This window comes from Pholcus phalangioides, unplaced genomic scaffold (assembly GCF_987345545.1).
Source record: "Pholcus phalangioides strain wild (caught in Gottingen) unplaced genomic scaffold, Ppha-v1.0 ptg000008l_1, whole genome shotgun sequence".
In the NCBI taxonomy this organism is placed as follows: Eukaryota; Metazoa; Arthropoda; class Arachnida; order Araneae; family Pholcidae; genus Pholcus; species Pholcus phalangioides.
Window position 1 is genome coordinate 3,984,152 of NW_028301601.1, and position 134,477 is coordinate 4,118,628.

A 134,477-nucleotide genomic window follows, 5' to 3' on the forward strand; every position below is an offset into this window, starting at 1 on the left:
TAATATTAGAATGAGATTGTTGTTTTTGTTTCTGAATCGAATTTGTCCAATTAACACTTCGTCCAACCATGCCATGTATTACATGTTCAATTTTGTGTAGAGTGAAACGATTTTCACATGGTTTTAAGAATAAATTACATAAATTTCAGAAAAAAAAAAGATTTTAATATCCAAAATTTTAATGGTTATTTGTTTGCGCATTTATTTATTGCCTTGAAATTGTACATTTGAACTTCCTGTAAACTTGACTATATGTGGATATGTAATCGGGAAAAAATAAAATTTATTGTTCTTCGGCAATATCGTTTTTTTGTTTTCATGTATTTGTTTTATCTTCTGCGGTGCCGTAAATTGCCCCAAGGCGATATGCCCGGGTTGATGCCTGCCATACAATAATGTCTTCTATGGTCATTATTTAATTTTACCTTGGTCACAATTCATTAGATTCCTGTAAGTAGTATTCCCTGAACCCTCCATTTTCCCATCTGACTGCCAGAAAATGTAACATAAATTGGACGCCCAGCAGCAAACGTCGCCACCCTGTGTGACTCTTGTTATCTCAAGCTTTACTCCACTGAAAGTATGCTTTGCAGTAATAATGCACATTTTGATTGTGGCTTCTTGGTAGCTAATGGCTTGGAGCTCACAATGAACTACCACGTTATTGACATTGTCTGGAGACATCTTGGAACTTATTGCCAAATGTTTGCAGGAGATTGCCATGCTGTCATTCTTGACAATTATCTTCAGCCTTCTACATTTTCTATCAGGTCTTAGTCAGGCAGTAGTAGTACTCTCGCCTACAATTTATTATAACATTATTATTACAATATCCGGCCCAGTAGGGAATGTGCAACGCCGCTGTAATGGTTGAGTGGTCAGAGTGACGGACTCGCATTGTGAGGACTCGGGTTCAAATTTTGCCGCCGCCACAGTGGTGGTCGGCTGAAGTTAGTTTCTTGTGGTTCCTTATTTCGAGCTGCGAATGCGAACCGATCTCCCCGTTAAAAAGTCTCGCCACAGAGAGCAACAGGCCTACAAGAGTTTTTAACCTTTTTACACCTGCAGACTGGTTAAATCGTTAACCGCTTCGCTTACAATCAATTGCAAGAAATTCGGATCTCTGTTAGACGAATCGGTGATAAATATGATAACCTTGTTCTCTAACGTGAGGCATGGTAGAAAAAGAAAGGGAAAAAAGTAGAAAATAAGGGGGATAAAAACTAAATAAAAAAAGAAAACATGTATTACTATACTCTCTTATCTGTGTGTGTAATACTCACAGATAAGAGAATAGGTATGAAGTATATTTCTCTTTTTACCCTCACCAACCTGTTCTCTTTCCCCTCTTATGTTCATGTATGCAGTATAGTAGATTCTATTTAACCTAAAAGTAGAAGCTTTTCACCTTATTACGGAGGTAAGAACTTTTTTTCATAAGGTTGCAACAAAGGTTCTTGGTGAAGAGAGAGAAAAGAAAACAGATGAACTTGTTTGAATTTATTTCACTGACGTTTGGACGCAATATTACGTCCTTGATCGTAAAGTAGTTGAACAATTTCGCAAAAGAAAAAAAAATAACTTAATTACCGGCAAAAAAACAGATGAATGAGCTGGACGGATAATTTGTAATAAAAAATAATTTTTTGATTAAAAATTATTTATAATTTGGGAATAAACAGAGCTTTCGTTCAAAGTGCTAGACACATTTATGATTTCATACATTTTTTTTTCTTAAAACAGAACATTTTACTGAATGTTATCCAGTGTCGTCTTAACGCATGGGCCCACCCGGGCACGGCCCGGGGGCCTCAAGAGAAGAGGGCCTCACAAAAATGAAATCCAGTTGAAATTTTCTGGGATTTACCAGCTAGGGCCTCCGAAAAACCACTTGGTCCGGGGGCCCACGATACTCTTAAGACGGCCCTGATGCTATCCAAGCGACGAGCTACCACAATGAGAAAGGACATCTATTTATAATCAGGTTTTTTGGTACTTATTTATAGTGCTGATGTAATATTACGCTGTACAGATATTGTTTCAGGAAATACAAATGGGTGTAGGTCGATTGCCTTCACCTCAATTTTAGATAGATAGCTCGTTCGCCCATAAATTATTAACACATATTATCCTTCGGACAACAGGCGAAACACTTCCTTAATCCCTCTTCTTCCCTATTATAGTACGCGACAGTTGGTGAAGATACAAAGTCGAAAAAGTTTCATCCCAGGTATTATTTTTGTCATTTCTCGAAGGGTCTAATATATGTAAGTAATAACCATCATGGGCAAAAATCTCGAAGGGTCTACTTATACGGTCCGTCTCTATTCTAGTAGAATAGAGACGGCCCTGACTCATAGGCGTAAACTTATTGAAAATGTTGGGGGGGCTCAGGCTCTAATGGAACCTCGTTTATACGACGCGTCGTATAAATGCGAAAGCAGTACTGAAAAACGAACTTTTTCCGAAAATTACCCCCCCCCCCCCACCTTTTTTTTACAGACGTTTCCGAAAAAAAAATTTGTGGAAAATCTGTCGTTTTGATTAAAAATCTTATGCTTGAGAAGAAATATACTTATAATACTATCATAACATTACTGTTGCTAAAGTCTCACGCAATTTTACGGTATTCATTTCAAGATTTAACAAAAAAAAGTGTTATTTAAACGTTATGTAAAATGTCCTTTACTTGACAGAGAACACCGTTACAAAATTATCGAATGTGGGGGCGACAAAAATCCCAGTTACAGCCCTGGCTATCAGCATACCGTAGCCCGTTCAATAATTATTTCAGTACCTGTCAAAAGCCATTGAACACAGGGCCACAACTAGGGAGGAGCAGGCGGGTCTCGTGCCCCGGGCGCTAGACCGGATGGGGTGCAAATTTCATTCTAAAACCTCTCCTTCAACATTACAAGGGGGGCGTCAAAATGCGCGCTTGCCCCGGGTAACCAAGGATCTAGTTGCAGCCCTGATTGAACCAGTCAATCATTTTAAATTTTATTACTTTTTCAGTAAAAAATATGCATGAGAAACTACAGTCGATCCCGCTTGGTTTTTCCGCTTACAACGTTTCTTCATGATGGGTTTTTGAAAACCGTAAAACACTGTATTTCAGTGACACGTTTTCACCAATTGAAAAATTATGTGATTCGATTGATAGAAAAGGTGTTTTCCAAAGACTTGGGAGTTCGAATCGAAATGAAAACGTCGATTAATTGAAGTGTATACAGGCAGGGCCCTGGGTAAAGCAGGAATTAGGAGGCTCTTGCGACAAGAGTCAAAGATGTTAATTGGTCAGTGAATGTATGTTGTTTGAATTTCGGGGGCTCAAAGTTATAAAGGCTTCATTTGCCCATGAAGAAATTAGGCTTACAAAAAACAAAATAAAAAAATGAGCACAACGCAGTCGCCCCCAGCTCAAAACCCCCCCTCTTCAGCGCAAACTTCAGGGAGGAAAAAGTTTAATATACCACCGATCATTTTAACGAAATGGGGGGACCACTGGCTCCGCGATTTTGCCGCAGTCAGAGCTCTCTGCACGTTCGCCCCCGAGGCAAAACCCACATCAAATTCAATCGTTTTTCAAGCCTATTCAGAATTAGACCATCGCGCAGTAACTAAATACTTTGACACAAAAAAATTCAAATACCACACGTACAAATTACAAGGCGAACCAACGCTCAAGTTTGTAATAAGGGGTTTACCCGCTAATGTAAAAACCACCGAAATCGAGGAGGCCCTCCGCACCCAGGGCATCGAAACAATTAAAATATCGCCCATGAAAAATCACACCACTGGAAGATTATACCCTCTTTTCCTCGTGGAGGTAAACATCGCCAATAAAAATTTTGCTAACATAACTAACATCGAAGGCGCCCCCATCGAGGTAGAACGCCTCAAAGGAGGAACTTCACCCCTGCAATGTAGGCGGTGTATGGCCCCGGGGCACTCAGCCCCATATTGTAAAAATTTACCTGTGTGTGCCTTCTGCGCTGGGGGCCATGAAACGGTCAGGTGCGTACGCAAAGGGGACAACAATTTCTTAAAATGTTTCTTCTGTGGTGGCAAACACACGAGCACCTTCCCAGGGTGCAAAAATCGCCCCCAAGCATTAAACGCCCGGGGTAGAACAATACTACCCAAAATATCTCCTACACTAATCGCCCCCAATCCACTCGAATTCCCTGCGCTACCAGGCGCCACCCCCATCGACGACATTGATGAAGACTTCATTTTGGGCACGGCCCCCATAGAGGTTCGCCCAAGCAACTCTCCGCTCAGATCGCCCCCAATACAACAGGAAGATCCCCAACAAACCAGCTGCCCCCAAAAAATCAATAATGACATCGAAAAACAAAAACAACTGCACGATATAATCAGACCCGGCGCCCTCCCCCTTTGCAAAGGCGATTAAAATCAAATCCCAGAAGGAGTACGAAATCGAACTTGAAACATGTAATAATCGAAAAAAATTCCAACTCTGCCTCTATGAACTTCTCTACCAGAGGCCCAGACTTAACATAAGCGGTATTAGTGACATCGACGTCTCTCAGGAAAAAATCAACTCGCCCCCGCCGCCCCCAAAAATGCCCCATCCCCCCAAGCCACACGGCCAGCCCTCCTGCCCACACCCAATATTCTCCCTACACAATCTAGCAACACAGTCGCCGATAACAACCCAGATCCCGCGCCCATACACCAGTTGCCCCCCGCCCCCAAAATTAACATTCACGAAAAAATCGCAACCCATCTCGCCACACTCTCACAGGACACTATATCAGCTCTAATCGAACTACTATCTGCACTCAAACAATAGCTAATACAAAAGTCGCCCCCCCAGGCCATTTCTAGTGATGGCCTGGAACTGCAATGGTATAAAAAACAGCCTTCGTGAACTCCACGCAGACGCCACTAGACTTCAAATCGACGCCCTTCTTCTCAACGAAACCTGGCTTCTACCGGGTAATAGAATCAAATTTCCAGGATACACCATCTTTCGCAAAGATCGAACACACGCACAAGGCGGTGGCGTAGCAATTTTCCTGAGAGACGGTATTCCCTGCCACCCCATCTCTCTCCCCCCCTCCACAGATATGGAAGCAATAGCTATCTCCATACACGTTCACCGTCTCACATTTAATATTTGCGCAATCTACAAACCACCAAACAAAAAAATTGACACACAACTACTGGATTCACTCTTCACAGATCGCACCCCTACTCGTGTAGGGGGCGACTGGAACTCGAAGAGCAACTTATGGTATAGCCAGCAAACCAATATCGAGGGAAGAAGGCTCCGGACTTATTGCCTCAGGCACTTTCTCCAAATACACGCTACTACAGACGACACACACTTCCCAAACTGCCCGGGACACCGGAGTGATATCCTGGATTTCGGAATATCAAAAAATTTTATTCACGAAATATCCACACACACAGCGCCCTTACTAAATTCGCCACACAACCCTGTCTTCTTCGAGATAGAACTCCTTCTCCCAAGAACAAAACGTATTATCAAACAAACCGACTGGCTCAAATTTCAGGAAAACTTGTCCTTGGATCCCCCCCTCGAGCCTTCGCCCCCATCACCCAACATCATAGACCAGGCCGTTATCCATATCACCGAGAGAATTAAATCTGCCCTTCTCGACTCCACAGCCGAAATTGTCGGAAACGACCTCCGTTTTGGGATCCCACAAGAAATTCAGAAAAAAATTGCTTTCAAAAACAGGATCAGGAGAAAATGGCAGCGATACAGACGTCGTATAGACAAAATGCTTGTCAACCGTCTCCAGAAGCAACTGAAAAAAGAAATTGATGAATTTGTAAACAACCGCTTCACCGAATTTATAAGTAATGCCACATCTGAAAACGGGAACCTTTGGAAGGCGTGGCGAATTTGCAAACCAAGAAATCCCAGAATTAATAAAATTAAAAAAGATAATACATTAATATTTAACGATGACGAAATAGCTGAAACCTTTGCCGACACCTTTCAGCAGCAATTTTCAGCCAATCGTGTTCAACCACTAGAAACGTCACGGCGAAATCGGCAGAGATGCTCCGCCTACATACATCGTCATCTGCAACAAAACACTGACCATATGTCCCTCACTAACACCGATGAAATTTTACAGTACATTAAGCAACTCGCCCCCAAAAAATCACCAGGAATCGACGGAATCGGAAACAGGGCAATAAAATCTCTCCCCCCGAACATAATTTCTTCAATTACAAACATATTTAACTGTTGCCTCGCCACAAGCTACTTCCCATCCCCCTGGAAGCACGCTATTGTCAAAGCGATTCCCAAACAAGGAGCCGACCCCCTCAGTCCCCAGAGCTTTAGACCGATCAGCCTTCTCCCTTGTCTCTCCAAACTTTTTGAAAAAATCGTGGCAAGCCGCCTGTCCGAATATAATAAGGAACACAACATTATTCGGCCAGAACAACATGGCTTTCGCCCGGAGCACTCATGTGTTACACAACTGCTCCGGGTAACAGAATATATCACAAATTCTTTCAATTACAACGATTCCGTGGCTGCACTTTTCTGCGATATATCGAAAGCATTCGATAAGTGCAATTTCGCCACACTTCTTCACAAACTTATTAACCTTAACTTTCCCCCACACTTCGTAATTTTCTTTTTTCGTTACCTCACCCAACGCACCTTTCAAGTTAAACAAAATGAAGCCCTCTCATCGAAACGAAACATCACTGCCTCGGTCCCCCAGGGAAGCGTCCTCGGCCCACAATTATTTTTAATCTATATCAATGATTTTCCATCCCCCCGGAGCGGAATCTTAGCACTCTTCGCTGACGACGCAGTCGCCCTCTGTGGGGCAAGAAATGCATCATACGCCCTTTGGAACCTTCAAGACGAGGCCCAAAAGATAGAACAATGGTGCCTTGAATCAGACGTAATCATGAACGTCAACAAATGTGTTTTCGCCTGGTTTTCCAGGAAAACAAAGCTGCCCCGCGCCCCCCTCCGTTTTGAAGGACAACGCCTTGAACCTAAAACAACAGTTAAATACCTGGGGGTCACACTCGACAAAAAACTGCTTTTTCGAGAACACATCGCCCACGTCCGAAACAAAACAACAGGAATCATCGGTATGCTAAATAAAATTACCTTCCCAAACGCAAAACTCACCGTTAAAAATAAACTTATTCTTTTTAAATCGACCCACAATGCTGTACGCATCCCCAGTATGGACAGTGGCCCGCAAGGGAAACATCACAATTCTTCAAAAACAACAAAATAAAGCCTTACGTCGCCTACTACAAGCACCACGCTTCATTAGGAACGTGAACATACGTTCAGATCTGGATCTCCCACTTCTCCTTCCATATATTCTCCAACTGAATGAAACTCAATTCAATCGTATGCTTGAATCTGAACACGCCCACATACGGGCCATCGTTGACTACGACCCTGGAGAACGAAGAAAATATCGTCATCCGAGACAGTTTGCTGATCTCGGCTGGGACATAACCTAGTTCGACTGAACCCTCATAGATGGCAGCACTGAAAATCGTAGTTCTCTCGGCTTTCCCATCGTTCTTCCCCCGCTCTTAATTGTTTTGCTCATTTCAAATTGTAATAAGTATACAACCGAGTCACTTGCCAGTGTCTCCCACCTTCTCTTCACCTCTTGTTCTCTCCCCCCTTTCCTTTGTCACCCTCTTTCCCCCCTCCCCTAACATACTAATATTTTTTCCTCTATCTCCCTCTTTTTCTTCTCACCTCTCAGGCTCTCCTGCACCACAGCTGGTTTTGCCAAATCGAATGTCGCATTGTACCATCGAAAAAAAAACTTTTTCTTCACAGCTTCAACTTCGCTATCTCACTTCTCATGTTAACACTAACATCTGAGGTTGTGCCGGCATTTTTTCTGCAAAAGTGTTAAAACCAAGAACCATTAATTTAATCGAAAAATCTTCTCCCGAAAATGACAAAAAAAAAAAAAAAAATGATGATGATGATGACCTTTCCTCCCACATACACTCACTACATAATAATACAAACATTACTCACTTGTCTTTCCCTTCATCAGGGGGACGCGACGGGCCCCCAGCCTGTATGGGGAATATATGACCCGCATAAGGGCCAGGCATCCCCTTAAAATTTTTATTCTGGTTCTGGTCTGGTTGGAAGAAATTAGGCCCTGTATACAGGGATAATGTATGGAAATGTATAGCAACTGAAGCAAAACCTCGTACAAATAAGTAAGGTCAGAAACGTAATAGGGAGATATATACAAAGGGTTCCATTACATTTTCCCAAATACAGTAAAATCTCCACAAATGATCACCTGTACTCAAACACAAATATGCATCAGTGGTCGCCTCTATTCGGCGTAAAATTTCTATGGTGGAGCCCCGTACGCTCTCCTTATATTCATTTATCGAATTTACTGATTTATTTTCTTCGAGTGGGTGCGGAGCCCCCGGGAAGTGTACACGGAGCACCGGTTGAGAACCGCTGCTTCAGTGAAAAGTTTCCCAAACTTTTTGTGTTCCATAGCTCTTCTTTAAAAAAAATTTCTTTCTCATTTCTCCCAACTCAAGCCCACCCATAGGATCCTATACTAAACCCATAGCTTCTATCGACCCTTTGGACAACTGCATCGACCCCTTCCCCCAGGGGTCGATATTTCACACTTTGGAAAGCACAGCTTCAGTGGCCATTCTTGGTTATTATACAACTTTATTTAATGAAAGGTCACGGGAAATTGACCTTTTTATTTTTGATTTATTCATTTTTTTTTTTGCACTATTTATAAATTTGTTATGATTAGTCCTGTTTGTTGCATTTATATAAATTAACCTCTTTTTAGCATTAATGTGTGTATAAATGTATGTAATTGAAGAATTTTCAGAATAAGTGCAAATTTTCAAGTTGTGCGGAAGATTAATTAAATTTTTGTAATTTTTCAAATTAATATTGCTCATAATACAATAAAAGTTCGTTATAACAACAGCTCACAACCACAAGAAAAGTTCTCGCTGTAACGTAGTTCTCATTATAAACGAATTTTCACGTTTCGCTCTGTAAGGACATAAAATCATTGAAAATTGCTGCTTTATCTGCATTGGGACGTCTTTGAGATCATTTCGTTCTAATATTAACGATTGAACGGAACTCTAGTCATGTGAAATTGATTTTTGATCTCAAATCAGTTGATTCTCTAAGAGTATAAGACGTTTTCCATAGAATTTCGTATCATCAAAGCGGTTTAGATGACCAACTGAACAATTAAAAGTCTGAACTTATTACATTCATGCTCACTTCCATGGATTTATGGATCAGGCAACATCGTCTATCGAATCGGAAATTCGACATTTTCAAATAGTTTGGTTGCTCAACTCCAAGGACCTTCTAGCTACATGGACCATACCCGAAGTCCGGGTGCTTTATTTGCTTGTCATTTCTTTTTTTTCAAGTAAAAAGAAGTAAAATCTCAGGAGAAAAATCCGCCCATTTTTGACATTATTCATGTTTTGTTACTTCAAATGAATATGCACCGAGATAAATAGAAAAGATGCATTTAAAAACGCATTTGCGTTTTTTGCTTGGTTATTTGTTCTTTAGCACATATTTTCTCAGTTTTAGTTCATATTTCGCCATTTTTTTTAAGTGGAAAATTCGGGCTCTAATTACAGGCGAATCCCGTTTTAACGAATACCGTTACAGCGAAAATATCGTTTTAACGAATGGTTTTCTAATCCCTCTAATAAGTATACATAGGAACAATGCAAACAATCTGAAATTTCTTTATAACGAAGTGTTTTCTCCGGTTTCTTGGAGTTCGTTATAACAGGATATTCGACTGTATAACAATCATTTAATGTATTGTTACCAAAGTGAATGGGACAAGGGCGTAGCCAGAAATTTCGTTCGGCAGGGGGGACCAAAGTGACAGAACAATAGATTTGGTCATCTTTTTCCCTTTTTTCGGTCATTTTCTCACATTTCCGACGAGGGGACCAGACCGCGAAGTCTTCCTCTTCGCTACGCCCTTGGAATGGGACTACCCCTGAGCATGAGCGTACCCAAGAAAACCAATCTATTGGGGGGGGGGGGGACACGGAATTTCTTCCAGAGAATTTTTGAGTTGGTGCCAATTTTCCAAAAGCATTTAATTAACAAAAATTTATTTGATTGTTGGGGGCGTAGCCTTTGCCCTTGAGCCCCATTCTAGTTTGATCACGGTCCAAGTAAAAATATACTTTCATTCTCTCTCTCTCTCTCATTGAAACGAGCACAACTCCGGTCTATCGCCATAGGCAATTTATTCAGATCTAGTCATGCCGTAAATCTGAGTATATCCTGCCAGGATCCCCCAGATCTCATGAATCCCGAAATCCCCTGGGCGGGGTCATGAAAATGACTATATACAAAAAATATATTCAGAACAGTATATGCATCTTTATTTATTCCAGGGTTGGACAAACCCCAAGTGCCAGGTCACCATGGTGACTGGAAAATCTGTATTCGCGCCTAAAATTTTTTATATGTGATTGCTAAATCAGAATCTAGTGATGGCTCAAAATTTTCCGATTTCATAATTGTCTTCCAACATGGAAAGGAGCAGAGCCACAACTAGAGAAAGCAGGTAGGTCTGGTGCTCCGGACGCTGGACCAGAATGTGAGTCGAATTCACCCTTTAACTGCTTCTTCTACATGCAAGGGGCGCCAAAATTCCGAATTGCCCCAGATGACAAAGTATCTAGTTACGGCCCTGGGAAGGGGTCATCAATTCCCAGAAAGGTTGAAAAAAGATTATTTAAGATACTTCTCTCGTGAAAAAACCATGCTTGGCTCTTACAAAATTTGGCTGGTGCCTAAATTTTTTAATGATTTTTGTCGAGCCCTGTATTTATTTATATTTTATGATACAGTGCATATTTCCCCCAAAATCAAATTACATGTCACTTATTTAAGATTTATTTTACTCTCATATATCAGGTTTTAAATTAGAAAAATAATAATTTTTTTAGTTGCATAAATTTCTTATTAAAAACTCGATTCAAATATTGTCCCTTTTACAAGTATGCAAGAAAAATGGAGTTTAAATTTTTCTTAAATAAATTTTAAATATGATTGAAAAAAATAAAACATGGTAAGTTTTATTAATTTATTGATATGTCTAACAGAAAAAAAAGTACTTTATACTACGCTTTATTGATTATAAGTATTAGAGGGCTGCAAAATCTAGATTGTTTTTGAAGATTTTGAATTAATTATCATTAAAGAAAATGTTTAAAATGCATGAATTTATCAAAAATGTGTAGCTATATTTAATATCGCTTACTTTTTCTGTCAGGAAACTGTGCGGAATCACAAGGAACTTTTCCGTTTTCTTGTAATACAACATGTTTTACTAACAGAAGGTTATACTGTACGTGCACAACCGAATGTGGTCCACACAAACCATAAAATACTGTGGAACTGTCCATCTCAACATTTGTGGGGGGGGGGGGGGGTTTCAGTGGAAAAACAAGGAGTTTACTTCAAGTGGCTCCAAACACAGCTATTCTTATTTTGCAGAATCACAAACCTCGTCTAGATTTTTCTTCACCACCGTAATTTCTTTATATTCCAATTAGGATCATCTATGTCGGCGTCCTTCACGGATGGCCATCCATTAAGCACAAAAGCTTTTAAAGCCTTGACCGGCGGCGTCAAGAAGAATGTAGTTTTCAGGATCAGAAGGGGGGTCCCCATATGGACGGATGCCTCCAGGTGACATATTCCCCACATAAGCGACACGCTATACACTCCCCGTCCTTCTAATTAGGAAATGGTGATTGTATTCAGTAAACCTGCATTGAAGCAGCCGAAACTGAACCCCATTGAAATGCTCTTTGACAGCTGCAGAAGGGGCGGCCCCTTTATCATGAAGAAAAAAAAAAATACATGGAATAAAAAGTCCGCCAAAGATCCCAGGCTAGAAGCCCTTCTCCAGTATGTGGGAGTCCATGGCCGTGCTTATAGCTCGCTGAGTGCCCCCCCCCCCCCGGGAAACACGCCACTAGATGCCACAGACGGGCTGTAACTAGGAGTGAAGATCATTTTATTGTCGGGAAAGGGGGGGGGGAAAGCATCGAAATACCTCCTTGAGATCGACTGTGATGCCGCAAGATATTTAAAATTTCTAACAGTGCTGCGAACGTAAACAGGGTATGTAAAACCCCCTCTTTGCGGTCACCGGCTGGACAAATAGAAATTCGTCCGTAAAAAAGAATTGATCGGGAAAGGAGGAACCCTATTAAAACCTTAAGAATAATTCTTCATTTTGAAATAAACACAATTTTTTGAATAACATAAGTAAGAAATACTACATCCTTTTTAGAAAAATTCCCCAATATAATTTGCAATGGAACATAGAAAAAATTACAGTATTTTCCGATAAATAGAGGTCGCATCCTGTAAAATGGCCGGAAAAAAGTGTTTGTGGAAAAATCGCCACTTTTTTTTTTACATGTCACAGCTTCGTATAAAGGCCGAAACTCACTGTACTGACGTGACGTGATTATTCCGAGTCTAGGTGTGGAAAACGTATCCATGCGAATTTTTTTGGGGGGAGAGGGGAAGATTGAGCCAGCTCTCCGAAATTAATAAGGGGGGGGGGGGAGTCTCGATCCCATTGGCTTAAAACAAGTTACGACAGGTAATACAAGTTACGACTTAATGCACTTAACATACGACTTAATACAAGTTACGCTTACGACAGGTCCAAGCACTTCCCTGTGAAAAATCGGGGTCCTCGCGAAAGATCTGTCCAAAAGCCCGGTCCAACGGAGACAGGATCATTTTAGTCGTGGAGGGAGGGAAGAGTATGTAATTTTTTCACCCTCTCCCCGAATCCTCCTCCGATCGAAATGATATTTTTCGTCTTCCACCCCCCCCCCCCCCACCCAGAATTAGCAGTCCCCACAAGAATTCCGCCTGTGAAAACTGCCTTCTTCCCTAGTTCCGGCCCTGGCTACTTAAGTGTTGGAGTACTGGAAACAGGGCTGGGGGGAGGGGTCAAATGTCTAGGGTGCCGGACCAGAGGGGGGGGGACGCAAATTTCACCTTTTAACCTCTCTTCAACATTTATTGAAATACCGTATTTAAAATTTCTATATAAGAGTGCTGCTAACGTAGATAGTTTGAGAATCCCTGATTTATAAGGAGGAAATTTCATATTCCTAGTATTAGAATGCAATAGTACCCGGCTCAGGGGGCTTTGAAATTTTCCATTCATTTCTTATTTTCTTTTTTTTTGTGTGTTAATTTTATTTTACTATTATTTATTTGATTCCCCTCAAAGGCACCGGAACCTAGGAGTGGAGGATATTTGAGCCCAAAAAATTTTGTAAGGCGGTTGAGCCCCCCCCCCAATAGTTTTTAGAAGAACAATGCAGTGCGTCTCTCTCCACCCAATGTTAATTTCTTCATGTCAGCGCCTCTGTTGTGAAGAACTTATTAATAAGCTTAATCATTGTTCACTTTACCTCCTCCCACTTTTTTTCTTTTTTGTGTTGCATCATGTCCCCATCCCCAAGGGTCACACTCAACAAAAGAAGGAAGAGATGCTCTTGAGTTTACCGACAGTGCAAGCAAGAGAAAGGTTCCCCCGCCCCCAAGTTATCTACACTGGTACCTTCAGGCGCCACTCTGGGAGGACGCAATTTAGGATGAATGGATGCTGGATTGATTCGGAGATAAGACTACTATTGTCACAGAACAAGTGCGTTGAGATTCTGAAGAAAAGTAAAAAAATAAAATTTCGAGCAGATGGATTTCTACTATTTAAAGAAATTTTTTGTCAAAAAGTTTTTTCTGAGCCAAGTGTGGGAAACATATCCACTCGAATTTTTGGGGGGGGGGGGCCGAGCCGGCTCTTCTAAAATGTTGGGAGGGGGGAGCTCGGGTCCATGGGCCGGATACAAGTTTACACCTATGTTCTACCCCCACCCCCAGTCAAATTTTGTTGTGAAGGGGCTAGAAAAATGTTTCGGCATCGGTCCTCAAGATCTGTTATGAATGGGCATTTAGAATGTGCTTTTTTCCCCAATATTTTTCAAAAAAACATTGAGGGGGGGGGGGCCTAAAAGTTATTGGTCCTCCGCATATACGAGACTCAAGCGTGTACGAAGGAGAGGGAGAATGCATTGCACAATGGTTTTTTTCAGTAATTACTGGGAGGCTCAGTCCCCTTACAAAATTTATTGCGGGGGGGGGGGCTCAAATGGCCTCAGCCTCTAGGTTCTGGCACCTATTCTTTATAGAGTGTAATTTATTTCGGTTTCAATATCATTGCTTCCCAATGTTCAACCTCCCCCCCCCCCCTCCCCACCATGCATCTTTGGGCTTATTTTCATGTCGGCGCCATGGCCGTCCTCCGGTCGCAGTGAACAAAAGAAGAGACACTCCATCGAGAGACACTCAGTTTTTGCCACAGGCAAAGAAGAAAGAGCCCCCTCAACACCTCAAAGAATCTTCCTCTCAGCCTTGCCTTCTGGCAGTAACCGATGGAACCCGATGGAGGGTGCAATTGGGGATTGAACGGCAGGGAATAAATGAGATAAACGTATTGTCATGGAACAAGAAAGCCAAAGACCATCCAGATTTTTTAAAAGAACTAAAATTTTGTGCAGATTGTTTCCATTAACTAATTCATAATTAGGACAACTTTTGGTTAAAAAAAAAATTTTCATCATTGCAAAATGAATAAGCCATATTCATACGCATTTTTGGGGGGGCTGAGCCGCGTCTTCAAAAATGTTGGGGGGGCTCAGGCCCATGGGCCCTATAGAAGTTTACGCCTATGGGTGAAATCCTTGTGGTTAAAGGCTTGTATTGCGAATTCTACGACTCGATGCAGCTGCGTGACACAGGAGTGGTTCCTTCTGAATCCATGCTGCTCAGGACGAAGAAAATTAGAAGATTCGAGATAGTTATTGAATCGTATAAGAAGAATACGTTCAAACAGCTTAGATATATTGCTCAGAAGGCTGATAGGTCGGAAGTTTTTGGCTATGAGAGGGTTAGAGCCAGATTTCTGGCTCTAACCCTATCTTCGTTCGGATGGGATCCATCTAAATAAGAGAGGGGTCTGGGAGGTTTACGATAGTCTTAGGTCAGGTTTTTTACTCCCAGACCACGTAGTCGGGAATGCGGGTTAGTTAATGATAATCACAACAGTACTGACGGGGAATTACCCACCTCTGACTTGGATGGCTTCTCGATTGACAACAAACCACCGGGCAAATTAAAATGTGTGTTAATAAATGCCAGGAGCTTGGGTAACAAGAAAGATTTTTTAGAAACTATGATAGTTGTGGAGGACTTGGATCTTATAGCCATTACAGAATCTTGGGCAAACGATGGGGATGAATCTTTCTTACACATCTCCGGATACGATACTTTTTTGAGAAATAGATCTGATAGGAAAGGGGGTGGAGTGTTGATATACGTGAAATCATGTCTGAAGGCTAGAGAGTGTAACGTGCAGAGAAGTGATATTGAAACCATATGGGTTGAACTTGAGAACAAAAGACGCCATAAGCTTATTGTTGGGGTTTGTTACAATCCACCGAATAGGGATCAAAACTATATCGCCAAAATGCATGATGAAATTTCCTACATGTGTAAGCGAAAGAGGGTTCTCATACTAGGGGATTTCAATTACCCGGGTATTGATTGGGAGAACCTTTCATCTGGAAATCAGTATGAAAGAGACTTTCTTAAGTTGGTGCTCGAAAATTTTTTGTATCAGCATGTATCAGAAGCCACTAGGGGTACTGCTATTTTGGATTTAGTTCTTACTAGTTCTGAGGATCTAGTTGAACATGTTTCGGTGGGGGAAGAGTTTTCTTCCAGTGATCATCGTATCGTCAGATTTCTCTGTAACTTTTCCTCGGGTAAGGTTGATAACAAAAGACTGGTTCCTTGTTTTCGGAGAACTAACTTTGATGTTTTGCGAAGAAGGTTAGCGGAAGTTTTCAAAGACCGGTTGGAATCAGTAGGGGTGGTAAGTCAATGGGAAGAATTTAGTACGAAGCTGTCCTCTGTTTTGCACGACGTCATACCCTTTGTTCGAAAAAAGCGTGTTTGTACATCACACCCTCTATGGTTCACGGATAGCGTGCGGAACCTTTATCTTGAAAAGAAAAGAGCATTCAGAGAGTATAAAAGTGGACGAGGTGACCTATCATTGTTTACTGATAAAAGAAGACTGTTGAAGAAAGCGATAAGGGATAGTAAAAAGCAAGTTGAATCTAGGTTGGCAGATAACATTGGCTCTGACCCAAAATCATTCTTTCGATACGTCAATAATGGATGTAAGGGGACAGTTGGCCCCCTCTCGATAGGAGGCTCAAAAGTAGAGAGCAATGTAGGCATGTGTAGTGCTTTCAATGACTTTTTCGCGTCGGTTTTTAATGGAGATAATGATATTCGATATACGGGTGTTGCATGGGGTAATAAAACGCTCAACGATATTCAAGTGGAAGACGTGGAGGTCCTAAATCTTCTAAGAAATGTATGTGCAAGCAAAGCACCAGGACCAGATGATATCTATCCCAGGGTTCTCAGGGAAGGTGCTAATGAATTGTTGGGGCCAGTCGCACAGATATACAGGAGTAGTGTTGCTGAGGGTATCGTCCCGAGAGATTGGAAACTGGCTAACGTTGTTCCGATATTTAAGAAGGGTAGTAGAGAAGTGGTGTCTAATTATCGTCCAGTGAGTTTGACGAGCTCCCTCTCGAAAATTTTGGAAATTATCATCAAAAGGCAGTTTGTGAAGTGGATAGACGAGAATAATGTATTGTCGGATAATCAGCATGGGTTCAGGAAGGGGAAGTCATGTGTAACTAACCTCCTTTGCTTCTATGATTACGTGACTAAGGCTTTGGGTAAGAGCAAAAATGTCGACGTTGTTTACCTTGATTTCCAGAAGGCATTCGATCGGGTCCAACATGGCAAACTCTTGAAGCGTTTACACGAGATTGGAATAGGGGGCAACTTGCTGAATTGGATAGAATCGTGGTTAAGAGATAGGTCGCAACGAGTTATGGTGAACGGGGAATTCTCTGGTTGGACAGACGTCACAAGTGGAGTTCCTCAGGGAAGTGTCCTTGGCCCCATACTTTTTTCACTTTTTATCGATAAACTCGATCAGGGTATCGATGGAATTACTAGCAAATTCGCAGATGATGTGAAGCTAATGGGGGTAATCGGAAATGAAAGCGATAGGGAGTTGCTCCAGACCAACTTAAACAAGATTGCAGCATGGGCAAATGAATGGAGCATGACGTTTAGCGTAGATAAGTGCATGGTCGCTCATTTTGGTTCGAACAACCCACGGTTCTCTTACGAGTTGAATGGTGTCACTATCCCGGATGCAACTAGAGTCACCGATTTGGGAATTCTCATTGACGAGCGACTTAAGTTTTCTGAACATTGTTCAGCGGTTGTCAAAAAATCGAATATAATGCTTGGTCTCATTTTCAAAAAGGTCTCTTCGCGTTCTCCTAAAATCATTCTTCCGCTTTTTCGAGGCTTAGTTCGTCCTGGACTGGAGTATGCTGTAAGGTTTTGGAGACCATACCTACAGAGGGACATAGACTTGGTTGAAGGGGTGCAGAGAAGAGCTACGCGTGTCCTTATTGGCACACGGGGCTTGAGTTATGAAGAAAGACTTCATTTTTTGAATATGTTTACATTGGATGAACGCAGGTGTCGAGGAGATATGATCGAAGTGTTCAAAATTTTCAATGGGATGGATGGGATGGACCATGAACTTTTAGTAAACCGCCAATCAACTGCTTTTACAAGGGGACACCAGTATCGATTGGTGAGGGACAATGCAAGGTTATGGTGTCGCAGGGAATTTTTCTCCAATAGGGTTGTTAATAAATGGAATAGCTTACCCCCGGAGGTAGTAAATTGTAACACAATTGACACGTTCAAAAAGAAATACGATAAACATGTTGGGGTAAATCGAGAAGCTATCCATTCTTACAATAAGACAACCATAAGTATTCTTTATGGGCATTGTATAATATTTTATCATGTGTATATATTGTTTGTAATTTGTGTTAATTGCATTTTTAATTGGGTTGCTGTATTTTTGAAACATATGACAACCATATTTTTATGGGCATCTTTTTATCAGCCACCTCGTTGGGCATTTTGCCTGTTGTGGCGTTGTATTTGTATTTGTATTTGTATTTGTGGATAGGTTTGATTACTGAAAGTTTCCATATTTTCGGGAAGTGACAAATTTTTAACAAGCTATTAAAAATGTTGGTGAGAGTCACAAGAGCAGATAGGGGCAGATTTTTGAGAGCAAGATTGGAGATTTCATCCAGACCAGGGGCTTTCTTGATCGAGAGCTTGTTAATAAGTTCTCTAACCTCCTCCATAGTTGTTAGCTCTGAATCTTGAAACCCACTAAGACTTTGATGACGTGGTCTGTTGAGAAATTCCTCAATTTTATTCAAGTGTTCAGCCAATCGGTTGATTCGTGTTAGGTTTGAATTGACCCTCATAAGTTTCGGCAAGCACTTCCGCTACCTCAGCATCAGTGAAAACCAGTTCACCTCGTTCGTTTTGAATTTTGGTAATTTTCTTGCTTTCCTTTTTGCAGATCTTCCAAACTTTCCAAAGGGAACCTTCACTCGCAGTGGCCTCTTCAACGAAGTTCGAAAAGCGATCGTTGACGAATCCTTTGATTTCTTTCCTGATTTCCTTTTCCAGTCGATTGAGTACAACTTTATCCAAAGGGCGACGAAATCTTTGCCAGGATTTTCTTATTTTATTTTTGAGTCTGATTTTTTCCTTTAGCTCAAGAGAGATTCCAAATTTATTTCCCTGGTATTTGATTTTTCTAGCTGAATTGTGTAATGCGGCTTTAATACTGTCCGAAAAGATGACCGTTGCTGCTTCAATTTCCTCCTTGTTTGCATGCTGGAGTTCGAGAGCTTCGTCAACATCTAGCAGATACCCTGAATTTATTCCAGTCAGTGGCAAGGCAGAAAGGAACATCTTGAGGCCTTGTTAGATCAATCGTGAATATGATTGGATTATGTGTTGAGTTGAGGCCAGTGAACGATTCTAAGTCAACATTATTCCGAAAGTTTTTAGAAAGACCATAGTCAAGTACATCCGGTGTACCCCGCCCTCCAGGGTGGTGTGGAACTGGAGTGTATTTGTATGCATTTGTTTCTACACCATCTTTCCAGAATTCTACCACAGGACTTTGATCTGTTACTGCAGAAGGCAGGACTTTTGCAATTCTAGTCCCCAGCCAGTAAAATTGGATTTTTGGTGTTGAAAAAACTAACTTGAAAGGAAAGAAAATTTGTTCTCCACAACAAAAAAACATAAAAAATATTAACTGACATTTGATTGCACCAAATTTCCCTATGATTGAGCTCAACTTTGATAAATTTCATAAAATGATTTTATACAACATCAATTTTTCTACAAAAACGGATAAAGATATTCCTATAATATTGCATCAATTCAGAAATTAGTGTTTTAAGTCGATGACGCCAATAAAAACATTTTTCTTCTGGCGCGCGAAAATCAGCACACACAGTTTTGATCGTTCTTCCAATTTCTTTAGAAAATTGCGCATAATTTTTACATATGCTCAGTGCCGTCTTAACCCATGGGCCTCAAGAAGAGATGGGCCTCCCAAAACGAGAACCGGTTGAAAGGCAGGGTCTCAGAAAAATCACTGGGCCCGTGGGGCCATGATGTTCTTTAGACGGCCCTGGACACAGGCATACAACAGAAACGGCGACACGACCACAAAAAAATTGCACCGCAGAAAGTCCCACACCGAGGGGTTAGAGCCCCAGTCTCTCGGTGAGTATGAAAAAGGCTTCCGTGTTCGGAATCGGAAATAAATTGTAGCAAAAAAAAAAACCAAATTTGTTCGCCAAATACAGGGAACATAAAAACATAAAACAGGGAAATCTCGCTTTTACTACGTTCAAGAGGCCAAGTCAAAACATGGTATGAAAGCGTCGAATAACTGAGACCTTTATTTTTTAAAACGACTAAACTACCCCCTCCCCCAGCCCAGACATTTTATTCTGTGAGAAATGCGAATCCTGACAGAGAGGGCAAAGTGCTGCTTATCTAAACGGTGAAAATTAAAATTTCAAAATTTACTTGATCGGCGTCCCACAACGTCCTTCACCGCGAGAAATGCAAATCTCGACAGAAATTGCGAAGTGCGGCGTATACGGTAAAACTAAAATTTTCAATTCGATCCTTTCGGGATTTCAACCCTGTTGGGATTTTTACCTGTCAAAAATAATATGGCCCAGACCCATGTCCCGCTACTGGTGCTGGAAAAAAAAATTAATGGAATAAAGGGAACATAAAGATAAGGTTAATTCTGTCCATCAGCAGAAAATTTAAAAGATAGCCTCAGCTTCTTATTGTTCGAAGCCACGCTTGACTTCAAAAACTGCGTGAAGTTATCTCGTTATAACACTACTTTTTTATTTATTGTGAATGGCAGGGTGGCGCTCACATCACTAAGAGAGGGGGGGGGGGAACAAACGAATAAACATACAGAAGAATAAAACAAAATAAACGAGCAAGTAAAATAATAGGGAAAAAATATACGGTGAAACAAATACGATGCAAACAACTATTACAAGAGGTGTATGTAATATTACGTAAAAGAATACAACGAAAAGTTTCAAAACTGCAACGACATGACAGAAGCTTTTTGGCTCAGAAATGCTAAAAACTGAAAACTCTTCGGAAGGAAAAAATAATATTGTGAGAATGTATATTATACATTTACATTCACCATATTGTGAGATATGTAAGAGCAGATGTAGTTTCCGACAAACTTTTCATTACATGTTTTATTGATGATATCCATTCAAAACATATAGTATTTAATTAATAATTTTCGACATAATTTCCATTCCTTACATATTTATAATTAAAGCTTACTATTTCGCTCGCTCGCACGCTCACGGACTCTGTAACTCACTCGCCCACTTATTCGCCCCCTCACCAGATTACCCATTCACTCGCTCACGGACTCAGTAGCTCGCTCGATGAATCCCGCATTCACCCTCTCGAGTCACTCGTCCCTCCATTCACCCGCTCAAGGAATCAGTATAATTCGCTCTCCTGCTCACCCACTCACTATTTCATTCGCTCACGGACTCAGTAGCTCGCTCGGTCACTCCCTCATTCACCCACTCGCCCACTCACTCGCTTGCTCACGGACTCTTTAGATCGCTCTCCCACTCATTCGCCCACCCACTCACCCGTTAACTGACTCACTCGCTCATTTACCCATTCACTCTCACCCTCACTCAACCACTCACGGACTCAGTAGCTCGCTGTCACACTAATTCGCCCACAAACTCACCCGTTCACTCGTCACTCATTCAGTCACTCGCCCACTCACTCACTAAATCACTCTCTCACTCGTTCGCCCCCGCAGTCGCGGACTCAGTAGCTCGCTCACTCGCTCCCTCACTCAATATTTCACTCGCTCACTCGCTCCTTCACACAATATTTCACTCGCTCACGGACTCGGTAGTTTCGTGACGAACTGTTATCAACGAATTGTTATCGATGAATTGCTAGTCGGTGAATTTTCCTAGCAGTGAATTGTTGTCGGTGAATTTTTCATAAACCATTCGACTCGGGGCAGTGTCCCGGTTGCTCCAGACTAGTTACGATCCAGGATCTCATAAATGTCTAATATTAAATCAAGCTTCTTCACAACCATTCAACCCGGGTTTAATTTTCATCATCAGATAGCAGCAGCACCGCCTTTTTGATTTTATTTAATTACTGAGGGGCCTCTTCCGCCTGTAGGCCACCCCTCATTTTCTCTTCACAACATATCTTGTTTATTTTGTCTTACCTTATCAGAGTACTATGAAAAGCGACATGTCGAAGCACCAGCTTACTGACGAATTTTAAAATAATAAACGGGAAAAAAACAAATGTGATTCATTAAGTACCCCCAGGAAACTTCTCCATGAGGGTTCCGCAGACTGGAGCCCTGTTGGACCAAGAAAAATTTTCACTTGTATTCATTTCACCAACATATAAATTCTTGGGTTTCCAATCGAGGACCCACGACCCGATTCGCAAATTTTTGGAGGAGCCCAGACTGGGTTTATCTCGGTGTTCCTCTGTTACAAATTTTACAGTGTAAAACAACAAAAAAACAATGCGATTCATTCAAGGCCTTCAAAATGAAGCCTGTCAACTACAAATGCCCCCCCCCCCCAAATAAAATCCAGGATCCCAACCAATTACCCGGAACCCCAAACTGGATTTACCTCGGGCTACCGTTGTTACAAATTTTACAATGTTAAACAACAAAAATCATTGAGATTGATCCAAGGCACCCCGAAATGAAACCTTTAAACTTTTCCATGGGAGGGGGGGGGGCGACCTGGAGACTTCTCGGACCCCCCTTCTTCCCGAGGACCACGAAAATTTTTATTTGTATTCATTTTGGCAATCAATAAAATCCAGGTCCACCCAATCAAGGAGCCGGGACACAACTCGTAGATTTTTATGGGGGCCCACAGAGGGGATATATTTTGGGCTTCCGCCACTGTAAATTTTTCAATGTTAAAGCAGCAAGAAAATATTGAGATCCATCAAAGGCCCTTGGAAATAAAAGCTTTTACTTTCCCGATGAAGGTGTATAGGCAATGCCACGCCCTGGGTACCCCGACCTTGTGTGCTGCGAGCCCAGGTGATATATGTATATTATACATATACATTCCTCTCGGCATAGTCACCACAAAGGCAGGGCTGACAGGGCCGGAACGATTCTTACAACTTTTTGATTTTTTACACTATGAATTAACCACAGAAGGGCCCCCGTGAAAAAGCTGATTTGGGGCTCGTAAACTCTCCCATCCTAGGGGTCTTGCCGCAGGATATTGGGGTGCAAGCCTCTCGGTACATACTCACAGTTTGGTCCCGATGGGTCAAACGGTTCCCGATATATTCAAGAGTAAAGCCAGGTTTTCCTAGAAGCAGGCTTTCTGCTGCGCGTCCAGCGTGAAAACTGCGATTGGTCAAAAAACCTGAATTTCAGGTTTTTAACCAATCAGCGGTTTCACGCTGCACACTGCACAGAAATTTTACTCCTAGGAAAACCCGGCTGTGAACCTAGGTTAACCCGGTTAATGAAAACTTCACCAAAAAACGTAACCGATTTCCGTTGCATAGAAACAGGCCCTTTTCGAGTTTGTGATTTCATATATTACAATAAATAGATAGATCATGCACGTGTAAATTAATCTCGAAACATTATCGTAATTTAAAAAAAATCGGGGGGGGGGGGGTATGTGTCATATTCGTGCATATTTTTAGAATGAGCGGGGGGGGGGGGCTGACTCAACACCACACTAAATATAAATATATATTTCTAGTGTGGAGTTACTCCGTGTCTGTTCATTATAGCAAGCTGTGAAATAATAAGAGCCATAAGTAGGGTAACCATACGTCCCGTACTTCCGTGCACAGTCCCGGTCTTTTCTGTTTTTCTGGACTTTTTTGCAGAAATGTCCCGGTTTTTCACGTATTTTCAATGAAGCCAACTTCACTTTTCATTATCATCAATTTTGGTCATCAAATCAACGAATAAAAGTAAGTTCCAAACTCAGAAATTATATCAAGACAACAAACAAGAAAAATCATCTCACTTTTTTTTCATGTCTTTCTTTATTTTAATTCTTTAAAATTTGAAACGGGCTTCATTTCCCGATATTCACGACTTTTCTATGATTTTAGCACGAGTTGGCATATATGTTTATTTCTAGCATCAATTTTGGCGATAATTGGCGATATTCCATATTTCTAAGCTTGATTTACCATATTTTTCTCGAGTAAATATGGTCAATCTACTAATGATGACACTTTAGCACATAAAAACTCAATAGATGTCACTGCGAACAGTTAGTTTGTCTGTAACAAATATAAGTAAACAAATCAACATTCTACCAATGCCTACAACGTAGAAAAGCCCAATACACTTGTCTCAGCTTATGATTATTTTAGCATATAAAGACTTAATAGATGTCACTGCAAACAGTTAGTTTGTCTGTAACAAATATAAGTAAACAAATCAACATTCTACCAATGCCTACAACGTACAAAAGCCCAATACACTTGTCTCAGCTTATGATTATTTCAGCATATAAAGACTTAATAGATGTCACTGCTAACAGTTAGTTTGTCTGTAACAAATATAAGTAAACAAATCAACATTCTACCAATGCCTACAACGTAGAAAAGCCCAACACACTTGTCTCAGCTTATGATTATTTCAGCATATAAAGACTTAATAGATGTCACTGCAAACAGTTAGTTTGTCTGTAACAAATATAAGTAAACAAATCAACATTCTACCAATGCCTACAACGTAGAAAAGCCCAATACACTTGTCTCAGCTTATGATTATTTCAGCATATAAAGACTTAATAGATGTCACTGCAAACAGTTAGTTTGTCTGTAACAAATATAAGTAAACAAATCAACATTCTACCAATGCCTACAACGTAGAAAAGCCCAATACACTTGTCTCAGCTTATGATTATTTCAGCATATAAAGACTCAATAGATGTCACTGCAAACAGTTGGTTTGTATGTAACAAATATAAGTAAACAAATCGTTATTCTACCAATGCCTAAAAAGCTATGTCTACACTGGTGCGTCTTTTCTGCGTCAATGCGCTTTCCACTGGCACACCTGTCATCAAGCGTGTCGTAAATCACTCAGGCGTGACTCAAACTTGTTGAAAGGCGGCCATTTTTTAAGAGGCATTCCTTTTCCTTCTGCTCCACCAGGTTTGGATTTTCGTTCAATTTCCCTTTCCTTTTCGTGAAGATTCAGTGTTGTTTTCATAAGGTTTTTCTCGATTTTTGACGTCAACAAAAAAAAAAACATTGACACTTTTGAAGGCTTCAGGTCACGTAGTGCATTACGTGATATTATTGAAGGTAAATTTAAATTAACGGTAATTATAATTGTAAAATTATAAATTAAATGATTGTCTTGAAAATTATTTTTTGGTAGAATTTCATGTTAAAATGCTGGTCGATTTCTTTTTCATGTTTTGGCGAAGAGCTCGCGTTACGGAGGTTTGCTGTGTAATTATAAATAATTCACGAGCTCTTCGCGGGGCCACCCAGACACGGCGTTAGAACTTTAACCAGATGTGTTGGAGGGCTATTTATGATAATAAGATCTAATGGTATGATTTTTCAAAGTATATAAATTGGTACGCCCTCCGAATATCACTTTCATCGAAGGTCCACCGTGCTGTTGAAACTTTTGACTCCACATTTTTCTAAACATTTCGTGGAGGCACACGAATAATACTTAGTCAACTGTTGGAGGATCACCCTTACCGGATGCAAGACCCCTTTACCAGTGCCTGTTTCTTGCATGGGCAAACGAGGGCAAGTGCCCTTCGCCCTTGCAATTTTAGGAGGCCCACAAATTTGGATTTTCTTTCCTTTATTTTTTTTAACCTTCCTTTCCGTAGAATATTTCCAAACGTGGAATTTAATTTGAGAGTAATTATGTAAACTTTTTACATAATTGTAATCTGTAGCAGACATATTCAACCTACTGTTCGCGGGCACTGTGGTGCTTTCAAAGTGCTTGATGCTCGTGTCCGATTTCATGTTTGCGAGTACTTGATTAACGTCCCAATTTGAACACTTTGTACAAATTACATTCAACGATTAAAATCATCCTGATTTCAAGCACTCGTATGCCAAACTTGATAAGGGTACACCCTTTTTGATGATGGGAACAAGCATTGTGCTTGAGACTGGAAAAAAGTTGCTTCAAAGAACGTTATATAAAAGGGTGGGGGGAGGGAAAAGATTAATGTTTGCACAGGGCCCGAATTTATGAGGAACAGACTGTGCCCTTCAGCACAGTAATAATCTTCGCTATTTTCTCAAAAACTGTACAGTTTTATACAGATTTTATTTTCATGAATATTATTAGAGCTGCAACCAGAAGCGTACGCAGGACCAACCTTTCGAGTAGCACGCCGAGTTTAGGGATGAGCGTACAAGAAACTCTCTTCTAGGGAAATTTTCTGTTACTGACTGTCGAAAGTACGGTATTTCAAGTTTAAACATTGTTTGAAACAACATATTAAATAATTTCCTTTTTGATATTCGAATTGTGTGCGAAAATGTTTTAAATCTGATCATCTTGGGCTATCATATTCTGCTACTTTTTATTATGAAAATTTATTTAATTTGGAAATTTCAAGTTTTTCACTTCTATTACCACGGATTTAGTGCTTTGATGTATGAATAAACACTTGAGAAAAATAATGCGCTGACTATAATTTTGAACGAAAAAAATTATTTAAATACGTATTAGATTGCGACTTGGCAAAATAGACGTATACAGTTTTCTTAATTTCTTTGACTCGACTATATTCGGGTAAAGTTGACGAACGACTTGATTTAATTTTTAATTTATTCCGAAGTTGAGTAATTTTGAGAATGATTTCGTCTATATATTCCGTCTTTTATAGAGCAATTTTCCCCCCACATATTTTCACATTAAAATGTGGAAATTGCATCCACTGCGACAGTTGCATCGGCATCTGAATTGAAAGGTTTAGCCGTATAGGTGAAGACAGAAAAAAGGCACGCCACTTGAGGCATGCGATAGAGTTCAGCGGTAAAGAAAAAAAAAACGAGATTGAAAGTTGAAAGCTGCTGAAAGAAGACGCACCAGTGAGGACATACCTAAACGTAGGAAAAGCCCAATACACTTGTCTCAGCTTATGATTATTTCAGCATATAAAGACTTAATAGATGTCACTGCAAACAGTTAGTTTGTCTGTAACAAATATAAGTAAACAAATCAACATTCTACCAATGCCTACAACGTAGAAAAGCCCAATACACTTGTCTCAGCTTATGATTATTTCAGCATATAAAGACTTAATAGATGTCACTGCAAACAGTTAGTTTGTCTGTAACAAATATAAGTAAACAAATCAACATTCTACCAATGCCTACAACGTAGAAAAGCCCAATACACTTGTCTCAGCTTATGATTATTTCAGCATATAAAGACTTAATAGATGTCACTGCTAACAGTTAGTTTGTCTGTAACAAATATAAGTAAACAAATCGTTATTCTACCAATGCCTAAAACGTAGGAAAAGCCCAATACACTTGTCTCAGCTTATGATTATTTCAGCATATAAAGACTCAATAGATGCCACTGCAAACAGTTCGTTTGTCTGTAACAAATATACGTAAACAAATCGTTATTCTACCAATGCTTAAAACGTAGGAAAAGCCCAATACACTTGTCTCAGCCTATGATTATTTCAGCATATAAAGACTCACTAGATGCCACTGCGAACAGTAGGTTGTCTGTCACAAATATAAGTAAATGAATTCAAACTGGTACCAATACTACTTTTTAGGCATCGGTCCAATGCCTAAAAAGTAGTAAAAGACCAATATTATTCTATCGTGATAATATATGGAGGAAAATGAAGAGTCGTTTCATATTGTAATGAATTAAAAAAAAAGAAACCATGACAAATATCTCTACTCTGTAATATAAAATCACATACCCGAAAAGGGCCCGTTTCTATGCAATGGAAATTAGTGGCGACTTTTTTATTACATAGTCGTTGACGTTTTTCGAGACGGAAATCAGTTATGTTTTTGTGTTACGAAAATCTGTTATGTTTTTGTGTTACGAAAATCTGTTACGGAAGTGGGTTACGATTTTGGGTCAAGTTTTCATTTAAGTCCTGTACATATTGGGAACTCCTTGACCTGTAGGGACTAAGTTTTGTGCATCTTCCCAGAGGTATGTGGAGAGGTAGGTATACATCACAGTGTGCATTGCATATTGCGGTGCATCGCGTGCTGTATTGCTTGCTGTAATGTAGCGTTATCTGGTGCATTAGTGCTATATCCGGTGCTATAGTACTTTGCTTATTGCGTTGCACCGCATAATGTGCGTGTTGCGAATTGTGGTGCATCGGGCAGTATGCTGCATTGTGATGCACTATATTACTGATTACACACATCCAGTGCATTGAGTGCTGTATTGCTTATTGTAATGCAGTGGTTATGGTATATTGTGGCTCATTGCGTATTACGGTGCTTAGCTTATTACGATACATCGCGTATTGCGTTGAATTTCGGTGCTGCATTGCTTATTTTGTGATTAGTGTGTGTAGCTTTTGCTTATCGTAATGCATGCTTATTATTATGTATTGTGGTGCATTGCATATTATGGTGCTTTGCCTATTGCGATGCACAACGTATTGTGCTGTATTGCGTATTTTGTGCATTACACTATTGTGCATTACTTACCACGGTGCACTACTTACCACGGTGCACTACTTATATTGCTGCATATGCACGAGCCATAAGCTTAATGCAGTGCTTATGGTGTATTGGGGGTTCATTGCGTATTTTGGTGCACTGGATACTGTGCTGCATTGCTTATTGTCCTGCATTGCCTATGGCGGTACATTATGCATTGGGCTGTTTTGCTTATCGCAATGGTGGTGTATTGCTTAATGTGGTGCACTAAATATAGTAGCACATTGCTTATTGTGGTGCTTTGAATACGGGGTGCACTAGTTATTGTGCTGTATTGCCGATGGTGGTACAATAAGTATTGTGTTGTATTGGTGGTGCATTAGTGCCCTGAATATAGAGTAGTGCATTGCTTTTTATGGTGCCCTGAATAAATAGGGTGCACTGTGCACCCAATTAACTTATGATGGTTGGTGCATTGCTTATTGTACTGAATCGCCGATGGTGGTGCATTGCGTGTTTTATGTGCCGTATTTCTTATTGTATGCATTGCAAATAATGGTGCATTCTGCATTGCAGCGCATCACGTGATGTACTGCTTATTTGTAATGTAGTAATGCAGTGCATTTTCTTTTTCCGTATATTATGGTGCTGCAGTTATTGCGATATATCGCGTATTGCGGTGAATTATGTTTTAAGCTATATTGCGGTGCACTGTAAATAGTGGTGCACTGCTATTTTTGGTCCATTGCGTATTGTAGTCCATCGTGAGCTGTATTGCTTATTCTTATGCATTGCTTATTATGGTACATTGATTATTGCGTGCCATGCATCGCCTATTGCGCATTGTGGTGCATCACGTGCTGTATTGCTTATTATAATGCAGTGCGTATTGCGCATCGTGCTGTATCGCTTATTGTGTTGCATTGCGTATCGTTATGCATTATGCATTATAGTGCTTCACGTGATGTATTTCTCATTGCAATGCAGTGCTTATTGCGCATTACGGTGCATTGCGTATTAGGCTGTATTGCTTATTGTGGTGCAGTGCAAATAAGTGTGCATCGCTGATTATAGTGCATCGCTTTCTTATCGAATTTCAGTGGTTACGGTGTATTATGGAGTTTATTGCGATGTATAGTGCTGTATTGCGTATTGAGCTGTATTGCTTATTGTTGTGTGTTTTGCGAATTGTTATGCATTACGTGTTGTAGTGCATCGCGTGCTTTATTGCTTATTATAATGCAGTACGTATTGTGGTGCATTACGTATTCTGATGTTGCGTTTTGGGGTTTATTGCGTATTGTGGTGCATCGCGTATTGTTATGAATAACGTATTTTAGTACGTAGTGTGCCGTATTGCTTATGATAATGTCGTGTCTACTGCTATTAGGCTGTCTTGCTCATTGTGGTGCAATATGGTGAATTGTTGATTGTGGTGCAATATGGTGAATTGCTGATTGTGGTGTATTGCGTGTTTTTATGCATCAATGTTGTGCACTGCAATATGGTTCACTGCTGATTGTGATTGCTATTGTTATGCATCACGTATTGCATCGCGTGCTGTATTGCTTAATATAATGCAGTGATTATTGCTATTGTGCTGTATTGCTTATTTCAGTGCACTGCAAATAGTGGTACAATTCTGATTTTAGTGCATCGCATGCTGTATTGCTTGCTTATTATAATGCAGTCCGTATTGCGTATTGTGGTGAATTTCTTATTGCGATGCTTTTCGTTAATTGCAGTGCATTGCTGATTTTATTGGTTGCGTACTGTTATGCATTACGAATTGTAGTGCATACGTGCTGTTGCATTGCTTATTGTAATGCAGTGTACGGTGCTTATGGCGTATTTTGGTGCATTGCTTAATGCTTTATTGTGCTTTGCTTAATGCGATACATCGCGTATTGCGTGTTGTGGTGCTCTGCAAATAGTGGTGCATTGCGTATTGAAGGGAATCAGGTGCTGTATTGCTTATTTTAATGATTGCTTATTTCGTATTGGGGGTGTATTGCTCATTGCGGCGTACTGCAAAGAATGGCGCCTTCCATATTGTAGTTCATCGCATGCTGTAATTTCTAATAGCAACGCAGTGCTTATTGCGTATTGTAGTGCACTATAATAATATTGCATATTATTATACTTTGCTTAATGCGATACATCGCGTATTGCGTATTGTGGTGCTCTGCAAATAGTGGTGCATTGCGTATTGAAGGGAATCAGGTGCTGTATTGCTTATTTTAATGATTGCTTATTTCGTATTGGGGGTGTATTGCTTATTGCGGCGTACTGCAAAGAATGGCGCCTTCCATATTGTAGTTCATCGCATGCTGTAATTTCTAATAGCAACGCAGTGCTTATTGCGTATTGTAGTGCACTATAATAATATTGCATATTATTATACTTTGCTTAATGCGATACATTGCGTACTCAGATGCATTGCTTATTGTAATGCAGCGCTTATTTTTATGTATTGGGGTGCATTGCATATTATGGTACTTTGCCAATTGCGATCCATCGCGTATTGTGTTGTATTGCGTATTGTGTTGTATTGCGTATTGTGTTGTATTGCGTATTGTGGTGCATTCCTTATCATGTTGCATTACTTACTACTTATTTTGCTTTATTGCCGATAGTGGTGCATTGCGTTTTGTGCTGTTCCTCATTGTGGTGCACTGCATATAGTGGTAGTAATGTGCTTTATTGATAATGGTGCTTTGCGTGTTGAGATTCACCGCATATAGTGGTGCATTCCTTATTGTAATGCATTGCATACTATGGTACTTTGCCAATTGCGATGCATCAAGTGGATCAATTGGATGCATAAGTGGTGCATTACTTATTGTGTATTTCCTATCCAATACGTTATTATTGCCAATACATTATTGTTGTGTAAATGTATAACGTACGTATTGCGGTGCATCATGTATTATGCTGGCATCCTGGAGTAGTTAGGTCTTTTGGAGAAGTTTAATAGGTTTCGACAGCGAAGCCGTCGGGGGAGGGGGGGGGGCTTTTGCCCCCCTGCCCTCCTAGTGTGGAAAAATATTCTTATTCGTAGTTGTAATTATCGCAATTTCATTTCTGGGTTGTGTAGGTAAATTTAATCGTTGATTTGAAGAATAAATGTCAAATTAGCTTCGTTGAAATTACGTGAAAAACCGGGAAATTTTTGCAGAAAAGTCGGAACAGCCAGAAAAACAGAAGAAACCGGGACTGTGACCTCATTAAAAGTAATAAAATTCTAATACATTTCTTTCAGCTGATTATGATGTCAGATGACTCACTAGATGTGAGTGCTTTGCAAACAGTTTGTTGTCAGCCACAGAAACAAACCTCGAACTCCCACTAATGCTTGTAGTGGCGTAATATACGTCCCGTATTTCCCGGAACAGAATCGCGGTTTTCTGCTTTTTTTTGGTGTCCTGACAATTTAGCAAAAATGTCCCGGTTGTCCTGTTTTGCCTCAAGAGAAGAGGGGCCTGCAAAAATGAGATCTCGTTGAAATTTTCTAGAATTAACCAGGTGGGGCCTCATAAAAATCATTGGCCCGGGGCCCGTGATGCTCTTAAGATGGCCCTGCATATGCTTACTGGTTACTTAAAAGCATTGAAATTTCGCTACGAGAATACTCGATATAACGATAAAATCCTCTACAAAGCAATTTTTCAAATCTTGTGTTGCCAATAGTTTAATGATAAATTCTTCTCGCTACAACGATATCCTCTACTACGATAAATCCCTCTGTAACGATTGAGAAGAGATTTTGAAAACGCTTGCAACAAAATATCTCATTATATTGCGCTAAAAGTTACTCTAATGTATTGTATTTCTAAATTCATCACTGGTTTTGTTCTGAGGGCGAGCTACTTTTTGAGTAGTACGCAAAAGCGCAATGCAGTAAACTTCTTTACAAGCGAAAAACATCCAACTCAATTTTATTAATTAATTATTGATTAAAACTTTTTTTTCGTGAATAACTGCTCGTCAGTGCATTTTCTAGTGGTACTAACAATGCCGACTTAGAAAAGATGCCGAGAACAGCATAAATTTGGTACCGCATAATGTTAATGTTACCTCTCCATATCCCTGTGTAACGTTATTTTTTTTTGGATCCGCAGGTGTCGTTATATCGAGGTTTCACTGAAAAAAAATTTGAGACGTTTAAAAATCTCCCCCTCCCCAGTCTTCTACAATGACGAAAATCAGTCTGAGGGCAATCGACACTTGTAGTGTGAGAACACGTAGAAAATTCAAACCCTTCAACTTTTGAGCGCAATCGACCGAGCTTCAAACAAATATAAGGGGTGATCAAATGAAAAGGTACGAAACGACACGGTGGGTACAAATGTAGACTTTATTCAAAATATACACCATAGGCCTGAGCACAACGATCCCACTGATGAACAAGCCGCAGGATTCCTTGTTCCCAGAATTCCTGTGGCCGTGACGAGACCCAGTCCTACACAGCGTCCTTGAGTATGTCGTCCGAGTTGAAGCGCTTCCCTTTCAGGTGTTTCTTCAGTGGACCAAACACATGGAAATCGCAGGGCGACATGTCCGGACTGTAGGGCGGATGGTCCAACGGCTCCCACTTGAACTTGGCCAGTTCCATGTGTGTGACTTTGGAGACGTGTGGACGCGCGTTATCATGGAGCAGAACCACACCCTTCGTGAGCCCTTGTATTACCATGAATGCATACAACTGAGAGTACAAGTACCATCAAAAATTTACAGGAATACCCGAGACACACACAAATAATTTCACGAGGGATCTTCAACTTTTCAAACATTGTGGGCCGAAAAATATTTCCATGAGACTTGAGGGCCAAGGTTTCAAGATTCACACGCTGACAGACACTTTTTTGACTTCCAAATGTTCCATTTTCATTGGTGGATCAAATGTAAAATTTCACTCCAGAAGTGTAGGATGTTGGCGTGTGACACTCTAATGATTATTACTATTACTGCTTCACTGTACATGCCTCCCACCAGTTTGAATTTTTCAAATGGAAAACACCCGATTTCTCGTGTCATTCATCTCTAAGATAACTAACTGCCGCAATTGATTGTTTTGAGTAATTGATTAATTTTTCAATAAATTGTTGATATCAATAAATTGCTTAACAACAAAATTAACAACTGAAAAGCTGCAGGCGGTTCATTGTTCAGCCCCTTTTACACCCTCCTAACACAGTCCGAATTTACCCCTACTGCCATTTTTCAACTATCAGTGATAGGAACCGAGAGACACTCAGGCTCTGTCAGAGTCTCTTTATTTGTTTAGACCAACTATCATTCACTCAGTTATACGAGAAAGATATATCTTTCTCAAGATCAATAAATGGTTAGGTTTCCCCGGAGGCACCCGAGTCCCCAGGGACAATGTGCTTATATCACTGAGGAGAGAGCGACAGCAATTCGACAACAATGGAGGATTGTAGAACCACAACCACGCATTTGTCAGCACACACTCCCATCTCCTTTTTCCTAGGAACGGATTAAATAATCGCCAATTCATTTGTAAAAATGTATTCCATAATACGAAAATTATGAAGAGAAACATTACGCATTTTTAATCTTTTATTTATTCCTTTGAAAAATTGCTATAAAAATATTACAGTTTTTATTTAATAACTTTTTCCTGTTTTGCAAACATTTCGTCAAGGTAGACGTACTGTATATTCTCATCGAAAACAACAATATTCTTATATAAGCAAGTATTATTGAAATAAAGTAACTTTGGCCAAAAGTTGAAGGAAAAAAAACAACACATTGGCAGAAATCCAAAAACGCGTACATCTTTAATATAAATAACCTTGACTTGACGTGACAGCTATTACGCAATCGGTTTGCTTTTGTGATGATAATAGAGGCCTGTTTTTAGGTGAAACTTTCTATAATCAGGCGTCAATCGTATACAATCTCAGTTTCAATTATTCTGAAGGACGTCGTAAAGAATGTGAAAATTACGCATGGAAACTCCGATAAGTAGTTGAGAATTTTCGAAAATGTGAAATTATATATCTATATATATAATTTATACAAAAAAATACTACTGATAACAATAAAGCTATCTCTAAATACACTGGATGAAAATAATTGATCTCCATCGTTATGTAAAGAGCTCTTTTTTTCAGTGTGTACACATTGAGGAATAAGAATAAACATGGAGTTGTATTCTTGGATAACATTAGAACTTGTTTCCGTTTTTGTCTGGCTTCTGTATTGGTGAGTGATTTATTGATACAGTCGAATCCCGTTATAACGAACTCCAAGAGATCGTATAAATCACTTCGTTATAACGAAACTTCTTTATAAAGGAATTCCAGGTTTTTTGCATTCTTCCTATGTAAACTTATCTGGGGGAGTGAAAAAGTGTTCGTTAAAACGAGATTTCTTTCCGCTATAACGGTATTCATTAAAATGGGATTCGACTGTATTATTGTTTACAAACCACAGCCAGGATTCGTTATTCGAAAAAAAAAATTTAGAGACTTCTGTTTGGTGTAAAAATTCAGTGACAGCCCTCTCAGAATCTGTTGCCACAATTGTTGGGTGGGGGAGGGGGGGTTGCTTTCTCTCACTGTAGAATTTTTTCTTATCACCTCAGGGAAGTTGATCTCGGACTTGAGGGATTGTGTAAGTTTTTAAAGTTAGAAATATGGTGAATATGAACTTTGGGAGTTTTGAAAATTCGACTTCAAGAGTCGTGAGACCCCTTAAACTAAAAGATCCCGCAAGAATTGTAGCTTGGATTACAACAATACAAAGATATAACGAAATATCTTTCGCTCGTATTGTAATGGTATAGCGCTAAAATTACGATGAGATTCATACTAATATCTTCTCGGTTATGTGACGCATGTTTTCCCAAAATAGCCTCACAAATTTGGTTGGATTACCTTCCAATATTATTTTCAACGTTCCCTTTGCTAAAGGTATGAATATGAGCGTGTTGATATTGAGAATTACGCAGTTTCCCTTTCAGAAAAAATTAGCGCCCTAAGCCATACAAAACATGCCATACTTGGACATGGTCGCCTCCGAAACTTTGCCCATCACCAGCCAGTAAGTGAAGGAGAAAACAAATTACGTACAAATTGATTTTTTTTTTTCGAATTTACATTAGAATCGAATGGAAAATTTAAACCGCTTAAAATTTCTCGTTTGCAGTAGGGAAAGACAAGCACTTGCCGAGCACTGGGATCACGGTTCCTAAGGGCATGATTGTAATTATTCCTATATATACGCCCTGCATTGCCTTCAGAAATATTTCCGAGATCCAAATAGGTTTTATCCAGGAAGGTAAGTATCTACGCTTTTCATGCATAATATCATTGCAATGTCTATTTCAGATTCTATAATGATGGTTTCGTTTTATGGGAATCCACAAGGTCTTCTCCGAAGGCAAAGCTTCTCGTGAACTATAAACGTACGTCCCATTCAGTGGTGGTCCTCGTAAGTGCGTTCGCATGAGACTCGTCCTACTCGACATAAAAGCCTGCGCCGCCTATGTTTTCAGCCAATAACGGGTCAAGAAATTCCCTCTGACAAAAGTAAGACACACAGTCTCTTATGAAGTCTTTTCAAATGCCGTGTATTTGTAACATACATGCTCAACCCATGGTCCGCGGAGTCATCTGATGAAACATGCGGGCTTAAAATTTTGTAAAAATGGTCTAAGCCGCAAATTTCCAGATTATTCTTCTGTGCAGTTCCATCATTTAAGTGGCCTACGGCATAGTTCTAGGTCACAGTGAAACACGACACATTTTCAGATCACTTAAATGACCCGCGGTGCAGTTCTGTACCACTTAAGTGTAGTGGCGTCGGAGCCGAGGGTGCGGTGGTGAATTATTGTGCTCGAGCACCCATCGAAATTAATAGCACAGGTCCGAGTACCCCCAGAATTGATGCAGAAACCAAAATTCCCTATATAAAGCTCAAGATGAGTATCTACAGGTTCGGAACGTTCCCAACGCTCCTGCTTGAATAGTACCGTAGCTATTCCACCCAAGTTACCCCCCTCTGCAATTCCATATGACTTAAGTGAACCGCGGCATTTTACAAATTACACACATAATAATGCAGTTCCATATCACATAAAGACCCGCGATATATTTAATAACCACTTGAGTGACACACAACGCAGTTCCACATCACTTTCGTGACCTGCGGCATATTTCTAGATCACTTAAGTGAACCGCGGCACAGTTCCACAGCACTGAAGGGGCCCGTGGCACATTTACAGACCACTTAAGTAAGCTACAACTTTATCGCACACCACACAACTCCGATCACGTATCACCATACGTCAATTTTCAACCAGTGGAGTTGGGTGAGAGATGGAGTAGCTATCAGGGCCATCTTAAGAGCATCATGGACCCCCGGGCTAAGGCATTTTTCTGAGGTCCTACCTTTCAACTACTTCTCGTTTTTCGGAGGCCCCTCTTCTTTTAAGGCCCCCGGGCTGGCCCATACGTTAAGATCGCACTGGGTGCTATCTATCGGTGGTCGTCCCAGGTTCGGTAGGTAAATAACTTGTTTCTGATGTTCCGAGGCCGGATTCGAACCCGTGGACCTTGACGGTAACTTTCATGGTGGAAGACGAGAGATCTTACCACTGCGCCACTCGGGCGCTGCCCTTAAGTAAGCTGCGGTTCTGTTCCAGACCACTTAACCCATTTTTAACACCGTGACCAAATTGCAAATTTTTTTTATATACGATGTTACTGGCTACTTAACTAATATATTTTCGAAGTTTCAAAAAAACTATTTGCCACGTTTTTCTTTGTTTTTTATGTATATTTTATACTTTATTAATAGTTTATTATGCTTTATATTGACAAAAAATATATTGTTGATATTTAAAAAATATAGGATGTAGCACTTCAGGGGGATACGCTGTATCAGTATGATTTAGATAGATTTGAATAGTATAAAAGTGCCATTTATTGTTTGCTAATTTACTTTTCTCATCATTTTTGAAGAATTCACAGCAATATCCACACATGGTATTTCCAGGACATGGTCAATAAATTCTGCATTGATGCTGATTCCAGAACAGTTTGATAACATAGAAGCAAAGATAAATTACATATATTATGATTATAAAAATTTAGGAAACAGTTTTGTAACTGATGATGAAATTTAAAAAATTGATAATTATTATCCTATGCGAATGTTGATGATTAAGTTGCAAGTTGTAGTCATTTTACAGATCCAGGATATATTAATTGGATAGTTCGAACTTTTTTCCAGTGACTTTGGAATGCTTGTATATGCAGTTTTTCTTTTGTTACAAGTTAATTTTTTCTTTTTTTCTCGCTATAAAAACATCAATTTGTTCTTTCTTTGACTTTTTATCTTTCCCGATTGTTTTTGCCAACAGGTCATCGTCAGGTCATCTATATGCCCTTTTCTCCGTGGTTCGACTGTACATGTATAAATTTATATTATATTCTACAATGCTCTTGCTTGTATCTATAATTACATCAGTTTTATAATGCTCTGTAAATTTTTTTTTTCATGTATGGAAATAAAATTGAAATTGTTGGTCAGAAATAACATGATTTTTTCAAGTGTGGTTCAAGCTGAGAACCGAAAAAAACAACAACTTAATTTTACCATTTCTAACCTTTGGGTTACACATCCGCCCAGGGAGCTTCTTATTTATAGGACTGTCCATAAATAAGAAGCTCGAAGTATAAGAAGTCCATAATTTGAAGACTATTTCAAAAATTTCAGAAATGCCATTTCAACACGACTTGCAAAATTTTGCTGAAATTCAAAGTTTAAAATTACTTGGGAGTTACGAATTAATAAAAGATCGTATCTACACCTCCCAGGTTTTTTGCTTCCATTTTACTACAAGTTTGATCATTTATTTGATCATTCGGTTCATGAGTTTTCATTAAATAATTTACCATTTTTTAACGAGTGGTTTACTATTCTTCCAATTTAACATTTTAAAATTGGTTTCTGGGGTTTAAAAACAAACTAAATGTTGATTAAATTTGAATTAACAAGTTGATGATTGAAATTTTTTTTCTCATGTCATTTCGATAAAAAAAAATTGATTATCGATAATCCGGTGTGTGTGAAGAGTTGATAATATTATCATATAATTTCTGAGATTAATGAAACGTAAAATTTTACTAGTCATCTTGGAATTATCGTTTGTAACGCAACCGAATTCAATGCCATGATTAAAAAAAAACAACAAAAAACGCTACTCTTATTTACGTCGAATAAAACTAAGCTTATCATCTCTATTCCGTGAGTTTGATAACAAGTGAAAAAAAAAAAAAGCAATATTTCGAATGACGATGTCAAAGTGTAAATACAATCCGATAACTCTATAATGCGTATGTGTTAAGAGCTTGATAACTCAGATATGGGAAATAAAATGATAACAGTTGAAGGCACGTTTTGTCTTCCCATTGTTTGAATGCAGAGGGTTGACAAGTCTTTGTCGTTCGTGCTGCCGGAAAGAGTAACATTCAACATGGAGCTGTTTTCTTGGACAACATTAGCAATTGTTTCTGTTTTTGTGTATCTTTTGTATAGGTGAGTGTTCACTGATTTCATATTATAAATACAATTACATACAGAATCCACAGCAGGCCCAAATAAATTTGGGGGGGGGGGGTGACAATGTCTCCGTCGTTTTATTTGTGCTGCTGGAAAGAGTTCAACGTGAAGCTGTTTCCGTGGACAACATTAGCAATTGTTTCTGTTTTTGTGTATCTTCTGTAAAGGGAAGTGTTCAGTGATTTCTCTATTATGAATACAAAAGCAGAGGGTACAACAGGCAAATTGCCCAAATAAAATAAATAAATAAATAGATAAAATAAATAAATAAAAATAAATATGTATCTGATCATCTATTTTCAGCTTCTTCAAAAATTGAGTGGGTGGCGTGAAGCCATTGAAACGATAGGACTTGCAAATAGCTAAACTATCATTTATTCACAATTATATTACCTTTACAAAATTAAACAAAATTACTTGATGCGAAACATCAAAAAATTGTTCATTTAAAACTTTAAAAAAATTACAAAATTTTATAAAAATTTAAATTTTACGAAAGTTTTGAAAATATTGTTCAATAGTTTTATTTATGGTGTTTGACTTTTTTTGGCAATGCGTAATTTACAATAATTATTTAACTTTTATTCGAATGAGAGAGAGAGAGAGAGAGAGAGAGAGAGAGACCTATAAACAATATTGAAACAAATATTGGCAATGAAACATTAATTAATTCAAAAAATCGAACTTGAGAAAAAACTCCAAAAAATTGTTAGTAAATTCATTACCAATATTTTTATTAAAATTATTCATTTTCCTTCTATTTTTTTTGGAATGCATAATGTATAGAAAAGCAAATTTAATAAAAAGAAATACATAACTTTTCCAAAGAATTAAATACGTAATTACAATCGAAGCTAATAATAAATTACAATGGATCCCACTTACAACGCTTTTAATAAAAAACCTTCAACGAAAAACGTTATAAGCGGGAAAACGCCTTAAGAGGGAAATCTCTATAATTATTATTAATAGTTGCGACGAGGAAAACAAGTCAAACTGATCGGGAAAACGTTTTAGGTGGGAACATCAACTGTAATTATGTACATTTAAAAATACAAATTCAAAGAAAGTGATTGGCTGAAATCCGAACAAATTTTAACAAGTATTTATTTTATAAAAAAATCAACATAGATTTATAAGAATTCAATACCAACTACAGGGTGGGCAAAAAGTCCGCAAAAACTTTAAAAATTCATAAAAACCGGAAAAATAACCGAAATAAAAAACGGTTTGCAGGGTTTAAGGTAACTTGAATTTTTTTAAGACGGGAAAAATAACCCAAAAAACACACACACAAAGCTAATAGGTGGCACTGGTACGAGCGACTTCGGTGGAAATATGCAAATGAGAATGTTATAAGAACTTGCGCTCCTAATCCACAACCAGTTCAACGTTGTAAACCGTGTATGGAGACCTGCTGCACTCTGACGATGCTGGATTTGTCACGCGCCTGCAATGTGTTATACCCTGTGGTGGTGGTGGTCATGTGGAACACATACTCCTGTAATAAACGATTTGGAGGCATTCTATTCATTATTTGCGAATCTTTTCTTTGACTTGTGTACGTCATTGCCATCTACCGGCCTTTTTTGAGTTATTTTTTCCTGCCTTAAAAAAACTCCCGTGACCTAGCGATGCTAACCCTGCAAACCGTTTTTTATTTCGGTTATTTTTCCGATTTTTACGCATTTTTAAAGTTTCCACGCACTTTTTGTCCACCTGTTACATTTAATTTATAACAAATGACATCAGTGAAAAAATGCGCACACATGCATAATTAAGTAAAAACTTATGATAAAAAAAAATATAAATTTAAATTTCATTTTGATGTTGACATTAGTGGATGATTCACAATAGGTGTTGTTTTATTTTAGCAACGAAACGCTAGTTGAAGCTTTACAAAGGTTTCGGACACAGAAGAGATTGAAAAATAGTTTGTCCCCCAGAATTTTGTGATTTGCATTCGTGCAGTATCCTCTATCGACAGAAATTTGAACAGATTTTGTTTTGTACATTTAAAAAAAATCCGCGTTTGTGATAATAACCTTTAAGCAAACTGTATTCAAATATACCACACAATTCCTTCAATTTTTATGAATTTTAAACCAGTTACAAATTTGAGACAAATTTTATAAGGTAATTTAAAAACAAAGTAAAATTTTATAGTTTTTAAAACTAAATGATTAATTACAGAGTCATCCCTTACTGCAGTATGTAAATCCAATACCTTTGTTTGAAGTGGAATTAATTCCAATTTGAACAGTTCGAACTTAGAAGTAAGCTACAAGTGATATTGTATGCCCTTACTGAGTTGGCCTCTGACCTTCACGTACGAAGGAAGGGTTAATTTTCCAAGGAGGGGGAAAAGGGGGGAAGGGAACTCCCTAAAATAGGGCAAAAGACGCGAATGGAAAAGACCCACCTGCTCCTTTTCTCTACGACTAAAGAAGACAAATGGAATCGCTCATCGTGACGTTTCATGACATAGCCGGAGGCCAACTCAGCGTGGGTATACAATAATTAACAGTAAAAAAATCGGAGTTACTTTGTGACAGTTTCGATGTTTTCGTAAAGTTTCTAAGGGAAAATATGAATATTTAAAAAAATATAATTTCACAGGTTATTATCATCATTCATCTTTAACATAACAACACTTTAACCTAGGGGAATTCGGGATGAAACCAATTTTTTTCAGGATGAAGCCGCACAGAATTGTTTACTGCGCAAAACGTGCATGACCATTGATCCCACTTTTAAGGAAAATCGTTTTATTGATCCAGCACTTTTTTAATCGTTCTTACTTATATGTCAGATAACTTAATTCACATATTACAGCTCTCACTGAAAAGCCATTACTTACACTTAATCCTGTGAAGATCGAGCATAAAGATGTGACTTTTATTCAGGAATTTATTTCAGTGGCGCTCCTGGGGCTACAGAGATCCGACAAGTGAAAAGCCGAATTTTTTTATTTTGCCTTTTTTTGACCGTTCCATAAAAATTACTGTGTAAGGGGGCACAAAAAATTCACGCTTGTCTTCCTTGTGACAGAGTACATTCTTGTTTATGGTATTACGATTGCAGGCTCTGTCCGTTCCCTCAAGTTTTCTCAGCATCTCCATCGTCAGGGTATGGCTCGAAAGCGTAACGCAATATGTATTTTCAGTGATGAAAATTGAAAAAAATTTTGATGCCTAACTAAAGCCTTACATGTCGCCCTTTATAACTAGGTGCACTGCAACTCTTGCACCCTCACTCAAGAAGATCATGAATGTTTCACCAACACGGTCTGTGATACAGTCAGATTTTGAACTGTAAATAAATATGATATAAATACTCAAATTAAATATATAAAAAAAAATAACGTAGAAAAACAAAAAATCCAAGATAGACAGGCACAACTTTATATTAATTATACGTCTGCTGGCAAACTCATTGATTTTAGATATATATATCCAAAATGTCTCGATTTGTTTTTACTTAGGGGCATATTTCTAACGAATCGGTACATGTTGGAACGTTTTGTGTGTATGTACATGTATATGCATGGCCCCGACGAAATTAGGCTTGTTTCGTGCTCTTGCTGCGGCTGCCATCTGTGTTTCACGTTTTGAAGTAAAGATAGTAAATACCACACTACATGGAGAGAAAAAACGCCAATCGTGAAGGATGAAGACAGAACTTGGCTTATATAATGAGATTGAATATTTTAGTTCATTTTTTCAAAAAGTGACAACCCACTGCTGACGGAGAAATGCCATTTCGTTCGGAGTTTGGCACATAACTGACCGTCAGAAAAATGACATGTCACAAAATTTCAAACCTTATAACTTACTTAATATTCGTCCGATTCAAAAACAGAAAAAACACTTTTCTATCCTAGTTTCCCACAAGGAATCACGTGTGTATTTGGAGGCCGATAGTTACCACCCTGTATATATATTCCGTCATCTCTAGAGCATAAGTATTAATCTATCACATGGCTGATGGGTAGGTGAAGACTGAGAACAACTGCCATGACATGAATGTTTACTTTTAAAAGCACGAATAAACTTGTAGTTGGCCGGGTTCACACCAGCACCACTGCGCACCGCGATGAAAGTCCGAACTCTGCCATTGGACTCATCCTTTTGCCGAGATATCTTCCAGCACAGCTTCGTAGCAGAGTCCCAAAGAGGTCAACGAGCGACCAAAAAAGTGATCTTGACAGATGTGTAATCATGGGAGTGTGACCAGAATGAGTGTGAACTGGAGAGTGCGTAAAGTGTGTAAGTATGTGAGCGACCACAAATGTGCCATAGAGGCATAGGCATATCGACAATGGCTACAGTTCAAGTTGGCAAATTTGGGGCGAAAAGTATTCAAAAATTAGACTGTAGACGGAGAATGGCGGCAAAACTCTGTCACCCGACTCATCCCGTTGCCGAGATATCTTCCAGGCCACCTTCGTAGCAGAATCCGCAGGAGAAAGGTGGCAAAACCATAATTTCGCCTCTGCATAAGCATCATTTTTCGGGGCAGATGGAGAGAGTCATTACTTGAAACTATTATTTTTTTCTTGGTCCCGAATCTGCGTTATTCCAAGAGTGCGCTCATTTATAGTTGCCGTGTGTTCATTATTCTTCCAATATGGGTTTTTTCGAATGTTAACTGATATTTATGATTACTCGGCATTAAATTGAGAAAAACAAAAACGCCACCTGGCTTCATTTAGAAACATATGTAGCATGCGAATCTCCATCCGTTCATGAAAGAATTCACTTGTCATCTAGCGGCAAATTTTAAAATAGAAATTTTGGCGAAAATTCAAAAATTTTTCAATTGCTTTTGACTAAAATGTATAACAATGATCATAATTAGCATAGATTATTACAATATAATAATTTATATTTTCATTTTCTTTAGTATCCATAAAATACCCATTAATATTTGAAAAAGTTTGCGTATTTTGAATATAATTTCTGTTTTCATATTAACACTTAAAAAGTCTATGCCAATAGTTTGAAATGTACCACATGCCTGAATTAGCAGGTGCCTTTGAATTCATAGGATTTTGTAACTGTGCTTCGTTCCCACGTAAAACTGCCGCCCGGAGCAGTTGTCCCCCCCCTCTAATTATGGTGCAGGGCAGGTGGACATTAAATGTTGTTGGCTCTGTACGCTAAAGATAACTTTTTTTGACAGTTGATTTTGAAAAGTGTGGATACAAATTTATACAGTAGAGCAGTGTTTCTCGAAGTGTGCGTCGCTGCTCCTAGGGACGTCGTCAACTTTTGTCAGGCACGTTGCGAGCTGGAGATATTGATTTGTTGGCCTATTAATGCTTTCCGAAGTCGTTCTTTTATAAGTGTGTGAAAATATCTCTTAAACTGTTTTGGGAGCCGCAGATGACTCATGAATCAGGCAAGGGAGCCGTGCGTGACAAAAGCTTGAGAACTTCCGCAGTAGAGTCTCGGTAATTCCAGTCTTGAAAAGTCGAAGTTCCGCATAAGCTTAGGTGATAGAAAATTTTCTTAAAATACTTTCTTAGAACTTTCGGTTTCTGGTGGTTCCCCCAGACGAGACTTTTTCACAGGCATTCGAACTGTAGTAAATTTAAGATTGAAAAAAAAAATCATATTTTTATATCGGCTCCCCAATGCATGAGGCCCCCCCCCCTTTTCTTTCCTTCAAACCGAGCACAATTCTGGTCTATCGCCATGGGCGGGCACTACCGATTGAGTTGTGCCGATAGTGTGAGTGTGTGTGTGTACCAAACAGTCTGAGTTAGAATACAGGATTATGTGTGAATTTCCAGTGCCGCCATCACAAATTGTGAGTGAAGTGTGATTTTTAAATATTTGCACCGCCTATAGGGTGTGTTCTCCGTGGCGGCGAGACTTTTTAACGGGGAGATCGGCTCGCATTTGCGCCTCAAAGTTGGGAACCACAGAAAACCAACTTCAGCCGGGTTTGAACCCGGGTCCTTGTGATGCTATAGTATCCCTCTGCTGATGTATAGGAATAAAATTATGAGAAATCTACATGCCACTAGTAGTATAACTTCCCTTCATATTTTCAACAGCAAAATCAGTAACATCAGGAATATTAAAGATGGAAGTGCAATAGACTGTTTAAACCAGAACGATCGCCTGGAACTTAAGCGGTGGATGTTAAGTGACAAAAGGCAACTTTATTTGTCGTAATTCCAGATGATCATCTGCCACGGCCTAATTCAGTGAAACAGGTTCGAAGAGCGAACAACAAATACGAATAACGTATGTCCGGAGAGAATAAGAATATTTGGTAGCCGATAAGCAGGGCTCCAACTAGTGGCTTGGTCTACTGGGGCTAGCACGCATTTTGGCACCCCCTTTGTAATGTTGAGGGAGAGGTAAAAGGGTGAAATTGAGCTCCGTATGGTCTGGCGCCCGTTGCACTAGATCGCTAGTCGAGCCCATCAAGTGCCAGATGCTAAGATGCACGTCTACCGGTCGAGTTGTAGCCTGGGGTGGACTTTGCATAATTTTTTTAATTTTGCGCGCTACACACACTATATACAGGGTGGTTATAAATAAACTGCCACTGCTCAGACGTATGTAGCCCCCATTCTGATGGAGGTATTTTGATGAAACTTGGTGTATAGAATATATGGACCATGGGGAAAATAAAGATTCAATATAAAAAATAGTTAAATTTTTGACCACCAGGTGAAAAGTGGCGCTTTTTTATCGCAGTTATATTTTCCCCAAGGTCCAAATAACGTATTTACCGAGTTTGGATGAACTACGTTCACCACAACGGGTGCTCCACACACAGGTCAGAATGTGTGTAGTGTCAGTTAAATTATACTGACACTACTCCGACCTGAGTAGCATCCGTTGTGGTGGACGCTACCTTTTTTAAGGTGCTCTTACTTTTTTACCGTTATTTGGATCATGGGAAAAAGATAACTGTGATAAAAAGCTCCACTTTTTCACCTGGTGGTCAAAAATTGAACTATTTTTTTTATATTGAATCTTCTTTTTTCCCATGGTCCGTATATCCTATATACCAGTGTTTTCCAAAGTGGACAATATCACCCCCTAGTGGGCAATAAAATGGTCCAGGGGGTGATAGAAGCTACGGATTTTAACATAGGATCCTATGGGTTCACTTAAGTTGGGGGCGATGAGGGGGAAAAAATATTCTATGAAGGGGCGATGGAACAAAAAGTTTAGGAAACTATGCTATACACCAAGTTTCATCAAAATACCTTATCAAAATGGGAGCTGCCTATGTTTGAGTAGTGTCAGTTTATTTATAACCACCCTGTGCAATATACAATATAAAGGATTACTATAAATAAACTGACACTACTCAGAAGTATGCAGCGCCCATTCTGATGAAGGTATTTTGATGAAACTTGATATAAGGATATAAAAAATAGTTCAATGTTTGACCACCAGGGGAAAACGTCGTGCCTTTTATTTCACATGGTCCAAATAACATATATATTAAGTTTCAATGAAATACGTCCACCACAACGGGCGCTACACAGGTCGGAGTATTGTAGTATAATTAAGTAGTGTCAGTTTAATATTATATTGATAATTATATTGTCAGTGAGCGATCGCAAGAGTGACCTAGAAAGTGTGCAAGTATGTGAATGACCAAAAAGAGTTACCTAGAGAGAGAGGGAGGAGCCAGGCCATGGCAAAATTTGTATAGCCCGTAGGCAGCAAAACCATAATATGTCCCTGATTTCATTGTACTCTAAAGTGTTGGAATATCGCAGAGGTTTTGAGTCTTAACTCGACGGGCTCGAGACGCTTGGACCCCTGGCTTAGACTTGGACCCCTGAGACATGATATTTTCGAGAAAGTTCGATCATTACAAGATAACATCGGACAGAAATTTCATGGTTTTTTCCTACCCTCAGGTACTTGGTGAAGCCTTACGAATACTGGAAAAAACGAGGCGTCCCGTACGTGCCAGCGACACCTATCCTAGGTTCGATGAAAGAGCTTCTAAGTTCGGTAAGTAATCTTTAGAGTATGTAGAATTTATGTCATACCCATGTCTCAACCCATGGCCCACGGGCAAAATGAAGCCCCCCCGAAGTCGTCTGACGTGGCCCGGGACCTCAAACCTAATTTTGAGTGATGGCCCTCTAAAAATGATTTAAGTGACACATTACCAGATTAGTTAATTCAAACTGTGCCATCGGTCCTTAAGGGATCTAGAAACTGTACCTCGGGTCACTTAATTCGTGGTGATGCGCCACTTGGTTCGTGTCACATTTTCAGATCACTACAGTAACTCACGGCACATTTCCAGGTATTAGTAACCCGTGGCATATTTACAAATCACTGAAGAGGCCCGTGTTGCAGTTCGACATCCCTTAGATGGTCTGCGGCACGTTACTAGATAAGTTAAGTGACCCGTGGCATATTTACAGATAACTTCGGCGGTTAACTGAGCAGTTATAGAGCACTTAAGCTGCCCACGGCACATTTCCAGATCAGTTGAGAGACGCTCGGCACAGTTTCAAGCAACTTAGATGGACAGTGACACATTTTCAGATCACTTAAGTGATCCGCGAAATAGTTACAGATCTCTCAAGCGGTCCACGGAGTATTTTTAGATAACAGAAATGACTCGTGTTGCAGTTCCACACGACTTTGGTGGCTACCCCAGATCACTTATGTTATCTGGGGTATATTTAGAGATATCTTGAGTGATCGGCGGTACAGTTCCAGAGCACTTAATACAAACACAAATACAAATACAGCGCCACAACAGGCAAAATGCCCAACGAGGTGGCTGAGAAAGAGATGCCCATAACAAAGTCCGTTGCCCCCGTTAAGCAGCCCGTTGCACATTTAAAACTGTTTCAAATAACTTGGTGGACCGTGACACTTTTTCAAACTAATAAATTAGCCCACACTCAGTGAAAGGTTGAGCAGCACCCTTGATTTATTTACGTACATGCATGCGGAACTTATTATCTGTTATAAACGATTGTTTTATTCGATTCCAGAGAGCTCATGACGTCGAATCGGAGAGAGTCCAGAAATACGGCAAGGTTTACGGGTGAGTTGCATTTGAAAAAGATTTTTGGGATGTGTCTTTTGTGTATCAAATGTTCCATGAGAAGGTTGGGTGCTCTGGTGGCCTCCCCTGAAACAAATTCCTGCACGTTAAAAAAAGACTTGAATAATCAGCATTCCGTCAGTAAGAGGAGTGCTGCTTCGTACTTGAACGCATTAAGGCGCCCATACATCAGTTCGCGAATCATGTAATGTAAGCATTCGCAATTAGTTGTTCAGTAATTTGTACGGTGCCGTGAACGATTCTTGAGCTGTTTGAACTGGACCCACTGGGGATCGGGTTTTCAACAAACACAAAGGGGCAGAACACGAACGGATTGCAATCGTTGCAGGGAGTGGGGGGTTCATCCTACGTTACAAGATCGCTACGCACCTTAATGGGCAAGACGAAGGATCTAAGTCGGTGGGGGTATTCTTATCTTTTTGTGTTCCACGGACCGTTTGTGCCAATTAGACGAAGCCCACGAACCCCTTTCATTGCGAGTAAAGTCGCGTATTCGTTAGCGCGCATATCTTGTAACGTACGATCCCCCTTTGCAGCTGTTATAATCCGTTCGTGGGTACACGAATTTCCTTTGTGTTCGTAAAAAAAAACCGATTCCAGGTGGGTCCAGTTTTCAAACAGCTCAAGAATCGTTCACGGCACCGTACAAATTACTGAACAACTAATTGCGAAAGCTTACCTTGCACGATCCGCGCCTTAAGATGAAGCCACGGCCGCCTTTCGCCAGTAAGATTAAATCACCGCTGTTGGGAAGTGTGGGTATCGTGCTGGACTCTCATCGCGAGGATTCAGGTTCGAACTCGGTTGGCGGCACAGTGGTGGTCAGCTGCAGTTTTCCAACTTCAAGATTAGAATGCGAGCTAGTTTCAATCAAGCTCACGAACCCCTTGCAATATCTCCAAGGACCAAGAGAAGGTTCGTGAACTCCTGGTTAAGAACTACTGACTTATTATGATCCATAAGAATGAAGCAGCAAGCTTTTATGTTTTTGTCAACCAGCTGTGAACATTGATACAGTAACATCATCACAAAGGAAATTAATATTACTGTAGAGTTTGTAAACATCAAAATTATTGAAAACTTTCATATACACATAGAAAATGATTACACATTTCATAGAAATCATTTTTAAAATGATTTAAATACCTGTTCATTGATGAGAAAAACATTGTTAATGATATACATTGTTGTTACCAATCAACTTGAAATCTTTGTAGCATTATAGCTCGTTTTCATACAGCACCATTCTCTAAGTGCTTCTTCTATGCAAAGTCGATGTAGCTTATGATAATGATAAAAACCGAGAGACACCCAGGCTCTGTCACACTCGATACATATAAGCACATTGTCCCAGGGGGGACTCGGGTGCCTCCGGGAACCTAACCGTTTATTAAGCTTGAACAAGATACGTGGGTAGGTGTCATTATGCACTTCGGCAGTAAACAAGTATAAAGTTTATGATCGAAAAATGATGATAGAGGTAAATAATTCAAAGTTGTTCTGAATCACATAATCGTCATAATCGAGAATAGTTCTTGATAAAATTTGATCAGCTTCTCTACAGGGATTTTCATTGACACTTTTCATTGATTGATAGTAACTGAATCAATCAACAGATGGGCTGGTCCAATCGCTGCACTGCATAATTCGATTCCGTCCAGAAGACATTCGCCAGACTCAACAATTGTTCTCGGTATGCACGCATGGGCCATGTCTATTCTCGGCAACTCTGGCTCTGCTCCTCTTCCTCCTCCTTTCTAAACAGATGTATGAGGTCACTCTCTAGTGGTACGTGACGTTTTATTCTAGTAAAGTGGTTCTCAACCTTTGGAAACCCGCGTCCCGGTGGATTTCTTTTTCTATTTTTGTGAATGGGAGGCTCGGTCATGCACAACAAATTGGGAAAAAAAATGAAACAGCGAGCCTTACACGACCAGATCTGACTAATATCAAGACCCGGTACCGGGTCGTGGCACGACGGTTGAGAAACACTGTTCTAGTAGATTCCCCAATAAGCATAAATGGCTCTCTAACTGGTTCTGGTTCCGGAGCTGAAGTCCTCAGGGTGCTGCCCCAAGAAGCGGACCAGTCTACGTATTTTACTTTTTGATGTAGCTTATGGAAGCAAAACAGTAGACAGTGGTTCTCAAAGTGTGCACCGCGCCTCCTTGTTGCGAAGAAAACCATTGTCGGGAGGGGGGGGGGTCACACAGTGCTGTCCCAATTAATGTGCGCCTATTGAATATTTCTACGTTAGACTATGCTGGAGAGTTGCAGTTTGAGAACCACTGCACTAGTCTTTAATTCAATTTTACTGAATATGTTTCTTTTTGTATATAACATTCAAATATATTATGATTCTCCCACAGTTATTTCGAATCATCGAAACCTTTTCTGAATGTTGCGGATCCGGCTCTAATCAAAAACATACTCGTCAAAGATTTCAGCAATTTCACCGGGGCGAGGGTAAGACGGTAAATAATATTAACACGCTTCTTCCATATTGTGGATACAATTTTTTCTCGAATTTGCGGATAATTTTCCGTTTTTCTTTTTTCCCGTTCAGGATTTGACTACTGGCACGGACATCCTGGATCACATGCTCTTTTCCGTTCATGGAGAGGAATGGAAGCGAATGCGTTCTCTGATCAGTCCAGTCTTCACTACCGGAAAAATCAAGAAGGTGAAGTATTGTTCTAGTCCAATGTTCTTCAACCGCTGGTCCGCGAACCAGTGCCGGTCCTTGAGATATTTCGTCCAGTTCATGTAGTCCCCCACTACATAAATTTGATTTATTTAAATATCATGCAGTCTCTTTATACCAAGCGTTGACAAGGGGACACCAGTATCGATTGGTAAAGGACAATTCTGGGTTGTGGTGTCCAGGGGCGGCTTGAGCGGGGTTGCAAAGGGTGCGACTCACCCGGGCGGCAGGTTGTATTGGGCGGGGCACATTTACCGGCTACACGTGACACCTGGCAGTGTATTTACAGGTGACTTGAGTGTTCACAATTCCAGAGCACTTAAGCTATTCGATTATTCCCAGATTACTTGAACCCCCGCATTTGCGGATCACTCAAGTTACCGCGACACAGTTCCACATCACTCAAGTGTCCCTCGGCGCATTTCCAGAGCGCATAAGCTGCTCGCGGTGCAGTTCGACATCACTTAAGTTATCTGTAAATGCACCCCGTACCTTTGGTCACTTAAGTTACCTGGCTCTAATAATACAACGAGGTACTTTTAAATTATCCGGAACTGTGCCTCAGGTCACCCCGATTGATCTATAAGTGTACTGCTGCCCGCGGGTTATTTAAGTGATTGTAAATGAGTCACGTAGTTCATTTTTACAAAATTTGGTTTGAGGTCACGGGCCACGTTATATGACTTCGAGGGCCCACATTTGACACGTGGTTTGTGCATGTACAGATCACATTTACAGATTGCTTAAGTGGTCCGCGAGACACGTTATGAAGTTGCTCGAACTCTCTTCAAGTTTGAGCATCCTTGGTTTATAGCGATAATACTTACGTCACAGTTTTGCTCAAATATGATAGCTGAACCAGCCTGGTCCTTTAAGGAGCTCTAACTTGTCCTATTCTCTTCAATGCGATCTAGGTGTTACCCGTCATCATGGATTCAGTGAAAACCGTCACGAGAAACTTTTCTGATGCTTCTAAGAAGGATGGTCTGGTGGACATGAAAAAGTGAGTTATATTGCGTGTTTTCGATCGACACATGTTGTGCCGCTAAATTTTGACCATTACAGTGCGATACCTTGGCTAACGAACACCTCGGCTTACGTATTTTTCGGCTAACGAAGATTTTTTTCGTGATTTTTCTGTCTCGGCTGAAGAATACGGATTCGGCTAACGAACATTTTAACTGATATGGATGCATGCACCAGCATAAAACAGCTGCGTCGTGAGCCAAATTTTAGCGCCAGTCATCATCAGAATTAGTCACTCGAGCCCTAAATGCCAACGTTGGAATCTTTTTCGCCAGAAGTACCTCTAATTTTCTTTCTGAAATTTTTTGAACTATTTCTTGTAAAATGAAAAATTCAGCTAATAGAATTAAAAAAAGCTGAATGAGCTAAAAGCTAATGAGCTAAAAATGAATGAGCTGAAATGAATGAGCTGAAATGAATGAGCTAAAATGCTAATGAGCTAAAATGCTAATGAGCTAAAATGCTAATGAGCTAAAATGCTAATGAGCTAAATGAGCTAAAGATGATCTAAATGAGCTAATGAGCTAAAGATGATCTAGCTGAGCTAATGAGCTAAAGATAATCTAGCTGAGCTAATGAGCTAAAGATGATCTAGCTGAGCTAATGAGCTAAAATGATCTAAATGAGCTAAAAATGATCTAAATGAGCTAAAAATGAGCTAATGAGGTAAATGAGCTAAAAATGAGTTAATGAGGTAAATGAGCTAATGAGGTAAATGAGCTAATGAGTTAATGAGGTAAATGAGCTAATGAGCTAATGAGGTAAATGAGCTAAAAATGAGCTAATGAGGTAAATGAGCTAAAAATGAGCTAATGAGGTAAATGAGCTAAAAATGAGCTAATGAGGTAAATGAGCTATAGAAGCTAAAAATGATCTAAAAATGATTTAAAAAGCTAATTAAAAAAGAAGCTTATGTTTTCAAATCACGCGTTCTTAGTGCAAGACTCTTAGCATCAAACTAAACTGCCTGATGCCCAACGAGGGTGTTAACGCCCCCTGGGGACGATGGAATGTTTCAGGGGTATGGGGGGGGGTAGAAGCTACGGGTATAATATGATTCTATGAGTTAGATTGTGCGTTGGGGCGATGGAAGAAGAAAAAATTCTGAAGAAGGGGGCGATGGGACAAAAAAGGTTGGGAAGCTATGGTCTAGACATTCTAGGAGCTCATATTTTCAATCCTCATGTACAGTATCAGACAAAAAAAATGAGCTGACCAAATCACAAAGGGATGGGGTAAGCCACTAACCCTACTGGGATTGAACATAGCAGAACTGAGGTCTCCAAACTTGTTGAGACTAGCTTTAGTGGACTGAAACTAACGTTGGTTGTGTTATGTAACTTCTTATTTAACCAAGTTGATAATTTCAGCCTTCGATCAGTTTTTGTCTTTTTATAGCACTTCCTTGGTGTTTCAAAAAACTTATCTTTAAATTTTAGACAGTTCCTGCAACGAATTAAACGATTTTACATAGAAACCTATGAGAAAATCACGTTTCGGCTAACGATGGTGATTCCGGAACGAATTATCTTCGTTTGCCGAGGTATCACTGTATTTTATAGTTATTATGAGAGACTTCGAATGAGACTAGATTCCGATTTTTAGGATGTTTGGAGCTTTCGCGATGGACGTCATCGCAAGTGCGGCTTTCGCTACGAAAATCGATTCGCACAACGACCCGTCCAATCCTTTCGTGGTAAACGCTAGAAAAGCATTCAGTTCCGAATTCCCTTGGAGATTCATCCTTGCTGGTAAGAAATGCCCATCCGAATAATAAGTGACTAGAATTCTGCTAAGGAACATCAAAACTAATTTAACTTGCGTAAGAAAATGTTCCATTTTGAAGAAAATATACGTGTACCCATTATTTGGCGGTTTTCTATACATAATATTGGGGATATATCTTTGTATTATTCATTTACAGTTTTGTTTCCTTCTCTACAAAAGTTGTTCAGAATATCGTTTGTTGATCCAAAGCAATCGAGTTTCTTCAGAGATGTCACCCTAAAAATCATTCAAGAAAGGAAGAGGACAGGCCAGGTGAGTGAATCCTCACACAATGGACATAAAATACACCCTCCTTACGAGGAACGTTCTATAATCTGATCTGATTTTTCTTTAACCCCTTCCCTCACGTGCCCGCGATATTTCCGGGCTGCTGTATTCAAAGTAAACGCACCGAGAAAATTAAAAACCAATCCATTTCTTATACACGGAAAATTTTTTATTTCTTATTTTACATGCCAGACTATTTATAATGTTATCCACTGTACATACAAATGACATGGCAGATGTACAGTGACATAGCAAAGTCGTGAAAAAAACCCTATAGTCGTGTCGTAACAGATTACAACAAAAATATGGGAGCAGTGAATATTGTAGACCAATATCTTGGAGATTATACTTTATTGCTCGAAAAAGGGGAAAGAAATACTATAAGAAAATATTTTTCATCTGTTAGATCAAAATATTTTGAATTCGTATCTTATTTACAAAAAACAAGAAGGTGGGGGAAAAAATCCCATCTGATGTTTCGTTTGTGTTTAGTAGATGAATCTATTGAAACGTATCGGTCATCAGACACCATTCCAAAAAAGAGGCCGGCCATGTTTGGAGGATAACCGTAACCGTTTGATTGAAAGGCATTTTCTTAGACAAATACCTCTATCTGATAAAAAAAAGGCAACCATCAAGCGAATGCAGTTTGTTGTTCGAGAAGAGATGCGAACAATAAAGCCTCTTTCGCACGGAGCGGACGCGGGTCCGCATACCCTTTTACACGAGCACTAAAGATGCGGGCTTTAGTTTGAAATTCGTGCATAAAAAGTATTTTTTCGCAATTTTTGTAATTATTTTTCTCCTTCATCCCTGAGTCAGAGTCTTACGTTATCACTTACAAATCATGTACAATTCACCAAAATGCTACATAATGCACTAATGAGAAAATAATAATAAAAAATAAATCTAACATACAAAAGAAGTCATAACAAAACAAGTGTGTTAGCCGAAATTATACAAATTGGTGCAGTGCAAGATCAGTCATGTACACTGCTCAAAACAATTAGGGGAGCAAGCAAAAAAGTGAAGAAAACCGTGCGAGACAGCCACGTATTGGCATACAATGCATAGTATACGCGTATCAATGCGCAATACAGAAAAAAGGCGTAAAAAAATTTGGAATTAAGCTTTAATTCTTTGAAAATATGGAAAAAACATGAAAAGATGATTTAGGGCAACAATTTGGTTACATGTAAACGATAAAAAAAAGTACGGTTTAGACATGATGCATGAGTTTTAATAGGGCGTGTGGTCTCCTCGAACAGCTAAGGCCGAACACATACTGGGGATGTGAGCGGAGAGGTACGAAATAGCGGCGAAAACAAATGTACTGTTTTGTTCTGCGCCTCACATACTCGGGCAGCAAGACGAGGAGGAGAAAGAGGCGGCTCAAGAGGTACGCGACCAAAGCGTATTAAAGACGCTTATTGATACGCTTTGTACGCGACTCTCTGAAGCCGGTTTGTTTTCATCGCGAGGTAAAATCAGACGCTATTTGGGGATTGGTCAGTTCATTTGGTTTGGAGGGAGTGCTCTTCGGATTTTTTTTCACTTTTGGCACTATCTCTTCTTTTCGATTCCCATTGTGCTTAACCCAATCTATCCTAATTTAAAAGTTTGACGATTGTTGTGGTAGCATTTTACGCATTAATTCCCCCCGTCATTTTTTTAGACGTGAATATATTTCAAAATTTTACTGGGACTAACGAGATAGATATTTCGCAAATTTCCGCCCATCCCATTGCGCTTTTTGCATGGAAAACTACACTATGTGCAAGAGAACTTCCTTCTGATGAACGGACAGTGCTGCAACTAGGGGGGGGGGGAGTTGGTCTGGTTTCCTGGGCGTAGTATCAGGAGGGGCGCAAATTCCATCCTTCAAATTTCATCTTTTCAATTGTCTCTGAATAGCTTTTAATAAGAAACGTACTGCCATGGGACGTAGGCACCAAAACAAAACATGGCGGGGGGGGGGGGGGCTATTTCAACCCCCCCAATAAATTTTGTGTTGGGGGGGGGGCTGAGAACCCCCTTCTCCAATTAATGAATAAATAAAGCGGGGCACTGCATCCTTCTACATACGGGCTCGACGCTCGTCACGGGACGACTGGCAACTTTCAGCCCTCTCAATGTTTTTTATAAATTTAACCACTATAAAATCATAAGTTATATACCTCTCAGTATAAGTATATACTCACTATAAATCATTATGCAGTCGCTGGAGCGGAAAAACCCTGTCCTCCCCACAAACATCAAAAATCTTTAAGAAAGAAAACTTTATCTATGTACTGTCTATACCAGCGGTTCTCAACCAGTGCTCCACGTTCACTCAATTAAAGTAGAGTGAATCAGTAAATTTTATGACCAAATGAAAAAGAAAACGTAGCGTACGGGGCTCCGTCGTAGAAATTATATACTAAAAAGGGCTCCGTGACTCAGAAAAAAGGTTGAGAATTGCTGGTCGACATTAATTTTCTACTCAATACTGAACATGTTCTTAGAATTTCAAGGAAAATTTGTAGAGAGTTTTCCAGGAACGTCATTTCAACGTTTTCCAGGGAAGGGGGCAGGCAAAGAACATGAACTCAATTTATGTATATCTACTCTATAATATAAAATCAGTAACTGAAAAAGGGCCTGTTTCTAAGCAACCGAAATTAGTGACGATTTCATGTTACGGAAGTGAGTGACGTTTTTTGAGTGACGGAAATCGGTTACGATTTTAGGTCAAGTATTCATTTAACTCTAGCATATTCGGGACCCATTTGACCCATCGGGATCAAGTTACGTGCATGTACTGAGAGGCTCCCACATCCTACAGCAGGGCCCCTAGTCTGGAATAGATGGCGAGCCCCCAAACCAGCTTTTCGGGGGCCCTCTGTGGTTAATTTATAGTGTGAAAAATCAAAAAGTGATAAGAATCGTTCCGGCCCCTTTCAGCCCTGCCCTTGTGGGGGGAGGGGGGTCATGCTGAGAGTTATGTATATGTATCATATACATATAACACCAGTGCTCCCAACACACAGGGTCGGGGTACCCGGGGGGATTGCACATATACCTTAATGGCGAAGTTAAAAGGTTTGATTTCCAGGGCCCTTGATGGATCTCGTTGTTTTCTTCCTGCTTTAACATTGAAAAATTTGCGATAGCGGAAGCCCAAGATATATCCAGTCTGGGGACCCCATAAAATTTGCGAATTCGTTCACGGGTAACTGAGGGGGGGGGGCTGGAATTTATTCGCTGGTAAAATGAATACAAATGAACATTTGCCGTGGCACTCACGGGGGGAATGTATGACAAGCTCCGAGTCAGAGGACCGTTTCATTTTGGGGGCCCTGGATGAATCTCATTCTTTTCTGTTATGTAACATTTTAGAATTTGCAACAGCGAAAGCCCGAGATAAAGCCAATCTGGGGGCCCCACTAAAAGTATGCGAACTGGTGTCCCAGGTAATTGGTTGGGGGCCTTGGACTTTATTCGTTGGTAAAATGAATACAAATGAAAATTTTTCATGGCACTTGCAGCGGGGAATGACCAACAAGCTTCCAAGTCGGGGCCCCATGTTTACAGGTTTCATTTTGGGGGCCCTGGATGAATCTCATTCTTTTCTGTCGTTTAACATTGTGAAATTTGCAACACATCGATAGCCCGAGATAAATCCAGTCTGGACCCCGCTAAAATTCAGGGAATTGGAGTCTGGGGACCCCATGGGCAAGTTTTCTGGGGGTACTTGATGAATCACATTTGTTTTATGTTGTTTTATTATTGTAAAATTCGCTTCTTCAGTAAGCTGGTGCTTTCACATGTCCCTTTCCATAACGCTGATGAAGTTGGACGAAATAAACAAGACATGTTGTGATGAGAAGGAAGGCGGGGGGGATGGGGGTTGCCGCCAAAGGGTGCAGGGGCGCAGAGCCCCTAGTATATGTATATTTGTATGTATATATACCATTTTTAGTGCATTTTCAAAAGCTCCCCTCCATCGAATGACGGCCCTGGATTTGTCAACACGTTGATGGATTAGCAGGGGTTCTCAAACTGTGCGCGCCAACCTTCGTCAGGGGTGCAGCTTCGCAGTGGTCCTGACAAAGGTTTTTCAAAGAAATGCTTTGCTTTCAACTGCTCTTCACATAGGAGTACGGCAGAATTTTCTCGGGGAGGGGGGGGGTTCAAATTTGTTTTTCCTTCTGGGGGGTTTACGTTTTTTCCGACAAAATAACACTATAATCTTGGCTTTGGGGGGGGGGATTAGAACCCCAAATCCCCCCTTTGCGAACGCCAATGGCTGTTCATAAGGGAAATGGGTGACGCGGGTGGAAAATGTTTGAGATCCCGTTTTTTAGGAAAACGGATAAACACCGTGATGATTGCTCATCGCTTACTAACATTGTCGAAACACGGTTTCTGTTTTTTCTCTTTTATTTTATTGTACTGAATATCTATTATTTCCGTGGATTTGAATTGGAATGCCGTGTGTTATGAAAGAGGCAAAAGATTTTTTTCTGATGCAAATAATGAACATCTCACACACAATACATATTTCTGTATTTCTTAAAAAATCGAAACCAGTTGATTGCAGCATCCGTGCGTTCATTGAAATTGGTTATGCACAGAACATGCCGGTTATAAGCAGTGCCGTCGTAAGGCATGGGGCCCACCAGGGCAAGGACCGTGGGACCTCAAGATAAAAAAGGCTTCACAAAAGTGAGATGTGGTTGAGATTTTTGGGAATTTGCCTGGTTGGGACTCAGAAAAATCATTTGGCCCTTGGGCCCGTGATGCTCTTAAGACTGCCCTGCATATAGGAGGAATCTGTAATTCTGGGATTTCATAAATAATGGATCCACACTGATAATTTGTGCTTAACGACCACGTATACATTTATCGCTAATGAGAATCATTTTCATAATGATAAGCTGGCCATAAAAAATTTACAGTTGCGTCTCGGAGGATGGTGTTTATGCGTGACATCATTCCCATGGTTTGGGTAGCCTTAGTTCTTACGTGATTTATTTGAGAAACGAAGGATAATGATTGGTTTAGAATACATCCCAAATATTTCACTTCCTTCACAGGTCTTATGGCTTGTCTGCCCAGGTAGATTGGTGCTCTAGTGAATTTGGTTCTTCTTGTTAACCAGATGAACTGACACTTGGCATGATTAAGCTCGACAGCATTATCCTCACGCCAGTCTTCAACCTCCTCTAGAGTCTCCTGAAGATTTTCTCTGCATTTATCAGATTTTCTGTTGTTGGTGATAATAATTGCATCATCCGCAAAGAGTCCCAGTATGCCCATTTGGGGGGCAGGGAAGTCATTGATGTAGATGGAGAAGAGCTGAGGTCCAAGAACTGATCCTTGGGGAACCGAGGCTCTTATTGGACGAACAGAAGAACAAGCATTTCCATTTTTTACCAGAAAATGCCTGTCTTTAAGATAGCTGTTGAAGAACAACACGTAGTGGTCAGGAAAACCGTATTCAACAAGCTTGGCCAACAGAGTTACGTGATTAGTTTTGTCAAACGCCTTGCTAATGTCCAAGCACATTGCGCAGGTGAAATCCTTGTGGTTGAAGGCTTGTATTGCGAATTCTACGACTCGATGCAGCTGTGTGACACAGGAGTGGTTTCTTTCCATGCTGCTCAGGACGAAGAAAATTAGAAGATTCCAGATAGTTATTGAATCGTAAAAGAATGCGTTCAAACAGCTTAGATATATTGCTCAGAAGGCTGATCGGTCGGAAATTTTTGGCTCTGAGACGGTTAGAGCCAGATTTGTGGATAGGTTTGATTACTGAAAGCTTCCATATCTTCGGGAAGTGACACGTTTTTAACAAGCTATTAAAAATATTGGTGAGAGTCATAAGGGCAGATAGGGGCAGATTTTTGAGAGCAGGATTGGAGATTTCATCCAGTCCAGAGGCTTTCTTGATCGAGAGCTTGTTGATAAGTTCTCTAACCTCCTCCATAGTTGTTAGCTCTGAATCTTGAAACCCACTAAGACTCTGATGACGTGGTCTGTTGAGAAATTCCTCAATTTTATTCAAGTGTTCCCGCTGAGTGCCAATCGGTTGATTCGTGTTAGGTTTGAATTGACCCTCATAAGTTTCGGCAAACACTTCCGCTATCTCAGCATCAGTGAAAACCAATTCACCTCGTTCGTTTTGAATTTTGGTAATTTTCTTGCTTTTCTTTTTGCAGATCTTCCAAACTTTCCAAAGGGAACCTTCACTCGCAGTGGCCTCTTCAACGAAGTTCGAAAAGCGCTCGTTGACGAATCCTTTGATTTCTTTCCTGATTTCCTTTTCCAGTCGATTGAGTGCAACTTTATCCAAAGGGCGACGAAATCTTTGCCAGGATTTTCTTATTTTATTTTTGAGTCTAATTTTTTCCTTTAGCTCAAGAGAGATTCCAAATTTGTTTCCCTGGTATTTGATTTTTGTAGTTGAATTGTGTAATGCGGCTTTAATACTGTCCGAAAAGATGACCGTTGCTGCATCAACTTCCTCCTTGTTTGCATGCCGAAGCTCGAGAACTTCGTCAACATCTAGCAGATCCCTGAATTTATCCCAGTCAGTGGCAAGGCAGAAAGGAACATCTTGAGGCCTTGTTAGATCAATCGTGAATATGATTGGATTATGTGTTGAGTTGAGGCCAGTGAACGATTCTAAAATATAAAACTAAGTTACAGACAGACAGAATTTAATTTTTCTCGTCGCTGCCCGGCGACTTACAGATTGCTCATGCTAGCTATGAAGGGAGTTATAGACAAGTTTGTGTAGATGTGAAGTGCTTGTAAGTTAATATATTACGTCATTATATTATTAATTACATTAATAATTTTATGTATTTTAGTTTATTAATTACATCATTAAGCAATATATAAATTAAAAATTACTTTTAATATCAATTAACCAACAAACAAAATTCGATCTAACAAACAAAATATAAAACTAAGTTTCAGACTCAATAATGTATATTATGGATAGTGTTTTCCTCATTGTTTAACAGGTATTCAAATAATTCTAAAAATAACTTTTATTCAAATTTTTAAAATAAAATGTAATTTATTTTTCAATTGGGAAACATTTTCCATAAATATCTATTCTTAAAACAAGTGTGTAGCACCAATTCTTTGCTGTAGTCATGCCGTAAACTTATCCATTACCCTTTGATATCGCCTTTACGTCTCGATCAGTTATTTACACGTTACTCCTCACCCATGACCTTCCTTTGGACCACGTTAATTTTTTGTGTCTCCTGTCTCTATCGTTCACTAAATCCAGAAGCGAAACCCTAAAAGTGTAAATTTATAGTAGCCAAATTTTCATAAATAAAATAGATCTCTGGACACCTGGGGTTGATGCCTGTCAGCTTTCCTCTTGATTTGAAAAAGTCCAGCTGCAGAGAGTAGGCAGACCTCCAATACGATACTCGCATAACACGGGAAAAATTCAAGCATTTATCAACTTGACTTTGAAATACGGAAAACAGATCGCAGCACCAGCAAAAGAAAACGAAGCAAGCTCAACTCTGTCGACATAGATAAGTGAGAGCGATTCGTTAGAAATTCCGCAGATGAATACGTACGAGGTGGATGTGCGGTTAAGTACTAGTAGTAGTTGTCACGCCCGAGTGTCGTGGTGGTAAAATGCTCGTCTACTAATATCAAGGTTGGTGTCACGGTCCCTTGTTCGAACCCGAGGGAGGATATGAATAAGGTATTTTCCCCTAACGAACTTGAAGTGACCACCATTGGACAGCGCCTTCATTTCCCAGCCATCTCATTAATGGCAGTAAATTGCAATATAGCGATATGGCCACAATTGGCGTTTGTTGAAGTAAGTAGTTTCCTTCTTGAGAAGAGGATTTCTATGGGTACTTCAGCTGTAGTCCTGGACATCAGTGTAATTGAATAGAAATTGATTCAATTCCAACTTGTTCAGTTGATAAAAGTTTTGAAATCCATTCATAAACACTTGGGTTACATTAAAATTTTAAAATTTAATTTTAAATGAGATTGAGAGTCGATGGAATCTCAATGTTCTCCATCATTTTATGAACTTACAGTTTTCTTTATTTTGAATCGATTTTTAGTCAATTACATTGATGTCATGCTATTTTATTAAAGTGTTAAAAATGTAATTTTGTGAAATTTTTGCGAAAAATTACGTGTTGGAGTTCTGAGAAATTCCGTCCTCGTATAGGATGGCGTATACAATCAAAAACTGCACGATATAAATCGAAAAATTTTAAACAAAAATAATGGTGAACTAATATTTTTATTGATATTTCCACTAGAGTATATAGTTTTAATGTTAAAGGATAGGAGACCCCTTAATAAATATTCACTTGAGGTGTAGAATCTCAAGATGGCAATATTTTGGGCTGAAATTCGGAGACAACTTGTTCTAACCAGTCTGAAACCGGAAAATGACTCGGGCAATAAGTTAGTTTAAGAAGAAGTCGAGAAGTTTATCCATACTTAGAATAAGACAACCATAAGTATTCTTATATGGGCATTGTATAATATTTCATCATGTACTTTATATATATTGTTTGTAATTGTATTTTTTATTGGGTTGCTGTATTTTTGAAATGTATGACATCCATATTTGTTATGGGCATCTTTTTATCAGCCACCTCGTTGGGCATTTTGCCTGTTGTGGCATTGGTTTTTGTATTTGTATTTGTTAAAATATGAGAGTTTTCTTCTTGATCGTGCAGAAAGGAAACGACTTTATCCAACTGATGATGGATTCGACACCAGAAATTGATGAATCGGAATTGGACAACGATGACGAAGACACTCCGAATCCCGTGAAGCCATCGGCTGAAAAAACCAAAGGTAGTCTCCCCAAGTAAAATATGCTAATCTAAATACAATGTGCTGTTTGTTAAGATTTGAGAACTTCATAAGAAAAATTCAAAACTTTTGAATTAGCGCGAATACAAATTGTTCAGACTAGTGTTTCCCAACGTTTGTGACGTCGCAAACCCCCTGCAGTGAAGGTCAATGCACCGCGGACTAACTATAGCGAAGACCAATTTTGACGTACCTTCGTCACGAATAGTTTTCCATAAATTTGCATATCATAAAAAATTGAAGCAACAAATTAAAATTTCACAATGCAATAATGGTAATAAATGAAAATGGTACTCTAGAACAGTCAACCTGTGTTTGTCCATGGCCCCCTTTCAACCATTTCTCATTCCTATGGCTCCCTCTTGCGAACATGAATAATTTTCTACCCCCCTCCCCCGCCCGTTTTTCCATTAGAAGATAGTTATTCAAAAATTGTCTGAAGTATATAAATATGTTTGAATTTAATTTGATTGATTTTTAATTTATGAAAATAACGAAAGAGCAAAATAAACGTAATAGAATACAGTAAAAAAATAGAATAAATTATTCCCCCCCCGTAATGCTGAAGGATAGGTTGAACGGTTGAATTTGCGGCCCCTTTTGTAATGCGCCTGGGGCACCAGACTCACCTGCTCCCCCCCCCCACTAGTTGCGGTCCTGCCTATTGGTAATATTATGGCCATTATAAGATTCAATGGTTTCTCCTTGGAGTGTTGGTACAGCCTTAATTTTGAAATTGTAGGCCGCTGTGGTGGTCGAGTGGTTATAGTGCCGGACTTGCGATGCGAGGATCCGGGTTCGAACCCCACAGTGGTGGTCGGCTGAAGTTGGTTTTCTGTGGTTCCCAACTTCAAGGCGCAAATGCGAGCCGATCTCCCCGTTAAAAAGCCTCGCCACAGAGACCAACAGTCCTACAACGGTAAATCATTCAACCATAACACTTCACTCATAGTTAGTAAAACTGGGGGCAGATGACAGCACTACACATAAAAAGCATTACACAGAAACAAACTCTACGTCAGGTTGCACTACACGTACACGCACATTCCCGCATGTACCGATTCGTTTGGGGGTTCCGCGGGGGGGGGGGGTGCATGTGTGGTGTAGCAGTAGTAGGTAGGGGCTCGGGGATACATGATGTTCTTAAGTCAGCCACCTCGTTGGGCAATTTGCCTGTTGTGGCGTTGTATTTGTATTACTTTGTATTACTTATCCATCAACCGTTCGTCGTAGTGATATGGTTCTAATTTTAAGAATTCTCAAAATATGACCAGAAATCACCCTTTACGAGTTTTGAGGATAAAAATGCAGTGTACACACAAAATAAAAAATGTAGATTTTTACACGGTCTCCCCCCAGAGTTGTTGCTCTTTCTCTTCTGAGCCCAAAAAACAAATTACATGTTTTTAACTGCATTATTCCCTGAGGTGTTTAAATTCAGAAATCGGAGCCATGTCCGGGCTTAGGAGAATTTCGCGGCCCAATGCAAAAAAAAAAATTTGCGGCTCCCTCTAAAAACATTTTATGTAGTTGCTCTCCGACTTACAAACTTTTCGAGTTGCGAACATAAATCTTGGAGGATAATTTTTTCAAAAATAACACATTTTATTACACTCATTTTTTTCATTATTTCAAGAACGCGTTGGCAGCCTGGATCGTAATCAAACACGATCCATTGAGAGGGAATGACATTTAAATTAATTTTACAAAATTCATAAATTATTAATAATAATTAGCACGTGGTCCACCTGCTGACACTTCATCGTGGCTCAAACCATATTGAACAGACACAAGTTTCTGTCATGCTTTTAAAGCGTTTCATCATCTCTTTAACAAATATACGTTGCAATTCGATAACAACTTTGATAATTTTTCGAATTTTTTATCGCTGTTTTTGTTTAATTAATGTAAATTAATAGAAGTAAAGGACTCAAGTACTGGAATTCCATGATCCCCCCCCCCCCCACAAGGGTGTTGCTGACAGGCAGGATCGTCGTAATAGCATTATGGGCACCAGAGTCAAGGGATTTTTTGGAGGCCCTACCTGGAAAATTCTCGAAAAATTCAACTACGACTCGTTTTTCTGAGACCTCTTCTCTTGATGACCTTCGGGCACGGGCCGGGGTGGGGGAAGCATGCGTTAAGACGGCACCGCCTAAGGTTCGTTTTCAGTTTTGAATCTGGTAACCCTATCTGAAGACCACATAATCCGTGTTTTCACTTCTTTGTTCGATCATCCATATTGCCCGAATGTTTTTGTGGAAAGAAATAATTATTTTTTATACATTAAAAAAATCGATTGTTGCAAATGTACAATTTTTGTTACCAAAATTTTCGTCTCATAAAAAAATTTCATGCCAAAAAATGACAAAGAACTCTCTATCATCATCGCATGAGTTGCCTGAAATTTCGAGATCAAATGGCAGCACCAACAGTATATAAATCAAGCCTCTGCAGTGAGTTGGACGTCAGCGGTCTCCGCCTTGGCAGTGCTGAGAACCGTGTCCCCCAATATCTTTCGTCGGAACATCACGTGACTCAGTGAAAACAAACACGACACCCCCCCCCCCGTTATTTTCTTATGGCATAAATAGGAGTTTAAAACTATAAATGAAAAAATAATTTTACCATGGACGAGATAGAAATAATAAAATTAATGAAAGATAATTCCAGAATGAAGGAAAGAGATAATTCCAAAATTAATGAAAGAGACAATTCCAGAATTAATGAGATATAATTTCAGAATCAACGACAGAAATAATTCCAGCATTAATAAAAGAAATAATTTCAGCATTAATAAAAGAAATAATTTCAGCATTAATAAAAGAAATAATTTCAGCATTAATGAAAGAAACAAATCCAGAATTGATGAAGGCAATTATTTCAGAAGTAATGAAAGAAATAATAATTAATAAAGGAAATTATTCCAGAATTAATGAAAGAATATTCAAAAAATAATGAAGGAAAATTTCAGAATTGATGAAAGAAAACTCAAGATCCTTTTTTTAAATCTTTAAAACCCAATATTTAGAGACCGAACTGTACATTTCTATGGGAAAATTTCCAAGCGAGAAGTTTGTTTTGACCGAGTCACGTATTTCCTTGCATTTGATGTCGCTGCAGTCGCGGTGGCTGGATGCGCCCTCTATAGTCCGTTTCAGGTTAACTTTGCAGTGAAGAGGAAGCTACGAGGGAACCGCATCACTCGTTGCTATGACAACGAAAGCCTCTTAACCAATGTATCGATGCGCAGCCTCGGTAAGGTATGGCTGATTCTCGCCAATCTCGCAGAAAAAAATATTTTTTTCGTATAACGTAATGCTTGTAGAAAAAATTGCAGTCAGTTAGTAACAATTAGCTAATGAAAAAAAAAAGCCATCGTCGATACTTTCAGAAATTAAAGTCCTATTGAAAAGTATCTTAGTAACTCCTATTAATCCGGTTTTGACGTTTGAATTTGGGAATAGCCCCAAATAATAATAAAAATGATACGGAAAAATTTAGAATTCTTTTACTCACTTTTCTTGCCGAAATTTCCGTCGCTCACCCACCCGAACGCATATACGTCGATGCCACTTGCTATCACTACAGTTTTAGTCATTTTTTACGGATTCCCATTCTATGGAATCCTGACTTGAAGTTGTAGAACTATTGGATTCTCTATTACTTATTAATTGTTGTTGCTCCAACATGTGTTCCATCAGGCCACCTGCAATCCAAAATTCCTCTTCCTTTCAATAACGTGCTTTATGCATTATTGCCAAAAAAGAACGGAGAACGTTTTAGCGTGTCTATCTCTGGTGAAAAGATACAACTGTCACAGAAGGAAAAAATACACTGCAAGCCTAAACCATTGTGGGTCTCTCTCTCTCTCTCTCTCTCTCTTGCTTATTTATATTTATCTGGAGAGACAGCCTCTGTGTGTGTGTGTGTGCAAAAGAGACATTACTTATGTCAACACCCTCCGCTATCGGCTATTGGAATTCAGAAACCACCCCTACCTATCCCACGAACACGGCAAGAAATAGATAATTAAAAGAAAAGGGGGGGGGGGCGCCTGGAACCGTAACTTACACCCATAAAGAGAGCCTCTCACAACGGTATCGGCGCTGTCGTGAAAGAGGGACTTTTCCTGTAATCTGGAGTGAATATCTGAATTCGTTGGAGGTTATTTTCGGGAGAGAAAAAAACCTGATTGAATATTCGTCTGGGTGTGTAGGCCTATAACTACATGCAAAACTGAATGGAAAAGTGTATTTATTGGAAAATTCAACAAAATGACGATATAATATATATATATATAATTATACAACCAAAAAAAAAAGCACGACAGTGATATTGGCGGGGAAAATTTCTTGGAAATCGCGCCAAAATGTTCTTGAGCTCGCCATGGATTTTTGATAATGGTAACCAATATTTTTTCTAATTTAAAAATTTTTGGTTCAAACATTGGTTCAAAACGGTATTGTTTCAGTATCTTTTTCAAAATCATAAAAAAATTTGAAATATTCTATATAAATGATCATCAGAAACATCCGATGTATGGGAACTATATTTTGCGGCAAGGAATACACTCTCTACCTTTCTCTTCACTGCAAAGTTAACCTGAAACAAACTATAGTAATAAGTCCGACCAGCAATGTCGTCTGCTTCTCTCCAGGTTACTTGTTTTGGGCGTCTCCTTGTGTCCGAAAAAAATTACTGAACTGGCAGTTCGAACTTCCAGTTCTGTTTGTGAGCTTAGCTTCTAGGCAACCGACTTCTTGTGTGTCGTCTGCTCATTTTGGAAGATCTTTGTTTTGGACGTCTCCTTATGCTCAAATAAAATAACCGAACTTAAAGTTTAAATTTCCAGTTCAGTGCACGAGCTTTGTTTATAAGGAACTGAGCGGAATAAAGAATATAGTTTTTTTACATTAAACTTCATCATCACCATATGAGTCACTTTTAAATTTGATATTAGATGGCAGCACATTACTATAAAGTGAAATGTGGAAATTCACTTCTTACGATCTTACCTGTCGTCTGCTTGTTTGGAGGTCCTTTGTTTTGGATGTGTCTTTGGGTCTTGAAAACATTACTGAACTGGAAGTTTGATCTTTCAGGTCAGTTTATGAGCTTTGAATGAAGAATTTAGTTTTTTATAGCTGAGCTTCGTCACTACCACATAAGGCACTTCTGATTTTGAAAGTAGGTAGCAGCACCAATAATATTTTTAAAAATGAATGTCTTGAAGTATTCTAGAGTATTAAATTAATTTTAATTCCCTTTTAAAATTGTTAGTGCCATTGTGAATTCGCGGTAAATGCTACAAGGCAAAAAAAATTGCTATTGGTGGACGGCGTAACGTTTCGAGTCACCCGGTATATACGGATTTTGTCATTGCGTAACGCAGTGACAAAACTGTTCATGAGAACATAATAATGACTCATTATCAGGATTTCAAGCCCATCGGAAAATATAAATAAGGGGCCAGTCAAGTATTACGTAAGCAGATTTTCAGCCATTTCTTAACCCCCCCCCCCGATGCTGACGTAATACTTGAATGGCCCCAAATCAGCCGATGCAGTGAGTCTCAAATAAACGGATTTAAATTGCTTTAAATGTGGTCATACGCCATTTTATAATTTTTTTTCCTAATGTCCACAACATTGTTCTCGATGGATAGGAAAAATGCATTGAAATTATTTGGGATGTTGCAGGCCAGTAGTAGGCCAGCAGCAGGCTTACATAGTAGGGCAGTTAATAGGAAGCATTACAGTATAGATTTAAAAAAACTTATTACAGTATAGATTAAAAAAGATGTGGTGTCAATCTTGCAGGAAGTCCCCATACATTATCTGCTTGGATTGCATATAGAAACCAATCAGCGAACCAAATGACGTTAAGACCGTCTTAAATATGTTCAAAATTACATTTTCCTGTTAAATTGAAATATGAATGGCATATGAACACTTGCGATTTTGAAACAACAGCAAATTTATGCAATTACAGTTTCTTAAGTTATACGGCAATGTAGTTTTAAAAAATTTAATTTCGTGGGTATTTTTCCTCGTGTATGATTTGGTCTCTTGGAGTTCGTTATAACTGGATTCGACTTTTTTATAACTGGAACGTTATAACTGGATTTCTTTTCAGTGGAGGCAATGGGTCACACCCCTCCCCAAAAATTCATTAAAAAAATACCCTAGTGCAATCGTTCTTTATTCGATTTTTATAAATATATTTCCCCCATCAGACCACTCAGGTTTAGAGGTGCCGCGAGTTCGATACTCGGTTCGTCCTTGTCAGAAAACTTTCCTGACCGCAGCAAAAAATTGCTACCGCACGGAGTCCGACATCGAGGGAGTAGCGCACCAACCTCTCGATGAGTATAAGAAACAATCCTGCCGTTCGGAATCGGCAATAAATTGTAGGTCCCGGTCTAATTAGCCCTCGTGTGCAGAAAATGACCGTGGTGCGACAAAAATGATCAATGATCAGACCACTCAGTGACGGTTGAAGACAGCTTTGAGCTAAACTAGACGGCTATCCGTCTGTAATTGCATGAAAACGATGGGGTTTTTTTACACACAAGCTTTCATTTCTCCCCCATCTACTTCTTGGATTGCATTTACTACCAGCACTCAAAAAAATGTCAACATTTCCATTCAATGAATGATTTATTGACCATTCAATGAATGGTCAATAAATCATTGTCTGTTTTCTTTATGGCAGCCCTCTTTGAATGAAAAGTCTTCGAACACACACACTTTCTATCTTTACAGTTACTCCATTTTGCTTTAAACCTCTTCTATAGTTTTTGTCAGGGCCTACTGTCATCCCCAAGTCGTAAAACCACCGAGATTACATGCAACGCTTTTTTTATTTCCTTCCTCATGTTAAAGTTACTTGAATAGCGGAAAAATTGCGAAAAATATATTCTATGCATTTTTTAATTGAAATTAAATTTTTTTTAGTCAGAGTGACTAAAAAAATGTAATTCCACAAACTTCTTCGTGGCCCCCGTATCAGTAGCCGCGGCTCCCCTTTTGCCAGATTTTTATCCGTGGCCTCACTGGAATATCCTAGGGCCCCCTGAGGCCATATGGCCCCCGGTTGAGGACCACTGCTCTAGAACCTCTTACAAGGTACTCGCGAAATCCCAGGAGTCCACGGACCCCAGGGTGAATAACCCCTGGTTCAGACCATCGGAATTTGTTGAGTTGTATTAATGAGAAGATCTGCGATTAACACATTCCATTGTCTTTCAGCATTGACCCACGATGAACTGATCGCAAACTGCATAATGTTTTTCCTCGTCGGATACGAATCCTCGTCATCTTCGATGGCATTTCTGACGTATATCCTCGCTCTGAATCCTGACGTCCAAGAAAAACTCATAAAAGAAGTAGATGAAACGTTCAAAAAGTATGGCGTAAGTATAAATACTGTTAATTAAATCCTAATAATACAACTCGTAAGCATTCCTATGGGTGAGGTATAACGGATTAGTGCTCGTCGAAACGTGTTGTGTGTATATGTGAGTGACATTAAATTCGTGTCCGGAAAATTCACTGCCATGAAATTCCACCGTCAAACAATTCTCCGAATGGAAAACGCATCGCTGAGAAACTGCAAGACCGGCCTATCAGTAGAGTTAGATCACTCTCGCTCACTCACTCATCACGTCACTCAGTCAATCACTAGGTAGCTCATTCTATCACTCACTGGGCCATTCACTCTCTGGGTCATTCACTTAACTCCCTAGGCTGCTCACTTGCTCACCAAGTCACTCACTTACTTCATAAGTCACTCACTTACTTCATAAGTCACTCACTTATTTACCAGGTCACTATGTAATTCGATCATTCTCTCAGTAGATCGGTCACTCACTTGATCTCTGGATCACTCATTTACGCCCTAGGTCTCTCACTCTGTCACCCGCTCACTCACTAGTTAGCTCACTCATCAACACTAACTACTGAAGAAGGTCTGTAGAAGGTCTGCCTGCTGCGGAGAGACTTTTTGTGAAGAAGAAATATTACACTCCCTTCTGGTTCGCGTCGTTGGCGATTTTTCAGTAATTTTAGCAATAGTCGGGAATACGAAGGCTTGCATAACCAAGCGGAGATCGAGATGTAGTTCGGAACGAAAAGTCGCATTCCTCTGTGGGGAATCGGACCACCAACCTCTCACTGTCCGGGCGAGTGTTTTAACCATTAGACTACAGAGGGCAGGCATTTTCATTGCTTAGATCATATGTATGAATGCTGAACGGGACTGCGTATGGACAGCCTAGCGCAGCTAATAGCTCTTACGACGTTAGCCGCCAGATGGCAACATATAGAGAGAAACGATGTCACTCTCGCTGTCCATTCGCTCACCAGCCATATGGGGGCTAACGTCGTAAGAGCTATTAGCTGAGCTAGGCTGTCCATACGCAGTCCCGTTCAGCATTCATACATATGCTCTAAGAAATGAAAATGCCTGTCCTCAGTAGTCCAATGGTTAGAACACTCGCCCGGACAATGAGAGATTGGTGGTGCGATTCCCCACAGAGGAATGCGAATTTTCTTTCCGAGCCAAATCTCGACCTCCGCTTGGTTATCCAGGCCTTCGTATGAACAGTGGAGAGTGACATCGTTTTTCTCCAATAGGTGGGAACTTATCTTTGACAATTTTTTTTGGCTGTAATCGGCAACTTTATTTATAGTTGACAATGTTTTGGCGACAATACGAAACTTTACTTACCATTGGCAATTTTTCGGTGATGATTGGCGATATCCCGTATGAATTATGTTACTTTTATGAAGGAAATAAGGTCAGCTTTTTGCTATCGATACCTTTTTTACCGCGTTTTCTGAAGGCGTTCCGCCTTCCGCGCGCCAAATCGAATTTCCTGGGCCGTGGGACGGATATTGCGCACCCGTGGCTTTGCGGATTAATGTTCGCCGGAATGTGTTGTGTGCATTTGTAGTCTTAACGTATTTATGATGCACTGCCATCTGTCTTCTATATTGGAAATGAAAGTGTCGAGTGCCTGAATTCTCGTTTTTATGTTAAGAATAGAGTTGAAACCTATCTGCTCTCTACGGAGACATTTTATTAAAATATACATCACTGTACGGCAACCAACTATGAAGGTTTCTTAATTTACGAAGTTTCGATCTGAACTAAAACTATTTTATTTCTTTTATTATGTATTCTTTCTATGCCGACAAAACATGAAAATTCAAGCATTTCCATCTTTACTTCAGAAAATGGAAGCCAGATGGCAGCATGAACACGAAACAAACGCAACTCGACAACATAAATACGTTAGGGCCAAGCATAGCAACTCAGAACATGCATTCCGGCATGTGCTGATTCCTTAGAAATTCCGTAGAGGAATGTGTACGAGGTGCATGTTCGGTTAAGTAGTAGTAGTAGTAGTATCAATAATGGTATGTTACGGAGTGGGTGATTGATTGACGCACCCAGCCATCAATGCAAACAACTTCTAACTTTTTTCGGCCAGAACGTACGGAGCAGCATCGAACATTGGAGCTTATGAGAGTCGATAGACTCGGAACCACTGAGAAAATGCATCTACCTCAGTCAATATTATGTCTTCAGCATTGCCTTCATCAATTGTCTTATGTCTTCACCATTGTTTGTATCGATTGTGTGTAATCCACACGAATCATAATCTGTTCCCATTGAGCCCATATGCTATTTTTTCAACGACGAAAGTCGTGTGTTACGATATGCATGGTTGTTGATGGAAATCTCTAGTGCAGGACACACTACGCTGTAGTGACTGCGGGCTGCCCAAAACTGTTTGCACAGGGGATAGTCTCTGCGACTGTTGACTTTAGACACACACTTTCAGTAACGAAAAAGTTTTCGAATGACGTGCGGTATTACTCAAAATGTCTTAAATTTTCCCAAAGAGCCGTATAAATGGAAAATATAACTTTTTGTGTAGACCCTGTTTGCTAAAACTTTTGGTTAGTGAAATGTAAATGCGGCTCGCTCTCTGTCATTTACAAATTAAAATAAAAAATCATATTTTTAAATTCAATTTCGATGCGGATGTTTGACTTATTTATCGCCAATGATTGTGGGCGTGATTCACAAATTGCAAAACATAATTACATTCAAAGTTATAAAAATTCTATAATTGCCAAAATAATTGTCAAGAAATGTAAATGTTAATAAAAATGATTGAGTTCATTGTATTTGTGTATAGTCCCTAAAAATAGAGCCTATGAAAACTTAATTGCCAACACAGTGGTAAGTGTTACCAAAACACACTCATTTTTCTATATCTGGATAAATATTGCATTTTTAAAACATGAAATTTTTTTTAAATGATTTTTATAGCGGGATCCCAAATTTCAATAATTAGAAATTTCATCATACGTAGGGACTATATAAAAAAGTTAATTTCTTCATTTTCTTCGTAAATACGTAAGTAACATTCAAACAAATTTCGAGATTTAGTTAATTTTTCTTTTTTATCTGAAAGTACGTTTCTAAAGTCAATGGTCATAGAGATATTCGCTTTGCAGACAATTTGGGACAGCCTGAATATGAATCTTGTATTTTTCAGAAAGAGTTGCCATACGAAGCCATTCAAAACATGACGTACTTGGACATGGTCGTCTCCGAGAGCTTGAGATTGTTCCCGATTGCTATACGGTAATCACATACAACTTAATCAGAAAAATTGGATTAATTTAATAAAACATTACACAATTGATGACGATTTGAAATAATTTTTTTCTTCGCCTGTAGTACGGAAAGACTAGCAGAAGCCGACTACAAACTCGGAGACACTGGGATCACGGTGCCGAAGGGCATGATAGTCAATATCCCCATATACGCTATTCATCGTATGCCGGAATATTTCCCAAACCCAGAAAAATTCGATCCAGAAAGGTGAGTGTGAAGGATTTCCCGGGCGTCGCGGTATTTGAAAATGTTCATCGTAGATTTTTATACCGACGGCATTTGATCTCTCGACAGGTTCTCTCCGGAACGTAAAGCGTCTCTGGAACCATACACTTACCTTCCATTCAGCGCTGGTCCTCGCAATTGCGTTGGTAGGAGATTCGCTCTGTTCGACATCAAGGCCTGCGCCGCTTACATACTTAGCCAGTACCGGTTCAAGAGATGCCCGAAGACAAAAGTAAGACGCTTTAATCTCGTGTGAAGTCCTTTTCTTTTAAACTGCATCAGGCATAGTACTGAATGATTCATAAAGAAATATACAGTTTCTGGATACTCTCTGTAAACCCGTAATTCATATTAAGAGATGGTATTTTTTCGTCTCGAAATATACTGAGAAATGGAATTTTCTGGATGTTATGCCGAAACTAGCATTTGGAAACAAAAGCGATTTGTCTCCTCCGGGAATCGAACCCGGGTCACTTTTCTTTCCAAATATTACTTTCGGCATAGCATCCAGATAATTCAATTTATCCGTAATATATTAGTTGTAATCCGTAATATATTAGTCGTAATCCGTAATATATTAGTTGCAAACACTACTTTACCGCACACCAACTCCAGTCATATATCGCCATATGGCAATTTCCAACTAACGGAGTTGGGTGGGAAATGAAGGCGCCATCTAAGGTAAAGAACTTTTTCCGATGTTCTTTTGACTGGTTCAAGCCCATGGACCTCGACGGCAACCTTCACAGTGGAAGACGAACACCTTACCACTACGCTACTCAACGCACGGAACACAACTGGGACTCATTTGGTTAAGGCACCTGGATTATACTCAGCAGACATCAGCCTTCATCTTGAAGTGACAAAACCAGTTTTATATGACGGATGAGCCAGGCTGGGGTTTCCGCGCCCGATTAGTGTAGCGGTAAGATGATCGTATACCACCATGAAGGCTACTGTCAGGTTAGCGGGCTCGATTCCAGAGAAGAACATAGATAACAAGTTCTTTGCCTATCAAATCCGAGGTAACGAATAATAGATGGCGCCTTCCATTTCCGACCCGATTCGATCGGTAGTAAATAGCTGTATGGTGATGTGACCAGTATCGGTGTGCGGTAAAATAACCTGGGATTTGCGAGAGCTCTAAGTATGTATTCATAAAATTTTGTATCCCGCTATTGGGGGAAGGGAAGTAAACGAAAGCGTGCATGTGGTTTTTTTCCAAATGATTCATGGTTATTCTGATTTTATCACCAGGTCCCGCTGGATCACTATTTCAATCAGGGACTGCTTCAACCGAAGGAGGTCATCTTGAGAGTCGAACCAAGGACCGACAAAGTTTTCACGCTTTGATGCTACGCAAACTTCTAGAATGTTCTACACACTTTCCCCTTCTCTCATCTAATCACCAATACGCTATGTGGATATCCTATATATAAAATTATTAACATGAACTAAATTGTAAATATAGTATGCTCTTCTTTTGCAAGGCATTGCTTCGTGCACATTATTGGATCAAATAAATCCTTGTGTGAATAAAATTGTGTTGATTTCAAATTGGTTGTGATGCGTGGAATATGAAAATAAAAAATAAAAACATATTTGCGATTTGGTCCTTCAAAAATGTTGGTTAATAACGATATTCTCATGTTTTTCATAACTCCATACCTTTCAGTTTTATTGCCATCTAGTGGCAATTTTTTAATTTCCTCTCAACGGTTCAAAAGATTAAAAAAAATTAAGACGATTATAAATTTTATTTTTCAAAATTGACTGCTAAAGTCAAAAATTGTCATATTAACAACCGTGCTATAAGCAGTATGAAATAATCAGTTGAAGTTGATGATTAGAAAAATAATGAGCTTTCCAGACCAGACCAGAATTAAATTTTGGCTGATTCCCAGCCCTATGGGCCGCCTGTCAGCATACAAGCTGGCCATGAAGGCCTATGAAGAAAGGGAAGAGTATATATTGTTTGTGTGAAGAATTATGTTGTGCATGTTTGTGTTAGTGCTTGATTTGAAAAAAGTCCAATCGGTCATGGTCTGTCTGTCTACTCTAACACACTCAATGCCGCCACAACATACACAGTGCCACCACAAAACATCACAAGGGAGAAGGTACATTCGATCATAACATCTGTTCTGGGTGAAAAAGGGGAAAAACATCACATGTGGGTCGTGAGGGGGAAAAAACCACCCTTCAATTTTTGTCATCAAAATTCAAAAAGCATACATGAAAGTTCTGTTCAAGTATTCGGTGCAGTGCCTTCAGAAAAATTTTTCCCATACAATCAAAAATTCTATGATGTCCAAAAAATGTCCAAGTAGAAAGTCCAACTCTCACTTTTTAGAAAAAATTGTCACAGTTCCATCAATAACGTGATTAAATGCGGTTAAGAAAAACAAAATAAATGCGACTAAATATGGATAAATGCAGATAAAGTTCGATCAGGACACAAAATACAATTGTGTGCAATTGCTGGCTCCTTAATTTTACAAATTACAGAGATGAAAAGTACATGCTCACTTATGTACAATATTTCCCCTTCCTGAGAAATAACTTATGTTGCCTTAAAGTAGCTCCCAGTCCAACTGCATTATCTGTCTAGGTCTCCCATATTTCCTTAGGATCCCTATGTCGTAATTCACTATTTCTTTGAGGTGTACAAAATCAGAATTTAGCATTCTGTCGAATTGTTCTGTATTTAATTGTTTAATGTATGTAAATATATGCGGAATGTTCAAACCATTTCTTATATTAACTCCTCTTACATACCAGGGTGCACCTACAAATCTCTTCAGGATCTTGTTTTGAGTAACTTGTAGTTTTTTTATGCTTGTTTTGCAAGCCTGGGCCCACACTGGGGACGCATATAGCATTGTTGGTCTTGAAATTGATTTTTATAGGATTACATTATTTTTTAACGTGAGTTTAGCCTGGGGGAAAGTAATTCGGTTTAACATTCCCAAAACTCTGTTAGTTTTGTTCGCGACATGATGAATGTGATTAGTGAACGATAAGTTTTTGTTCAATATACAACCAAGGTATTTGATTTGTCTTTCTGGCCTTAAAATTTGATTACCTATATGTAGACGTTTATCTGGCAATTTACGTCTCCTTGTAAACCATATGAATTTATATTTTTCAAAATTTAGCTGAATAGCTGATTCTTCACATCAATCCTCGATTTCATCAATTGTGTCTAATGAGCTTTCACACACACATTTGTTGATTCCGACACTATTACATTAAAAAGAAATAGATGGCTTTCGGCTCTTTTTCTCAGCCCAAGGAAACAGATATTTTCTGAATAATATGCGGTGTTGAATTTGGAAAGAAAACTCATTTGGTGCCAACTGGGACTTGTATTTGTATTAGTGTTGCTGAGCGCATCGTTCCAGGAGATTGGAAGCTTGTTAATGTGATTCCGATGTTTAAAAAGAGTAGTGAGTTTAACGAACACCCTTTCGAAAATTTTGGAAATTATCATCGAAAGGTGAAGTGACTAGACGAGAATAATGTATTGTCGAATGATGAGTATGGGTTCTGGAAAGGAAAGTCATGTGTAACTAATCTACATTAGCTTCTATGATCACGTGACTAAGGCTTTGGGTAAGGGCAAAAACATCGACGTAGTATATCTTGATTTCCAGAAGGCGTTCGATCGGGTACAACATGGCAAATTCTTGAAGTGTTTACATGGGATTGGGGGAAACTTGCTGAATTGGTTAGAATCGTGGTTAAGAGCTAGGTCGCAACGAGTTATGGGAAATTTTCTGATAGACGAGGTTTCAAAGGTGAAATCATTCAAGGAAGAGTTCTTGGCCCCCATTCTTTTTCACTTTCTTACCGATTTATCGATAAACTGGATCAGGGTATCGATGGGATTGTTAGCAAATTCGCAGATGACGTGAAGCTAATGGGGGTAGTCGGGAATCAAAGCGATAGGGAGAGGTTTCAGACGAATTTGAATATGGTTGCAGCATGACGTTTAGCATTGACAAGTGTATGGCTGCTCATTTTGGTTCAAACAACCCACGTTTCACTTACGAGTTGAATGGTGGTGTCGTTCCGGATGCAAGTAGGATCACCGATTTGGGATTTTTTATTGACGAACGGCTTAGTTGTCTGAACATTGTTACGTAGTGGTTAAAAAAGCGCACAGAATGCGCTCGATTTCATCCTCAAAAAATTCTCTTCACGTTCTCTCATCATTGAGTGCTGCCACTTAATTTTTGAAAAATGACAAAAGTGTTATGGTTGAATACTGTATTTGTATTGTTGTAGGTCTGCAGACTTTTGAACAGGGAGATCAGGCCACTTGAAAAACTTGAATATCATAGCTGGATTCGAACCAGTGAGCCTTACGCTCTACTAACTACGCTCCTAGCAGATAAACGTAAGGTTCCATCTAAGGAACTGATTTCAGAACTACTTTTAGAGAACTGATTTCAAAATAATTGAAAGTAATTCCAGAATCATTGAAAGAAATTATTTCCTAATTGGCTAAAATTTATAATTAATTGAAGAAATGATTTCATAACTGCTTCTAGAAATAATTTCAGACTTGATGAGAGAGAGAGAGAGAGAGAGAGAGAGAGAGAAATTTCATAATTCACGAAAATTTTAGAATTACGCAATAGAAGATAAAAAAAAAAAAAATTCATAATTTTTTGGAATGTTCTCATCCAATTGATAATTTTGGAGATTTTGTGATTGCAGTTTCTTTTAATAACAATAACTGTAATAACAATAACTTTTAATAATTGTAAAGCAACCTTCAACATAGGTTGAATTTAAGAAAGATGTATGCGTATATACCCTGCATTAATCTTAATTTTTCTGGCTGGCGAGAGTGGTAGGAGTCATGCAGCGAATCCATGTTTAAGGAAAACAACACATCAACGTTTAATCGCCTGCTTGGAAATGTAAAACTCGTCACATGCAAATAAGGAACTTTTATCATCAAATCTTTTTATAACTGTTTGTTGTGAGTGACGTCTGTTATAATAAGGTCCGTTATAATGAGGTTCTACTGCACTTGTTGCCACAAAAGTAGCCATGAGTGACAACTCGATTAATGCACGTTATTCTGTTGATCAATTTTGAACCAGCAGTTTTATATCGGATCAATTCAGACTGTGGTTTCGTTGAGGGGGCCCCCCATACCTTTTAGTATGGTGAAAAACTATGCTCTATATAAATATTATTAAATATTAAGTATTAACTTTATACATGCTTTTCATTGTATGTGGTATCCTATGCTGGTATAAAATTTTACATATCTTAGGTACTTAATTTTTTGTAAATTTTTAAAACAATGACTCATTAAAAACAGCTTGCGCGCATTATAAAATACCATGACATCAATGCAATTGAATAAAAATTGATATTTCATCGACTCAATCTTATTTGAAATTAAATTTTAATTAAAGTTTTTTTTGAATTTAAAATGTAAATTTTAAAATTTAATTTTAAATATGATTGAGTCAATGAAATATCAATTTTTACATTGATGTCATGGTATTTTATAATGCGCGCAAGCTGTTTTTTAATGCATTTTTTTTAAATTTACAAAAAAAGTAAGTGTCTTCTATGATCACGTGATTAAGGCTTTGGGTAAGAGCAAAAATGTAGACGTTGTTTACCTTGATTTCCAGAAGGCATTCGATCGGGTCCAACATGGCAAACTCTTGAAGCGTTTACACGAGATTGGAATTGGGAGCAACTTGCTGAATTGGATAGAATCGTGGTTAAGAGATAGGTCGCAACGAGTTATGGTGAACGGGGAATTCTCTGGTTGGACAGACGTCACAAGTGGAGTTCCTCAAGGAAGTGTCCTTGGCCCCATACTTTTTTCACTTTTTATCGATAAACTCGATCAGGGTATCGATGGGATTACTAGCAAATTCGCAGATGATATGAAGCTAATGGGGGTAATCGGGAATCAAAACGATAGGGAGTTGCTCCAGACCAACTTAAACAGGATTGCAGCATGGGCAAATGAATGAAGCATGAAGTTTAGCGTTGACAAGTGCATGGTCGCTCATTTTGGTTCGAACAACCCAAGGTTCTCTTACGAGATGAATGGTGTCACTATCCCGGATGCAACTAGGGTCACCGATTTGGGAATTCTTATTGATGAGCGACTTAGGTTTTCTGAACATTGTTCAGCGGTGGTCAAAAAAACGAATAGAATGCTTGGTCTCATTTTCAAAAAGGTCTCTTCGCGTTCCCTTAAATTAATTCTTCCACTTTTTCGAGGCTTAGTTCGTCCTGGACTGGAGTATGCTGTAAAGTTTTGGAGACCATACCTACAGAGGGACATAGAATTGGTTGAAGGGGTGCAGAGAAGAGCTACGCGTGTCCTTATTGGCACACAGGGCTTGAGTTATGAAGAGAGACTTCATTTTTTGAGTATGTTTACATTGGATGAACGCAGGTGTCGAGGAGATATGATCGAAGTGTTCAAAATTTTCAATGGGATGGATAGGATGGACCATGATCTTTTAGTACACCGCCAATCAACTGCTTTTACAAGGGGACACCAGTATCGATTGGTGAGGGACAATGCAAGGTTGCATTGGTTATGGTGTCGCAGGGAATTTTTCTCTAATAGGGTTGTTAATAAATGGAATGGCTTACCCCCGGAGGTAGTAAATTGTAACACAATTGACACGTTTAAAAAGAAGAAATACGATAAACATGTTGGGGTATATCGAGAAGCTATCCATACTTAGAATAAGACAACCATAAGTATTCTTTATGGCCGTTGTCTTTTTCTCAGCTACCTCGTTGGGCATTTTGCCTGTTGTGGCGTTGTATTTGTACGTAAAACTTTATACCAACATAGGATAGCACATATAATCAAGAACATGTGTAAACAATTTGGTATAAATCGATGGTTAAATAGCATTTTTAATGACTTTAGAGCATAGTTTTTCATCATGTTAAAAGGCAGACTCCTTAAAAATAAGTGATTTGAAATTCCACACATACAGGGTGTGCCGAAAATGACAGCCTATTTAAAAATTTAATATTAACAGAACGGGAAAGTAAATCGAAATGCATCGTTTGCTGCACACACATTGGACTTAGGAAAGCGATTAATTCTGAGATGGATAGTTAATGTCGGATGAAATTTAAAAATCAATTTTTAATTTTTTGCAAGAGGGGGCGCTGTGATCTTAAAAAAATGAAATAAAATGCGATATTTTTAAAATTTACACCACTCGCAGCAACAACCTGACGTAATCGCAGAAACAAAAATGCGCAGGAATCCACGCAAACGTTTTGACCATATTGCCCAAATGTAATTCAGGTAATTGAATGCGAAATTAGTTGAGCAGTTGAGCATGTTATTCTTAAATTAACAGATAGGCTTATATTTCACCACTCTATTTTCACAATTCAAAACTACTTGAAAGATTAGCCGTAATGCAGCTTCCTAACAAAAATTGATTAATTTAATTAGTTACAACTTTTATTAACAGATAGCGTCTTGTAATTTGCAAAAATACGGTATTCTCAAAATCCCGACTGCGAGACCTTTACACAGGTCCCTGCGAATTTTGTGTTGCGACTACACGATTCACGGTAACAACATGATGGACATTAGAAATGGTGGATATTTTGAAGATATCGTTTTTCAATTTATCAGATGGCAGCGCTGTCTTTTGCAAAAATTTGCAACTAATTTAAAGTTTTGTCTGAAAATTTACTGTTTTCCTAATCAAAATGCGGTTTGTTTGCCCAATATTTTTTGGAAATCACTTCACGTGCTTTTTTCAAATGGCCCCGTTGAGACATCCAGCAAATACAGTCGAATCCCGTTTTAACGAATACTGTTATAGCGAAAAAATCTCGTTTTAACGAACACTTTTCTAATCTCCCAAATAAGTTTACATAGGAACAATGCAGAAACGTGTAATTCCTTCATAACCAAATTTCAATACAACGACGGAATTTCTCCGGTCTCTTGGAGTTCGTTATAACGGAATTCAACTGTACTGCAAGTAATTTGTTCAGTAGTTTTCAACCTTTTATGATTTGAAGGTGTAAGTAAGGCTTCATTCACCGACAGGGTTCAAGCTGTAGTCACAATTTTTGGACAGGAGATCGACACAGATTGGTTAAAAACATGAATTTAACCAATCCGTTTTGAATTAATTAAATGACACCTTAAGTCAATTAATTCCTCATTTTGAGGCGAAAGAAGGTTTCACTAAAACTGTTGCCATAGAGTTTTTATATTAAAAATTTTGCGATTTCGAAATCTGGTCAATGTTATCAGTGGCACGGGAAGGCTTTCTTCTCGAATATTAAAGAAATTCTATTCGAATTTTCAGTCGAAGAAATTCTCTCGGATTTTTCAATCATATTTTTCTTGTAGGTCTTTCATTTAGTCTTGTAGGCCACCAATCTCATAAAAGATAGTGTAGGACTTTTTAACTACAATATTGAAGGGCAAAAATGGCAAACCACTGCATAATCTTTTTGCCACTTACACGTTTTTCACGTTAAAGTTTCAAATGAGCAATGCTTTGTAGTGTTGTCAACGTGAAAAGTGCCTGGTAGTTCTCTAATAAGTGGTTCAAAAAGAGCGTGTAAAGAGGTCGTAAATGTGAACGCACTTACAGACTGCAAAAACAGTTTTTTTTTGTGATTTCCCAACATTTTCCCTTTGACATTTACAGAGTTTATTTTCCATGTTTACCTTTCTATTATGTCATAACTTTTATTCACACACAAAATATTTATTTTATTCAAACGGTAACACATTAAATGAAAGTTATGAGACAACCAGGGTCGTCTAAATAGCAGTATGGGGGCCTCTGGGCAAGGTGATACCTATCCAGCTCGAAGTCACTGCCTACCAATCATTACGCTTACTCTAGAAAATCACAGTACAAAATCTCATAATGAAACTCTCTCTATGTACTTGAGACCTCCGGGTTCATGCATTGAGGCAGCTCTGGAAATGATATTTATTAAGTGGTTTTTTTTCGGTTGCTGGACGAAGTATGTCCCTTCACGCGTGCGTTATGTGGAACCCACAAGGCTACAGACTTCATCCAGCTGTTGCTTGTGTTATAATGTTTATTTAGATTATTCCTTTAGTGTACTGATTAATTTTACATTGTAACAACTGGTGCCGTGAAAGAGTGCAGCTGGAAGTGTCTGGAACAAAGTGAGTGCACCTAACAGTCTGAGTGTGTAGCTAGTGTTGTGCTTGATATTTAAGTGCTGCCATCTATACTTCAAATAATAAGTGAAGTGTAATTAATGATTGAATATCTGTAACGTTGTAGGGCTGTTGCTCTCTGTGGCGAGACTTTTTAACGGGGAGATCGGCTCGCATTCGCGCCTTGAAGTTGGAAACTACAGAAAACCAACTTCAGCCGACCACCACTGTGGCGCCGGTGGGGTTCGAACCCGGATCCTGGTGATGCGAGTCCGTCACTATGACCACTCGGCTAGTCTTGTAGGCTACAATCTTATAAAAGATAGTGTAGGAATTTTTAACTACAATTGCACGGTAAAAATGGTAAACACTGTAAGTGCCAAAAAAACCCCGCAAACGCTGTTTTTCACGTTGTTTGCATCAAGTACGTAATTATGTTCGTGAATTACTTGGTTATGGGGGCACATCAGCCTTATCAGAAATGCATTTCAAGGACCAGTACCTTTAGCTTCCATATTTTAGTGCCTACGCCCAAGATAGTGGACGCAAGGTGAACTTTCATCACGATTTGCGTTACGGTAATCGAATTTGTGATTAAAAAATTCTTCCTTTAGAAAGAGCATTTCTACGAATACGAGGAAGTAGCCGAAACGTTATCGGATTTCTGAATGCCAATCTGCAATATGAAGCCAAGATTGCTTCTTGGCCTTTGCGTCAACTACTTTAATTACGCCACATGGAAGCCCATATTATAAGAAACACTTGGTATAAAAAAACTTTACCTTTAATTATTTTTAAACAGTAATAGTTTTTTAAAATCAAATGATTATTATATACAAAAAGTTTGAATGAAATTTTTCAAATCAAACACAAAATGGATAACAAAGATAACTGTCAGAAAAATTTTCTGATAGATATCACACAATGAAGAATATACCTATAGAGGGAACTAACGAAATACGTCTGATCATGCAACAATTCCTATAAAATACGTCAAGGAAAGAAATAAAACACACCAGCTCGTTATATTACCGACAAATATCGTATTTACAGACCATATTTTTGAAACAGGAAATAACACTTTTCAGCATGGAGGCTGTGACAACAATAGTGACGAAAATTCCGAGAGTCACACGATTCTTGTGGATAGATTAAATCACTGTGAAACAATTTATGCGATCTTTCATAAGCGTTTGATTCGATGATTGACGAAGAAGAAAATGTCGAACACAATCTGGACCTTCGCGTAGCAACTCAAAGCGTGAAAACCCTGTCGGTCCTTGGTTCGACTCTCAGGAAGACCTCCTTCGGTTGAAGCAGCCCCTGGTTGAAATAGTAATCCGGAGGCACCTATTGATTAAAAACAAAAATAAGAGAATATGAAACATAATAATAGTAGTCTTTATACCAGTGATTTTTGACCTTTTTCCATTCATGCGACAAGGTCGTTCAGCAGAAATGGCGCTTGCAGACATGATGGAAGAGGTTAAGACGCAAAGAAATCGAGGTAATGACGTAGCCATCATATCCCTGGATATAGAAGGGGCGTTCGATAACCTCAGATACTCGTCTATACGCCGCCGTCTAGCAATAGCGCCCATACCACAACAGCTCAAGGTAATTTTATCGGATCTTTTGTACCACCGTCGAGCGGTGTTGGTCACGGATGCGGGAAAAGCTGTGAAAGAGCTTCAAAAGGGTGCACCTCAGGGCTCATGTTCCGGCCCCTTGTTATGGAATCTTGTTCTGGATGAGTTGTTGAAAATTAATTGGCCCTCAAACGTCAAAGTTCAGGCTTATGCTGATGACCTTTTGGTAATTGCATCTGCCCCTACTGTCAAAGGATCAGGTGATCTAGCAGAAGAAGCCCTTAGAACAGTGTCAAATTGGCTGCACATGCATAAGCTCACTCTCTCTATCGCTAAGACAAAATTCTTGTGGATATCAAAAAAAAAGACCTCCCACCATCTGGTTCCAAGGGAAAACCATCAAGAAAACGGACGTGCTATGTTATTTAGGCGTTTTTATCGATAAGCAACTTAGCTGGGACGATCACATCAAAGAACAGAAGAGAAAGGCGTCACGTGTTCTTCAGAAGATGCGCCTGATGGCTGGACCACAGTGGGGACTGACACGGGCTCTGAGGAGATCCCTCTACTTGACAGTGGTTGAGCCTATGATAGCTTATGGAGCTTCAATATGGCATTCTCCCAAGGTCCAGATGTTCAGACGGCTCGATTCTATACAAAGACCCTTCCTTCTATATATCTCTGGTGCGTATAGAACTACACCTACGAATGCTCTTCAGGTGATCTTGGGGCTCCCGCCATTATCTCTCAAGATAGAATTCCTGGCACGAGTCACACGTCTTCTAAAGCTTCACAAGCCATGTCCATTGTTAGAGGAAACATTAGTCCCGGACGCCTTCGAGCAAAAAACTATAGGCTGGACCTCGCATCCTGCAGAATCTCTGCAGGCCAATCAAGTATTCCTAGAATCTTCGGAGGATGATACACCTGAGGAGAAATCCGTCGTATATTATACGGATGGCTCTAAACTGGAATCAGGTACAGGAGCTGCCTGTATAAAAACCGTGGGAACGGAGATCGTGCGTAAATGGGCTGCTAAACTAAAAGAAAATAATTCAGTATATCAAGCTGAGATGCTCGCTATATTTACAGCAGCTCTGGATGCAGCTACAAACAGGAGGCAGACTGTAATAAGATCGGATAGCCGTTCAAGTCTCCAGGCCATTCTAAACCCGCTCTCTGAAAACGCAATGGCGAGAAAGATAAGGAGTATACTTGTATCTCACCCATCAATACGCATCTCCTGGGTAAAAGCCCACAACGGCCAGTGGGGAAACGAGCTTGCGGATGCGGCGGCCAAAGAAGCGACCAATACCGGAGTCTTTTACGACGAACTCTTATACCCAGCTTCTCACGCAAAATCACTCCTCTGGAGGGACATGATAGCAAATTGGCAATTGCATTGGGATATGCCGGAGGCGTCAGGAAGATCAACTCACGAAGTTATAAAGAAAGTAGATACTAGGAGCAGGGGCTGGTCACGAGAGCTCATCTTATTTGTCACCGGTCATGGGCCTTTCCCAGCAACCTTACGTCGCTTTAAAGTGATTGCCAGCGATAAATGCTCTTGTCTTGAGCCTGGCACGCCCCTGCACTACGCCACATGCTGTCCAGAAACGATGCCCTTTCACTTCTGTTCGCCGGCTGCCCATTTACACAGACCATGGATGCTTGGCATACTACGTCGAGGAGAATCAAAGGAAAAGATAAGAACAATGGTGAAATTCCTTGAGGAACATCCCGAGAAGATAAGGGATCCGTCTCCTCCAGCTCCTGCAACTCCGGTACCAGCGCCGGTAAGGAGATCGCCGCGTCTTCACCCTGACAGTGCGCTGGTGGCACTGTTTGCGAGCGAGGAGCAGGATGAATCCCAAACCTAATTAATGACGTCTCGGAGAAATTAGACTGACTGTATTGAACTGCCGGAGTGCAATGAGATGCTCTGCCCTTCTTGCCATTTGATTCAATCCTTGATCACTCAAATTTCTGATTGCGCCTTTTGCGATACGATTTTTATACAACTTTCCATGACTATTTATTATCCGTGCCCGTTGCACTTTACTTTAACTTGATTAATTTGATTCTTCGATTTACATAATTTTTGATTTCCTTTCACTATATGTAATCTTTGACGAATCAATAAATTTTGGTTTTACCGGAGATGCCCTGTTCCCCCCCTCGGGGGGGGGGGGCAAAATGCTTGCGTTGCTTCTTGCGACAGAGCCTGGGTGTCTCGCGGTTTCTCCAGTTCTCCAGTTCCATTCATGCTCCTCCTCCCACTTTTTGAGCCATATTTTCTTCTCGAGGCTCGGCGGCCTTATCCAAGGCCCTCCTCCTTCATCCAGGAGCGGGGGCTGTACCCTTTCCACTTATTGAATGTATTTTTGCTTCCCCATTTCATGTCTCCCACGCATATTGATGTTTCGGGGGGGGGGAGCTAAACATCAATAATTAAGCCAGTTAATTAATAATCAACTTCCAGCTAATTAATCATTGATTAGCTGGAAGTAAAAGCGTATACATATTCAACATTACTCTCGAGAATCATACCACCAGAAATCATAATGAGGATCCCCAGGTCATTCCTGGATTAGTCGACCGTCGTGAGATAGGTTAGTTTTACCCTACTGTGGGGTAACATTGCCCATGCGTGTAGCGTAGGGCTTCGGCTTGGAATTTCCGTCATGCTATGCCAAGCGCTGAGGGCTATAGATCTGTATCTTTATCATAAAGGCCCACGACGGACATTAAGGGAGTGGCACCTCTCGAATACGGCCTCCTTGCTCGACTCGGGGATTTATCCATCACCTCGTAGAGATAGATCTATCTCTAGGAGGTGATGATTTATCCCGTTTCGCCCAGCAAAGTATCAAAATGGGCTGGAATGCAGCGTCAAATTTACGAAAGTGACCTGCATACTCTGAGGGGGTGGGGCAAGGGGGTGCATCATTGAGATTCATGGATTGCCCACTGTGTTAAGATGACCCTAGTTTTATATGCAACTTTGTTAGATTCTGAAAATTTTCACACTTTCCCCATCGCATTTCACTGAATAGCTATATTTTTTTCACACCTGCATCTTTCTTCACAACTCTGCGTGGCCCACTTAACCACCTTCTATGGCTCCCTCCCACTTGATTTCCAGTTGTCCTTGACTCCCCCCCCCCCTCTCGTCCTTGAATATCCCAGGAACGCATATGGTTCCAGGTTGAGATCAACCGGTCTTTACAAACTAGATATGGAGACCACTAAAGAGACGTCATTTCACGTGTCTTACTTTAGTCTGCGTACATCGCTTGAACCGGAATTGGCTGACGATGTAAGCTGTGCATTCCTTGATGTCAAACTGAGCAAATCTCATGCCAATGCAGTTACGAGGACCGGCACTGAATGGGATGTACGTGTACGGTTCACGAGACGCCTTGGCTTCCGGAGAGAACCTATTGAAAAATAAAAGAACGTCAATATAAAAATCTGCAATTAAATATTTCAATTATTTCTGTTCCTGAATAACGTAGATTCTTACCTTTCTGGATCGAACTTATCTGGATCTGGGAAATATTCCGGTATACGATGTAATGCGTAAATAGGAATATTTATTATCATGCCCTTTGGTACCGTGATTCCTGTGTCGCCAAGTTTGTAGTCGGCTTCCGCTCGTCTTTCAGTACTGAAAATTACAAAAATGTCACCAAATGGTTGACTTTTCTACACCATTTTTTTCTACTCAAATTTATTTTTGGTTGTAGGAAAAAATTAGGCGGACGTTCTTGATTGCCCAATCTTGCGAAAATTAGCGATAAAATTATGAAGTTATCCACAAAACACGGGCTATATGGCCACCCTAAACGTACAAGTTTCTGGCCCAGACAGATATAGAAATATGTACCGCATATCTGGCCCGCAGACTGAAAAATTTGTGCGCATTTTTGTTGTAAATACGTTTATTCAACATCAGTCATAACTTGTACAACACAATAATATTATCTCCATTAGAGAAGCTCTAATTCTAGGAATTTTTTGGGAATACGCTATGAAAACAGAAGCAAGAGACGAAAAATGTGTTGTTATAACCGAATTCGTGACGTTCCAATCGACATTATAAGCGATGTTAAATAGCATCATCATCATCATCATTATTTATGGGAATCAGCCCAGACGGTAAATTTCTGACGTTACGGCCGAGGTATCGTTATAACAGAGATTGTTGTACATGACGTTTGACTATATTCTGATGTTTCATACTTACCGTGTGGCGATGGGGTACATCCGCAAAACTTCGGAGACGACCATGTCCAAGTATGTCATGTTTTGTATGGCTTCGTAAGGCAACTCTTCCTGAAAAGGAAATGTGCGAGTCAAATCAAATCATTCCCGAAGGTACAATGGTAAAAATGTGAGATAATGGTTTATTTATGATCCTTCGTTATGTAGGTGAGGTCTTCAACACATGGTTCGCGGGCCACGTGTGGCCCTCGAAGCTTTTTGTAGTGGTCCGGCGACGAAAAGGCTTGCATAGTCACAAAATTAAAAGAAATGCTGAAGTATAAAAGATCTCAATGAATTATTTAAGAAATAATTAATTTCAAATTTATTTTTAGAAAAAATAGAAATAATGATATAATTTCATAACTGATAAGAAATAATTACATCGTTGATGTAAAATAATTTGAGAATTAATGAAAGAAATAACTTGAGAATTAACAAGCGAAATAATTTCAGAGTTAATGACAGGAATAATTACATGATTGATGATAAATAATTTAGGAATTAATGATAAATATTTTCAGAATTGAGAAATAATTGATTATGAGAAATAATTTTAAAATTTATGAGAAATAATTTCAGAAATAATAACAAAATTTAATGACTGATGAGAGATAATTTCAAAATTGATGAGAAATAGTTTCAAAATTGATGAGAAATAGTTTCAAAATTATTGAGATTTATACCCAAGGGTCGTTGGTAAACATGATAAATCGTACTAAATCCATCACAATCGCCGGTTATTATGCATAATAACCATTTCGTATTGGTAAATATGATAAATCGGTTCCATTGCTGTGATAAAATTTATTATTTAGATGCTCGAATTAGATTTAACGAATTTTTCCGAATGTCCCAGAAATAACTTCTATTTGACGAATAATGAAATAGGACCTTGATATAACGAAGTCCTATTTAACAAATTTTACGATATTCCCCTGATGTAACGAACCTTTAGTTGGCAAATTCTTCGATTTAAATGAACTTTTTTAATCATGAAATTACGATTTTAATCGTTAAAGCATGAAATTAATTAAATGAGAATTCGTTATATCGGGTTCAACAATATTTATAAAACGTACTACTAGATTCATTTAAAATTTTTTCCATATTTATCAATTTCACCAATTACCCTTGGTTATTTACTATGCATAATCATCAATAAAAAGATACATATCAAGTATTTATCAAAATTACCAGAAGCTTGGGTATTATGCCTAAGATGAATAATCATCAGTAAAAGTAATAATTTCTTTATAGCATTTATCAAACGTGCGAGACGATTGGTGAATATGCGTAATGACTGGTGATTACGCAAAATGACCGATTTATCATATTTACCATACATATACGTATGCTACTGCCCAAGTCCGAAGTGCGGCGAATTCGCAAATTGGCCAGGAGTTTTGGTCAAAGTCCGATTTTCAGAAATGATTCGCGCTTTGGCCGGCCAATTCAAGACGTGGCCGGATGTATTGTATTTGCTGCCAGTGATGGCCGTCTCAATGTAATTTAATATCCAATAAATCTCCGGAGACACCCCAATTGCTATGGGAGAATGTGCTTAAATCACCCTGTGTGATATATAAAGCCTGGGTACAGGGTCAGAGAGTACAGGTACAATACAGAGTTTACAGTTGTTAAGTATAACAATCAGTTCGCGCGTAGATATATAAAGTGTAATGCTATACTACCTACTTACCTACTAATCAGACACGACCCAGGCTCTGTCCCTCTCGGGATATAAGCCTTTTGACTGTAATGCTATACTCACACCGTATTTTTCGAACGTCTCGTCAACTTCTTTTATGAGTTTTTCTTGGACGTCAGGGTTCAGGGCGAGGAGGTACGTCAAGAACGACAGCGTTGAGGACGAGGTCTCGTACCCAACGAGGAAAAACATGACACAGTTCGCTACTAGCTCATCGTGGGTCAATTCTGAAATAAAATAAACGTGTACATCATAAACTGGCCATTTCATGGGGAAAGTGTTTTTGACAAATTCTGTCGGTATGAAAGATTCGGAGCAGGACGTTTGGACGCCGGACAATCGGTCGGATCATGGCCACACTCATACACAAGTTTAGCAACAAACTTTATAAATGGGCGTGGACGTATTCTGCAACTTCGAAAAGTTGAGCAACAAGTCGCAGAACACGTCCACACTCATATGCAAGTTGAGCGACAAACTTTGCATATGAGTGTGGATGGACGTGTTCCGCAACTTTGAAAAGTGGAGCAACAAGTCGCAGAACTCGTCCACACTCATATACAAAGTCCAGCAACACGTGTTACGCAACAAAATAACTGGTTTTCTTGTAATCCATCTCGGGTAGAAAACTTGCAACATGTTGCGCAACATTTCGTGGAGTTGACGTGGCACAGACCCGTTTGACGCCCTATTTTTTATCCATTTACTGAATTTAATCGGAATTCGTTTTCCTGGAGTTGCCGTGAACCACAGGTTGAGAACTGCACTATACAGTCGAAGACCAGAAGGAGTTCTTCAACCTTCATTTAATCGCGAGCACTGTCTTTACCCCCATCACTAAAAGATCACCTTTACGACAAATTTGACATATAAATGCATGGAATCAGGATCATTTCAATCCTTGAATGCAATTTGAAGAAGGTGTTTAACTGGAAAGTTGATCAAGTACTCGCGAGCACAAAATTGGATGCGAGCATCGAGCACTCTGGATGCTTCAGGGAGCACCATGGTGCTCGCGAACAACAGATTGAAGATGCCTGCGGTAGACTCTCAATTATCCACGCAGTTGACTGGCTCGGCCATGTATCTGGCCATGTATGTCGACAACAGCATAAATCTAGCTGTGCAGAGTTTGGACGGTCTTGATAGGACACCCTGTATATACAGTCGAATCCCATGATAGCGAACTCTAACAGACCGGAGAAATCACTTCATTAAAATGAAATTTCGTTGTAAAGGAATTCCATGTTTTTGCATTGTTCTTATGTAAACTTATCGGAAGGATTAGAAAGGTGTTCGTTAAAACGAGAATTTCGTTATAACGATATTCGTTAAAACGGGATTCGACTACATATAACAATATGTTCAATAACGTTCCTGAAGTTGCCGTGAACCACAGGTTGAGAACTGCACTATACAGTCGAAGACCAGAAGAGGCAGGAAAAAAAAGCAGTGACAAGTTGGTCACCAGTGGTCATAATCAACAATCACGCTAAATTGTCTTCGTAGGAAGTCATTGAAGGATCGGAAAAGGTGTCAAAACATCAAGGGGCCCATGGACCCTCGAACTCGTAGGAAGACATCATTATCCGGTTAAATTCCAGTGCATTTAGTCGAAATGGACCCTCTTTACACAGGGGCGTTCCGAAAATCCTCTGGTGTTTGTTCCACTACAATTCACCATTTTAGTATCAGAAAGAAATACCTTTGGTTTTTCCAGTTGATGGCTTTACGTGGGTTTCGGTGTCTCCGTCATCGTTGTCCAATTCCGTTTCATCGTCTGGTGTCGAATCCATCATCAACTGGATGAAGTCGTTTCTTTTCTGAAAATTGAGATAGAAAATTCGAAATTCAATGTTGCATAAATTAAAAGTAGTTACAGCTTTACACGCATAACGTGAAAATTAAGATATTACCCGTTTTGATTTTAAAAAATGGCAGATATTCTCTTCTGTCATTCACAAACTTTTAAATTAAATTCTGGTGTCCCGCTATTGAGATTATGAATCTGTATGAACCTGGTTATTATGCCTATGAGTAATCAATGTACTTTAGTGTTCAATAGAATACGAGGGAACTTCGTTTCGTGCTTAATACATAAGATAAATAAATCTTTGAATATATTTTACTGTATATTTTTCAAGTAGCTTTATGAATTCGCTGAATTTCACTCACTTCGCCAGTCCTTTTCCTTTGCTTTATGATTCTCAGGGTGACTTCTCTGAAGAAATCAGTTTGCTTCGGATCTAAGAAAGGTATCTTGAACAGCTTTTGCAGTCCGGGAAACAAAACTTCATATGAAAATAAAAACTGATGTTAGACAGCATACATAGTGTCTCCGAAGAAAAACCTGGAATTTTTTATATTAAGAAATGAAACATTTTTTATACAGTACAGGCTGTTTAAATTGTTTGCACAGCGGACATTATTTCTGCAACCGTTGACTTGCAAGTCAAACATACTTTCAATTACGAATATTTTTCAAATGAGACGTAATCATTCGAATTGTACTAAATTTTCCCAAGGGTGTGTACTATAAAATGGGGTGAGATTATGTCACTCTGAGGCTGTAGAGGGCCGCCCTTACCAGACGTGGGGCCTGGTGGGAAATTAATAACAGGACCGCTTATGGATTCGATTTTTTTTCTTCTGCGAGAGAGGGAGAATCGGAAATTTAGAAAATGTGGAAATCATGAAAATTCGGAATAAATGGGGAAAAAAAATTCCAGGGTCGATCGAAATCCAGAAACAGAATAAAAGCGAGAAATAGTTCTAGCGTTTATCAAAACCAGAATGAATGCAAGAAATAGTTCCAGCGTCCATCGAAATTCCAGAACACCGATGGAAATTTTCAGAATAAGCGAAAGAAATGATTTTAGAATTCGTGAAAATTTAGAAAAAATGAAAGAAACAGTTTTTCAGAATTGATGAAAACTCAGAATTTATTTTAAAAAAAACCCCAATTCCCAGATATATAATTGCAATTTAAAATTTATGAAAGAAACAATTTCATAATTATGTCCATTTAGATGAAAATGCATAATCCTAAAGTTGGTGAAAATTCAGAATTTATGAAAGAAATTATTGTTACCGTAAGTGCGGGGGGCCCTCCAAAACGCGGGCCCCGCTGCGACCGCACATCCCTAACGGCGGCTCTGAATGTACCATCCTCGGATTTAGACAGGTCGCCCTCTAGTGTGTGACTTGTTATTAAAACTACTAGTTTTCTCGATCACTAGGAGGTAGCGGTTATGATGGTAAAACTCTAATAGCTTTTGATAACAAGTCATGAGAGAGTGCTTGATTGCTGAATCCCAAATTGGCCTATTCTCATCAAAGTAGCTTAATCTTCCCCCATTTTACGGTATTACGTAAAATTAACTTTTCCCTGTATGCCAAAACTTCCCAATCAGTGAAATGTAAACGCGGCTCTGAGAAACCATTAACAAAAAAAAATTCATATTTTTAAATGCAATAATAACGGAGATATTTGGCTCTGAGGCTTTGAGGCTTTTATCGCCAATGATTTAGGGCAGCGGTTCTCAACCTGTTTTGATCCACGGAGCCCTTTCCGGTATGTAATTTCTATGGCGGAACCTCGGAGCCTATTTTTATTTATTCATCAAAGTTTCTGACTTATTTTTATTATTCAAAAATATTAATAATAATTATTTTTTTCAATTTTTTTTTTATTTTCCTCGAGCGGCCGTGGAGCCCTTGGGAGTTCACACGGAGCCTCCGGTTGAGCACCGGTTGAGAACCGCTGTTTTAGGGTATGGTTCACAAATTATAAAACGTAAATCAAATTCAAAATTGTCAAAATTCTGTAACTGTCATAGTACAGTAATCGCCATAAAATGAATTTGATATTGATTGTGAATAAAAAAGAAATGGTTCAGTTCATTCCGTCTGTGCACAGTCCCTAAACATGGCAACTTTAGAGCCAATGAATATTTCCCAACGTATTATGTAATACTCGTAATACATGCCAAGCCTATCTCCAAAGGGCGGAGATAGACTTGGAAGTCTGGGTGGGGGGGGGGGCACGGTAATTAATTCTGGGGGGTACGATGATGATGATGATGATGATGATGTCAATTTATATTAGATCAGTCAAATTTAACTTTGACGCTGGGGGGGAGGGGCACCACCCCCCTATATCCCCGCCCATGTTGCCAACACAGTGATAAGTAGCAAAAAACATACTGATCTTATATATTTGATGTCTCGCGATAAATATTGCAATATTAATGCAGATATTTGACACTGAAGTTTTTAGCATTTATCCCATTGATTGATGGGCGTGGATTCACGAAAGAAATGTGAAGAAAAATGTAATCATTATTTATTGTGAATAAAAGAGTAAAACTGTTGGTTTATTCTTTATTTTGTGGTCTCTAAAAGTTGCAATTTTTGAGACAATGGAAACTTGTCAACGCAGTGATAAATTGCCGTAACATAGTGTGATTCGTATTTAATATCTCGATAAATATCGCATTTAAAATTATGAAATTTATTACAGACGCCTTTTCAGACTGGAATCTACGTTTTATCAAACGGGATCTAAAAAGCAATGGAGTGCAGTGCCATCTGTAGATGAAGATCCGAACTATTTTTTCTGTAAAAATAAACTCTCCGTGGAGAATAACTTTTTCGCAAACCTTATTTAAAAATACACAAATTCTTCCAATTTTTAGGAATTTATGAGACACCCTTCGCTCACCCGGTATTGGCGAGAAATTCGGATGATCCATATTTCACGAATGGGCGATAAATATGGTAACCTTGTTTTAACCTAACCGTACGTTAGAAAAAGGGAAAGAAGGTGAAGGAAAAAAAGTAGAAGAAAAGGAAGAAAAAAAAACAAATGAAAAAAAGGAAAACAGTAAATAGATAAGTACAGTATAGTTAAGAAAGAGGGGTAGAGATAAAAGAATAGGTATGCAAAGTAGATTTCTCTTTTCACCTTCACCATACCTGTTCTCTTTCGGTACGCATATACATAGTAGAAGGATACATCATACGTCGGAAAGAAAATCACTAATATAATTGTATAGAAACAAAAGAAAGGTAAAAAAGAAAAAAAAATCAAAATCTTAGCTGTAAAATTAGCGTTACAACAAAGCCTCGCAATGACGAAGAGAGAGGAAAGAAAACAGAGAGAGGTGGTCAGCTGTCTTACCCAGAAGGATGAACCTCCAAGGCATATCGGAATTGAAGGCTTCTTTTGCGTGCACCACGAATGGATTGGACGGTTCGTTGTGAGAATCGATTTTCGTGGCGAAAGCTGCGCTTGCGATCACGTCCATCGCGAAAGCTCCGAACATCCTAAGGGAGAACGGAATATGGTCATCCCCGTATCACATTCATCATAACTATTGCTGGAATGGCTTACGATTTGATTGAAAGCATGCACACAATCAAGACTTACTTTTTCATGTCCACCACACCATCATTTTTAGCAGCATCAGAGAAGTTTTTGGAGGTGGTTTTAACTGAATCCAAGATGATTGGTAGCACCTAAATGACACGTAGGGAGACATGATACGTCATTATTGGGCACACAATATTTGTAAATAATGATGTATATATTACAGGGTCATGGATTAGAACAAGGTTGCTCAACCTTTAACAGAGTGCGAGCCGCTTCATTCATGTGAAAACGTGTCGCGGGCCACTTTGGTAATCTAAACACCACCGCAGTTCACTTATTTGATTTGTAAATGGGCCCCAGGCCCCTAAAGTAATCTGTAAATATGCTGCGGGTCACATAAGTGATCACATAAGTAGTAAATGCATCGCCAGCTGCTTGAGCGATCCGTAACTATGCCGAGGATAACTTGAGTGATGTTGAACTGCAACAAGGGTCGCTCAAGTTCTCTGTAACTATGTCGTGGATTGCTCAAGTGCTCCGAAAATACGCCACGGGCCAATTAAGTGGTCTGTAAGCATGCCGCGGGTCAATTAAGTGGTCTGTAAGCATGCCGCGGGTCAATTAAGTGACCTGTAAATATGCCACGGCTCAGTAAAGTGACCTGGGAACTCTGCTATGGGTAACATAAATGATGTGGAGCTTCACCGAAGGCCACTTGAGTCATCTTTAGTCGCAGGTCCTTTAAGTGATCTTTAAACACGTCGCAGGTTCTTTAAGTGATCTTTAAATATATCGCAGGTTCTTTAAGTGATCTTTAAATACGTCGCAGGTTCTTGAAGTGATCTGGAAATGTGCTGCGGGCCACTTGATTAATGTGGAACTGTAACGCGGGTCACTAAAGTCAACTGTAAATGTGCCACTAAGATTATATTTAAAAAATTAGGTTTGAGGTTGCGGGACACATCAGATGACTCTGAGGGCCGCATTACGCTCGCAAGTCATTGGTTGAGCATGTATTGATTAGAATAATATATCACCTTCTTGATTTTACCGGTGGTGAAGACTGGACTTAACAGAGAACGAACCCTCTTCCATTTCTCTCCTTGGACGAAGAAGAGCATGTGATCTATATCGCCTGAACCTGTGGTGATATCCTGAAAGCGGAAAGGAACTACTATAAATGAATTATACTGGTATATACCGCGCAGGCATAATGTTCACGCAATGATTAAGAGCATTTTGAGCAGTCGCTCTCTGCTACATCCATCGTGTACACATTCCTCTGAGGAGTTTCGAAATGGTGCATGCCGGGAAGTGTATTTTGAGTGTATGTATGAGGTCTTAACGTATTTATGTTGTTAGATTTATGCATGTCTGGTATTCTGCTAGTGGGAAAATGCTAGTGTAGAAAATGGGGAAAATATATTACCTTGATTTTCGTAATTTTTTTTTCAAACATTCATCAAAGGTACCACTAATACTTAACCGTACAATGCCACTCATAAAAATTCCTCTGTGGAGTTTAAGCAGGGTGTGGAGCATGGTGGGCCCCGTGCCTCTCTCCCGCAAGCCAATTAAAATTTTATGTTTTTTTAAAAATTCATCAAAAAAAAATGAGAATATCGAAAGAAAATACATTTTATATGCTATTTCAATCGACTTCTCTTAATTCAAATGCTTTTTCATCAAGGGCGTAGCGGGCCCCCCCCCCAAAATGTGAGAAAATGACCGAAAAAAGGAAAAAAGATGGCCAAATCCATTGTTCTGTCACTTTGGTCCCCCCCCCGAAATGAAAGTGGTTCCCCCCCGAACGAAATTTCTGGCTACGCCCCTGTTTTTCATGGTTGGCAACTCAAAATTACTCTGGCAGAAATGTCTTGCATCCCCCCCTACAACTTTTTTGTGCCCCCCCCCACAGGTCAATCGTGCATAGCCCCTATCCATAACTTTTAATTTATAGGGTTATCAGTTTTTGGCTCAAAAACGTAAGTAGTAGTGTTTTGTGCGTTTCTGGAGTGGTCCGGTTGTTTGTTGGTACGTTTCTGGATTGGAAAAAAAACCGGACCACTCCAGAAACGCCCAAAACACTACTACTAAAGTACGAGCACCTCCAGCTGACAATATTTTATTTAGATCAGACTTGGACATTCAGCTGCTCATTGCCAACTGGCATCCAGTAAGTGTAATTCTGATCGTGTCTTTTTGCGGTGTTTTCCAAGTTCGAGGAGGAAATTCGAGCAGGTGCGGTTAAGTAGTAGCAGCTGTAGATGGGAACGCTTACGAGGTGCACGCGCGGTTAAGTAGTAGGGCAGCTGTAATGTGGAATGCCTACGAGGTGCATGTACGGTTGAGTAGAAGTGATTGCAATTGTGAATGTGTACGAGGCGCATGTATACGGTTAAATATTAATACTAGTAGTGCTTATTACCACAATCAAGCGAAAAATCAAGCTATTCGAAAGTTAGTCATTCTATAGATTCGAGACACCAAGAGAGCCTTAAACGCCATCGGATTGAACTGTCTTACAGATTGTTGCTGTCAGGTCTTACCCTCGGTCCGGTGAAATTGCTGAAGTCTTTGACGAGTATGTTTCTGATCAGAGATGCATCGGTGACATTCAGAACAGGTGTCGATGATTCGAAGTAGCTGCACGTCATAGATTAGGATTGTAACATACAAAAAAAAAAAAAAAAACAAATTAATTTCAGTTTATTTTACACCATGGTAAGCTATAATCGTGTGGTAATTTATTTCCCTCAAGCTGCATTGCAGGTATCAGTCTGTGCTGATTTATGGCTTTCTGAATGGCAACATTTACGTCGAAGTTAAGGCCGTAGTGAGTGGGACGGACTTAGGGTCTGTAAGACCAGTCGAGGCTCAGGCTCTGTCCCTTGAGGGATATAAGCCTTTTACCCCGAGGTGTTGGACCACGCTGGAGACAGCTGACTGCACCGGGCCGAAGGGTCTGGGTTCCAAGCCCCCCGGTCCGACGCCTCCAGTCTTCGATCCGTATGATTTGAGCTCCAGGCCGTGAGGACTGGTCTCCCTACCTCCATCGTCCAGAGCAAGCCGCAGCCCCCCACCCCGGGGTAAGTCCAGGAGGAGCCCTCAAACCCAGTAGACGCCGAAGCCGCCCCCCGGAGACCCGACCCCAAAAAGCACCGGGAAAATTCGGAAAGTTTTATTTACATTTCGACAATTTACAAAATTTACAATAACAATATTGAGTATCTGTATGCTTTTAACCGCAAGCGACGCGACAGTTGCCCTGAGTGGGCGCGGTTTTCACATTTATTGAGCTGCCGTCAGTCGCGTGCCTTCCGGACGCAACTAATTTTCCGCGAGTGTCTTTGTTTTTGTTGGTATTGGGTCGTTGTTCCTACGCCTGTTGTGTGGGCAGCCAGGATGTTGGACCACTGCTGACTCGGCTGGTTGGCTCGAGTGAGTCCTCGGTTGTCTATGTAGCCAGCCCAGGTGCTGGACCATTGCTGTCTTGGCTGATTGGCTCGGGTGAGCCCTTGGTTGTCTGTGTGGCCAGGCCAGGAGCTGGACTACTGCTGTCTCCGCTGGTGGTTCGGGTGAGTCCTCAGTTGTCTGGACACTTAGAGTGCTCCCCCCCCCCCGAAATGTGAGAAAATGATGACCGAAAAAGGGGGGAAAAGGTGGCCAAATCTATTGTTCTATCATTTTGGACCCCCACGAAATGAAAGTGGCCCCCCCCCCGAACGAAGTTTCCATGCCTACGAGCCTGATCGAAGCAATTTGTCAAATACCGTGAAAAATTAGCGTGAATACAGTGCACACATCAAGCTGTTGTTTTCTTTTCATTCATCATAGGTATACTAAGATTAAAAAAATAATAATCAGTGTTTCAAGACGAGCGAGCATAGTCTAATTTAAAAGTTTAGGCACAATATATGAAAATTTGATTTTCTGTAAAATCAACGGAATCACACGAAATAAAAAAATTCAGACTTACAGAAGCAAACAATCACAGAACCCTTCAAACTAATTTCGGATTAAAATTGGTCTCAGAATTAATCAAATTATATATATATATATATATATATATAGTCAGTAATTAAATATTTTTTTCTATTATAAAAAACATTTTCAGAACTAATTAAAATTGGTAATTAATTAAAGAAATAATTTCAGAGTAAATAAAAGTCTTCAATTGTTTTTGTCCCTGTTCAACTCGGGGAATTGACCTCTTGACCTCTCCTCATTGACTACCTTCTATTAAGATGTCACTAAACTAAATCAGTTGCTGGCCCGCGGGCTTCGTGGGGAAGTTTCAACGTGGCCCGCGCCGTGTCCGAAATGTTGAAGACCTCTGCACTAGAGCATTATGGAAATTGAAATATTTCCAGCTAGCTGATACCCGGCGACGTTGCCCGCCACGTAAAAAATTTAAAAACTTATTAATTATTTCTTAAACAAAAAAATTTCTGCATCAAGTAAGAAAAAATTGCTCTTATTTTTAAATATTTCAATTAAAAACTTGAGGCAATCGCTTCTGGATACACGATATTTTTTGTTTTCCTATCACGTGTGCAGGTGTACAAATTTTTGGGATTGCCAACACGCGAACAGGCGACGAAAAGCTGTCCGTGAGAAATACAGGGCTCAAGAAGGTTGATACGTGACACTGCTAACGACTGGCCTTGCGCTTTGTTGATTGTCATGGCAAAAGCTAAACGAATCGGGAACTGTAATCGCTTGAAAGCGAATGGCATTTCTTCAGTGATAATTGGGGTACGTGGAATGAAGACGTCTTCTCCTCCAGCACATCCAGTTAGAATCGTTGCTTCAATCATGTAAGTGTGCAATTTCTTCACGCAGAGTCTGTTGCCATTGCAGAGTATCGGTGTCTCCAAATTTCTTAAAAGCATTATAGGTGCTCCGACTTTGAGGGTCAAGTTGTATGGTGACATAACCGGGATATCAAATGAGTTCAGAACTTCTGCAGGATACAGAACTGTTAGCGCTGAGTCTGTGACAGTGTCAACCGATTTTAAGATGTGGAGTCTCCTGGAATATTTTCTTCGTTGGTCTTGTTCACACTGTCATTTTTCGGTGCCAGAATCGCTCTCTCACAAAGCCACTCACGGTTTCGGTGATTTTGTTGAATGTTTGGGAAGACTTTGTCTGCAAGTTCTTGAACTGAATTTAACAACTGGCAAAATCCATTTGGGAACGTAATGAGTCCAGTGCTTGGGTCTCTACGGGAATTCGTCCATTGCCAAGTTTCATCAACTGATGTGAAAATGATACCAGTGCTGAGTCATTTTTCAGTTGAACTCGCATGTTAGTGGATAATGATAATTTTTTAACTTCGTGCCCAGAGTGTTGATGATTTGAGGCAAGCATTGAGTTCATCAGCTGACATTAAACATTTTTATTCCCTGTTTTGTCGTCGTAGTTGTTGTTCTATGTTGTTAGCGACGTCATACGTCCAGCTTGTGCAGCGAATATTATTCAAACGCCTTTTAAGCATTTTTTAAATTGAAACTATACCTCTACGATGGGCGGTTGATGAGATAAAAGCTAGCCTATATGCAGGATACCCTGTATATAGGCTAGCAGAAATACCCGGCGCTGTTCCCGGGTTTTCTTCAATTACTGGGAGGATTGAAAAAGTTACAAACCGTTATAAAGGAATAAACTCTTATAATAACAGAATTAAAAGTGTGACAAACCATTGTAAAGGCATATATACACGTCTGAAACGCATCGTTGGAAACTACGGTAACCAAAGTAAATGTTCCGAAAGTAATTGTTGAGTCCCCAAAACCATTGTTGCCCGACAGTTTTTCGCCCACTTCGGGCATTTTCCCAGCTCTGACGAACTTTTAAAGTAGCCTACGGTTCAATCCCGGTCCTGTTTGGTATATATGCAAAATCTGGCGACGATCGGCCTAAAACTGTAGATTTGTATAAAGAACAGACATACATACAGACAGACAGACAGACATACTTTCGCATTTATATATAAGATAACGGTGGAATCGTAGCGTTCACTAATTGATTGCCCCTTTCCTATTGTCGTGTGGCTATTATTTTGCATCAACTAGGAGTATTAGGAGCGACCTCTCACAGAAGCAACCAGTGAATTTAAATTTACCGAAATAGCAATCATTTGAGTTCGATTATGAGCACAACATTCTGTTCATGAACAGCTTTGAATGGAATGTCATAAAATATAACTTCCGCCATTAATTGCAAAACCAATTTGAAAAAAAAACAACAACAATCTGATATTAATTTAGGAAGCGCAAGAAAACTCACCCGAAAACTTTTCCGTATTTCAAGACTCTCTCCAGTTCCACTTCATGACCTCTCTGGAATCCAATGAATCATTGCTTTGGTAAAGCTTTGACAACATTTACACACACGCACAAAGAGACCGCGTAAAAGAATTCCCCTTACCGAACTTAGAAGCTCTTTCATCGAACCTATTATAGGTGTCGCTGGAACGTAGGGGACGCCTTGTTTTTTCCAGTATTCGTAAGGCTTGACAAAGTATCTGCGGGAGAAAAATTTCATTAAATTGCGTAAAAATCGTGGGCTGAAAAAACCCAATTCTCTCTCTCTAAATGTCAGGTTGTATTTTCTACACGAAGGTAGAGAAATCTCATATTTTATCTTAAATGTTTTCCATCCCCAGAGCCGCCCTTAAGGGTGTGCGGCAGATCCCACATTTACGGAATAGAAAAGACAAGAAAAAGTGTATCAAATACATCTTTTGTAGTAAATAAGGTTCCTGAGCTTCACAACTATGGAATTCTGGATTCTGTTTTTCATAAATTCCGAATTTTTCATCGATTCTGGAATTCTGAATTTTCAACTGGAATAATTATTTGTAACATTTGCCCAAATCTGACGAACTTTTAAAGTAGCTTATCGTTTAATTCGGGTACCGTTTGGTATTTGGGCAAAATTTGGTGAAGATAAGTTTAAAATTATAGATTGTTTAGCGCGCACGCACGCACACATGGCAGGTACTTTACTGGTGAACCGTTGATCCTAGAGGCATACTTCCAATTAGAAAAAAATTTCAAATAACATGTAGTACTCAGATATGCCATTCATGTGTTTCAAAGGGTTGCATAGTTATTAAAATAAAGAAAACTTAAACTTTTTATACAGTCCCCGTTTGTCTCGAAACTCAATTAGAAAGTTATTGTCACTCACTGTCTTCCATGATGCCAAGAAAAAAGAAAAAAAATTCCACGAACTTTAAAATTCTTTTTGCCATGGGGGGAGGGGAAATTTCACTGAAATATTCGAATTCGAAAAACAGAGGGAATTCAGGAGAAAACAGCTCTAAATGCAGAAGTACCGTTTCACCTACATTTAACGCTGTTTTTTTTTTCTAAATTTCCTCCGTTTTTGGAATATCTCAGTAAATATTGCACTTAGGAACGTGGGATTATTTTAGTTGGCATCAGGAGAGACAGGGCAACAACTTTCTAATTTGGTTTTGAGGCGAACGGAAACAGTATAAAAAGTTAATTTTTTTATTTTAATAACTAAACAACCCCTTGAAACATGAGCGACATATCTGAGTACTAAACGTTATTAGGAAACTTTTTGTAATTGGAAGTATGCTTCTAGGATCAACGGTTCGCCAGTAAAATACCATACCCCCCCCCCCCCGTTTGCTACGCACCCTGTATATAGATATCAGCGTCTTACACACACAGACTCACTGAAAAACTGAAGTCGACCCAATTAAAACGTCAATATAAAATAACATTTTGCAGTTTTTTGATACAAAAATATATTTTGAGAACAAATAAATGACAGAGAAAAACTCATTTCGCGATTTATAATTACTAAAATTTAGTTTTATGTTGCGCATCATTCCAAAAAGTGAGAATTTGTCCTAAAATTGTGATCACAAACATCACAAAGTATTCCAATTTTTGATTTTAAATACTGTCGTTAGATGGCAGACATGATTTTTGAAGTTGAAAACAAAATTACACGCTGAGAAATGCCTTTCTTTCCGCGACGAATCATTATAAAAACTTTTCCGCTCCACGGTAATTTTATGCGCACGAGGGCTGATTAGACTGGGACCTACAATGCGAGTAACTTACCCCTGCCCAGTGAATATGATTCGCCATGTGGGGGTTCCCCGGAGAGTGGAAGCTACAATATGCGACACCCACGAGACCAGACCTTTTGTCCCTTAAACAGAGGTGTCTTTTATTCAGAGGGGGTGAATGAATTATTATTCATAGAGAAGAATATCCGTCCCTTAAATACAGGTTCCTCCTAAATGAAGTTTGGCTCAGTGGGCTCGACTGATCTCCAATAATTTACACACCCGACTTGAAATAATAACTTACACGAAATAACTTTATATAGTAGTGTCGTGTACGTGTTTGAAAAAAAAGTACATGCCCGGGCATGTTGGGAAATAATTTTGTCCAGCACTGCTATATATCTGTATTAGAGCATTTTGGCATAAAAACGTCCTGTAAACATGGGGGGGGGGGGCATTCCCAACATCTTTCTTCCAGTCTTCGGGTTATTCTTTTCTATACAGTCGTTCTCAACCTTCAAGTTCCTCCCCTAAATGCGTTAGGTGGGGGTGCGCGTACTCTTAGAAATTCATAGAAGATAAGTGTATTCTTCGAAGTACGTGGGCTGCTTGCGTGCCCTTATTAAATGCGTAAGGAATGTGCGTTGAGAAATGCGAAGTGCGTCTAGACATTCGTAAAAAGTGTGCGTCTGGAAAAGCGTAAAAAGTGCGCGCCTAGAAATGCGTAAGAAGTGTACGTCTAGAGATACCTAAGAAGTGCGCGTCTGTGAATGCGTTAGGAGAGTGCGTCTAGAAATTCATTGAGGGTGAACATATCCCTCTAAGCAGGGGTGTGAGAGGATCTTTGGAAAGGGTACAACGAATACCTTCCGGAGAATTTTCAGTTACTAAACTTCAAAAAAACCTTTTAAACTAACAGAAATTGGTTAAGATAGCACATAAAGGTATTTTCCTTCGATTATATTGATTATTTAAAAATATTTTTAATTTTCGATCGTCTGGGAGGGCCAAGGTCTCCCCCATCCCATCCTCTAAGCAGGAGGATGGCTTGTAAGCGACGTGCGTCTAGAACATGTTTTTTAAACCCAGGGGTCCGTGAGATTGATTGAGAGGAAAAAATTCAACTAACTAAATTTTTTCATACACCGAAGGAAATTAAGTGTATTTGTAATTTCATCGAGGAATTTTCAGCTTCGCCATTTCCCTTCAGTATGCAGCTGGGTACTGTCATTTCTCAATGCTGTCAGCTTCTTGTTTTTGCTCGCTATGTGCATGTTGGAGCCATCAAAAAAGAATTCTTATTTTGTGAGCATCTTCCGGAAACTACAAAGGCTATCGATGTTTCCGAAATGATAAAAACATTTTTTTGACAGACAAAATTTCGATTGGAAACTCCTACCCTCACTCCTACTATATGGTCTAACTCTGTCTGGGGTTCTGACTACCTTTCAACCCTTTACCCTATAATCAGCCTCCATAAGGGAATAATTAGAATTATCACAAATAATTTTACTACACCGTCAATACAACTTCATCAACATCTTGGAATACTTGCGTTACGTCAATTATATTTCTATAAATCTATTCTCCTCATATTCAAAAAGGTTAATTCTCCTTACCTTTAAATACATCTCGATCTTCAAATAGACTAAATACACTCATGTCCATAAATTAAGGATAATTCAGAATCGCACGGAAATCGAAATCTAAAGTAAAAATTTCACCTGTAGAATTATCACACACATCTTCAAGAATGATATGCAAATTTCAGGAAGCCACCAGATGATGCCGATAGTACGTCACAATGACGAGAGTGTAAGCGGGGGGGGGGGGGTATATAAGGAATGGTGGCAAAGAAGTAAAATTGTTCACAAGAGTTCTGTAAGGCGCTCAGTGCCATAAGCGAATAGTTATGACACAGAGGACGCATGTGGATGATTTTTTACGTGGTAGAATTATCGGCCGCCTGGAATGTGGGCGTACTCAGATGGAAGTATCCGAGGAACTTGGAATTGCCCAAAGTGTCGTCTCTAGGCTTTGGCAACGATTCCAAGATAACGGAAATGTCAGAAGACATTACAGTACAGGTCGCCCCCGAGTTACAACGCCGAATGAAGACCGGTATTTGGCAGTAACTGCCAAAAGACGGAGCACAGCATCCGACCTGTCTCGTCAGCTATCTGCAGCCACGGGTACCACAGTTTCAAGACAAACCGTGTACAGACGTTTGGGAGATATTGGTCTATATGCTCTCAGGCCTGTCAGATGTGTTCCGCTCACGGCAACTCACTGTCGGCAGCGATTAGCCTGGAGTAGAGAACATGCAATGTGGACATCGTCACAGTGGGGTTGTGTGATGTTTTCCGACGAGTCCAGGTTTAGCTTGCAGTCTGATTCACGTCAGACTTTTATATGGAGAACGCCAGGTACCCGTTACCACCAAGACAACATCATTGAACGACACCGTTACGGTGGTGCAGCATTGCTCGTTTGGGGTGGAATTATACTGGGTTCCAGAACAGATCTGCATGTTCAAACCGGAACCATGAAAGTCCAAATTTATCGGGACATCATTCTGGAACAACATGTACGTTTGTTGAGGGGTGCCATGGGCGCAGAATTTGTGTTTATGGATGACAACGCCCATCCTCACCGAGCAAACATCGTAAACGAATGCCTTGAATCTGAGGATATAACCCGTATGGAATGGCCAGCATTCTCACCTGACTTGAATCCGATGGAGCATGCGTGGGACATGCTTATCCGACGAGTTGCAGCCCGTCAACCACCTCCTACATGTGTACCGGAACTTCGTAGAGCATTGCTTGCTGAGTGGAGTGATCTTCCCCAAAATCAGATCGATAATTTGATACTCAGCATGCCTAGGCGTTGTACGGACTGTATTTCATCGCATGGAAGACATACAATGCATTAACCATCATACCAACCATGTAATAGTAAGCTTTTGTAAAGGAGATATTTTTTACAATTGCTCCAGGGAGCAAAAATCGTAGTTTTTATGAATGGTATCATACATACACCATCGTTTTTGTTCTTTATCTTTTGTTTAACAAATGGGCTTTATGAATAAGTAACGTTTGTTTTGTTTCTGAACCTTTATTTTCCGGAGCTGGCATTATCCTTTATTTATGGACATGAGTGTAATATGTATTCACTTCCATTACCTCATAAAACACACTTTTGAAGAAACATTTTACTTATCTTATCCCAAAATTCTACAATACATTACCACCAGGAATCACTCACAATACTAATTTATAAGTATCATCCTTTGAAAAGGTGTCCAGCAATACATGTTCTCACTTGATGGTATAGAAAATTTGTTTTAATGTTTATCTGTTGCTCATGAAATTCTTAAATAACGTAACAGTTTAATCTGATTACATGCTGCATCTAGATGTTTTTGCTTTTGATTCCCCAACATACAAAAAACAATGGATATTTTCATATACCCGGCCCTTGCGATTCTGCTTCAGGTCAACGTTATACTATAAAAGTTTTGTGAAAGATGTTTTATCAAACTTTTATACTGTAATGCCGGCTTAAAACAAGTTTTACTGTGCACTTCAAAGGTGTCGGAGAAGAAACACACACTCGTTGCATGACTGCTTCGTAGTTTTTATTTTATTACATTTTATGCGTTTAAAAGTGCTTTTCGGGGAGGGAGTCCGTGATCTTCTCTCTACTGGCACAAGGGGTCCGTGGAACTAAAAAGGTTAAGAACCCCCGGTCTAGAAAGTCATCGAAAGCAAACGCCTTCCTTCAAGTTCGTGGGAGGCTAGCGTACTCTTAAAAATGTGTTAGATTTTGTAAAGTTTTATCACTTCATTTTTCTCAAATTACTAATTAAATCAGGGTTGTACAACCCCTGGGCAGCGGAGCAAATGCGGCCAGTCAAGGGATTCAATCCGGCCTGCGAAAGTTGTTCCGGTACTAAAGGATCAGTAGTAAAAGGGTGACCACATATTGTCTTCGAAAAAAAAGTTACGGGAAATCGAGCTCCGCATACGGGTCGTCGCCAAAGAAAAAAATAATTGTCATAAGTAAAGTTGTCAATTATATTCAAAAATATTATCAAATATTTAGTTGTTGTTTATAACTAAAAATTCCAAAAGTAATGTTTGTAGCCAAAAATTGTCAAAAGTAAGTATAGTTGCCAAATATTGCTAAAATTGCTGAAAAATTATCAATGGTAGCAAAAAAAAAAAGAATTTCTGCAACCCACAATTGATCAAAATTCAATTAAAAATGCAAATAAAAAAATAGTTTTACAAAATATGTGAAATAAATATATCTATGTGACTATATGACTATAATCAATTATGACAATTAGAGTTATAATTAGTATAATTTACGATCACAATGTTTCATTTCAGTGAAAAATAAAAATTCAAGTAAGATTCGTTTAAAATTGGGAATAAAAGTGCATTTTATAGAAAAAAGTTGGAACGGTTAAAATTATGGGAATGTCCCGTAAAATAGGGTCATATGGTCACCCAATATATTCCCGTTTCTTTCCCGTGAGCGGCAGAAATACCATATATCTGGTCTGAGGACATAAAAGGCTGCGCACCCTTGAATTAAGCTATCATTCAAATAAGCTTATTTAATTTATTCCATTAAGCCTATCGGTTGCATTCGAGCTAATGTAACGAATACGCTTATTGGTTGTTTCTTCTCCGGCTAAGTTGTTTGTAAACATTATGAAAAGTTCGGTAAAATTTCCTTTGCAAAACTTGAAAAAGAAAGCAACCAATAAGCTTATCGGTTACATTCCAGCGATTGCAACCAATGGGTTTAGGCCGGAATTACACTATAAAATGTGTATGAACGTTCTTTTATAAACTTGAAAAATGTAACCATTAAACGTATGTTACATTAGAGCGAATGCAACCAATAGGCAGGCCTATTGGTTCTTTTTTTTAAGTTTTGTAAAATATATTTTATCAAACTTTTATAGTGTAATCCCGGCGTTATATTGGTTGTTTTTTTCCCAGTCAAGTTCTTTGTAAACATTACACCGTGAATGTTTGATAAAAGTTATTTTAAAAAACATGCAAAAAACCAACCAATAAGCCCATTGGTTACATTTGAGGAAATGTAATCAACACGCTTATTGGTTGAATTTTTCAAGTATTATATATTAATTTTGATAAAACTTTTATAGTGTAATCCCGTCCTTAAAGATAAAATGTGTGAATTTACATTTCTCAAATATCAATCATTGCCAAGTTTACAAATAATAATTGTCGATATCAACGATCACTCACCGATACAGGAGCCACACGAAAACGGAAACAAGGGCTAATGTCGTCCAAGAAAACAGCTCCATGACGGTTGTACTATTTTCTGATGCGTGCACTCAGAGTGAGAGATTGAGAGGGATCACGATCACTTTTCAATCAAACATGTCTATTTTTAAAAAAAGGGTTTTAAGATAACTTAAACATTGTCAGTATTGTTATCATTTTTATCTGAGATGTCACACTTTACAAAAAAAAATAGATATCAGTGAGTTATCAGAGAGAGAGAGAGAGAGAGAGAGTTAGGGCATACATTCACACTCTCGAAGCCGTCCTTCAGAGTATTTGAAGCCCGGATGAGAGATTCTAACAACTGCCGTAATTGATGGAGAGTGGGAAGTAGCAGGAGAAGAGCCTCCACACACACGTGGTGTATGTAATTCGATGGCGTAAGGTCCAAGGTTATTGATAATACGACGTTTGTATTCTTGATTTTGGCATTCGCCCAATATTCACAAGATCTGTGTGTGTGTATGTCAAGGCCGGTACACACTACTACGACGTGACGTGGTAACACGTCGGGTCGGACGACGCGTGATCGTATCAGACGTTATAACGCGTTTACACTAGTCTGATGTTTCGAGATGCACTACGCCATCAGTCGAAGTGAAGCCGTTATGCGTGTTGGTCGTCCTAGTGCACTATTATTGTTTTGAGAACTTAAATATAACTGTTGTGTTTTTCCATCTTTCGTGGATACGAGAAGTGTTTTGAATGATGAGGAAGTGAAGTCAGGATAATGTGTCAGTTTGAGGATGATGTGACCTTGATGAGGAAGAGGAAAAAACGGCTGCATTAATCGTTCGCAAGTTGCTCGAGAAGAATGTGGACGCAACCAATACAGTGCCGCTGCTTTCAACAGGCCCGGTGCGAAAATAATAACTGAACCCCGTCCTATAAGGGGCGCCACCCCCACAGAATTTTATAAAAACTTAAATATTTTTAGTCTGACAGAAATTTTTGAAGAAATAATTTCTCTTTTTAACGTGGGTTTATATCGCCTGATGAACAAAAACCAGACACAAAATGAAAAACAAGGAAATTTGAATTTCTGAAATAGAAAAAAGGGAAATAAAGCTTACAGCTACTTAATAACTATACAACCCCCCCCCCCCTTGCTACATGAATGACGTATCAGATATCGTATCCGTTATTTGGATACTTTTTCTAACTGGAACCATGCCCATAAGATCAACGGTTCGCCAGTAAAATGCGGCCAAGGGAATTAACCTCCCCCCCACTCGCTTACAAGCAACGTGCAGGAAATTCGGATGAACTCTATTGGCCAAATCGGCGATAAATATGGTAACCTTATTCTAGCCTAACCGCATGTTAGAAAAATTAGGGAAAGAAAGACAAGTAGAAGAAAAGGAAGAGAAAAAGAATGAATGAAAAGAAAACAGTATAATATACGAGAGAGTAGTTTCGAACAAGATTTCTGTTTTCGTCCTCACCCTACCTGATCTCTTTCGCTCTTATATGCATTATCATATGGGGAGGGGGAAATATATCACTACTTGGAGTGTAGAAATAAACGCAGGTTAAAAGGAACAACTGCATATGGTTACAACAAAGGTCAGTGGTGATGAGAGAGAGGAAAGAGAACAGAGAGAACTTGTTTGATTTGGTCCACTATCGTTTCAACGCAATATTACGTCCTTGATCGTAAAGTGGTTAAGGAATCACCCGGTGCAGCACAAACACTTTGTGACCTCAAGGAGACTGTAAATTCATTCAAGCAGGCTTAAAGGAATAGGTTATAGAATATTGTTCAGTAACACACACACACAACTATTATATATATTAGACATGTTTTACTGTATTTTTTATTCATATATTTTTGAAAAAAAAAAAAGCATAGTGCAGTGGATCCCGCTTTTTTCACGTTTTTCAAAAAAAAAGGAAAAAAACCGTCATGAAAAAACGTTGTAAGCGGGAAAACACTTTAAATGGGAAATCTTAATGAGAATTACTTTGAGTTTTGAGACCACAAAAATTAATCGTACTAAACGGGGAAACGTTATAAGTGGGAATGTTATGAGTGGGATCAACTGTATATATATATATTAAGGGGTTCTTGTTTTCTCCAACTTTTGACGGTGGTTGGTTGAAAGGTGTAAATATGGGTGAAAAAAAACGTTTTTTGTTTCAAAGTGAATTTTTTGTTCATGTAAAAGAAAAAGGAAATATAATTCCGGAAACATGAAAACGAGGACAAAAAAGGGAAAATTTCGAAGAACTCATGAGTAAGCTAATCAGTGCCGCCCTTAGCAGACGTGGGGCATGGTGCGAAAATAATAGTGCCCCCCCCCCTCCAAGAACCGATTTTTTTCTTCTGTGAGAGAAGGGAATCGAAAAATAAGGAAATGGAAATTATGGAAATTCAGAATAAATGCAAAGACAAACAGTTTCATAATTGGTGAAAATTCAGAATTGATAAAAATTCATAAATAAAGAATTGATAAAAATTCAGAATTAAAGAATTGATGAAAATTCAGAATTGGTGAAGATTCAGAATTCCAGAATTGATGAAGATTCAGAATCCAGAATTGGTGAAGATTCAGAATCCAGAATTGATGAAAATTCAGAATAGGTGAAGATTCAGAATTCCAGAATTGATAAAAATTCAGAATTAAAGAATTGATGAAAATTCAGAATTGGTGAAGATTCAGAATCCAGAATTGGTTAAAATTCAGAATCCAGAATTGGTGAAGATTCAGAATCCAGAATTGATGAAAATTCAGAATCCAGAATTGATGAAAATTCAGAATAGGTGAAGATTCAGAATTCCAGAATTGATAAAAATTCAGAATTAAAGAATTGATAAAAATTCAGAATTAAAGAATTGATAAAAATTCAGAATTAAAGAATTGATAAAAATTCAGAATTGGTGAAGATTCAGAATCCAGAATTGATGAAAATTCAGAATTGGTGAAGATTCAGAATCCAGAATTGATAAAAATTCAGAATTCCAGAATTGATAAAAATTCAGAATTAAAGAATTTATAAAAATTCATAAATAAAGAATTGATAAAAATTCAGAATTAAAGAATTGATGAAAATTCAGAATTGGTGAAGATTCAGAATCCAGAATTGGTGAAGATTCAGAATCCAGAATTGGTTAAAATTCAGAATCCAGAATTGGTGAAGATTCAGAATCCAGAATTGATGAAAATTCAGAATCCAGAATTGATGAAAATTCAGAATAGGTGAAGATTCAGAATTCCAGAATTGATAAAAATTCAGTTCGGAAATAAAGAATTGATAAAAATTCGGAAATAAAGAATTGATAAAAATTCGGAAATAAAGAATTGATAAAAATTCATAAATAAAGAATTGATAAAAATTCGGAAATAAAGAATTGATAAAAATTCATAAATAAAGAATTGATAAAAATTCATAAATAAAGAATTGATAAAAATTCAGAATTAAAGAATTGATGAAAATTCAGAATTGGTGAAGATTCAGAATCCAGAATTGATAAAAATTCAGAATTCCAGAATTGATAAAAATTCAGAATTAAAGAATTGATAAAAATTCATAAATAAAGAATTGATAAAAATTCAGAATTAAAGAATTGATGAAAATTCAGAATTGGTGAAGATTCAGAATCCAGAATTGGTTAGAATTCAGAATCCAGAATTGGTTAGAATTCAGAATCCAGAATTGGTGAAGATTCAGAATCCAGAATTGGTTAGAATTCAGAATCCAGAATTGGTGAAGATTCAGAATCCAGAATTGATGAAAATTCAGAATAGGTGAAGATTCAGAATTCCAGAATTGATGAAGATTCAGAATCCAGAATTGGTGAAGATTCAGAATCCAGAATTGGTGAAGATTCAGAATCCAGAATTGGTGAAGATTCAGAATCCAGAATTGGTGAAGATTCAGAATCCAGAATTGGTGAAGATTCAGAATCCAGAATTGGTGAAGATTCAGAATTAAGGAATTGATAAAAATTCAGAATTAAAGAATTGATAAAAATTCAGAATTAAAGAATTGATAAAAATTCAGAATTAAAGAATTGATAAAAATTCAGAATTAAAGAATTGATGAAAATTCAGAATTGGTGAAGATTCAGAATCCAGAATTGGTTAAAATTCAGAATCCAGAATTGGTTAAAATTCAGAATCCAGAATTGGTTAAAATTCAGAATCCAGAATTGGTTAAAATTCAGAATCCAGAATTGGTGAAGATTCAGAATCCAGAATTGATGAAGATTCAGAATCCAGAATTGATGAAAATTCAGAATTGGTGAAGATTCAGAATTAAAGGATTGATAAAAATTCAGAATTAAAGGATTGATAAAAATTCAGAATTAAAGGATTGATAAAAATTCAGAATTAAAGGATTGATAATTCCAGAATTAGTGAAATCTAGAATTAATAAAACTTCAGAATTGATAAAAATTGAGAATTGATAAAAATTCAGAATTGATAAAAATTCAGAATTCCAGAATCAATTCCAAATCATTGAATCAATATTCATCAAATTATCCCATACAAAGGTTTTTAATACAACCTCTGACAATAAAGTTCGGTGAATGAAGTCAGAACGGCCGATCTGGCAACACTGGTGGAGCAAAACGCTGCACATGCGTAGAGGCAGGTGTTGACCATTTGCCGCCACCGTTGTTCAGTTGAGCGTCGTTTGTGTTCCGTGAAAGACTTGTTTTACAAAGTGCTTGTTTAGTGCGTTGGTTCTTAACCGAGAACAGGAAAATGAACGAGTCCGAATTCCTGAGGATGAGTCCTGGTGTCTCAGGTACGACCCTGAAACGAAACGGCAAAGCATGGAATGGCGTTCTCCTGCATCACCTCGTCGGAAAAAGGTCAGAGCAGAAAAATCACGCATCAAAACGATGCTAATCACCTTTTTTGATAGTCAAAGCATTACCCACAAGGAATTTCTACCTGAGGGAACGACGATGAATGCTGCAAGGTGCATTGATATTTTGACCCGTTTCATGAAACGTTTACGCAGGGTACGACCACAGTACGCACAACAAGGTTCATGGTTTCTTGTTCACGACAATGCTCGCCCTCACACAGCCAATATCGTCAAACAGTTCCTGGCAAAAAAGGGGGTGGTGCAAATCATAGGCGTAAACTTCTATAGGGCCCATGGGCCTGAGCCCCCCCAACATTTTTGAAGACGCGGCTCAGCCCCCCCAAAAATTCGTATGAATATGGCTTATTCATTTTGCAATGATGAGAAATTTTTTTTAACCAAAAGTTGTCCTAATTATGAATTAGTTAATGGAAACAATCTGCACAAAATTTTAGTTCTTTTGAAAAATCTGGATGGTCTTTGGCTTTCTTGTTCCATGACAATACGTTTATCTCATTTCTTCCCTGCCGTTCAATCCCCAATTGCACCCTCCATCGGTTCCAATCCTTACTGCCAGAAGGCACGGCTGAGAGGAAGATTCTTTGAGGTGTTGAGGGGGCTCTTTCTTCTTTGCCTGTGGCAAAAACTGAGTGTCTCTCGATGGAGTGTCTCTTCTTTTGTTCACTGCGACGGGAGGACGGCCATGGCGCCGACATGAAAATAAGCCCAAAGATGCATGGTGGGGGGAGGTTGAAAATTGGGAAGCAATGATATTGAAACCGAAATAAATTACACTCTATAAAGAATAGGTGCCAGAACCTAGAGGCTGAGGCCATTTGAGCCCCCCCCCCGCAATAAATTTTGTAAGGGGACTGAGCCTTCCAGTAATTACTGAAAAAAACTATTGTGCAATGCATTCTCCCTCTCCTTCGTACACGCTTGAGTCCCGTATATGCGGGAGGACCAATAACTTTTAGCCCCCCCCCCCAATGTTTTTTTGAAAAATATTGGGGAAAAAAGCACATTCTAAATGCCCATTCATAACAGATCTTGAGGACCGATGCCGAAACATTTTTCAAGCCCCTTTACAACAAAATTTGACTGGGGGTGGGGGTAGAACATAGGCGTAAACTTGCATTCTAATTGCATTCTAATTGCATTCTAATTGCATTCTAATACTAGGAATATGAAATTTCCTCCTTATAAATCAGGGATTCTCAAACTATCTACGTTAGCAGCGCTCTTATATAGAAATTTTAAATACGGTATTTCAATAAATGTTGAAGAGAGGTTAAAAGGTGAAATTTGCGTCGTCCCCCCCTCTGGTCCGGCACCCTAGACATTTGACCCCTCCCCCCAGCCCTGTTTCCAGTACTCCAACACTTAGGTAGCCAGGGCCGGAACTAGGGAAGAAGGCAGTTTTCACAGGCGGATTTCTTGTGGGGACTGCTAATTCTGGGGGGGGGGGGGGTGGAAGACGAAAAATATCGTTTCGATCGTTTTTTTTAGTGGGGAGAGGGTGAAAAAATTACATACTCTTCCCTCCCTCCACGACTAAAATGATCCTGTCTCCGTTGGACCGGGCTTTTGGACAGATCTTTCGCGAGGACCCCGATTTTTCACAGGGAAGTGCTGGGTCCGGTGACCGCAAAGAGGGGGTTTTACATACCCTGTTTACGTTCGCAGCACTGTTAGAAATTTTAAATATCTTGCGGCATCACAGTCGATCTCAAGGAGGCATTTCGATGCTTTCCCCCCCCCCCCCACCTCTTTCCCGACAATAAAATGATCTTCAGTCCTAGTTACAGCCCGTCTGTGGCATCTAGTGGCGTGTTTCCCGGGGGGAAGGGCACTCAGCGAGCTATAAGCACGGCCATGGACTCCCACATATTGGAGAAGAGCTTCTAGCCTGGGATCTTTGGCGGACTTTTTATTCCGTGTATTTTTTTTTTTTTTCATGATAAAGGGGCCGCACCTTCTGCAGCTGTCAAAGAGCATTTCAATAGGGTTCAGTTTCGGCTGCTTCAATGCAGGTTTACTGAATACAATCACCATTTCCTAATTAGAAGGACGGGGAGTGTATAGCGTGTCGCTTATGTGGGGAATATGTCACCTGGAGGCATCCGTCCATATGGGGACCCCCCTTCTGATCCTGAAAACTACATTCTTCTTGACGCCGCTGGTCAAGGCTTTAAAAGCTTTTGTGCTTAATGGATGGCCATCCGTGAAGGACGCCGACATAGATGATCCTAATTGGAATATAAAGAAATTACGGTGGTGAAGAAAAATCTAGACGAGGTTTGTGATTCTGCAAAATAAGAATAGCTGTGTTTGGAGCCACTTGAAGTAAACTCCCCCACTGAATCCCCCCCCACAAATGTTGAGATGGACAGTTCCACAGTATTTTATGGTTTGTGTGGACCACATTCGGTTGTGCACGTACAGTATAACCTTCTGTTAGTAAAACATGTTGTATTACAAGAAAACGGAAAAGTTCCTCGTGATTCCGCACAGTTTCCTGACAGAAAAAGTAAGCAATATTAAATATAGCTACACATTTTTGATAAATTCATGCATTTTAAACATTTTCTTTAATGATAATTTATTCAGAATCTTCAAAAACAATCTAGATTTTGCAGCCCTCTAATACTTATAATCAATAAAGCGTAGTATAAAATATTTTTTTTTCTGTTAGACATATCAATAAATTAATAAAACTTACCATGTTTTATTTTTTTCAATCATATTTAAAATTTATTTAAGAAAAATTTAAACTCCATTTGGCTTGCATACTTGTAAAAGTGACAATATTTGAATCGAGTTTTTAATAAGAAATTTATGCAACTAAAAAAATTATTATTTTTCTAATTTAAAACCTGATATATGACTCAATATATGAGAGTAAAATAAATCTTAAATAAGTGACATGTAATTTGATTTTGGGGGAAATATACACTGTATCTTAAAATATAAATAAATACAGGGCTCGACAAAAATCATTAAAAAATTTAGGCACCAGCCAAATTTTGTAAGAGCCAAGCATGGTTTTTTCACGAGAAAAGTATCTTAAATAATCTTTTTTCAACCTTTCTGGGAATTGATGACCCCCTTCCCATGGCCGCAGCTAGATACTTTGTCATCTGGGGCAATTCGGAATTTTGGCGCCCCTTGCATGTAGAAGAAGCAGTTAAAGGGTGAATTCGACTCACATTCTGGTCCAGCGTCCGGAGCACCAGACCTACCTGCTTTCTCTAGTTGTGGCTCTGCTCCTTTCTATGTTGGAAGACAATTATGAAATCGGAAAATTTTGAGCCATCACTAGATTCTGATTTAGCAATCATATATACAAAATTTTAGGCGCGAATACAGATTTTCCAGTCACCATGGTGACCTGGCACTTGGGGTTTGCCCAACCTTGGAATAAATAAAGATGCATATACTGTTCTGAATATATTTTTTGTATATAGTCATTTTCATGACCCCGCCCAGGGGATTTCGGGATTCATGAGATCTGGGGGATCCTGGGAGGATATACTCAGATTTACGGCATGACTAGATCTGAATAAATTGCCTATGGCGATAGACCGGAGTTGTGCTCGTTTCAATGAGAGAGAGAGAGAATGAAAGTATATTTTTACTTGGACCGTGATCAAACTAGAATGGGGCTCAAGGGCAAAGGCTACGCCCCCAACAATCAAATAAATTTTTGTTAATTAAATGCTTTTGGAAAATTGGCACCAACTCAAAAATTCTCTGGAAGAAATTCCGTGTCCCCCCCCCCCCCCAATAGATTGGTTTTCTTGGGTACGCTCATGCTCAGGGGTAGTCCCATTCCAAGGGCGTAGCGAAGAGGAAGACTTGGGGGACTGGTCCCCTCGTCCGAAATGTGAGAAAATGACCGAAAAAAGGGGAAAAGATGACCAAATCTATTGTTCTATCACTTTGGTCCCCCCTGCCGAACGAAATTTCTGGCTACGCCCTTGTCACATTCACTTTGGTAACAATACATTAAATGATTGTTATACAGTCGAATATCCTGTTATAACGAAGTCCAAGAAACCGGAGAAAACACTTCGTTATAAAGAAATTTCAGATTGTTTGCATTGTTCCTATGTATACTTATTAGAGGGATTAGAAAACCATTCGTTAAAACGATATTTTCGCTGTAACGGTATTCGTTAAAACGGGATTCGCCTGTAATTAGAGCCCGAATTTTCCACTTAAAAAAAATGGCTAAATATGAACTAAAACTGAGAAAATATGTGCTAAAGAACAAATAACCAAGCAAAAAACGGAAATGCGTTTTTAAATGCATCTTTTCTATTTATCTCGGTGCATATTCATTTGCAAAAACATTCTCATGCAAATGATTTCTACATGTATTTTATTTAGGAATTTCTAGTTATTAGTACTGTAGCTGCTCACTAATAGAAAGAAAAAGTTGCTCGAAAAAGAAGCAAACTACACGTGCACACAAGTAACAAAACATGAATAATGACAAAAATGGGCGGATTTTTCTCCTGAGATTTTACTTCTTTTTACTTGAAAAAAAAAGAAATGACAAGCAAATAAAGCACCCGGGATTCGGGTATGGTCCATTGTAGCTAGAAGGTCCTTGGAGTTGAGCAACCAAACTATTTGAAAATGTCGAATTTCCGATTCGATAGACGAATTTCCTGATCCATAAATCCATGGAAGTGAGCATGAATGTAATAAGTTCAGACTTTTAATTGTTCAGTTGGTCATCTAAACCGCTTTGATGATACGAAATTCTATGGAAAACGTCTTATACTCTTAGAGAATCAACTGATTTGAGATCAAAAATCAATTTCACATGACTAGAGTTCCGTTCAATCGTTAATATTAGAACGAAATGATCTCAAAGACGTCCCAATGCAGATAAAGCAGCAATTTTCAATAATTTTATGTCCTTACAGAGCGAAACGTGAAAATTCGTTTATAATGAGAACTACGTTACAGCGAAAACTTTTCTTGTGGTTGTGAGCTGTTGTTATAACGAACTTTTATTGTATTTATGAGCAATATTAATTTGAAAAATTACAAAAATTTAATTAATCTTCCGCACAACTTGAAAATTTGCACTTATTCTGAAAATTCTTCAATTACATACATTTATACACACATTAATGCTAAAAAGAGGTTAATTTATATAAATGCAACAAACAGGACTAATCATAACAAATTTATAAATAGTGCAAAAAAAAAAAAAAAAAAATGAATAAATCAAAAATAAAAAGGTCAATTTCCCGTGACCTTTTATTAAATTAAGTTGCATAATAACCAAGAATGGCCACTGAAGCTGTGCTTTCCAAAGTGTGAAATATCGACCCCTGGGGGAAGGGGTCAATGCAATTGTCCAAAGGGTCGATAGAAGCTATGGGTTTAGTATAGGATCCTATGGGTGGGCTTGAGTTGGGAGAAATGAGAAAGAAATTTTTTTTAAAGAAGAGCTATGGAACACAAAAAGTTTGGGAAACTTTTCACTGAAGCAGCGGTTCTCAACCGGTGCTCCGTGTACACTTCCCGGGGGCTCCGCACCCACTCGAAGAAAATAAATCAGTAAATTCGATAAATGAATATAAGAGGAGAGCGTACGGGGCTCCACCATAGAAATTTTACGCCGAATAGAGGCGGCCACTGATGCATATTTGTGTTTGAGTACAGGTGATCATTTGTGGAGATTTTACTGTATTTAGGAAAATGTAATGGAACCCTTTGTATATATCTCCCTATTACGTTTCTGACCTTACTTATTTGTACGAGGTTTTGCTTCAGTTGCTATACATTTCTATACATTATCCCTGTATACAGGGCCTAATTTCTTCATGAGCAAATGAAGCCTTTATAACTTTGAGCCCCCGAAATTCAAACAACATACATTCACTGACCAATTAACATCTTTGACTCTTGTCGCAAGAGCCTCCTAACTCCTGCTTTACCCAGGGCCCTGCCTGTATACACTTCAATTAATCGACGTTTTCACTTCGATTCGAACTCCCAAGTCTTTGGAAAACACCTTTTCTATCAATCGAATCACATAATTTTTCAATTGGTGAAAACGTGTCACTGAAATACAGTGTTTTACGGTTTTCAAAAACCCATCATGAAGAAACGTTGTAAGCGGAAAAACTAAGCGGGATCGACTGTAGTTTCTCATGCATATTTTTTACTGAAAAAGTAATAAAATTTAAGATGATTGACTGGTTCAATCAGGGCTGCAACTAGATGCTTGGTTACCCGGGGCAGGCGCGCATTTTGACGCCCCCCTCGTAATGTTGAAGGAGAGGTTTTAGAATGAAATTTGCACCCCATCCGGTCTAGCGCCCGGGGCACGAGACCCGCCTGCTCCTCCCTAGTTGTGGCCCTGTGTTCAATGGCTTTTGACAGGTACTGAAATAATTATTGAACGGGCTACGGTATGCTGATAGCCAGGGCTGTAACTGGGATTTTTGTCGCCCCCACATTCGATAATTTTGTAACGGTGTTCTCTGTCAAATAAAGGACGTTTTACATAACGTTTAAATAACACTTTTTTTTTCGGTTAAATCTTGAAATGAATACCGTAAAATTGCTTGAGACTTTAGCAACAGTAATGTTATGATAGTATTATAAGTATATTTCTTCTCAAGCATAAGATTTTGAATCAAAACGACAGATTTTCACAAATTTTTTTTTCGGAAACGTCTGTAAAAAAAAAGTGGGGGGGGGGGGGTAATTTTCGGAAAAAGTTCGTTTTGCAGTACTGCTTTCGCATTTATACGACGCGTCGTATAAACGAGGTTCCATTAGAGCCTGAGCCCCCCCAACATTTTCAATAAGTTTACGCCTATGGTGCAAATTGAACATCCACCATACTCGCCAGATCTCAATCCTCCAGACTTCTTCCTATTCCCACGACTCAAACTCGCTTTGAAAGGAAAGAGATTTGACGATATTCCTGACATCCAACGAAACGTGACGAGGCTTTTAAACTCCATCCCAAAAGAAGACTTCTTGAAAAGTTTCCAGGACATGTATAGGAGATCTCAGCGGCGCATAGTAATGGGAGGTGACTATTTCGAAGGACAGTAAGGTAACTTTCGTTAACATTTCACCAAAGTTAATGTTACAGGACTATTCACCGAACTTTATTGTCAGAGGTTGTATTGTCAGTATTGTTCAAGGCGCAAATGCGAGCCGATCTTCCCGTTGAAAAGTCTCGCCACAGAGAGCAACCGTCCTACAACGATAAATCATTCAATCATAACACTTCACTCATAGTTAGAAAAACTGGTGGCAGATGGCAGCACTACACATAGCAAGCATTAAAGAGAAACAAAACTTCACGTCAGGTTTCACTACACGTACACGCACATTCCCGCATGCACCGATTCGTTGGGGGTTCCGCAGGGGGGGGGTGTGGGCGGAATGCATGTGTGGTGTAGCAGTAGTAGGTAGGGCCTCCAAAAAATGGCTCGGGGATCCATGATGTTCTTAAGTCAGCCACCTCGTTGGGCAATTTGCCTGTTGTGGCGTTGTATTTGTATTTGTATATATTCGCATCACGCAGCCAGCTGTTAAGAACCTTTGAATGGATAGCGGGAGTGACATCATCCTCTGATAAGTCGCCATCTGGTGGCATTGTTAGCAATTGTGAGCTTTGGTCTGAGTTGGCCGACCATCGATGTACGGTACCGTTCAGTGCACGCGAGCTCCAAGGAAAGTGAGATATTCGTTGCTTCTGTAGTTTAGTGCGTTCACCCGGAAAGTGAAAGGACGTGGGTTCGATTCCCCGCAGGAGCAGTTGAATTTTTGTCTCTTTCCAAAATCTTCTCATCAGCCAGCTGTTAAAAATTTTTGTATCAGTTTATTAATTAAAAAAAAAATATTATTCTCACATGAAGACACGATTTTTTTTTTGCCCTGAAAGTGTGAGATTCCAAATTCAATTTACAAAACAAAAATTTCCTTCATTTCAGCGCTTATGCCATCAATTTGGAATTTTTTTTTAACTAGCCTATTCAAGGAAAAATAAAATTTAAATTTTTTTTTGTTTACAATTTTAATGTTGTATCTATGGACATGAGCAAGTCCAGAAAACATAGAGGAAATTTTTTCGTGAATTTTATATACTTGATATCTCTAAACTAAAGGATTAGAAAGGAAAATAATAGAAAGAAAATTATACATAAAATTATTTCAAATCTTGCTTCTGCAAGATTTGAGCGACTTAAAATATATTGAGCGACTTAAACTAAAACTTTTTTTTTCTCTAAAAAACCAAAAAAAGGCGAATTTCCTGCCACGGACACTTAAAGCTGACCAACAACCACAACTGGCTAAGGGGTCATTCAAGTATTGCGTCAGCATCGGGGGGGGGGGGTTTCGGATTTGCTGACTTTTGATGACAAGAGGGGGGGGGGTGAGGTTTGAAGGTTGCTTACGTCATCAACCACCCTTTTTGAAGATGAGAAATATTCTAAGCTGCTGACGAAATTTTGCTGACAGGGAAGGGGCGGGGGTCAAAAATGGCTAAAAATCTGCTTATGTAATAGTTTAGTTGAATGGCCCCTAAGAAAAAAAAATTCCAGCTGAACCATTCCCAAGTAAGAAATAGCCCAATGCTGAATCTGTCAACAAGCCTGCAGTGACGGAAGAGTCAGGAAGGGGGGGGGGATGGAGGCTTCGGTGGCTTCTGCTTAAAATACTAGGTAGATCTTTCAGGTGATACGAGTGAACGTTGGACTCATCATCGTGTATCGTATTGTAGGTAGAGTTTCCGATTTGAATGGTAATTTTACATGAGTGCTTTCATGAAAGGTGATTTCTTAAGCGGAGTGGGGTGACGCATTATATCAGGAGTTTACTAACATTAGAACTCCACAGACGGATGATTGGGATAACCAAAAAGTGACCCTGTAAGTGGAGTAACTCGTTACCCGGGTGACGCACTAACGAGGTTTGACTGTACAGTAAAATGTTTTATTTCAACGCTAGGGTGCTCCACCTCACTGGACACGTGCTGCACGTGAATTACTTGAAGGATTGGCCATGGGGGACCAATACCTTGGCTATCGCGATTGGCCGCCTTAACTCCACTGGATTTCTTTTTGTGTGGTTATGTTAAACACATCTGTTTCCAGGGGCGTCGGAAGCATGGGCGAAGATACGGGGGGGGGGAGGGCATTGCCTCCTCAGCTTCAAAGGTGTAGTCGACTGATATAATGTATATATGAATTGACATCATCATCATCGTGCCCCGGGCGCGGTAACCCAGGTCGATAAGATACTCGCCTAAAGTACCGCCTTAAAGGATGTTTATAGGTGTCGCGAGTTCGATACCCGATTCGTCCTTGTCAGAAAACTTTCCTGACACAGGGGTACAACAGAAACGGCGACATGACCACAGAAAAAATTGCTACAGCAGGGAGTCCCCCCATCGAGGGGTTAGCTCACCAACCTCTCGACGAGTATTAAAAAAAATAAGCCTGCCGTTCGGAATCGGCAATAAATTGTACGTCCCGGTTTAATTAGACCTCGTGTACAAAAAATGACCGTGGTGCGACAAAAATGATCAATAATCATCGTGCCCCTCCAGCAATAATGACCGTGACTTCCAGGTCTATCTCCGCCTATGGCCGGAAGTGTTTCGAAACTGTGGGTGCTCGTCTTAGTAATTTTATAGGGGGTGCTCGGATTCATGCCACAAATTATCGTGGGTGCTTGCGCGTCCGCAGCACCCCCGGCTCCGACGCCAGTGTCTGTTTTTGATATTAATGCTAGAAAACCTTGGTGAGAAATCGAGAAATTCACGTGCTCAAACATTTCCCGTGTCTTTAAACTGTTGTGGTGCAAAATTGTTGAGTACTATTTAAGCTGACAGTACTCCAAGAAAGAAAACTTTTGGCCTGGTGATCATATTAGTGGGGTACCATTTTTGAGTTGTTACCGTGTCCGCAATAACCCTTTGTGTATCGGTGAGTAATTCTCCTGAATAAATATGTACTACAGCATTTTAACCGAAACAATTAAGTCACAAAGAAAAAATAATATGTCAACACACAGAGGTCTAAATGCACATTAGGTTCTTTAATTCTTAATTCCAAAAACAAAATACCAAAAAAAAACAACGATGCTGAAAACCTTATTTTACTTATCGAAAAATTATTTGGGTGCAAAACACAAAAAACTAAATATTACTGCAGTTTGGCTTTTCCTGACCACTCAACAAAATTTGAAAGAGAAAATGTACTCACTATCTCCCATATTAAGGTCACTTCATTCTTGACAACCGGATTTCGATGAACAGTTCTCTTTAACTTGAACACTCAGTACGGACAGTTCGTTTTCTCATAAGTCATCCTTTGACTGGCGAATTTGCTTGGCGAATTGAACGATTAATGTCCTCTGTATCTGCTGAAGCAACGGTCCGTGCACATACTTTACGATGTCGGAGCATCAAAGTTCTCCATCTGTACTACCACTCGGGGTAGTGTGGACATGGACGAAGTAGCATCCTTAGACTGGACTGCAAGAGACAGCTGCTGGGCTTCATCTTTCTGGCATGACAGTAAACCTTCCTTTCTGGATCAGTTTGGAGCAACTGATATAAAGAGACGATGCTTCATACTGTTTTTCTTTTTATCTTACATCTTCAAGTAAAATATTACGACTTTTGGCAGTTCAGAACTAAATGGGGTTTGAGTGACTTGACTTGGGATTTGAGTTTCAGGGGCTCTTCAAGTTACGTGGGGGGGGGGGGATTCTTCAACGGCGGGACCACGCTTTCTCGTGCAACTGGTCCCGATGAACTGCACACCTCCAAAGTTTTTCAGTGATAATATGTAAATTGAGTGATGGGCGGGGCTTGAGAAAGCGCACCCTCTAATTCGTCGCGCAAACTGCGTCATCCAAAATTTTACCCAATTGTATCCCGAGGCGCGAACACAAACATGAAACCAAAAGAAAAACATCTTCTCTCAATACGGGGTCGATTTAAGAAAATGAACGGCTTTCAGCAAAGTTTATAATTACAACAATAATTTTCAATATAAGATTTCCGAATAAAATGCAGAAATATTCATCAAAATCAAAAAAAATTAACATCATTGTGTGGAGAAAAAAATTAGCTTTCCAACGATATGCGACATCATATATAAATATTCTTGTTTCGCGACATGCCGAAAAATTTAAATCTAAACAAAGGAAATTCTTAAAAAAATTCAAATTCAACATTTTCTCGATGACAGAGAATAATTTCAAGCATATATAACATTATAGTTTCTCTTCCTCACAATATTTTACAACACAAGCCTTTTTTTTTTTCCTTCAAAGCATTGGAAACAGTGGAGAGAAAAAGGAAAAAAAAATATATAAATTTTTAAAATTGAAAAACTCACACGGTCTCAAAATTAAACTCTTGATTAACAAAAATGTTTGTTTCCCTTATTAAAAAAAAAAAACCATCGACTCAGAATATGCAAAAGGCGAAAAATCGGCTTTTCAAGTATATAAAAAAAATATACAACGCATTACGAACAAGTGAGAGAGAAAGAGAAAAAAAGAAAAGGAATCTTATCTTCCTTTTACATGTACGGGAAGCATTCGCGTTCGTGCGGGAACAAGAAAACTGACTCATCAAGATGGCGATAATATCTTTGATTATCAGTGGATCATTAGGTGTGTCTCTCTCACAAAAGAAAGAATATATTATTCAAAAGAACACACATTTTCTCGTTCAATTTAACTCGGAATTTCTCAAAATTTTACAGGAAGAATCAGAAAAATTCAAGGAATTTGTTGTTGAGCTCAAATGATTGAGATGTCAAAGCAAAGCATTTAATATTTAGAATTTTCCGACAAACACATACAGTGTGATGCATAAAGAGTGTGTGTCCACTCTGTACGAATGATCTGTGGTTCAGATCTCGGGCATTTCATGAATATCAGACGGAATGATAACACAAGAGGAAAGGAACTAGACAACCACGAGATTCGGTTCAGCTTTCCACAATAATATAAAGACAGAAGCTCAAATATTTTCCACGCGACAAACACAATTATATTTACATTTAGCAAATTTCACTTATTTGACATGACAATTCTGGATTGAAAATATGTCAGGCTTCTTTGTCAAAGGGGGGGAAAGTGTCCTACTTTTCCCACCGTGACATCACCGACGGTTTCGGAAAAAAAATTTTACCGCAGGGAAAATTTTTAGAGAAAACACTCCATAAAAACAACAGATGTCAGGAATTTATCAATGATATTGTTCAACACATGATGAAAAGAAAGAAAATGATTGAGTGATTTAGTTGCCTGGCTGTTCATAGTGTTTCAAAAGAAAGAACAATCGCAACAGTTACCATGACTCATTTGACATTTGGGGACAAGGAATGAAGACAATGTCTACACAGATGAACAAAATACAAAGTGTGTCACCTGAGTTATTCCAATGTGTTACCTCTATACTGCTTCTCATACCATCGAAATATGACTTCGATTCAACGAATTTGTCCATGCTTCGGACTCTACACACGCATCATGAAAACGAAACCAACACACCATGAAAATGAAACTAACGTAAAAGAAAGGACAACATCAATGAAAACGAAACTACTACTTCTCAACGTACAAATACTTAAATCATCAATACACAACAGTGATCTGGTGTTTCACAGATACAACAAAAGGGATCTGGTGTTTCACAGATACAACAAAAAGGGATCTGGTGTTTCACAGATACAACAAAAGGGATCTGGTGTTTCACAGATACAACAAAAAGGGATCTGGTGTTTCACAGATACAACAAAAGGGATCTGGTGTTTCACAGATACAACAAAAAGGATCTGGTGTTTCACAGATACAACAAATGAACAAACTTTAAATCTACAAACCAACTTCTTCTGAGATTCTTTTGATTGTCCTCAATCATACTCGACATACTTGCTTATGTTTACGTGTCATCACAAAATTCTCTTTTTTCCTGGAATACTCAAGCAACAACACATATGATTAATATTCGATTGCTGACATTATAAACAAATTATATTTGTTATACACACAAAATAAACATGTTTTTCAATGTTACATTGTGACAAATTATACATTTGTGAGTCAATTTCCCCTTCGATTTTGTCTCAGTGGTCAGGCAAATGCAAATTGTTACATTGACAATTTTATGATATGATATACACAGAATGAAGAAAAAATTTTTTTCAATGTCAGTCTTTAAGGGATGCTGTGATTCGGTGAACTGGTTGAAATCCATTATGGTTACCATGGTCGCAGCATCAGCTTATGATACAACAGAGCAAATTAGAGTTGTGACAAACATTTCATTCTTATACAACACTTCAATGATTTGTATTCTCATTACGACATTTGTCATGTCTAGACATGCCGTTTCATGATATACAAACAATCAATGAATGTTCACGTTACATGAAAGTTTGCACTAGAGAGTTAGAGTTCAGATTGACCACACGTCCATTTGACAGAACAAGGGAAAAAAATTATACTTCGTCTATCCTTGTGAAAGATTTGACTCAAAATTTTTTTTTTTATTTTATACACAGACTTTATGGTCTTTTTCCATTTTGAAAAGGTATAATCGGGCAACATTATCCTCCAAAGAGAGACAGCACTTACATTGCTTTTTGTGTACGAAAGAAAAAGAATACTGAGCGAATATTCATGAGATCAACCCTGAGCATACATTGGAAAATTCTGTTTTTCGATTATACACACACACAAAAGAGAAAAATTTGCATGGAATTCTTGCAATCACACATCATGCCTAGTGTGAACATGAAAACGACGGAGAACATAGAGGTGTTTACTCTTCTGGTAACAGATTTTTTTTTTCTTTTTTTTTTTTTGCGAAGCCACCTTCCCTGCACACTTCTGTAGTACAATGTTTTTTCTATGGTGCATTCCACCCTGCCAATTGCAGTTGCATTGTCAATGAAACGAAATAACTCACGGGATGAGGGTTCAGCTGTACCTGAAAATATGGGCAAATTGTTATATGCACCCATCAAAATAGGCCACAGGGTTTGTGGATCCTGTGCTTGTGCCATAGTCACTGTGTGTGTATGTCTGTTTACCAAAGGAAAAATAACTAGCAGTAGAACCAAAACAATTATTTGTGCATCAAATGAGAGGTCACCCCTAAAGAATTCGATCAACATAACCTGTACATATGAATATATACACCACTATGTACTTAAATTGTATACACTCTACACCAACATGAAATTTTTCAATTATAGGTACACCAAATAATCATATATACTTCATAGCTAACCTCCAAAATAAAATTTGTGTGTGTGTGACATTTAATTATTATTTTACTTGACAAGAGAGCAGAATATTTTATATTTTCATGCAACACAAATGCATTTCTTAGAATAGCTTCAGGAGAAAATTACTCAGATTCGAGTTGCTCACGGCACCATTTATGTTGTGGTGCAAAATTGTTGAGTACTATTTAAGCTGACAGTACTCCAAGAAAGAAAACTTTTGGCCTGGTGATCATATTAGTGGGGTACCATTTTTGAGTTGTTACCGTGTCCGCAATAACCCTTTGTGTATCGGTGAGTAATTCTCCTGAATAAATATGTACTACAGCATTTTAACCGAAACAATTAAGTCACAAAGAAAAAATAATATGTCAACACACAGAGGTCTAAATGCACATTAGGTTCTTTAATTCTTAATTCCAAAAACAAAATACCAAAAAAAAACAACGATGCTGAAAACCTTATTTTACTTATCGAAAAATTATTTGGGTGCAAAACACAAAAAACTAAATATTACTGCAGTTTGGCTTTTCCTGACCACTCAACAAAATTTGAAAGAGAAAATGTACTCACTATCTCCCATATTAAGGTCACTTCATTCTTGACAACCGGATTTCGATGAACAGTTCTCTTTAACTTGAACACTCAGTACGGACAGTTCGTTTTCTCATAAGTCATCCTTTGACTGGCGAATTTGCTTGGCGAATTGAACGATTAATGTCCTCTGTATCTGCTGAAGCAACGGTCCGTGCACATACTTTACGATGTCGGAGCATCAAAGTTCTCCATCTGTACTACCACTCGGGGTAGTGTGGACATGGACGAAGTAGCATCCTTAGACTGGACTGCAAGAGACAGCTGCTGGGCTTCATCTTTCTGGCATGACAGTAAACCTTCCTTTCTGGATCAGTTTGGAGCAACTGATATAAAGAGACGATGCTTCATACTGTTTTTCTTTTTATCTTACATCTTCAAGTAAAATATTACGACTTTTGGCAGTTCAGAACTAAATGGGGTTTGAGTGACTTGACTTGGGATTTGAGTTTCAGGGGCTCTTCAAGTTACGTGGGGGGGGGGGGGGATTCTTCAACGGCGGGACCACGCTTTCTCGTGCAACTGGTCCCGATGAACTGCACACCTCCAAAGTTTTTCAGTGATAATATGTAAATTGAGTGATGGGCGGGGCTTGAGAAAGCGCACCCTCTAATTCGTCGCGCAAACTGCGTCATCCAAAATTTTACCCAATTGTATCCCGAGGCGCGAACACAAACATGAAACCAAAAGAAAAACATCTTCTCTCAATACGGGGTCGATTTAAGAAAATGAACGGCTTTCAGCAAAGTTTATAATTACAACAATAATTTTCAATATAAGATTTCCGAATAAAATGCAGAAATATTCATCAAAATCAAAAAAAATTAACATCATTGTGTGGAGAAAAAAATTAGCTTTCCAACGATATGCGACATCATATATAAATATTCTTGTTTCGCGACATGCCGAAAAATTTAAATCTAAACAAAGGAAATTCTTAAAAAAATTCAAATTCAACATTTTCTCGATGACAGAGAATAATTTCAAGCATATATAACATTATAGTTTCTCTTCCTCACAATATTTTACAACACAAGCCTTTTTTTTTTTCCTTCAAAGCATTGGAAACAGTGGAGAGAAAAAGGAAAAAAAAATATATAAATTTTTAAAATTGAAAAACTCACACGGTCTCAAAATTAAACTCTTGATTAACAAAAATGTTTGTTTCCCTTATTAAAAAAAAAAAACCATCGACTCAGAATATGCAAAAGGCGAAAAATCGGCTTTTCAAGTATATAAAAAAAATATACAACGCATTACGAACAAGTGAGAGAGAAAGAGAAAAAAAGAAAAGGAATCTTATCTTCCTTTTACATGTACGGGAAGCATTCGCGTTCGTGCGGGAACAAGAAAACTGACTCATCAAGATGGCGATAATATCTTTGATTATCAGTGGATCATTAGGTGTGTCTCTCTCACAAAAGAAAGAATATATTATTCAAAAGAACACACATTTTCTCGTTCAATTTAACTCGGAATTTCTCAAAATTTTACAGGAAGAATCAGAAAAATTCAAGGAATTTGTTGTTGAGCTCAAATGATTGAGATGTCAAAGCAAAGCATTTAATATTTAGAATTTTCCGACAAACACATACAGTGTGATGCATAAAGAGTGTGTGTCCACTCTGTACGAATGATCTGTGGTTCAGATCTCGGGCATTTCATGAATATCAGACGGAATGATAACACAAGAGGAAAGGAACTAGACAACCACGAGATTCGGTTCAGCTTTCCACAATAATATAAAGACAGAAGCTCAAATATTTTCCACGCGACAAACACAATTATATTTACATTTAGCAAATTTCACTTATTTGACATGACAATTCTGGATTGAAAATATGTCAGGCTTCTTTGTCAAAGGGGGGGAAAGTGTCCTACTTTTCCCACCGTGACAAAACCATGTCTGCATAACCGTCCATGCCTTTAAACGTCAGTGCCTGCAATCATGTATTAATTGAAGGCTACTTTTGAATTTTGTACGGTTTTCGGCGATTTTGTTTCCACTAACCACACTATACTGTTTCTCCCGCGTGGTCGCCATTTTCGTTCTTTATTACAGCTGCAGAGCAACTAGCGCCGTCTGCCTCAGGCAACTGATACTAAAAAAAAACAAAAAACTCCAGAACGTTGCAAACTTCATTTCATTTCACCTTGTCGTATTTTTGTTATTAATGTTTAGAATAATAAAGATCTTTATCATTTATTTCCGCGAATGTGATACCACTGAGGGGAGATGCGATACATTCTTTCTTTCGCTGTTTGTAAAATTGTGTTACAGGGGAAGAGTTTCGAATGCTTTTATGTGTAGATCTTGGATGATTATCAGATAATGAAGCTTCGGCAAATCTTCTAATGGACGTCAATTGGTGCTTTTTTGTTTTAAACTACCGTGTTGAGTATTGATAAGAGTTCTGTGGCTTATCTCTATCTTATCCTTAACTAAATCTTTCATTGATTTGAAGCCTTATTTTTACTATCTGCTCGCGGCGTCATTTCCCAGATATAGCAAGAGTTATTTTTATGCTTCTTGAATTTTCTGTAAGATTTCCGAGTGCTCCGTTTCCATTTTTTTGGCACTTTCACTTGCAAATATTAAAGCATTTACTATAAGCTGTTAAAGATTCCTGGAAGTCACCAGATGTTACAACTTTTTTTGCATATTTGAGTTTTTTTTTTTTTAAATTACAACACCCTTACTTTCACATTATACAGTAAAATCCTTCTTTTGAAGACACGGGACAAAAAAAAAAAAAATTGTTCATAAAAGCGGGGTGACCGTATATGTGTGTGAGGAGGTCCATTTTACAGGAGAAACTGTATTTAATCAACTCACTGAATTCATTTGTGATGACACGAACTCCAATTTTACGTTTTTCACTGTATTTGATACATTTTTTTCTGTTAGTGATAGAGAGCGACGATTACTAGAACTGGCCACGTTAAATATCGGGGAATAATGATAATAATAATCGGGGTTGTGCATAGGAGCACAACCAGCAACACATAATTTCAGATTCTATAAACCATAGTTCCTAACCTTTTTTTTGTCCCACACACACACATCTCGCCCCCTTCTTCATAACTTTTTTTTCTCTCACCGCCCTCCAACGCGATCTAACCCATAGGATCCTATCTTATACCCGTAGCTTCTACCGCCCCCTGGAACATTCCATCGCCCCCAAGGGGGTGTCAACGCCCACGTTGGGAATCACTGTAATAAATGGACGTCAGAGGTGCAAAACGTTAATGAACTTCAAGTCAAAATTTCATTCAAAAATTAGCCAAATATAAAATGATGATCAAATATTTAAACTTTTGCTACCATCTAGTGAGGATAATTCAAACCAAAATTGATATTATTGTGTCCGTATAGGGGTTTTAGTAAAATGGAACGAGAAAGAGAGAATGATGAAAATTGCGTGGGTGACTGTATCTGAGGGTGACCATTAAACAAAGGTTCGAAATACATTATTTAAATAGTCTTTTGTCGGGGTATTGTTATTTGGCCCTGAAACACATGAATAGACCTTTAAAGCAATAAAACTTATAATACCAAATATTATAACGTCACGGGGTTGCATTCAATTTTGTAATAAAGCTATATTTTCACCAGTAGGTAAATCTGGTGAAGATGCAAAAATTTAGACCGATTGCTCTTCTTCCCCCATTTGTCAAAATTATTTGAAAAATCAATAACGACAAGACTCACAAATACAATTAACAAACTAAATCTTGGAAGAATTGAGCATATCCGTTTTAAATCAAATCATGGCACTTGTCATCAACTTTTAAGAGTTATAGATCACATACAAAAATCCAAAATTAAAAATGAATATACGTTGGCAGTATCGTTGGATTACAACAAGGCATTCGACTGCATTTGGAGGGAAGGACTCTTACACAACATGATAACAAGGGATTTTCCACCGACCGGTAAAATTGTCAAATTCTTGGAATTATATTTTAATGATAGAACTTTCCAAGTGAAAATAGGTGATCACATATCAAGAAGTGGAATAATAACAGCAGGAATAAATCAAGGATCAAATCTTGGACCATATGTTCATAATATTTTCATGGACGATTTTCCTATGGTGACAAATGGGCTACTGGGAATGTATGCTGATGATGTAATATTGCTTAAATTCAACGAAGATCCTGCAATTGCTCTCAGAGACATTCAAAATGAAATATATCAGATAGAAAGCTGGAATTATTTTAATAGGGCCAAGCTAAATCCGGATAAATGCGAACTTATCTGGCTCACTACAAAGAGAAAACCTATCAATACTTCATTAAATATAATGAATCATAACATCACTCCATCTCAAGAAATAAAATATCTTGGAATTACGTTTGATAATAGACTCAATTTCAGAAATTACACAGTAAATAGAATCAAATCAGCAACTATAACAATGAATCAGAATTCTGTTTTCCAAAAACTCAGCTTGAAAAATAAACTAATGATGTACACACAAGTGATATAAGACCAGCACTTCTTTATGCATTACCAGCATGGATATATGCATCTAAGGCCGGTATTACACTATGAAAGTTTGATAAAATCCCTTTTATAAAACTTGAACCATAAAGCTAACCAATAAAGCTCATAGGTTACATTCGAGCAAATGAAACCGATAATCTTATTGGTTGAATTTTTCAAGTTTTATAAAATGACTTTGAGAAAACTTTTATAGTGTAATACCGCCCTTAGGATGGGATTACACTATAAAAGTTTTGTAAACGTGCTTTTATAAAACTTGAAAAATACAACCATTAAGCTGATCGGTTACATTCGAGCAAATTCAACTGATCGGATTACTGGCTACATTTTTTAAGTTTTATAAAAGAGTGTAATCTCTCGGCCTAAGGGAAATATGTATCAATTGCAAGTTTTTCAAAATAAAATACTCAGGAGAATCACTGGAGCGCTCCAAATTTTTTTAAATCGTCTGATCTTCATAAAGAACTTGGAATTGAGTTAGTCTTCAAATTTGTAAAGAGGACTTCAAAAACTTTCTACGATAGACTGGAAAATTCAAATTCAGCACATCTCCTTTGCTTCTATGATTACGTGACTAAGGCTTTGGGTAAGAGCAAAAATGTCGACGTTGTTTACCTTGATTTCCAGAAGGCATTCGATCGGGTCCAACATGGCAAACTCTTGAAGCGTTTACACGAGATTGGAATAGGGGGGCAACTTGCTGAATTGGATAGAATCGTGGTTAAGAGATAGGTCGCAACGAGTTATGGTGAACGGGGAATTCTCTGGTTGCACAGACGTCACAAGTGGAGTTCCTCAGGGAAGTGTCCTTGGGCCCATACTTTTTTCACTTTTTATCGACAAACTCGATCAGGGTATCGATGGGATTACTAGCAAATTCGCAGATGATGTGAAGCTAATGGGGGTAATCGGGAATGAAAGAAATAGGGAGTTGCTCCAGACCAACTTAAACAAGATTGCAGCATGGGCAAATGAATGGGGCATGACGTTTAGCGTAGATAAGTGCATGGTCGCTCATTTTGGTTCGAACAACCCACAGTTCTCTTACGAGTTGAATGGTGTCACTATCCCGGATGCAACTAGAGTCACCGATTTGGGAATTCTCATTGACGAGCGACTTAAGTTT

General features: G+C 39.0%; 2 protein-coding genes across 3 annotated transcripts; one reads left to right on the forward strand and one right to left on the reverse strand.

The window, feature by feature from the left end:
- The first annotated feature begins 38,701 nt into the window (after window positions 1-38,701).
- On the forward strand, window positions 38,702-75,215 carry LOC149083514 (cytochrome P450 3A56-like). Its single transcript, XM_089234030.1, has 14 exons — window positions 38,702-38,932; window positions 46,857-46,953; window positions 47,958-48,010; window positions 50,401-50,497; window positions 50,598-50,714; window positions 51,650-51,738; window positions 53,367-53,512; window positions 53,686-53,801; window positions 62,546-62,666; window positions 69,938-70,101; window positions 73,261-73,349; window positions 73,446-73,589; window positions 73,677-73,839; window positions 74,865-75,215. The coding sequence occupies exons 1-14, from the start codon at window positions 38,814-38,816 to the stop codon at window positions 74,958-74,960; spliced, it is 1,611 nt and encodes a 536-aa protein (XP_089090156.1). The 5' UTR covers window positions 38,702-38,813; the 3' UTR covers window positions 74,961-75,215.
- Window positions 75,216-83,563: 8,348 nt separating this feature from the next.
- LOC149083515 (cytochrome P450 3A24-like) lies at window positions 83,564-109,479 on the reverse strand. 2 transcript variants are annotated; one of them, XM_089234032.1, is made up of 15 exons: window positions 109,368-109,479; window positions 109,082-109,223; window positions 102,167-102,263; window positions 102,026-102,078; window positions 98,284-98,380; window positions 96,772-96,888; window positions 95,792-95,880; window positions 95,543-95,688; window positions 92,536-92,651; window positions 92,066-92,183; window positions 90,424-90,587; window positions 88,633-88,721; window positions 87,910-88,053; window positions 87,661-87,823; window positions 83,564-84,144 (listed from the first exon to the last, which is right to left on the reverse strand). In XM_089234032.1, the coding sequence occupies exons 2-15, from the start codon at window positions 109,141-109,143 to the stop codon at window positions 84,049-84,051; spliced, it is 1,551 nt and encodes a 516-aa protein (XP_089090158.1). In that variant the 5' UTR covers window positions 109,144-109,223; window positions 109,368-109,479; the 3' UTR covers window positions 83,564-84,048. The 2 variants fall into 2 exon arrangements, with proteins under 2 accessions (XP_089090158.1, XP_089090157.1); XM_089234031.1 differs by lacking the exon at window positions 109,368-109,479 and having other exon boundaries at window positions 109,082-109,265.
- Window positions 109,480-134,477: the final 24,998 nt, after the last annotated feature.

What these genes read in the sequence shown, in the direction of transcription:
- LOC149083514 (XM_089234030.1), top strand. Translation starts at nt 38,814, where the DNA reads ATGCAGAGGGTTGACAAGTCTTTGTCGTTCGTGCTGCCGGAAAGAGTA. An exon ending in TTGGAGATTCATCCTTGCTG is followed by an intron (nt 53,513 to 53,685) that starts GTAAGAAATGCC and finishes ATTCATTTACAG; the next exon opens with TTTTGTTTCCTTCTCTACAA. An exon ending in TTGTTCCCGATTGCTATACG is followed by an intron (nt 73,350 to 73,445) that starts GTAATCACATAC and finishes CTTCGCCTGTAG; the next exon opens with TACGGAAAGACTAGCAGAAG.
- LOC149083515 (XM_089234032.1), bottom strand. Translation starts at nt 109,143, where the DNA reads ATGGAGCTGTTTTCTTGGACGACATTAGCCCTTGTTTCCGTTTTCGTG. An exon ending in AAATACGGAAAAGTTTTCGG is followed by an intron (nt 98,381 to 102,025) that starts GTGAGTTTTCTT and finishes TATGACGTGCAG; the next exon opens with CTACTTCGAATCATCGACAC. An exon ending in AAAGGAAAAGGACTGGCGAA is followed by an intron (nt 92,184 to 92,535) that starts GTGAGTGAAATT and finishes CTCAATTTTCAG; the next exon opens with AAAAGAAACGACTTCATCCA.